Source organism: Mixophyes fleayi, chromosome 1 (genome assembly GCF_038048845.1).
Source record: "Mixophyes fleayi isolate aMixFle1 chromosome 1, aMixFle1.hap1, whole genome shotgun sequence".
In the NCBI taxonomy this organism is placed as follows: Eukaryota; Metazoa; Chordata; class Amphibia; order Anura; family Limnodynastidae; genus Mixophyes; species Mixophyes fleayi.
In genome coordinates, this window is record NC_134402.1 from 185,614,241 (window position 1) to 185,747,274 (window position 133,034).

The following is a 133,034-nucleotide window of genomic DNA, read 5'->3' on the forward strand; positions in this document are numbered from 1 at the left end:
GAACTCAGGCTGTTTAGCACAAGGCTAGTGTCACTGTTATAGGTGGAGGTGCAAATAAAACCCAGCATGCTCTCTCCCCTACTTGAGGTAACCAGCCATATGCTATTAAATGCTATGACTCTTCCAGACTTCCTCCGTCATTTAGAGTGTGGGTACTGAATTCTCCAAATAATAAATTAAACATACTGTACATATTTTATCCAAAATAAATGGCTTTTTTTAAAAAAAAAAAAAAAAAAAAGACACACAGCCTCCATTGCCTCATTAATTATTTTTTTATCTAAAATAAAAAAAGTCTAATTGCTTCATATGAAGTTCCCCCATATAACATAGTCCAGTATCATCGGTACATTTCCACTCATTTAAGTCCCCTTTCTTAATCCAACATAATATTTGGAAATGTAAAAACAATGCCAAAGAGCCATATAGAACCTTCCCCTTTAATAGAGGGACCAGCCCTGCATCGAACAAGCCCTTAAACTTTTAGCAACAGATAGTCATTGTTGACACTGGGGCTTATTGTCTGGAAGGATATAAGTAACCTTTTTATTCTTTATGGGTGTTTTATATGTATCTTTTTGGCTTCTGAAAGTAGGTGTTCTCCCATGTCTGATAAGAAAGCAAACAAAGATATTGTGAATCAGATCAGATGATATAAACTTCTGCTGAACACAATCTTATCACAAAATAATAGCTGCAGCTTGACAACAATGCTGAGCAAACCAATTTCTAAAATAGACTTTTTTGCATAATGAGTGATTCGTAATTTTTTTTATTCCATTATAAATTTGTACTAAAATACTTCTTGCACCTAAATGAAATGGCAACTTCCCATTTTGAAGTAAACTATACATTATTTTGCTTTGCGCTATGGGGCATATTTATCAAACACATTTTTCATTGAAATCACCCGAAAACAGTAGTTTTCGGGGACTAGCCACATGTTTCAGTATCCTTTTAATTTATGACTTGAGCATCGCAGCAGATATTGGAGATATCTGCTGCTTTCTCTGTCACTTCAAACACAAAAGCAGTCCTTATAGGTTTCTATGTGCACCATTTAACAAGTTCGGAACTTGTGCCGATGGCTATGGGGAGAGCATTGCGGTAAAGGGATCTTCAGATCCCTCCCCACAACTTACCTGCTCTCCCCTCTGGTCACTATTGCAGAGGTGGCGACTTTGCTATAGTGATCATAAAGGACATAGGAGACAGGTCTAAGCAGGTACAGCAGTTTTTCGTGACTACTGTTCCTAGTGAAGAATTTTAATAAATAGTCACAATACTTTAATCCTTATCTTTGCGATAAGGATTGAAATTAATCTTGTTTAACATGCGGTTGATAATAAATATGCCTCTGAGCAGTTACACCATGGTGCTTAGTTATCAATTATCAGGACTTTTACGTGATATTTACCAGTGCCTCACACATCACTTCACTCCACTGTTTAACATTTTGCAGCCGGGACAGCGCTTTCAAAAGGTGGCTGTACCAGAGACGAACTTAATAAGAGCCAGCAGAAGGAGGCTGGGATCCTGTTTATAGACCTGCTCACAGTGGCGAGCGGAGGGAGGTAGAAGGATGGGGAATGTTAGGGCTGAGTTGATCAGGTAACCACAGAGTAGTTAATAAATAGAATGCTATTGACATGCTGGTGTCAATAACTCAGCAGCACCCAACATATAACCTAGTGTTAGTTGTGATTTATGTGATAGGTGCACTGATGAAGAGGGATACTCTAATTATAGCAGAGTACTTGCTATCCTGCAATAGGTGCTGATCAAGCAGGATAATGATATTCCATAGCACTGGCATTGGTTTGCTCTGATGAGAGGAGGAGTGTGCACCCTACCGAAGAGAGCTCTGAAGCGCAGAGCCGTAACTTAAAATTTTAGAGCTTGGGGCAAGAAGGAAAACTGCTACCACCCCCCAGCCACCGCCCTCACTTTTTACCAAAACAACCTAAAACATTCATAAACTGCACCCCCCTTCAGCGTTGCTCCCTGGGCGGTCGCCCCTCTCACACAGCCCTCGTTACGGCCCTGCTGAAGAGATCCCTCTATTCTGTCTCTGGCAAGTCTTTACAATGAAGAAAATGCTGCTAATGCCAACCTCAGTCAGCTATGAGGCCAGCTTTTGTGGGCGTCAGTATACTGAATGCTGCAGATATTGGAGATACCCCTTTAATAAATAGGCATACTTAAAAATGCAAAAAGCCTGCGGAAACGGCTTCCTTGGTTTACCAGAGCACATAAACAGAATGATAACTTTGATTGAAGCTTAAATTGGCAAACTGTAGTTGTTCACCAAGGACAGAATCCAGCTGCCAATGGATATAGTGAGGTGAATAAATCATAATACAGATTTTCCCAAATTTGGAATCCTCATGCACTAAAATGAACAATATAATTTGGAAATGAATCCTATAACTTATATAGAAGAGTACGTTAGGAGAAGCTTGAGAGAAACAAGCATAAAAAACTGATAATTACACGATCTAAATCAATTGGATCATTATCAAGCAAGTTGGTAAATGTGGTTAGAAGATGATGGCATCGGTCTGTGTGTGGTGTGCAGTTATCTTCTGACTACAGTAACTGGTCTCGGGTGGCAGTACCGATGACAGTAGCTATGACAACAAAGACAGCAACATAAAAATAACGATTAACATCAGTGCGACAGTCAGTATATATGTACATACCATAATTTAGATGTACAGCATCTCCTACAGCTATTATACTAGTCAAATCTAAATTGCGAATAAACAGAAGGCGGCGACTGGGATGCACGCAATTCACACTGCTGACAGTGCGATTGACGCTTTTAAGGCGGCAATGGGCGGACCCGCTGCCTCTATAATGTATTCTGACGCCGGGTTCACCCATTGCCGCCTTAAAAGCAGCAATCGCACTGTTAGCAGTGTGAATGACGTGCTTCATCATCATCTATTTATATAGCGCCACTAATTACGCAGTGCTGTACAGAGAACACAATCATATCAGTCCCTGCCCCATTGGAGCTTACAGTCTAAATTCCCTAACACACACATACACATCAATGTGATAGCAGTCAATTAACCTACCACGCACCCGGAGGAAACCCATGCAAACACAGGGAGAACATACAAACTCCACACAGATAAGACCATGGTCAGGAATCAAAATCATGACCCCAGTGCTGTGAGGCAGAAGTGCTAACCACTAAGCCACTGTGCTGCCACACCACCCAGTCGCCACCTTTTTTTATTCGCAATTTGCACATGACGGGTATAAGAGCACTCGGAGATGCTGTATATCTAAATTATGTTATGTGCATATATACTCACTGTCACACTGATGTTAATCGTTATTTGTGTCACCGCTCAGAGATATACCAAAAATGGTCTGGCTCCTCAGACCAAATGGTGGTTAAATTGGACTCTTAGCTTGAGATCCACACTTGCTAATAGTACTCATTTTTTTCCTTAGAGAAGTAAACTTGCACTGAATAGAAGAAAAGGCAAACAAGTGTATTTTATTGCCTTCAACGCCAGATTCACTGATCCAGTGCCCTAAATTACGGCTGAATGAGATAAGAAATCACCCAGGCGCAAAGCTGAAGAGAGGGAACAAGGGAAATGTTACATTTTAGGTTCATTTGGATGAGGGCAAGGGGGTTTTTTTCTTGCACCAGGCACTGAAATTTCTAGCTATGGTTCTTCACCTGATCCATTTGTATTACTTTGTAGATGGCAATTAGTCCTATTTGACTAGCTAACTGAACACAGCTCAAAGTTAGTATAAAGTGGACATGAGAGTTGCCATAATTATGCAATCTTTGAGTTCATTGCCTGGCTGTAGGTTATTATGGCAAAGCATCAACATAATCATATTGCAAAAGTTGTTTCATTTTTCAGTCTACCTAGAAGATAAGCACAGTGCCTTGATTATAGATTTCCTGTATTTAATTAGTAGCAATAAGAAAATAAAGCAATGCAGCAAGTAACCTCTGTGTGTTTGTTTGTTTGTTTGTTTATTTTAAACCCCATTCCCTTTTGTAGTGCAACAACAGCAGGAAATTACAGCAATTTTCAGGTCTAGTACTAGACACTCTTTGAAAGCAAAACAGTAAATCGATTGTTCTGAGGGTGGGGAAGGCTAAAGCTGGGTACACACTACACTGTTTTCAGCCAATGGTCGGGCCAATCAGATAAAGGTTTGGACTCCCTGCTGTGTTTAGTTCACCAATGTTTACAAAACAGAGTGGACTTCTTCTAGATTAGGCTGCAGATAACATTAGTTAAGAATAATTAACATTTCATTACATAGTGCTTACATAGTAAGCAGAGAATGGTCTGTTCATAGCCATTCACATCATTCCCTGCCCCATAGGAGATTACAATTTATGTTTCTACCACATGCAGCGCCGGTGCTAGGGTTCACGGCGCCCTAGGCAAATTTTGCCGCCCCCCCCCGCCGCGAACACACTAAAAAATGTAGAGTTTACTTACCTTTTCTCTAGCTGATCCGCGCCCTCTTCACACAGAGGCGGAGTGATGCATTCTGGGAGGGGAGGGGGGCGCCGGGAAAGAACTTTATTCACACTGTCTGTCTGACAGACAGTGTGATACTTCACAGATGCCCCGCGGACACTGAAAAACAGCGGCGGCGGGCAACCCTCTCCTGAGCCGCTGACTAGATTAGAAAATCTATTCAGCGGCACCCTGCAGTCCCGGCGCCCTAGGCAACTGCCTAAGGTTGCCTAATGGGAGCGCCTGGCCTGACCACATGGATACACACTAGTGTTAACTTTGTCAGCAGCCCAATTAACCTACCAGTATGTGTTTGAAATGTGGAAGGAAACCAGAACATACAAACTCCACAAAGATGCTGTTTTAAATATGGAAATATTTTATTTCATATACAGTGTATATGTCATAATGAAAGGCACTTGTCAAAACCTAGAACTGTTTCTGTGTTTATAATAAAAAAAATTCATATAAATTCACATTGTATTTCAGTTAGTGTGCAGCATAAATACACATTGTAAATGATAAAAACTTCCATTTTATAAATCATATCTGGGTCAGAGGGACACAAATGAAAATATAGAACATTGAGCTTTGAAAGAATTTGAGGTAAAACTGAATATTTATAAAACATTGTTAAAGTGCATCTGTTGCCTCCATAAAGTAGAGGCTGCCATTTTGTCGACTTAACCAATGTATTCCCTAAGAACTTCTGAAATCACTGAAACAGAGTCAATGCATTAGTAAACTCATTACACGTGTCTGACCCTCAGAATGGCAAAATTCACCGTGTACAGTCAATGAGTACACTTTTATTATAACAACCTTTGTTGTTTTGCTTTCCCTTCTCCCTTTGCCTTTAACCATAATAAATACATGTGTGCTTTCTTTTCCTTTGAATTTACATCAATTATTTGGAGGTTTGGCTCATATATTAATATTTTTAGATTTCAGAACATAGATGTCATGCAATATTGTTACTCTTTTACCCAGACATAATCTTGCTATTCATTTACAAAACTCATAGAGGAGGCGTTAATTTAGCACCTGGTTTAAAAGGACTCCTCAGATATACCCTAATGCAGTGGTTCCCAAACTGGGTGCCGCGGCTAGGGCTGGTGGTAAGCAAGGCGGGGGCAACTTGGTAATTATTTTGAATTGGGGGTGCCTTGAAAAAATTATGGAGGCCCTAAGGGTGCCTCGAACTGAGAAAGTTTGGGATCCACTGCCCTAATGCCATTAAATGTGCCACGTCATTATACTATTATTTTTCTTGCCAACATTATAAAGTGAAGGGGCTATTAATATTTTGCCCTTCACCCCCCCCCCCCCCCCCCTGTTGTTTCTAATCCCATCACTTGCCCAGAAATGCCCAACACCTGGGTGGGCTTGAAGCTCCAAATTCTACAAATCAGTATAGACATTTTTGTCATGAATATACGGACTATTAAACACATGTTGTCATATGAGATTACTTTTAGTGCACCAAACTCTGAGATAAACAGCTTAGTTTGCCCAATTAAAGGCACACCCTGACCTTCACACATAATTGTCACAGCTACAAAACAATTGGTTCAAAAACCATATAATGCCCTCTGTATTTTTGGTCTTAGACCCAGACATGAAATAACTACCTAGCCCTGTTTAAATAAGATTATCTGGCATAACAATCATACTAAATGTTGATGACAGTCCTCACAGTCACTCAATTAGAAATAAGTATTTTAACAAGAAAGCAAACAACAAATATTGGCCCACTAATTTGATAACAATGTTTGTGTGTGGTCAAATCGCTAATCAATATTACATTGAGGCTACATAGAAATCCTTTGTGAATACTATGTTACAATCATTTTAGACATAACAATATAACAAATAATAGCAATGGAGGTATAATATAGTCACTCACAGCATTTAATGCAGCATGTAAGCAATCTGATTGAGAGCCTTCAAAAACTCTTTGATATTTGCAGAAAAATTAATAGAGCAGCAATAAGATTTAAAAGAAATATTGCACCTGATTAAAATAGTCATTAGAGCACAATAGAAAAGCCAACAATAAAAAATATATGACAAGATTTCTGTAAGACATGTTGTACGAGAAGCCTTGTGCTTTGATCATTTGCTGTCTAGCAACATAATAGAGCTCTCTTGACCTTCATATGTAGTCTTCAAAAATCATAAAGTATTTTATGTAAAAAATATATATATATATATATATAAATAAAATATGCAGATTCAGAAACAAATGCTCCTTCATTATTCCTTAGAGTTCAAGATTATGGCAACCATAATAATAGCATCAATTATATGTTGTGTGCAAAAGAACAGAGGGGACTCCAAAAGTCTACAGAAGATCAGAGTCACAAGGTAGAGAACTCAGCTGGCTTACGGGTCTGCTCATACGTTTAGGCTGCTCTCCTGCTGTCACATCCATGGGATTGGTGTAAGACCTAGGGATATGAGCTGAATTGGGTTGTTTCCCCCCATCCCCATGCTTGTAGTTATCATTCTCTATACTGTAAACAAATGCATTCGGATAACGATCCACATGGAAGAGTTATTCTTGACACTGCTGGGGTATGTGTTTTTTGTTAGAGGTTTGTTTCTTGCTATAGTACATAGCTGATGTGGGTTTGCCCCTGTTTTTCAAGCATTTTTTGCAGGCATGCACAAAACAGAGCATAAGTGAGAATCCAGCTATAATCTCCAGGCAACTACCCAGGTACCCTACTACTAGAGCATAGCCCACACTCGCTTGCCGTTTAGGTTAGTTTCTGAGGGTATGTTTCCAATTAGGTTGGTGTACCAAGAGACAGGAATCAGGCTGAGTATTCCTGATATGAAGATCACCACACCGCCAAACCCTGATATAAGGAAGTTGGGTGTATCCTCCCAACAGCGCACACCCCATGAAGCCAATGCAATGCCAAGCGCAGTAACAACCAGCGAGCTAATCATTAGTGCCGGGCAACCTGAACCACCAGTTGATTGAAGTATGTGGTGTCGGCCTGCCCACACTGTTTACCCTGATTAGTAACCGTCTCCTTGCAAATATCCCAGATTCCTTGATTAATCACTACATCAACGGGATTAGAATTCAAACCGCTCAGGGCCCGCCAGTTCGGTGCCACAGTAGAGGTGAGGTTCAACACCAGCCCACACGGAGCCAGAACCATTCCGATGATCATCACTGCTGGGGTTCGCATGGTCCTGTCCTTTTAATCTCTCCAGAGAAAGGTGTAAAAGTAATGGTAGATTTAAGAAGAGATGGTATTATGGACTCCACAGGAGGCCTCAAATTTTGTAGTCCAGTCCAGAAGTATGCAGTAGAACAGTATGCAGTAGAACAGTTTATATCCAGTATTGCACAAAGAATAATGTGTAATCCAGAAGTGAGGAATGCCCCAAGATAGTTATGAAGCAATGAATTCGGATTTACCTGTGAATAAAGTTAGTGATGTCCCGTGATCTGGGTCTATGCCATAGACCAACACTAACCAAGTAAATGCAGCTCCCACATTCGGGACAGTTTACACGTACTACCTGAGGTGACGATTATTCATGTGTGCTCCTACACCTGGCCGTCCAGCCTGCTTTCTCCAGATGGAAGCAACTAATGTAAAGTGTCTTATCAGCTGCAGTTACAGATCCGTCTGCATAAAATGAAAATTTGCCTTTAAATGCAGTGAAACCACTCTAACTGGCTTGACAGAAACTGCATTGTGTTTCAAGCAGGAAGAAGGGGCGGAACCCAAGAGCACAACAATCCTAGAAATGTTTTCTACGGGGAAGGGCTGATAAGTGAATTACCTAACACAATCACCTAACACAATCACCTAGTCTCATGTATGCAACCTATCCACAGTTGCATATAATGATTACAACGATAGATTAGGACATATTTATTATTATTTCCATACTTTCCGTATATCCATACTTCACACTATTTAATAATGTTTATTTCTAAAGCCTAATAGATTAGAATGTAGAATAGGAGCTACATCTACCAAGAGAGAGAGTTATTTCAGTGCCAATACTAAACAATAGGCACGTTTCAAGGGACAAAACTTTTCAGGGACAAATATTTAAAACCTGTGGGCATATTTATAAAAGGGTGACAAAGCCTACTGCATGGAAAAATGGCCATTTTCGCCAGTGATAGCGCTCGTTATCGCTATGCCCAATACCAGAAAGGAAACATTATCCCCAGTGGTAAGATTCACAAGGTTTGGCTGGTGAAGGCTTCCCCATGTCTTTGCAAGGGGAACCATATTTAACAAGTATTGCAGGCATACTTGTACCACCGTGATACCTGTTCTGTTATCACCATCTCATGATGGTGAAAACAGACTAAAATCATTGAAAAATGCTATATTCTTAGAATAAAACATTGTTTTAAATGCAATACTGTTTTAAACTTTTTTTTAAAATAAATCTTATCTTTTTTTTCTTGGTGGAACTGAAGCCCGGGTTGGGTACAAATGTTCTATGGTAGAAATACTGATGGAAATAATACCAACACGAAAAACCCGTCATGTAAATTTCAGTGACACGGTTAAATGCCGACATTGTGATTGCCGACTGCAAAAATGCTGGCAGTCACAATGGAGGCATTAAAACGGCAATGTCAGCGGTATTGTAAATCATAATAATAATAAATAATAAGTTAAACAGTGATAAAACTATAAATACATAAAGGAAAAAAAAGCGTAGCCCCCAGTCATATTAACTCTAGTGCTGGGGCTTGCGTCTCACTGATGCTTTCCCACTGTCAGAGACACAAGCCCCTGGTTCTAAGTAGGCCTGCTGGCTATTAGAATTTCATTAGGCAGTGTCTCAGGAAAACTTTTTTTTAGTTGCCAAGCATGTTCCGGCTGGATTATTTTGGAGAACAGGCTGCCAGACACCTTTTTCTTTTTTGCGAAGACTCTTGGAATATTTTTTAGGGGGTATTTAGTTTTCATCACTTGGAATATTGTTTTTGATTATTTTTTTGCAACACTTGGAATATTTTTGGGGGTATTTTTACAAGACTGGATCCTACAGAAGAAAGAAGAACAGAGTTGGTAAGTATGAATGGGGTTTTTTATTTTTTAATAAAAGTTTGTGATTTTAACGAGGGGTGTCTTTTATACATTTTACATTGGTGCACTACAGGACACAGCAGGCACTGGGTGTCCTCGCATGGTGGCACTTGTGGTTTCCCACTACAAGTGTAGTACTACAAGCACCAGCATTCCCTGACTGTTCATGGCAGCCCGGGCTTGCTGGGACCTGTAGTTCACCAATGTAAAATAGTGCTTAATTTTTTTTAATTTTTTTTACACATGTTTTACACCACACCCACCGCCCAGGGTTATGGGAGGAGCTGAGCTGTCAGTATGGGGCTGAGTACCCCTAGGGATGAGGTCCAGCAATTCTTTTGCAGACCCCAACTCCTTAGGGAATCCATCCCCTAGCTGACTAGCTGAGGCTGGTTAGCATCATGGCAGGGGGAACCGCTGCTGCAAGTTCACCTGCTATGGTGCCACCAGCCCCGGCTGACAAAGTCCTGGGCTGTTTGTAGGAAAATTGGGAGGGCCTCAGGCTATTTATCCCCCTGATTATCCTCCGGCCAGCACTAGGCTGGCAGCACTAGGGTTAATATGACTGGAGAGAAGGAGGACACACTTTTTTTTCTTTATGTATTTATTTTTATCACTGTTTACTGCCACCGGGTCCAGCGGCTGTAGAGCTGCCGGACTCACTGGCATTGGCATTTTAATGCCATCATTATAACTGTCTGCATTTTCGTTATCGGCAAACACAATTTCCTTATTTAATTCATGTAACTGAAATTTGCATGGCGGAATTTTGCCTGTTGACATTTTCGTGTCAGTCATATTTCCGTCTCTATTTTTAACATCGGAAATATGACTAACACCACACTACGCTTACATGTGCAGGCACACTGGCTCCAGCAATATTTTTTTTATTGCCATGAGAAGTGGGGATAAAAAAACCTACTTATCCCCTGGTGCTATCATGGGTACAATTAGACACCATGCATTTCCTCCAAATAAAACGGTCACCTATGGGATCATTTGTCAGCCTTTATATACAACCAGTGACAGATTATAACATCGGTGGATGGGATGACTGTCCAGGGCCGAGAGTTGATCAGGTTCATGGCTCAATCCAGCCCCAGCCACCTTAGCATCACTATACAATCATGTGGTACAACAGACAGCGTCTCTGTTCTAAAAGCATGCAAAGCTGTATTTTTTGTTTTATAAACTTTGCCGCGTGACACAACATGTGACTTCTGTGGCACTTAAAAATAAAAGTATAAAAAAATCCACTGATCTTCTTACTTAGACAGGAGTTGAAACATTCTGCTGTTCAGACTGTGGTGGGAGCAGAAAGTGATAGAGTGGATGCTGGAACCTTCGGGCTGGATCTAACAAGCTGCTACTATGGAAGATGTGTCGCTGGGGAAAGGATGCTGATGGAAGAGCCATGCCAATGAATGGTAACATTACCAATTGCTTGTAATAATCTTTCTTTCCCTCATTTATAATATATATGTATGTGTTTGTGTACATGTATAACTTCCCCTGCAGACTGGGGTAAAACAGTGCAGGACACAGGGATCCTCTGTTCGCCCCAGCTGTGAAAGCTCACTGCACAGATACTAGAGGAACTGGATCGAGGACAGGTAGATAGAGAACTGAGGACGGGAGAGTACCCCTTAGAGAAAAAATGGGAGGGAGATAGGCGCGGGCTGGGCAAGGGGGACTGAGCCCCCCAGGCAGGTCAGAAAAAAGTGTCTTTTGGGCCGATGACTCTTTCTACTGCTTGGTGGCTGGTCCCGGGGAGGGACCAACCACCTTCTATATTGCAGGCGGATCCTTCTGATCCTATCACTGAGAGCCCTTGTGTCACATGGGACGTGCAGCACATGACAGGTGCCGTCCCATGTGTGAAGTGCTGCAGACAGCACGCTGCGCGGATGGAACAAGGTAAGTGTTAATATTATGCATGTGTTAAGTTAATATTATTATTATTCATTTTTATTTATAGGGCACCATAAGGTGTCCGTAGCGCCGTTCAGGGACCAACAATATCACAGTACAAGGTGAGACAGCACAGTACAATTAACAATAAGCACAGTAACTCAGGAAGCTCAAACCACAGCTAGAGAGAGGGGTGGGGGGAAGGGGGAGAGGGAAGATCCGCATATGCTGGAAGCCTGAGCCCAAGAGGGAGGGCACGGATGACAGGAAGAGCCACAGAGGGGTGAAGAGAAAAGTGAGAGGGGTCGGAGGGCAGAAGGTCCTCAAGGAGGAGGGCTAAGTAGCTGGAGAGCAGAGTTAGAAGTGGTGGAAAACAGGAGGAATGATGGCCCTGCTCAAGGGAGCGTACAATCTAAGGGATTAATACAGAGAGTGTGTGTGTGTGTGTGTGTTATGTTATGTTAATACAGAGTGAGTGTGTATGTGTTATGTTAATACAGAGTGAGTGTGTATGTGTTATGTTAATACAGAGTGAGTGTGTGTGTGTGTGTTATGTTAATGTAGAGTGTGTGTGTGAGCACAGTCTGTTAATGTAAAGTGTGTATGTGTGTGCACAGTTTGTTAATGTAGTGTGTGTGGGAACAGTCTGTTAATGTAGAGTGTGTGTGTGGGCACAGTCTGTTAATGTAGTGTGAGTGGAGGCCAGTGTGTTAATATAGTGTGAGTGGATGCCAGAGTGTTAATATAGTGTGAGTGGAGGCCAGTGTGTTAATATAGTGTGAGTGGAGGCCAGTGTGTCAGTGTAGTGTGAGAGAGTGGGGGCCAGTGTGTTAATGTAGTGTGTGAGTGGGAGTGGGAGCCAGTGTATTAATGTAGTGTGTGTGTGAGTGGGGGCCAGTGTTTTAATGTAGTGTGAGTGGGGGGCAGTCTTTTAATGTAGTGTGTGTGGGAAGGGGGGGTCTTACTTAGACAGGAGTTAAAACATTCTGCTGTTCAGACTGTGGTGGGAGCAGAAAGTGATACAGTGGATGCTCGAGCCTTCGGGCTGGATCTAACATGCTGCTACTATGAAAGATGTGTCGCTGAGGAAAGGGAGCTGATGGAATAGTGGGAGGTAGGCTATTTAAGTGCAGGTGGGGGGTAATTATTTGTGGGGTGATGGTGGGGCTATTTAATTTAGTAGTTAGGCCTATTAATTTAAGGTTAGGTGATGGGACCTTAAATGCTGGGGTGGCTATTAATTGAATATGGGGCTAATTTGGGGGAGGATGACTATTTATTAAATGTGAACATGAATTATTTAATGCCAGTCATGGTTGTGCAAAATGGTTATATTTGTTAAACGTAAGTGCAATTAAATTTATTGCCGGGGATGTTCGGGGGGAGGGAAATAGATCTATTTAGCAAATGTGAATATTATTATTTTAATGTTGGTGCTGGAGGGAGACCTAATTATAAAACGTGGGTGCTATTGATTTAACACTGGGACTGGTTGAAGTTTTCTAAATTTTATGTACCAATATTTTTTTCCAAATAGGGCCTCCAACATTCCAGGATTCAGACAACCAGCAAATAAACTAAAGTAACCAGCAGCCACAAGTGGTAAAAGTGACAAGAACAGGTAGGAGAGAGCAGGACAGTCTGCCAACTGTCCTGAATCTGGAGGGACAGTCCCGTATTTGGGTGACTGTTTCGCTTAGGACAGTTGGGAGATGTGTCCTGCTTCACTGTGTACTGCTCGTGAAGGCAGAACTGTGTGCACCTAACAGTAGTGCACACAGTATTGCCTGTGTATTTGTCTAAAATGATAACCATGCTACATCATAGGGGTTGCCCTGTCTAAAGTGCCCAGGTCCCCCAGAGCCTTAATCCAGCTCTGGACCTGGGCGTAAAAATATATATATGGATTAAGCAATACTAAAATAGCCTCTTTTTATATAGATGAATATATATTGTATCAAAAACCACCCTTTAAGGATGGGCCGCTTCTTATGGGTCAGTGCTGTGTGCCAGCCCTCCCCCTGGACAGTATTTAAAAGAAGAAATAGGAGACATCGTGGAGTTGTGCTGTGTGGGGGCAGGGTAGAGAGGGAGAAAGAAAGGTGCAGCCTGGCAGATCAGGGGAGGCACAAGAAGTCTGATATTTGAAACGCTGATCCCAGATTGATATCATTGGGCACCTGGTGGGTAGTGGAGCCACATCGTCATTTGGTGAGAGACCATGACAAGGTATCTCAGAGATCAGTGAGTGAACAGTGCTTAACCAAATATTTACCAAAGTTTGATGAAGAGAGGATTTATTATAATCCTCTCCTCATCAAACTTTGGTAAATATAGGATTATAATAAATCCCTGTGACAAGCTGTTGGAGTGGGCATTCCAGTGTCAGATTAGCTCTGATAGACATTTGAGCAGCTAAGTATTATTTGTACACTCTTGTTATTAGGACACAGAGACAGAGATATACATCTAAATTGAGTACTTTTGTTTAACTACTCTTCTCTAAAGATGAGAGACGTTATTAGTAATTTCCTATCACTCAGCTACCGCTGACATTCTAGCTCAGCTTGCAAATGATTCCGGCTTTGGGATGTTTATATTCAAATGATATTCCGGTAAAATTAAGTCAATTGGGTTTCCATCCAAAAGAAAAGTGCACCAGATATATGTGCAATACTGCTTGGGATAAGACCTTAAACTTTATTTAGTTAGCTTCAGGTTTAACAAAGTGTGACTGAGAATGTGTGACTCATATGTTATACAGTCTTTATTTATTTATTTAATTATTTATTTATTTATTTATATAGCTATTTAATTCTATTAAAACTGTTTGTTTATCACTCTTATGTTGCCACCTACTAGTCATTGATTGCAAATATTTAATATAAATATTTATATATATTCATTTACTTGTAATTACTGCTGCCACTACTGTTTATTTTATTTGCCAGTTAATAAATGCACCTTGGTGGTTTTTGTAGCTATATTATGTGTGCTCAGAATTTGATGATAGGTGTATGTTGGTTGGTACAGGGAGTCTCCCAAGTCACCACTGGTGGTTCCCAACCACATCTCCACAGAACTACCGAAGAAGAATTGGGTGGAGGCACCACGTCTGAAGAACTGTAAGAGAGGAAAATTTGAGTAAACACTATACACCATAATACTGTACTGGTACTTGTGTATACACCATAATACTGTACTTGTGTACTTAATCCCCCATATGTGTAACACAGACAGACAGCTACTGGAGAACAATGAGACAAGTGCTGAGTATCCATCCACCTGTCACGAAAGCCGGTTAGTGGGAATGGTCTTGATCTCTGCTTGAGTGACAGCTTACCCCCAGAGAGGTGCGGAGTCTAACGGAAGAGTGGTATTTACCAGGGATTCCCGCAAGGGAATATGGCAGTGTTGGCTAACCTGTGACATTCCAGGTGTTGTGAAACTACAAGTCCCAGCATGTTTTGCCAATATATAGCAGCTTATTGCTGGAAGGGTATGCTGGGACTTGTAGTTTCACAACACCTGGAGTGTCACAGGTTAGCCAACACTGGAATATGGTGTTAGCTGCTCTCAAATGCAGGTCGCAGTCCTCTAGGGGGCGCGGAGCAGATAATTCGGAGAACCACCAAGTAACTGTAAGGCAGAATGGAATGTAGCCCCAGGTATATGGAAATTCAGGAACCGGACGGATGCTGTGGGATGATCAGCAGTATAGCCACGAGTCTTGTTAGCGGAATAGGCTGAGCAGGTAGAACTGTGAAGCGATGAGCTGCAGGACTCAGTAGGACTCAGATATACACAAGTGTAGTAATTCAGGAACAGGACAGATGCTTAGCGATGTGGTATAGTCACAGTTCTTAACAGCAGAATAAGCTGAACGATGATGCTGTGAAATGATGAGCTGCAGGACTCATAAGGACTGAGATATACACAAGTGTAGTAATTCAGGAACAGGACGGATGCTGAGCAATGCACTATAGTCACAGGTCTTAGCAGCGGATTAGGCTGAACAGGTGTAGCTGTGAAGTGCTGAGCTGCAGAGAGCTGGTATATTCACACTCTATTGTGAATATACCAACTTTTTACCTAAGGACCAATCAGGATATGAGAGCTATCCATATAGGTGCACCTAGATATTTGTGGTTTCTCTATTATTGGTATCACAGTATTTGTGTTATATGTGATTATAATAAATTCAATTTTGAATATCCACAGTGCTTTAACAGTTCATTGTGACTTGAGACACCATTGCAATTTTTGCTTTTCTATATACGTTTTTTGAGGTTGCAGACCTCGTGCATTGGTGTCTCTTGATTGCTACCATATTTAGCGCCAAGGGAATTTTGTTTGTTTTTTTATTGTTCTTCCACAATAGTCTTAATAAAGCCTGACACTACATTGCAATTAATTGATACATAAAAAAGCCTTATTCTGCCTTACTCCCTCTGCATCCACCTAGAATTATACAATTTTAGCATAAATTGACAGCTTCAGCCCATATTTATTGCAATAAGTATAATAATCAGAAACTGACTATTAGCACAATGTGAAATGGAAACTAGGTGACAGGTACGTTACACTGTAACCATTTAGCCATAGATGTTTCAACTTCTTATGCCACCTGCCCATGCTCTTTCACACCCTATGTGATACTTCCTTCTCTTGTACTTCCTTTTTTTAGCTGACAGTTACCAACATGTTCCTGGTACTGTGACTGCAGTTCCGAGGGGGAGATTCAATCGCTGGCGATGTGGCGCTCGTGCATTGCGCTACGCTTATTGCCGTCAATTACAGCAGAAATCTCTGCTCATTTTCCCTCACCCCTCCATGGGGTGCAAGGAAAACTGAGCAGAGATTTCTGTCAAATCTTCGCCACAAAGTGTCTCTCTCTACTACAGTTTTGCTGCCTGAGATGAGATTCTCACCTTGCCTCTACATAGGAATAACCAGTTATGAATGTCTTTTTATGAAAGGTACAGTATTTCTTCACCAAGAATTACAAATAAAAGCTGATTTTACATGTTATTTTGGGCATACAGTTTGTATATTTCAAGTGTCAGCAAGTTCCCAGCCCATCCTCCTAGCCAGGGCTGGCTCGGGCTCTGGGGGCACTCTACTCTGTTGTGCCCCCGACCCCATTACCCCCCCAACCCTGCTGCTTCTTACCTTGGCAGGTAAGAGGTGGAGGTCCTCCTCAGCTCCACAGAATGGGAGTGTGACGATTAGCTGTGGCATCATAGACAAGGCCCACACTCTCATTGTTACACTGACATTTAAGAAGCTGCTGGCTGCTTCACATTCATATTAGTGGCCAGCACTCATGGCACTCGTGACAGTATGTTACTCAATGTTTTAGTTGCTCCCTAACCATTGGTGCCCTAGGCAAATGCTTAGGTTCACCTAATGTTAGCACCAGCCCTACAGCCAGCTGTTAATGTCATTTTCCTCGTTTTGGTTTCGTTAATTGAAAATTTGTACTTGTCAAACTGACTTTAATGGAAAATGATTGTGGTAGTTGACAGCAGCAATTTGACAGCTGGGCAATTCAATAGGAATATAGTAAAATCTGCTGATTTTGGCCACACTATGTATGAAAGAGGATGTGGCAGAGAGGACCCAGCCAGGGTCTCTATGCATTCTCCCCCACAAAGTATTGTTTGTTAGGCTGGGTACACACTACAGAAATTGCAATGCAACATCTTTAACAATTTTACCATCGACAGAAACAAAAAGTCCAGATCAGCATGCCAATTCATGTGTACACACTGTACACGTTTTACAACATTTATCTTCAGATCTGTGCTGTTCATCTGTCATAACCATTGGCTGAAAAGATTGTGACTCTGCACACTCCATAGAGATCTAATGGACACTGCTGGTTGTGAGTGCATACACACTACAGAATTGTAGCAACACTGTTCCATTGTTGAACGAGATTTCTAGTTCAGTTTAAAAAATCAAATTAAAATGAAACATTGTGCTTTGGAATGATAATTGTTCAACGTTGGACATTGTGTGATTGGCACGATAATAATCTGAAAATCCTATAGTGTGTACAGAGGTGGAACTAACGAGTCATGAGCCCAGGTGCAAAAATTTGCTTTGCCCCACCCCACCCTCACACACACAGGTACACAAAAACCAAGTGTATAGTATTGTTTTGTTTACTTCAAATTTCAAGTATCAGAAATATAAATATATAACATGTGCCCCTTCTGTGTCACACTGTGTCCCTTCCAACACACTGTGCCCCCTGCCCCCCTTCACCATCACACTGTGCACCCTGGCCCCCTTCACCATTGGTAAGTATATATATTTTTTAATGGAAACTGGCGGTGGTGGCAGTATCCCCCATTATCGGCATAGGCACTTGTGCCATTCACCGGCCGAACCACCTGTAGTTCTGCCTCTGGTGCCAACAGTCTCAATTTTACAAGAACAGTTCTGATTTTTGGCAATCAAGAATGGCATGACCTACCAGAAAAATACATGGTCTTGCATCTAATGTTTGTGAAATTAGCAGACTTCAGTGTGCTTACTTATGGCACGCTCCTAATTATTATTACATTTTGCTAAAACAGTTTATTACAAAATTCCTTTATAAATTATGCCTTTCAGTATTCACTCAGTCTCTGCTTCATGCTATCTCTTTGCTGCTCTTTCTCTCTCTCTGCTTCATGCTGTCTCTTTGCTGCTCTTTATCTCTCTCTGCTTCATGCTGTCTCTTTGGCGCCCTCTCTCTGCTTCAGGCTGATTATTTACTGTCACTCACAGTCTCCGTCGCTTCTCCCAAGGATGCATCTCTCTATGCTCCTCCCCCCTCCATTCCTTGCATGCTGCACGGCCAGTGCAAGCACACTGGGCCTGCGCAAGATGTCGCTTTGCATCTGGCAGGCTAGGCTGGGGGGCAGGGGGACATCTGCCTCCTGGACCAGTCCCATAGTTGACTACCTTGGGCTAGGTCACTGGGCCACCTGTATTTTTTTCTTTTAAAATAAGCTGCTGAGACGAGTCTTGCCCCCCGGGCTGAAATTTGCCAGCCCTCCCCTGTGGAGGCCCCACAGCCGGACAAGCTGAAAAAGAAGAAGTGGATCACCAACTTCCATGTGATCCAACCAGTGGGGGACCCATAAGAGAAGGGAGCCCGGGACAAATCAGGCGGTTCAGCTGGCGGCAGTGGTCGCCATTACCTTTTTGGGCCCCGGTGCCGTGCACCGACTGCACCTCCTACAGTTCCGCTACTGAGTATGTACCTAGCCTTATGTTACACCTCTGCATGTCAGGTTTTATTCTAATCTGGCATCCCCAAGATTTGTGGTCTATGATCAGCATTGTTTCATGATTAAAAAAAACTGTCCAAAGTACAAAATCCCAATAATGGCACATATATGCAAAAACTGGACACATGAAGGGATGCAATAGGCAGCTTTAGTATACACTGCATTTCATTAGTGAACTTTAGTCTGACAGCAAAGATACACTATTATGAAACCAGTTGTATAAGATTCCTTTTTAATTCTTCATTTAGTGGAAAAATAAACCGGTTACACCTTCATAGACTACTAGGTTGTATTTGTATAGACATTTATTTGTATGCTGTACATGAAAATAGAAACAAGGATTAGCAGATCTGAATAGCAGACCATGAAGTCAAATTTACCTGTATATAGTACAGCCCTGCCCGAAGGTAATAAGGTTTTGAAATGTACTGTATTGTGCAGATTACACTTCTAGAGTTCTATGAAGTAGACACAAGGAAATGATACAGTAATGACTTAAGCAAGATAATGAAAAGTTCCACACACAAAAAAATGATACACATGGTCGGAGGAACACGGTAAGCCAAGTAAGTGTGAAAATGTGCGTCTTTCTGTTCCGAGTCTATTTAGAATGGGTATCAGAACAAGCACAGAGGTATTGTAGGCTTCACAGTGCATGCACAATCTCAGGCCCTGGAGATCCTATCGCCGGCACTAGGGTCACAAGTAATATAAGCAATATGGGTCTCCCCTTACTCTCATGATTAATTTAAGCCAAAAATGAGGCTAACCTGAGCATTAGAAGGAATAGAAAGTGGAACCCAGCAATCAACTGGGGCTACAACCCCTATGATCAGAGTCTACTTCAAAGTGAGAAACATATTCTTTATTGTCGCTATTATATATTATAAGGACCTGTGTTATTCTTCATTATTATCTTCATCATCATAGTTGTAAAGACCTGCAAGACCATATGGTGCTACCTATGGTGTATCTTTTACTAACTCAGAGAGGGAATTTATACTCAGTTACATTCTTTTTGTTAGTTTTCTATATCATCCATGTATTCTGTATGAGATATTAGGGTGTATGCCTATGCCTAAATGTGAGTGGTGCCCCTTTTTCAGCTCACTCACAAGCCAAGTGATTTATGCAAAGAGAGGTTTTAACATGGTATTGCTACTAGAGATGTTCTCTGACCCTCGTGCTTTGGTTTCTAAACTAGTGTCGGTTCTAACCTAACTTTGTTTTTCAGCTTTGTTACAGGTTTTGTTGCACAAATGAGAGGTTTTGATTTTGGATCTGGGTTTAATTAAAAATTGTGAAAAATAGGTAAAATAATGTCATTTTGAGCTGTTTTTGCTCCTATATTACTACTTATAGCATTAACATTCATTTCCAGTCATTTCCAGTCTATTTTCTTATGATTTCTTTAACGATTCCAATTTTCACCAATTTTGGCCAAAGTCTGCAGCAATCAGGCTGGCTAAAATTAGTGACAGAGCAGTGGCACATATATATCACACAAATACATGGCAGTTTAATAAAAGATACAAGCCCTACAATAGGGGACACAATACATGATCTGGCAGAAAAGCACTTTAGAGATCATAAGTACCTTCACTAATCTTCTGAGGTGCGATTCAGGAAAGAAGGAAGATGCATTAAGTCTTTTAGAAATCAAGTAGGCAAAAATTGATAGCGCTAACCACAAAAGGAGGAGCGCAAAGCACCAGGTACTTGAAAGTGGACAAAAAATTTTAAATGACAACGATATAAAACAGGATAAGCAAAAATAATCAAAAGCTTATAACATTTGTATTAGACAGCTGCATAGTAGACAGACCTGACCTATTACATTATCAGGATACTTGGCCACAATTGAATGATATCTAGTACCATAAGATAAAACTGGCAATGCCGTTCAGGGGATCCAACCCGCGGGTTTGCAGGATTAAAATGATTTTAATAATCTTGGAGCTAAATCGAAGGTCAAAAAAAGGCCACTAGTATCAATATTCCAAATTTAAAATCACCATTTGGATGTTATCTTTTACCCACATGAGTCCAGCTGGTTAATGGCAATTAGCCGGACAAGGAGGTGGCTTGACACGATATGCAATTAGAACATCCCCCGTAGGGTGCAATCGAACATCAGAGAAACAAATTAGTGTTGTGGTTTTGAACGTTATCGGTGATAGTATTTCCAGGTCTAGTATCGGTAATCACATTGCTTGTGATCTATAACAGTGCCCAATAGAACTAGATTTTGTAGGCACTAGGAAAGTACATGCGTATATACTTAACTTCACTTTGCAAATTCATGGATATCGAATCCCGATGTAAAGCAATCCGAAAGGCTCCAGCAGAAATGATTGACAGTCAGCGGGAAGAAACCCAGCATAGATCCCAAATCCACTTTTAGTGGTAGGCTGGCCAGCACCTGATAAGGGTAAGTAAAATAATTAGATCCAGCAGCGCTGGTTAAAGTACTGCAAAATAGTCACATGAAGTAAGTCACATGGTCAACAGCTGACCTTACGAAGATTTCCGGCTCATTAACAATCAGTATCGGAGATATCCGGACTTTGTATTGTGAATCACGTGATCGTCTATAAACATCCGGAAACAGCCGACACGCTGTCATTCATCACGGAAAGTCACGATCTCCTGTAAACCGGAACCTTAATTGATAGCGGCATGAGGATAGATTGAAAACTGTAACATAATTTGATGGCACTATATAAATAAATTTGGATGATGATCAACGAAGGTGGTGTGCACCCAAAATAAAAAACTAGGCATACAGAAAATTTGAAACGTAACAGAACATCCATCATAGACACTTATGCTACAGAAACAGGCAGCATTCATTGGATGGACAGTGGTAGAATTAATACACTTAGACATTGATAAAACTAAATAAATGAAGGTGGCCTGCACCTTCATCTATTTGTTTACTATGCACTTATTGTTGGGCAGAGTATACATAGGGAGCTAAATAGTCAAGCTTTCAAACACCTTGTAATACTATAAGTGCTTGTTATGGTATGAGTAAGTTAGATCTGAATGAAAAGAAATTAGTATGTGCTGTAATGCTCACCACTCATATATTTGCAAGTATATAAATATATCATGTATAATATATGTCATGTATATCAATATGGAATGTATATCAATATGGAATATATAAATAATATATATATATATATATATATATATATATATATATATATATATATATTTATAATATATATATGTTATATTAGCGAAGTGTAAAATATGTTATATATGTGTGAAGTGTAAAAAATATGTAAACCAGACAGTTCCGATTGGGCAATAGTTGGCCTTCCCAGAGTGTGTATAACTAACATGCAGATTTGGTTGCCAAACATCTGTATTGATAAGACAATGCAACTTAAATTGAAAGTCCACATTCTTAGAAATTTAGAGACAGAATTTGGCATATTGGTCATCTAACCAGCAGACAGTTGGCAGTTGGCAGCACTAGTAACATGTTGAAAACAGTTAGGCTTTGCAAAACGCCTCCAAAAAGGAAATTTTTGTGCAAGAATGTACTACAATGAAGGCTTCAGAATATTCTTGGGGAAAATAACCAAAATTGTGATAGATGGCATTGTTCTTAAGGCCGCCCACCCATATGTTGAAAAGGACATGTACATAGGATAACACCCAAGCACTCTAGAGACAGGCACTGCCTTTTTTGTGGCTTAAGTGCTTAATTTGTTTGGGTCCCTACAAAAGCCAACATTTTGGATGTTGGTTGTTCAAATGGAGATTAAATAGGGATGTTAAGAAATGAATCATGGGCATTTGGATAACAGTGGTCATGTTCCTCAATGATAACCAATCATCACCCTCATTATCATCCTCATTAAAGATGTCTACATCAATTACATTTTCCTTTGAATATAGAAGATACACCTAGTAGATACCCATAAGGGCATATGTGTGACACATTAGAGAGGGTCAGCAGCAAATACATTGGAGAGGGTCAGCAGCAAATACATTGGAGAGGGTCAGCAGCAATGCATTTGGAGAGGGACAGCAGTGGCGCTATCAGAGCTCATTAGACGGACAGCGTCTGTATCAGTAGAAATTTTTAACAGATGATAAGACAACACCCAGGTGTGATACATACATGTGTACAAAGGTAAAGCTACAGGATTGACATAATATGATTGATGGGCAGCAGAATAGACAGGGTTATAAAGTTGACAATATAATGACATCCACGGTATTATTAGAACAACAATTGAAATGTAGACAGTATTTATTAGTTTGACAATTCAAATGTAGACAATATTATGCCTAACTCTATCTTTGTCCTTAGCCCTGTCCCTGTCCCTAACCTTATCCCTGTCCCTATCTATCCTTGGCCCTATCCCTGTTCTTAACCATAGCCCTAGCCCTAACCCTAACTCTATAATAATACTGTTGACATTTGAAATGTTTACCTAATCATACTGTCCACTATGTTTAATAGACGATCTAATAATACTGTTGACACCTGAATTGTCGACTGTTACACAAGCTGATAGACCAAGACCAAAATGTAAAATAGTCCAAGATGGAATTGTGCTTTGGACCAATATGTTATAAAGGACATACACATAGTTTAATAAACCAAGCACTTCAGCGACAGGGGTTTCCACTTTTGTGGCTGAAGTGCTTGATTTGTTTAGGCCCCCACAAAAAAAAGAATATTTTGGTTGTTGGTCAATAAACAGAATAGATAGCAGTATATTTTTTTTTTACAAATCATCAACACTAATACTACTACTACCCATCCTCACATTTCTAAATAGTTGAGGACTTTTCAAAGGAGGCTGCTCTATTATTACACTGTCTGAATCTGAAACCTCAGACTCACATGTAGCACTCATGGATAACCTCCTCAGACTCTCCTCAGGATTCTGTGAGTGCCCACGATGTTCTTCAACCTCAATGTTATCCTCAGGCACTGACTTTGTTTTGGAGGTGTCAGTAATATACGTACACTCTGAGCGATAAGGTGGTGCATGTGAAGTTGAAGAAGATGCACAACCGCATTGGGCACTCTGTTTTGGAATGGCCATTCTAGTACATATACCAGTACCAGCAGTAGCAGTACCCTTACTAGCACAAAGTGGACATAGTCTGAGCTTTGTCTTGCCACTGCGGATGGTGTATGGATTGTTAGCTATTTTCCTTTTTTTGGGATAAATCCCCACATTCATCAGAAATTTCCCTCTTAATCCTCCTCCTTACATCTTTGAGATTGAGTTTGACAAATAGAGTTTGGATTTTGAGGACAGTTCATCAACTTTCTTCACGCATTCCCTTATTTACTCGTAGAGTTCGTAACAGTAGTACTACTGCCAGTACTGGTACTGAGTTGTTCCTGATCTGTATTGTGATCCATGGTTGCCAAGAGGGGTAATGCTACTTAAACAGATTGGAGCTATTTGTAGATGCCTGCCACCACACCTGGGGAACGCCCAATTAGATAGGGAAAGGAAGGATTGTTATCTTACAATTCTTATGACACTGCTCCACAATATACTACTAACAAACAAGTTTTATATTTTATCGGAGGGGTTGTGCTGCTCTGAATCAAAGACAAGAACATCCTATTTACTTTATTGGGGGATGTATCTGCTCCTGACCCTCATACACAAACAGCCTTTTTCAAATATAATTTTCACTGAATGACCCTTCCAAAATAGGCAAGTATTGAAAAATAGAAAAGATTAAAATATATAGTGTTGTGGTTTTTTTTGTGGGGGGGGGGATCCAGCTGTCTGCTGACTCTCACATACAGCTTTCTTTAAATATAGATTTCACTGAATGCCCCTTCTAAAATGGACAATAATTGAAAAATAGAATAGATTAGAATATAACAATATATAGCCTTGGGAGGGGTTCAACTGCTGCTGAATATCACACATAAACACCCAGTTTTTCAAAATTATTTTAGTTGTCACTGCCTCACTCAAGATTACTTTCACTAGAAAACTTTCAAGTTTAAAAGAAAGAAATCTGTTCATTTTTTGGATTCTGCTGCTAATAGTCTTACAGCAAAAGCACACTGTTTTTCTCAAAGAAATAAATATACTAGTTAATTCAAAATGATATCTATCTACTTCATTCTGTATATACTGTCTAGTACTATAAGATATATGCAATGCATAAACAACAACCAGTTACCACTAGTCTGTGTAAAGTGTATTTAAGATTGCAATTTAAAGCAATTTATCAGCAAACTATTGTAGCTGACTATTCTCTACAGAACTGCTTCACAGTAATGACAGGATTCTATTGCTTTCCTTTGTCCCTGGTTCACTCTTAACACTATTTTATAAGCAAAGCACTGCAGCTAACCTCCTCCCTACACGCTGTCCGTTCTAAAATGGCACTGAAAAAAACGAGGAAGGACTATATTTATAGAGAGAGAGCACGTTTGTCAAAAATCACGTTTTGAGATCTGAGTTTGGCGGGAGAAGCCGAATCATGACTCAGTTTCACTCGGATCCCCAATATCGGATTCCGTCTGATTTCAAGAAATCCGAACCACTTATCTCTAATTGCTACAATCTTCATTGTAACATAATGTGACCAATTATTACTTTTATAACTGATTTATGCTATTGAAAATACTGCTATTGCTCATTCTGTCATTCCATCCATGCTATTACTGATTGTATAACTGAATATTATTGCTAAATTCCATTATTGAATGACATGTGCCATTGTTCAGTTAATCTTTTTCACTAAGGTTGTATGTACTACTGTTTTATTACATGTTAATTACATTTCAGTTCACAGTAATCTCAGCCACTTTATCCCTGCCAAGGACAGAATCCTTCACCCTTACCCTTTTCTTATCACATTATTGACATTTAAGTTACTTGGCCATTTAATAAACATTTTATGGTGTGTCTGTCATCACCAATCATTTATAGTGAGGTAGTCACTGGTAGAACTTGCCAAGATCTGCAATGTCCAATAGAGTACATTACATTTGAGAAAAGGTTAACCTAGCTGTGAAATTTACCATTACTCCCACCTCCAGGCATGCTTAAGAATCAGGCAGTGCAGGGGCTACAAAAGAAAAAATATATTTTATTAAAAAGGATATATGAAAGTGATCAAAGGCTGGACTTTGAAGAGAGCGTAACACTTGTTTACAGTGCGGTTCTTTAGAATTTTCTGACTATCTGCGTACCTACTTTATGGAGATGTCTTCTGAGAGTAGAGAGTAGGTGTGCACCTTGCTTTGCTGTCAGACCATCAAGTACACCAGTGCAAAGTCAAGCTGTCATGCGCTGCACATCGAGTTCTTAGTGAATGAAGTCCTATTGTATGCATTAAAGGGCTTTGCCATGGTAATTAATACATTAATATTATTTCAACATTTATTTGTATATTATAAAATAAAATAACATTGTAAAAATACATTTCATAAATCCTATCTATTATTACTGTTCATTTGTAAGGCTCCACAGAGCTCTGCAGTGCTGCACAGTAGGAAAAACAGGACATACATAAACAAGGACATACAAGGTAAACAAAATAAATGCAGACAGGAAAGCAAAGGGTATGGAGGACCCTGCTCATAAAAGAGCTTACATTCTAAGGGCACAACTGAATCAGGAGGAGTGAGTGTAGTTCAGCGTGGAGACTGAGAATGTTGTGAGGGTGCACTAGTGTGAGTAGTATCATCGGGGATAAGGTAAGCTCTAAAAAAGAGATGGGTTTTCAGAGAGCGTCTAAAGTTTTGAAAGAAAAGCCTGATTTGGCATAGTAGGCAATTCCATATGTGGGTAGCAGTATGGGAGAAGTCTTGTAGGCAGGAGTAAGAACTGGTTACCAGAGATGAGATAAGACATAGGTCAGAAGTTATATATATCTCAGAGGATGTGAGGGAGAGTATTTTAATATGAGGTTTGTGATGTATGAAGGGGTGTTGTTGTTGAAAGCTTAGTAGGGAAGGGTGAGTAATTTGAATTAGATTCTGGAGGACACAGAGAGCCAGTGTAGGGATTTTTAAAGTGGTGAAGCAGATGTGGAGCAGGAGAGAAGATGATAAGTTTTGTTTTGGACATGTTGAGCTTGCGTTGGGACATCCATGGGGAGCTATAAAGAAAACAGTTGATTACATGAGATAGGACAGAAGGGGAGAGGTCAGTGTAAGAGATATGGATTTGGATAAGCATAGTAGCTCCCCAAGAGAAGAGGTGTACAGTGAAAAAGTAAAGGGACAAGAACAGAGACTCGTGGGACCCCAGCACATAGTGGAAGTGGAGGAGAAGATGTGCCAGAGGTAGAAACACTAAAGGAGTGGTTCAATAGATAGAAGTGAACCAGGAATGACCTGTGTCACAAAGGCCAATGGAGTAAAAGGTGTGTAGGAGAGAAGGGTGATCGACAGTGTCAAAAGCAGCAAATAGGTCCAGGAGGATGAGTATGGAGAAATGACCCTTAGACTTTGCATTAAAGTATTTTTGATCATTGATCACTTTCGTGAGAGCAGTTTCAGTGGAATGAACCCTGGAAACCTGATTGCAGAGAATTGAGAATGGAATGAGAGGAGAGAAAGTGAGAAAGGCAGTTGTACACTAATCACTCAAATAGTTTGGAGGAAAAGGGGAGGAGAGAAATAGGGAAGTAGTTGGAGAGAGAGGCTGGATTGAGAAATGGTTTCTATAGAATTGGTGAGATAAGTGTATGTTTAAAGTCGGGTAGAAATGTGTCAGTGGAGAGAGACAGGTTGAAGAGGTAAGCTAGAGGTGGGCATGCAGTCGGAGACAGGGAACGAAAAGTTGAGAGGGAATAGGTCAAGGGAACAGGTTGTAGGGTGAGATGATGAGATAAGTGCAGAGTGTCACGGGCACTAGTAGTTGCTTACCCGAGTTTCACCAGATGGAACTCTGCTAGAGAGGCGGGGTTATGGCACGCACCTCAAAGCAGGCAGGTGAATGATTGGAGCGACACAACAGCAGGAGAGTAGAGATAGTCTGAGGAAGTCAGCGACTTGCAGCAATGGTTAGAGGAAAGTCAGCGACTTGGAGCAGTAAACTGGAGGCTGAAGATAATGTAGACACGAGGAGTGGACGTGGATAGGTGATGATAGGTAGAGGAGGAGTCAGTGGTCTGCGTACAGCAAGTTGTACCACTGCAGTGATGGGAAGAATAGTACTGGTGCAGGTAAGAAGCAGGGTAGTCGGTGGTCTGCGTTCAGCAAGTTGTACCACCGCTATGGTGAGGAGTCTGGTCCAGGTGTAGGTAGGTAATAGGAGAGTCAGTGGTCTGCGTATAGCAAGTTGTACCACCGCTGTGATAGGAGGACTTGTCCAGGTGCGGGTAGGTAGCAGGGAAGTCAGTGGTCTGCGTGCAGCAAGTTGTACCACTGCTGTGAGAAGGAATGAGGACTTGTCCAGGTGCAGGAGAGTGAAGTTGAAAGGCAAACTGTGGCTGTACAGCGCGAGTAGAGCAATGTCTTGTGAGGCAGAGATGGAAGGCACAATGAATAGTCTGTATGGAGTAGATGCCTTGCAGGGAGGAGAAGCTGGTCACAGCAGATATGCACAATAACGCTAAGTAGTAGCGTGAGGAGATATCGTAGCTTGAGTGAAAGCTTGTCCTAAATGAAGCAATGCAGTAACACAGTCTATATGGGTAGTTGTACCCTGTGCAGCAAACAACAATGGATACAACTGGTATGCGAGCAATAGGCAATAGTCAATAGTCAGTAGAGCATACCCAGTTGTGTAGATCCGGAATCAGCTGAGAAGTGAAGCGTTGTAGCGGTATGGGAACCGCCGCTGAGTTGAGCAGGAAACAGCGTGGAAGCTGAAGCACGAGTAGAGCTGGAAGCAGTTTGGAAACTGTACACACGAGTAGAGCTGGAAGCAGTTTGGAAACTGCACACCGGAGTAGAGCTGGAAGCAGTTTGGAAACTGCACACAGGAGTAGAGCTGGAAGCAGTTTGGAAACTGCACACACCTATAGAAGTTCACTGGGAGTGAGACTTCAAGATCAGGCAACTACCTAAGGCTGCAGGTGCCTTAAGTAGGGAGGGGTGATTGATCCATCAATCACATTAGTGGTCAGGTGTAGTTGTTAAAGGGACCTGCGCATGCCCAGTGCGACAGGATGGCGGATGGCCGCAGTTCCACACAGGTGTGAGCAGGAAAGATGGAGAACCACGTACCAGAGTGGAGGCACTCACACTCCGGTGAGTGACACAGAGACTTCCTCTGTAGATGCTGGAGAGAATGCATTTAGGGTGGATTGGGGAGTGAAAGGAAGATTGGTGGAGTGTGTGGAATTTGACATGAGGAAATATCTTGTCAAATGGTGGCAAAATCAAGGGCTGTGAGGGGGGAAGTGGGAGGAAGCACAAATGAGCAGAGAAGTGAGATAAGGGTGGCAAAGAAGAGTTGTGGGTTTAAATACCGGGTAGATATTAGAGATTTGAAGTATATTTGATTGGCAATTGAAATGTGTGGCTGGATCACCTATAAATAACTTATTGTAATAATACATTGTAGAAATCACCAAATAAGAGACTCCTCAATCCAGGCTTTTAAAGCAGTAGATGTTTTATTACAGCATAAAACAGCATAACATAAACAGTACAGATTCCACGGCTTCCCGACAAGCAGGGCCGGTGCTAGGGTCCATGGCGCCCTAGGCATTTTTACAAAATCGGCGCCCCCCCCCCCTGCAAAAATCGGCGCCCTCCTCCCCCCTCACCCCGTCTTTCCTTACCTTATCTTGTGAGCAATAGCCTCTTCCCCTCTCCCCGTGCATCTGAATGCTGTGTGGCGGCCGTGACAGGTATAGTCAGCGATCGCTGCACAGTTTTAAAGTAATTTACCATTCTGTGGCGCCCTCCAGAGCCCGGCGCCCTAGGCAAGTGCCTAACCTTGCCTAATGGGAGCGCCGGGCCTGCCGACAAGCTAACTATTCCCACAATCCCTGCCTATTGTCCGGCCGCTTCTTGGCATTAGAAGCCCTGCCCACTAGTTCCCACAATCCTTTTACACACACACACACACACACACACACACACACACACACACACACATCAATCACACCAATGTCATGCACCTGTGTATGTGCTCCATTGTCCAGGTACCAGCAGGATCATTAACCCTGACTGTACATTTTCCTGCTGGATAGGGCCTATTGTGGTTACCTCTTCCACATAACCCTCCCCTTAGCTTTGCCATACTTGGCGAAGCAGATACTTCTCTTGGCAAAAACATCCTTTTTGTTACCTCTCCCAAATCGGCCAAACTGGGGATCTCATGACAGGGCATTAGCATTATTATGCAGAGCCCCTGGCCTATGTTCCACCTTAAAGCTAAAGGGTTGTAACTCCAAGAACCAACGTGTGACCCTGGCATTCACCTCCTTGTTGGTATGCATCCATTGCGGTGAAGCATGACCAGGGTGAACTCTCTACCCAGCAGATAGTACCGGAGTGCATCCACTGTCCACTTAAAGGCCAAACACTCCTGTTCGACCATGGCATACTTCTTTTCTCTCGGGAGGAATTCACGGCTGAGGAAAAGAACTCCTCATCCTTCACCCTCTGGGACAATACTGCCCCCAGATCTGTCCCGGAAGCATTTGTCTGGAGGAAGAACAGCTCCCTAAAGTTAGGTGCTTGTAGAACCAGTGCAGGCATCTTTCAGGTCTTTCAAGGCAGCATCTGAGGACTGAGACCAAAATAATTTGTCCGAGCTAGTCTTTTTAAGAAATTCGATCAATGGGTTGTCTCCTAAACAGCAGCACAAAGGGACTAAACCCCATTGATGCCTGAGGCACCTCCTTTATCGCAAACATGAGATCTCTTTTAACCTGAGCCACAGCTCGTCCGATCATTTGCTTTAGGGTCCTATTAAACCGCTCAACCAACCCATCGGTTTGCGGATGATAAACCAAGGTCGGCAGTCTTTGTACCCCTAGCAATTTGCATAACTCCTTCATTAAACCTGACATGAAGGGGGTTCCCTGATCTCTTTCGGGATTCCAAGTCAAGTATACATTAACAGTAGCTCTTTGGCAATAGTGCTTGATTTAATATTCCTTAGCTGAATTGCCTCAGGGTATCGTGTAGCGTAATCAAGGACTACTAATAAAAATTTAAGCCCTTGGGCAGACTTCTCCAAGGGGCCCACTAAGTCCAGGGCAATTCGCTCAAATAGAACTGTAACTATAGAAAGAGGTACCAGGGGAGCTTGATAGTCTGGTTTAGGGGCCATCCGCTGGCACACTGGGCAGGCTTCACAGTATCTCCTGACTGCCATATGGATTCCTGGCCAGTAAAACCTCAGGAGCACTCAATTTAGAGAGAAAACTTTCCCAGATGCCCCCCCCCCCCCCCCCAAAATGTGTGTATGGGCTGTTGTTAGTATAAAAGGAATGTGTACCTGTGACACCAAGAGTTGATTAACTATTTTCTCCCGAACCACTGCTACCCTATATAACAGATCCCCTTTTATTATAAAATAAGGTTCTCCCCTGGCTGGTCTCTCAGCCTTCGACACTCCATTCACTTCCACCACATATTTATAGGCATTTTCCAAAGCGCTATCAATAAGTTGGTCTCTTGCAATGTCCTGGAGTGACACAGTCCTGCATATTGGAGGCCAATCTTCACCCTCGGGCTTCTGTTCCCTCCTGACAATCTCCAGCTAGGACTTTTCTCTCCTGTGTTCTGGAAAGCGACGGCGGTCTAGTTGCTGCCAAAGCCTGTTATTCAGGCTCCAGGTATTGCGGCTTCTAGGCATTTATCTCAAGTTTCAGGAGATGAAAAAAAGGATCAAGTAAGGTCGGAGGTCCAGCCAGTGACTCAGTTGCCGGCATGTCCTGACCAATCCGGTCGGCTATAATTTCCCAGAACAGGGGAAAGTCTAGCCCCAGAATAAGGGAATATGGCAGCCTTGGTGCTATTGCTGCTACCACTTGCACTGTTCGTCCCTTTACAGTAATGGAAAGATTGACACTGTCATATTCCTCGGTGACCCTGTGTATGCACAGGACTTTCACTCATGGTAGCCGGGTCAACAGGCCTTCTTGAACCACAGTGCCGTATACCACGGTGATTTCATTACTCGAGTCCATCAACGCTAACACCGCTTGTTGCTGTATCAAGACGGTCACCTGGAACAGCAGTGGATTCCCCGTGTACGAGGACATGGTGAAATAAGCAGGAAACCTGGGGTCTATTCGAACCACCGAACAATCTATTGGTTCTGGACGTTTTGGACAATGTCTCCGGAAGTGCCCCTGCTCACCACACTCAAAATACTTTGCTGGGGTCACTTTGTAGTCTGTCCCAACCTCTGGTGTTGGTTTCGGCCTGAGGTCTGGCCTGGCAACTCTCTCGACTGTTTGGTCCATAACACTGCGGTCTGCTTCCACCTCTGATATTTGTTTCAGCCTGAAGTCTGGTTTGAGAACTTTCCCAGCTGTCCGAGCCATATTTTTGACAGTGTAATACTGATCAATAGCAGTAGCAAGCTCCTCAAATGACTGAGGGGCGGTCTGTGGAACCCATCTCTGTAACACCCAACTCAGATTCCACTTGCAATGGCCGATAGCCAGGATTTCTATGATTCTGACTGGTGTATTATGGTCAGGCTCCGTTGCATATCCCAGTCTAATCCAACAGTCATAGAATCGTTGCGCCTTCTCGGGCCCTTTCACCCTTATCTGTGCCAAAATGGCGGCCTTTAGATACTTAAAGTCTGCTGCCTGATACTCGGGCACATCCATATAGGCCTGCTGGGCTTCACCCGTCAAATAAGGAGCCAGTTTCTTTCCCCATTCACCTGTTGGCCACTTAAGACGTGCCGCTGTCCTTTCAAACAATAATAAAAACGCCTCAACATCATCTGAAGAGGTTATCTTTTGCAACACAGCGGGTTCGTGCTCACGTCTGAGCCGACTGAGCTCCGCCCACAACAATCTGTTTTTCACCTGAGCCTCGGTGATGGCTAGCATCTGGCCCCGCTGGGCCTGCTGTGTGGCTGCCACATTAGTTAACGCTCAGAGGATTTCCTCCATCTTGCTATCTGATCTGGCGGGATAGTGAAATTGCGCTTCCTGTAACATACACTGACAAGTAAATGGGAAAAACAAAACGAAAACCCACTATTTTTTTCTATTTAAATGTCAGCTTAAGCAGTGATGTCTTGGCTAACAGCAGCTGCTACATTTTTTTTTTCTGTAAATCAAACTTATCTTTTGTTGTCTGGATGACTGGATGGACAGCTGTGTTTTTGGCTACTCTTTTAAGATCTCACAATGCCACCACTTTGTAGAAATCACCAAATAAGAGACTCCTCAATCCAGGCTTCTTAAGCAGTAGCTGTTTTATTTCAGCATAAAACAGCATAAACAGCATAACATAAAAAGTACAGATTCCACGGCTTCCTGACAAGCTAACTATGCCCACAATCCCTGCCTATTGTCCAGCCGCTTGACGGCATCGGAAGCCCCGCCCACCAGTTCCCACAATTCATTTATACACACACACACACACAGTAATCACACCGATGTCATGCACCTGTGTTTGTGCTCTTTTCTCCAGGTACCAGCAGGATCATTAACCCTGGCTGTACCTTTATCTGCTGGATAGGGCCTATTGTGGTTACCTTTTCCACAATATTTAAATTAGCACAGTGCCAATTTATATCATTGCAAATGTACTGATTCTTGATACTGTGTATTAGAAATGTACTTATTTTATTATATTGTGTTATATTTCAGTGTAGGAATTGCATTCATTTCTGAGGTATATGTCTGATACAATGAGCATTTGTAATGATCGCAATAAATGATAGCAACACGAAGATGGAGAAGATAAAATAGATGTATAGTGTGGACTTCAAAGAAAGAGAATGAGAGGGAGGGTTCAAAGTTCTATGTAACAAATTCCACAATTATTTCATACAACAATTTCAGTTAAAACAAGACATCCCCAGATTTTTGACAATTCTAAAAACTTTTCAGAAACAGACACTACCAGCCACTAGCTGCCATCACCTGCTCCCTGTGTCTGCATGACCTCCAAATATACAGTCATAACTTTTAATTCACATTTCCTGGAGGTTAGAGCCCTTCAAGCACATAAAATACAAAAACAGAAATTAGAAAATAACATCCTTTTACTCTCATGTTGGCATTTAAAACTGTCAATGATTGGGGGCGTGGCTTAATGGCCATACTGAGCAGCTGCATTTCACCGGAGCTCTGCTCTTCCAGCTTGCTTTATCCCTCACCATTGGGATCTACCCACCCCTAAGTACACATTTCTGCGTCTTCCTAAAGGTGTTCCCTGAAGTGGATACTTGTATTTGGAGTTTCGGAATGACTCCATCCACAGGACTGCGCGCTTCTGTGCTGAGAACAACCGGTCCCTCCGGTTGGAGGTTATGTAACAGATATGCTGTATTGCTTACCACTCACTGCTGGAGAGGAATTTCACTACTGATCTGTTCTGTGGTACCTGTGTCGGCTATTGAATTTCGAGATCCTCTGGCGCTCCATCTCATTGCTGCTGTGTGTCTAAGTCTAGTGCTGCCAGAGGCCTTCAGTGGTGAAGCCTGTCTGGTGCCCTGTACCTTCTCAACTGTCTTGGCTGAACAAATCAGCGAAGTGAGTATTCAAGCCAGGGGTCAGGGTCATAGGCAAATCAGCAGCGTCAATATCCAAGCAAAAGGTCAGGGTCACAGGCAAATCAGCAATGTCAAAATCCAGGCCAGGGGTTAGCAACGGTAACACAGAAGACAGCAAGTACAACAACAGCAGGCGAATTATGCTTGCAAGCAGGAACTATAATCGCCAGTGAGGCCCAGTCCTCACTGCCTTAAATACTTTGATGGACAAGTCAGAAAGGAGGAGGACAGGGCTGACAATCAGCCTCAGGAGGCTGCTAATTAATTACTAGCTTAGAACTAGCATAGGTCATATCACAAACCAGGAACATGTATGAAAATATAAATGACAATTAGAATCATGCGATAGCTCCCCCTGAAGTTGGAGGATGTCCCTACACCCTCCTACTCTATGCCACAAAGATAACAGTGCATAGTAACTAATGCACGTGCTCGGCTGCTACCTCATGCCAGGATGCGGCGTACCGCCGCGGCTCGTGACACATATTTTCATTGAACTTCACCTGTTCTTTTCCACCTCCTTGGACATCATGCCTCTGAAGAAACCAAAAGCAATGAAACTACCTCCTCCGGTATGATTCTCCTCACGCCTAGCACCTAGGGAAGCCAAGCCGCTCTCCTCTAAAGACAAAAGCAAACAGGATACCCCTATTTCTAGCACAAGTATCCCGTAATCCATTTCACAGAAAGACCTTGACATAAATCCTGATTCAGACGCCCCTCTCATAGTGAGAACCTTACATTAAATGCTCACTGCCCTCAGGGTGGACTTATCATCCAAAATGAGAGCGACAGTTAGAGAACTCAGGTCTGACATCTCTGAGATTGGGGACCGCATAGATCACCTCAAGACCGAAATGGAGGAGCTAGTTTCCACTCATAATGACTTCCAAAAAAATCACAGCTCATGGTAATCTTCAAACATAAGTCTCATGTGACAAATTAGCAGATCTGAAGGACAGTTTGAGATGTAATAACATTAAAATTTGGGGTATCTATGAGGACGTCTCTAATGCAGTTACCAGACTTTGCTTTGGCTCTCTTTCATAAACTCCTACCTATTGCTGATGAGAAAGATATTCTCATTTAATGGATACATCGTCTTCCTCTGCCTTTTGCTGCTACGGGAATTATCTGAGGGATAACCTACTCAGGATCCATTTCTTTAACATCAAGGAACAACTATTGAAAGCAGCAAGAAGGGGCAAGTCTACCAAATATACTGGAAGAATTTTCCCTGACTTCTCTGCCACCACTTTAACCAAGACGAGATCTTTCCAACCTATTACTTCTGCCTTGAGAGCCAAGGACATACCATACCGTTGAGGTTTTCCTGTTAAATTGCTTGTTCACTATGATTGTTCACATACGTCATCTCCTCCATTGATGCTGGAGCCAAATTGCTTACTAAGTGGAACATACCGGTAACCCCCAGTGTCGTTCAATCACGAGGTCCCCTCCCAAAGGATTGGGTACTAGTGGATTGACCTACTTTGTTGACTGCAACATGGAAGTAAATTGTGCTTTTGCAATAAGTGTTTATTTTATTCTCTAGGCTGCGTCATTGGGTGGGGTACCTTTTAACAATGATCAGATCGCTGATACCAGATACCCCGACAGGAATACACCGGCAGACTGGTAATATTGACAGCTGGAAATAGTGACCGCAAACCCTGCCAACGAATGAAGCCGGCAGCTAACAATGACATCACTTTGAAGGTGCACTTTATGTTTGCTGTTGTTAACCTGCTATTTTAATGAGCCGTCACCTGTACAATGTATTAGGCTTTCTAAAGAACATTGTACAGGCAGCAGGTCCTTAAAATAGCAGCTTAAGAACATCAAACATAATGTGCAGCTTGAAAATGGCGTCATTGTTATCTGACAGCTTTTTCATTCGTCGGCAGGGTTTGCAGTCACTGTTTCCAGCTGTCAGTATTACCAGTCTGCTGGGGAATACACCTTCGGTGTATTCCTGTCGGGGTATATGGTATTAGCGATCCGGTCATTGTATAAATGATTACCACCGGCGTCTTTCTTCTGTTATACATTAACATTTTTTAAATACTGTATGGGTGGTCCCTACTGGGCCTGCTGTTGAGTCAATTGCTCCTGGTTTAGGTTCTATAGAGTTATATACTGTATGTCTGTAAATAGGTCTGTTTAATCCAATTTGACAGGTCTTCTATTACTGTTTCTTTTGTAAAATGGTGTTTTATTATGTTATTATTCTAATCTATGACAATAAAACAAGAAATATTCATGGCGCTGTAACACTGTGTTCTCAATAGTAAGTTGATTAGTGACCAAATACCCGCAGCTGTATAGAACCTGTGGGTTCTTAAAAAGAAGCTGTCGAAGTCAGTAAATTGGATAAAGTCATTTCAATTAAAGTCTAGCAAACTTGGTTGTCTTTGTCTGAAAAGATGCGTACGGTACGCATCGACGTACAAGGGCACGCTACGTCGTGAAAGGGCGTACGCATCCACTACACGTGGCAACAACAGTAATTGGTCTTTTACCATACATTCGCACAAACACACATACTTATAAAATAGTATACATTAATGGTAGTTGCAACACATAGTCAGTTATGTCGAAATATAGTAGTATTTATATATTATATCAGAGTTACATGCATATTAGTGAAATACACGGAACGGGTTAAAGGAATAACATCATGAGGGGTATCATAATGAACCTTGTTACATATCCTACTGTTTGGTTCACTCTGCGAGGGAATCGCAGAGTGCATACGCAAGTTATGAATGATAGGGAATTATGAACTACTTAAGACTAAGGAATCCTGGCGGGAAGAGCAGAGCATACCCCCTGCAGAGATGACCCCCTCCTTTGGATTCCTTAGGATGAACCAGCCAATGATTGACGACCCCTTGGACATTCCTGAGACCCGGACCAATAGATGCAAGCCATACCATCTTCATTGTATTACTGTATTTGATTGTGTATATAAGCAGCAGCTTGTGATCCAGAGTGCAGACATCTTGTCCCCAGACTTCAGGATTGAATGACTGCACTGGATCCAGAGCGCCTGCGATAAGTAACGGCTGTATTTACTATTACTTCGCTTGAGCATATTATTCCACTTATTGCGAATAAATCTTTGTGCTTTGGAAACACAAATCGAGGTTCGACAATCGTTATTGGTTAGCGACGATACGCACATTAACAATTTGGGGGCTCGTGAGCTTTGGAGGTTTCGTTGCCGATGATACGCAAGACCAACGGATTTCGGTTCCTCAACAAAGGGTGGAGACGCGTCATAAACGGGTAAGAACGCATGGTGTTCAAAACCTGAATTTTACTCTGTGTTGCGAAACCGAATGTCCGTTTTGCATTATCTAGGGCACGCTAACTAGAACCTAGGGACAAAAGAGAAAACTGTTTCTTTTTTCTGTCATTGTGCGTTTTAACTGTATTACATTGCTTAGCGTATGTGTATTTCCTGCTGTGCGTACGCGAACTTCCGGTAGATTTGCCACGTGGTTAAACAATCAATTTGATAGTTATACATGCATAGTATAAATCACTTGTGAAAGTCTCTGAAACACTATCACTATTGTTGGGAATATTGTTGATTTTCTGCGCAGAAAACTAAGGTGTATGTGTTTTGTGATTGTATGATTTTGAAGTGAAAGTTGATTTACTGTCAAAAAGACAGGGATATCGGTTGCCGCTTGACGAGGCGGGCTTGCAACCGAGGTAGTATACAAGGCAGGTATACTGGCAGCAAAAGCCCTGTTTGAAAAGAGAACAGTTAAAAAGCTTTTGGAAACTTTCTCCCCAAGAGTAATCGCAAAGTTTAGTGATAGTTAGTATTGCTAAGCGGTGCGATCGGACCGCATGGTTGTACAACCGTGCTTGTGACTTGGGTTGAACGGCTGAGAGGAATTACGCTGGTACAAACGGGTATAAAACCCCGGTACTACCAGTTCAGTAATACTCAACAGAATTTTGTGGAGAGCCAGGATATCGAGGAGCTGATATTTCTGTTGTCCATAGTGATATTTCTGGGTTAGGAGGTGCGTGGGCGTAGCCTGTGAAACCGTCCACGGATAAAAATCTCTAGTAAGTTCTGTTTGAAAGGAGAACAGGTAAAAAGTCTTTTTGCGTAGCGTTGAGAAATAGGTTGTTTTCACAATGGGTGCAAAGCAAACGCTAGAGATGGTTGATGTTGTGCTGCTTAAGGAAGGACCGCTGGGGTCAGCTAGGTATCTTATGTTTAAGAAATATGGTGCATACGCAACTGCGTATTGCGACACGTGGGTCAAGATGACCAAAGATTGTGATAGGCCTTTCCCAACAATAGGAAGTTTTTATTCAGAGGTACTAAATAACGTAAGAGATAAAGTTTGGTTGATTAAGTCAACGAAAAAGAGAAATAGACATAATGATTGTTTAAAATTGTGGCAAATGGAAGGTAACACGTGGCAGAGCAGCGAATGCAAACCGGAAGTAGGCGTGACGAAAAGCGAGCGCAAGGCAGATGTAACCGTTGCGAAGCGTGGCGAATTCAGCGCAAGCGCGCCCCCGCCACCTTATGTGGCGGGAGGGGTAAGTACAGCCGTTGTTAAAACTGAAAATAGAAAGATTGCTAAGTTGTACCCTGTTTTAAGCCAGTTTCAACCAAGTGTATCTGAAAATGAAGATGAACCCACTGTGATTTCGGCCATTGCCCATGCTGTTAGTGTACTAGAGGCTCAGCGCAAGTATGAGAAAATGGCTGAGATAGATGAGAGTAGCGTGATCACTAGAAGTGAAAGCGTTTTAAATCTAGAACTAGCAAATCCTGTAGTGTCCCCTGAAGTCAGTGTACCAGAGGGTGCGTTCCCAGTCCGCACAATATCAGTTCCCAATGGGAAACCAGACAAGGATGGTGTAGTTCCTTTAAGAAATGTTACAATGCATTGTCCCTGGACTAGATCAGAATTACGTTCCATTATGACTGAATTCCCAGATCCTAGAAAAGAGTTGGCTAAGTGTCAGAAATTTGTTAAAGACTTAGGAAATGCCCACGAACCAACCAATAAGGATTGGCGTGTAGTGTTGAGGGCGTGTCTTCCTCCCAATACTAACATACAAAAATTCATTGAAGATTGTTGAAGGAAGATGACACCTTGACTGATGAGATTAACCAAAAGAATATAGAACAAATTGTCAAACATTTAGCCATCTATTTTCCAGTAGTAGTAAATTGGAGTAAGATTTTCACCATTAAGCAAAAGGATAGTGAAACAGCAGCAGACTATTTTTCTAGGGCGCTAGCATCAATAACACACTTTACCGGTGTAACTGACATAAGAGAGGATCCACATCACAGGGAAGTAGCTGTAGGAGTGTTAATGGATGGTCTTAGGGAAAATTTAAAAACCAGGGTACAATCCTCATTACCTAACTGGAGAGGTATCACAGTAGACTCTCTTAGGGAGTCTGCTGTGGAACATGACAAAAATATCTTTAGGAAAAAAGAAGAGAAAGGTGATAGGTTGATGACGGTGAGTATTCAGGCTTTAGAAGGAATACACACACAACCACAATCATACCAAGCATACAACTCAAGTAAAAAGGCCATGGTATGTTTTCGCTGTAAGAAAGAGGGACACATAAGGAGATTCTGTCCAGAAGCAAGGAAAGAAACATCAAGGGGGGAATCATATAGGTATCCTCCACGGAAAAACACACATAGGCAAGAGAACACACAGCTACCCGCGCATATTATAGCAGCAAATGCTGCGCGAGAAAATAATAGTCAGCGCTAGGGGTCAGGTCATACCTGTAGTCTACAGCCAGTGAGGTTAACTGAGAGTCAGAGTGAAGAACCAACAATGATAGTTGACATAGCTGGTAGGAAACAAACTTTTCTTGTAGATACAGGGGCGGCCCGATCTGTGATAACCTCTCCTTTCAATCTACAGGTGACCAGTAAAACCATTCCAGCTATGGGGGTGACGGGAAAAGTGTTACATTATCCTCTAACTAAACCCGCTGAAGTTACTATCGGCCCTCTGCATACTAAGCATTCGTTTCTCTTAGCTGCAGCGGCTCCTACTAACTTACTATGGAGAGACTTGTTATGTAAAATGGGATGTGTCATATACTGTACTTCAGATGCTGTGTTCCTAGATATACCCGAGAAGGTTGCACATGAGGTACAGGACATATTGGACACCCCTCAAAGGTTAATGTTACACTCTCCTGTTATAGAACAAAGTCCATCTCAAGTAAAGGGGATGTTGCTGGAAATACCAGGTTCCCTATGGACCAGAGATGGACAGGACACTGGACTGATGGCAAACGTAGCCCCTGTCATGGTCAATCTAAAAAGTGGTAGGATAGCTCCAAAAATCCCACAGTATCCATTAAAACTGGAGGTGGAACTAGGGGTATATCCTGTTATTGAGAGGCTGTTACAACAAGGGATTTTAATTCGTACAGCCAGTACAGCAAATAGTCCCATTTTCCCTGTGAAGAAGAGTGGGGGGAGGGGCTATAGATTAGTCCAGGACTTAAGGGGAATTAACAAAGTTGTTGAGAGCCAATTCCCTGTAGTGCCGAATCCAGCTGTCATCCTCATGCAGATTCCACCGTCTGCCAGTCATTTTACTGTCATTGATCTATGTTCTGCTTTCTTTTCAGTCCCTCTTCACCCTGACTGCCAATACCTTTTTGCATTCTCCTACAGGGGAGTGCAATACACATGGACCAGACTACCCCAGGGGTTCATTGACAGCCCCAGTATTTTCTCCCAAGCCTTACATGACTGTTTGCAATCCTTTCAACCCCACAATGGGTCTGTTCTAATTCAGTATGTGGACGATTTGTTGTTGTGCTCTGATTCTTTTATGTCATGTTTACATGATACTAAATTGTTGTTGCTTCATCTTTCACAAACAGGGCACAAGGTGGCAAAGGATAAATTACAGCCATGTCAGACTAAGGTCAAATACTTAGGACACTGCCTCACTAAGGGGCTAAGACACCTGACAACGACAGAATTGAGGCCATACAACACATGACCCTGCCGCAGAGCCAGAAGCAGATTCGTACTTTCTTGGGGATGTGTGGATACTGTAGGTCCTGGATCCCAGGTTTTTCTATTCTGGCATTACCATTGCAGGAGCTAGTCTCTTCCTCAAAACCAGAACGTGTCGTACACACAGAAGAGTCAGAGCAAGCGTTCTTTAACCTTAAAGATAGTCTGACAAGAGCACCTGCATTGGGAATACCTGATTATGAAAAGCCTTTTGAGCTATTTTGTACAGAAGCTGATGGCTGTGCAGCAGGTGTCCTCGCACAGAAACATGGAGACACTAGGCATGGGTAGTTTTATCAAAACTCTGTGTGATATAATTCATGGGCATACTGTTCCTTATGTTCTCCCTGATGATGTGTATTTTGTTTGTGGAAGGAAAGCTTATTCCTGGGTGACTCCGAGTTCCAAGGGCTTGTGTTTCATAGCTAAACTGGTTCCTGAAATCATGACTATTACTCATGAAGAAATGGTAGATATTCACAAGACTACATCACCACCATACATACACACACAGTATGAACACTGTGGCAAGAGAAATATGATTCCTGGTGAGGAACCCATAGCTACAAAATTGATTAGTGAAACTGCTGGTTTCCAAGTTATGGTTGCTCTAGATCTCACCAGGACCGCTCGGGGAACATTAAACTTTAAATATATCCAAGACCTAGCTAAATTAATAGATAATATCACCGAGATGTATGATGACACTTTCAGGTATACTGGAAGGGAGCTACAAGCGTACAAGAAGGAGTTGGTGCAACATAGACTGGTACTAAATTATCTCACCTCTATTACTGGTGGGTACTGTGTGACACTGGCCACCCAGTTCGGTGTCAAATGTTGCACGTACATTACTAATAATACGGAAGACCCTAAAGAGGTTATAGACCGGAAGATGGATGAAATTTTGCAGCTGAAATGGGAATTTCGAAAGAGCCATAATTCTTCGTTATATGAGGTCGGGGAAAAGGTGGCGGGTTGGTTCTCATGGTTGAACCCAGCAAAATGGTTCTCCGGTCTGGGGGAGTGGGTACAGGAAATGATTGCGAGTGTAGGTAAGCTCCTTCTCCTTATACTGGGTGTCATCTTAGCAATTGGTTTAGTTGTCAAATGTGTTCCTACTGTGTTGAAGTGTGGAAAACGGTCTCATAAGAGTAACACTGAGAAAGAGACTGAAAGGGTGGTACCAGATACCGAGATCATGGTCTGTGGAGAAGTATTGTACAATCCTGAACTTGAAACGGTGATTGGGTGATAGTTTATTACACTATCAAAGGGTGGAACTGTCGAAGTCAGTAAATTGGATAAAGTCATTTCAATTAAAGTCTAGCAAACTTGGTTGTCTTTGTCTGAAAAGATGCATACGGTACGCATCGACGTACAAGGGCACGCTACGGCGTGAAAGGGCGTACGCATCCACTACACGTGGCAGCAACAGTAATTGGTCTTTTACCATACATTCGCACAAACACGCATACTTATAAAATAGTATACATTAATGGTAGTTGCAACACATAGTCAGTTATGTCGAAATATAGTAGTATTTATATATTATATCAGAGTTACATGCATATTAGTGAAATACACGGAACGGGTTAAAGGAATAACATCATGAGGGATATCATAATGAACCTTGTTACATATCCTACTGTTTGGTTCACTCTGCGAGGGAATCGCAGAGTGCATACACAAGTTATGAATGATAGGGAATTATGAACTACTTAAGACTAAGGAATCCTGGCGGGAAGAGCAGAGCATATCCCCTGCAGAGATGACCCCCTCCTTTGGATTCCTTAGGATGAACCAGCCAATGATTGACGACCCCTTGGACATTCCCGAGACCCGGACCAATAGATGCAAGCCATACCATCTTCATTGTATTACTGTATTTGATTGTGTATATAAGCAGCAGCTTGTGATCCAGAGTGCAGACATCTTGTCCCCAGACTTCAGGATTGAATGACTGCACTGGATCCAGAGCGCCTGCGATAAGTAACGGCTGTATTTACTATTACTTCGCTTGAGCATATTATTCCACTTATTGCGAATAAATCTTTGTGCTTTGGAAACACAAATCGAGGTTCAACAATCGTTATTGGTTAGCGACGATACGCACATTAACAAAGCAAACAATAACCAAAAATAACAGCGCTAGAGCACCGGATCACCACCAACCAATAACTGAATCCGTGATATTGATATCAAAACCACAATATTTATTCTATTACATTCAACATATAATACATCTTTAACAGTGCACTGATGAATACACCACATAAAAAACCTATGTAAAATACTAAACAAATAATAAAAAAATGCTCGAATACCAGTAATAACAGTATTAAGATGAAAAACAATAGTCTCTTGTCTCCAGGGCCGGACTGGCCATCTGGCACTTCTGGCAAATGCCAGAAGGGCCGATAGCTAGATGGGCCGATCCAGCCTTTCACATGCCGGCCCGAAAAGCATCACCGCCCTGTGTAAACACTACCAGCCGGATACCGCATGCACATGCGGTCCAAAGGACCCTGCATTGCCGGGAATCCATCGTACATTGGGGAGGCTGAAACAAGTTTGCGGACATTGACAGAAGGTGGCTCTAAGAACCCGAGGTTCTGGGCAACAGCCCCCGGACAGGACACAGCCTGCAGAGCAAGCCGAGGAGCTCTAAGTCTCATGAGATTTATTAATCTTGTAAGACTAAGATCTTCCCTCCGCACTCTACAGGAAGTTCCCACCCTGATGGATGTCAGCAGCAACAGAAGCATAGATAAGTACAATGGACTGGGGGTGTTGTAATGTGTTTCTGGGGTGGGGGTGGCGTGATGTAGATGGGGAGGGCCTGATAAATGTAATGTTTTATTATAATGTATGTATCAATGCCCCATGTTGACCACGCCCCCAAAATAATGTGGCCTTGCCCATGGCAACGCCGCAGCTGCGCGGGGGGCACACAGTTTTTTCCTGCTCATCAACAGAGGTGGGTCTGTATGCTTCAAATACCAGGGCTGATTTTTAGTCCCAGTCCGGCCCTGCTTGTCTCCAATCAATACTGAATAGCAATAGAGACATCTCCAAAAGATAGAGGTGTAAATTGATTTCTTGCATATCCAAAGGGATTGAGTCTGTTAGAAACAGCAGCTGTTGAGAAAGGGCCTTCTTATCATGAAATCACACAACCTGAATTAAAGCATCTGATCGTAATTTTGTGATGCTGATAAATACCAGTCACAATATATTAAAATGTTTCTGTGAACATCCAAAATATGTATCTAAAATGCTATTGATAGCGGGATAGATGAATATGAACACCTTTATTTCTCCTTTCTCCGCTAGGCTAATTAGTGCGAACATCAAATATTTAGATCATATAATGAACTTGAAAAATAAATCCAAGTAATTAGCAAATGATAGTCAAATGCAGCAAGTGATAGGAATGACTGTGATACTTTCCTGGTCCGGTGTATGTTTCCGTACATCGGTAGCTAAAAAAGGTGCAAAGTTCAATCTCTATACCCCCGATCCGGAATCCCAGAGCTGCACAGCACTCGGCCGTCCAAGTGGCTGTTTTACTCGGAGGACGTGAGGTGTAATAGTTAGAATCAATCACAGATTCATCGTCTCCTGATGGAGCAAACACTATGGGAAATGCTTATCCCAATCTGCTGTTGCACGGCATGTGGTGTATCATTAGTAGAGATGGTCACTGACCCCCGTGTTTTGGTTTTGTTTTGCTATTTTTGAAAAAAATACAATTTTTTTGGTCTAAAATAACCTAATTTAGTGCTCCATCAGTTTATTAGATAAGTGAGGTAATTCTAAAGCTAATAAATTATAAAAAAAACAGTTTAATCCCTGGTAGGCCATCCTTAATGCGAACATTTGTCTGCAAATTATACAGACAAACCTGGTTGTCTACCTCCTCCATCTTTGATTATTGGCAATGTATCCATCATCTTTGGGTGTATATTACACCCTACACTTGTAGTTGAATATTAAAAAAGCAGCCTGCACAGACTGTGGAGCTAGAAAGTAAAATTAAATAGACCATGGTACTTTGGTGGCTATGCCCCCCCCCCTCCCCCGCCCTCCACTTGTAGTTGAATATAAAAAGGCAGCCTGCATAGACTGTAGAACTAGAAATTTGAATATACAAAGAAATGGACAAAGGCAGTTTGGTATCTGTCTGCATCAGACCCCCGTCCCCATCAACGTGTAGTAAAATAGAAAAAAAAAAAGCAGCCTGCATAGACTGTAGAACTAGAAATTCGAATATACAAAGAAATGGACAAAGGCAGTTTGGTATCTGTCTGCATCAGATCCCCTCTCCACTAGGAGTAAAATAGAAAACTATTCAGCCGTTATTTAATCTAGAATAGAAATAGAAATTGAGAAAGGCAATTTGGTATCTGTCTGCATCATAATCATCAACATCTTCATTAGCGCCCTCGTCACCTCCATAAATCTCCCCCTCATCCTCTTCTATTTCCAAAGTGGCATCCTCAATTTGTGTATCATCGGCTACACTCGGGCTATTAAGGCACACATCAGCAGAATGCTCACGATTAGACATCCCACTGTTGGATGGACTCGCCACAGGGATTGGTGTCATTTGTGAATCAGAGCAAACATTATCCTCTAATGCCTCACTGTTATCTTGCAGCTCGGCTTTGACGCGTAACAGTAGTTGTGCACCAATTGTGGGCTCGGTAACTTTTTGGGATCTGCCACTAATAGCCAAAGGTGAAGGCCTCATTCTCTCTTTGCCACTGCGTGTGTAGAATGGCATGTTTGCAATTTTTTTTTTTATCGGCACTTAACTTTTGCTCAGTAACACTTTTTCGCTTCAACACAGTAAAAAAAAAAATTATTTTGTTTTTTGGACTGATTTCGAAACACTCTGTAGTTTGACATCGCCTTGCCCAGATGACGTACTGGGAACACTAACATCAGGACTGCTGACAGAACCTGGTTGCTCATTCTGATCATATGTGGACTGCTTTGCATCCATTCTGAGCGCAAAGCACTTGTAGTGGTAAAAATGATTTGGTAAGATACTGCTGACAGATATGACTTTTGACAGCCAGAAATATTTATGCACAATTATGGGGGACACCCCAAAAGCACTGAGGAGTGCTAAAAATTATGTGGTAGATATTGCTGACAGATATGACTTTTGACAGACAGAAATATTTATGCACAATTATGGGGGACACCCCAAAAGCACTGGGGAGTGCCAAATATTTCAAAAATAAAATAAACCTCTATCCTCCTCTCTTCTCTAGCGATTTTTGTTACAGCAATTGGAATAAGAATATTGTATTCTATGTCCCTGCTCTAATCAGCCTGTGACTACACCCTGCTCTCTCCCTCTGTCAAATGGCGATGGATTGCTTTGGAGGCAGGTATTTATAATCTTGAAGTATCGCGAGAACCGAGCCACGAGATCCGACAACGTCACAATGACGTTCGGCCTCGATTTGGATTCGGAGCGGGCGAGAGAGTACCGAGCTCGGTACTCGGATACCCAAAGTTCGGGTGGGTTTGGTTCTCGGGGACCCGGACCCGCCCATCTCTAATCATTAGTGCCTCCTCCTTTCTGACGTGTTTCTTCACTCACAGGTGATTTCATCAGAGGGCATATGAAGTCACAGTTAGAGGTTGGTCTTCTTTTATAGCCAGACGGATTATTCGGCTATCAATTATGAAGCATAAATCTGTATATAGTAAACTTTGTGAATCATGGTCACTCATTTATCACTTATTCCATAACAAACCTCAAGAAGTATACACATGTAAATATACCTAAGTCCAGAGGTGTAGCTGTTTAAATATGTTTACAACATCCTAAACATAACCAACTATTAGTAGAAAATTCATCCTTATATAACCTATCAATCAATATTCACGGATTCAGTAAAAATTTATGTAATACATAATGAATAATATAATAAATGTTAACACTTTCATCTACAATACCTTACTCTAATGTGTCTACCTCTCAACGAAAAATACAAATATTTTTCAGATAATAATTATATATAACTATATAAGCACGGTGGCTAAGCGGTTAGCACTCCTGCCTCACAGCACTGGGGTCATGAGTTCAATTCCTGACCATGGCCTTATCTGTGTGGAGTTTGTATGTTCTTCTGTGTTTGTGTGGGTTTCCTTCCACACTCCAAAAACAAACCATTAGGTTAATTGGCTGCTATCAAATTGACCTTAGTCTTTCTCTCTGTTTGTATATTAGGGAATTTAGACTAAGCTCCAATGGGGGAGGTACTGATGTGAATGAGTTCTGTGTACAGCGCTGCGGAATTAGTGGAGCTATATAAATAACTGATGATAGAGTATAATTAAATTTATTTTTTTATTTTTTGACTTTTTTGACAATAATAACCCTATCCTATGTCATATGTCTAACTGTTTCCTAGATATACTCTCTGAGTCTCTTTATTGTAATTCCTAATCTTTGGGGACTGACAATGGTCTTCTATACACCCAGCCCACACCATTGCATTAATTTGGTTCTGACAATGGGCCATTTAGGATGGGAGTGGATTTACCTGTTTCATGAGAGGAACAAATGTCTTTTGGGTGGGCAGGCAGCAGGATTTGGGAGTGTGCACAAGGAAACAGTGTGTGTGTGTGCATGAATGTGTGTGTGTGGGGGGGGGGGGGGGGGAGGGGGTGGGACATGTTGCTCTGCATACTGTCTTTCTTGTAACACCAGCAAGGGATATATTTAAGTCACCTTGAAAAAATGGTGCCTGCATCTTTTTCTTCAGGTCAGTATTTCTTTGCTGTCTCTATGGATCACTTATGTGTATTATTTTGTTTGGAATGTAACATGAGAATTCCACGCAAGTGGTTCAGTCATCAAAATGTAAACTTTTGCTTGCTCTAGGAAATGCTCTGTGCTAAAGGGTTATGATTCATCTGTATTTCATCACAAATGCCTTGCAAAGTATTATTACTCATAAAGACTTCTCCAATTATGGTAACAATTGTGTAATGACTACTGTAGGTTTTATGCTCTAAGATACTATGCTACAAGTTTTTGTTTGTTTTTACAAGTCATGAGCAACTGCCATAGAATGTGTTTGCGATAAGTCAGAATAATTTTTCAGAAATTCAACAAACATATTTTTTTTTTAAAATACTTTTTATTAGAGACATTTTATACTGAATGAACATTACAAAATCTTGAGAGGTACAATAGTAAGATTGTAAACATTTTTGCACATGGTGTTTTGCAAAACACTCTCTCACAGTTCTTTTGCATTTGGAAGATAAAAATGACATCTTCTTAGCACCATAGATATAGTTAACATTTTGAACTATAGGGTGGTGGGGGGAGTAGTAAGATATTGGAAGGAAGAAGAGAAGGGAGAGGGAACAGGGGGAGTGGTGGTAGATGAAAAAAATCACCCATCAGGCAGGAGAGAATTAAACTTGTCTAGTGGTTCCATTCCACGCTTGATTTCTATTAGAACTGAAGTAAAGGTTGGTTATGATATGAGGCCCATGGGGACCAGACTTTATAGAAAGACACGGAGGAGCCCCTCAGTATGCTAGTAATGTGTTCCATCTGGTATGTGTGCCAGATCTGACCACAGACCGTTTGAAGTGTTGGTGGTGTGGGGTTTTTCCAGGAGGCAGCAATTTGGCATGTAGCAGCGCTAATGATATGTCGGAGGAGTTTGTGAGCAGAATTAGTAAGGCTCGGTAGAGGTAGCGGCAGCAGGACACAGGGGGTATGAGAGAATAAATGATTGCTGAGGCTAGCGCAAGGACTGCTGTCCAGTATGGGTGTATTTTGGGACCGTCCCACCAAATATGTATATAGGTTCCTGTTTGATCACAGTCTCTCCAACAGGAGGCACTTGTCTGTGGATATATAGCTTGTAATCTAGACAGAACATAATACCATCTATGAAGCAATTTGCTAGCATTTTCTTTGATGCGTACATTTATGGAGCAACGCGCTGTCCATTCATAAATATCCAACCATTCTTCCTGGGCTAGTGTGACTCCCAGGTCCGTCTCCCACTGCACCTGGAAGCGATCTTTAACATCCGGGGTAATAGGAAGTAGGGTATTATATAGTATTGAGATAAGGCCTTAAGTTCTCAAATGCAGTGGGTGGCCTGGATGACAGCTGGGTTTTGACCGTTTGATGGTAATGCCTAATTTGCAGGTATTGGTGGAACTGTCCCATCACAAGGCCACACCGGTCTGCTAAGTCCGAGAATTGTGGAAATATTGTAGTCTTAGTAATATGATTGAGTAGTAGTAATTTGCCCTCACCTGCCCATTTTGGGTGCATAGCGCAATAGACCTGGTGTGAAAGCAGGGTTGGACCATAGGGGTACCAAAATCGAAGGAGAAGAAGAAAGGGACACTGACCTATTGCATCTGGACCAGATTGAGAGAGAAAGGGCTACAACTGTGTGGGTTCGAGCAGGGGTTAGGCACTGCACGATTGGAAGCCAGAGGACAGAGCAAATCGGTGAGCCAACCCAATAAATCCGACTATATATCCACCTAAACCCTGGTTCCAGAAGGGGAATGCCATTGCACACACTGAGCCAATCGTGCAGCGTAATAGTAATTGCATAAATTGGCAATGCCTAGAGCACCTGCCGTGGGTGGGCGTTGCAAAATACAGGCAGATATCTCCTACTCGACCATATGAATCGCATTATAGAGGTTTGTAGCATTTTTAAAGTTGGGCGGGGGACTCTAATAGGGAGAGTGTGAAAAAGATATAGTAGCCGTGGAAATAAATCAATTTTCACTGACGTGATCCGTCCCACCCAAGATATCATAAGCTTATCCCATGGCGCCAAGTCTTTTTTTATACATGTTATGAGCAGGGGGGGGGGGTTTGGGTAGTTAGCTTGATAGATACTTTCCACCTTACTGGTGAGCGCTATACCCAGATATCTTATGTGGTCAGAGTTCCAGTGAAAAGGAAAATTCAGCTCTAGAAGTTGCTTCAACTTAGGAAGAATATGAAAATCCAGGATATCTGTCTTAGCTGTGTTTATTTTAAAGCTTGATACTTGTCGGGTCCCGTTTAGAATAGAGAAAAATGGGGAGGAACATCCATTCACCTGAACAGAGGCAGTTGGGTTATAGTACAAGGCTGATACCCCTTAAAAAACCATAAGCCGATAAGGCTCGCATCATGAAGGGCCAGCCAACGCGGTCAAACGCCTTCTCGGCATCCAGCGACAAGAGGAGGGATGACTGCTCGCTATCGTTAATGTGTTGAATGAGGTCTATGGCCCGCCTAGTATTATCTGCAGCCTGTCTGCCCAGGATGAATCCAACTTTTTTCACATGGGCCCCTTCTTTGTGGCTCTCTGAACTTCGGAACTCCTTCCCCGCTTTTTATACAACCATGCTCTGGATTTCTCCCTCAAATCTGTCCTATATTATATTATTAGTTCCACAGTTCTGATGCATTTTAGCCACTCAGAGCTCCCAAATATGCCTGGGGACCCCTGTACCTCCACCCCTCTGTTCTGGGTCCCTGGCTGCCACACTCTCCCCACACAACTTCTCCTCAGCTGATACCAGACTTATGGTGCTAAGTAACTGTTCCTGGTGTGTCTCCTCTGGGTCCTACTGCTGGGGCCACACATTCAGTCACAGGGAGGTGTCAATAATAACGCCAGAGGGGGCGTTATATAAAGATTGCGTCTTAGTACATTAAACAGAAAAAGTGTCAAATTCACCAAACAATTCGCCAAATGTTTACAGTAATCACAAATTGTATGAAAACATGTCACAAATGCTTACAAACAAACAGCTGTCAAAAAATCTGATAATGCATATATTTTATAACATTTCACAGGTAACATTCAGAATTGCAACATTATCAACACATTGGAAGACATTAACGCTAATCTGTCTGCATTGAGAGCTTATCAGTTCTAATAAGATCAGCTGTTACTCATATGTGTGAGGTACCAGAATATTTTACATATTTCATGCAACCACTAAATTTCCACTTTGATCACTGCATATAGGGCATTTATAATGCTGTACAGCTGGTACCATGTGTAATAAGGGATTAACCAAGAGCTGGCTTATTTCTTCTCTGATTACAACTCCCTTTGTTGTTTAGTGCCAGAAGTTATCACTCTTGGGCCAGTCAAATCTAAGAGCAAATTTTAGGTCAACTAAAACTATGCTGTCATAGAATAACCGCAATTGTACAATACAGTTTGAGTAGTGACAACATCAATGTAACTTTGGACGTATACACAGAGTTTACTGAAAGAGGCCAAACTAACATTCAGTAAATGGCAAGGTGTGTCAAAATAAATACAGGTTCCTGACATTTTCTGTTTTCTGGATTTAGCTGAACATGAATACCTCAACAAATATGTTCCCCCCCCCCCTCCAGATTATTTCATTTATCCCAATATTGAAGGTAAAATGAAAGAGACCACCTCTGTGATCACCACAGTTTCAGTCAGAGGCCAAGGACCTCAAAACCATTGCTTGAAAATATGCAACTATTTAATCAAATAGGACAACAACAGGTAACATCACTGCTGGTAAAAACATCATATGACTTGAATACTAAAACTGTGTACCAAATCCTGACTAAACAGAGAGACTAGGGTCAATTTAATAGCAGCCAATTAACCTACTACTATGTTTTTGGAGTGTGGGAGGAAACTGGAGCGCTCAGAGGAAACCCACAGGGAGAGCATACAAACTCCACACAGTGAAGGCCATGGTCGGGAATCGAATGCATCACCCCAATGCTGTGAGGCAGATGTGCTAACCACTAAACCACCGTTCTGCCCTGTGCAAGGGATATATTTAAGTGACCCTGACAAAATGGTGCCTGTATCCTTTTTTAATGGTCGGTATTTCACTGCTGTCTCTATGATTTATTTGGATCATGTGTGGATGAGCCATTAAAGAGTCAGCATCTGATTGCTCTATAAACTGGGGGCCAAAGATTCATCTCTGTTAACACAAATGTCTTGCTAATACCATTACTCAGTAGGACTTCTCCAATTATGGTGACATTTGTAAGATGGCTATTGTAAGTTTTTTGTTCTAAAGTACTATGCTGAAAATATAAATAGAATAATGTAACATTGCTAGCAGATGCTCAAAAAAAACCTTTCCAACTTCTCTTGAATATGAAAATACTGATGTGTGCTAAGGTACTGTAAATATCTCAGAAATATATTGTAAAACTGAACTTATAATATTGAAACAACAATGTCTGGATAACAATTCAAAATTACATAAAGGTTAAAAGTCCATATATAGTATTGAAATAAAAATATATATATATAGTCTATAAATTGCATTTTAGGGTTACTGGGAAGTAGCCTCAAATTCAACTAGCTGCATTTCATCCAGTGTCTGCTACTACCACTTGAAAGGATATCTGAAGCAAAACATAGGTGCACAATCACATAATGTAGTAAGTTCACTTAAGGGATGAACATGGAAATGCAATGTGCTCTATGATAAAGTGCACTTATAGTGAAAAAATGTATACCATGGTACCAGAAACAGCTTTGTAGATTTTGCACCAGTGAATGAATACAGATTGCTGGATGAGAATATCAGGATATTTTCTGAGGTAATATGGAAAGGGTTAAGTGATTTAATAAATATCTTGATGTGTTGTTAAGGAATGAAAAGTGAACATGAACATAGATGGATTGCACAGTATCAAATGTAAACAGTGGTGTAACTCAATAGAGGATGCAGTGCATAAAGTACTGGCTGTGGCAAGGCGCACCCCAATACACAGCTGACCCATGGTGCCAAGGTAGCATGATCTCTGACAGGTGTTGAGGCATTGAGCAAAGATTTTTGGGATGTAGTGAACTAAAGCTGATAATATCCCATGTTTTCTTGTAGGACTATAATATAAAAATGTAAAATCAAAAGTACAATGTAGAAAAACAACATATACCTTTCGTCAGGTATGCCAGGCCTAATCTAGAATATATTGACTGTGTCCAGAGGGTCCATTAAATTGCAGCTACTTTTATTTCAATGACTATGTATCTTCTTCATCTTCACTGACTCCCATGTCAATGTCTGCACTTCCATGTTTCTCATTCTTCTTAACATATTCCTGTTTTATCTTTTCCAATTCAGCCAGTTCCACTTTGAATTTTTCCATATGTGCAACACGGCGATTTCTTACAAGCTTCATTGGAAAAGGATTCATTTCATTAAAGGCAATGTTCATTAATTTCCTGAGAAGAAAATACATTTTATATAAATAAGTTATTAGAGGAAGGAGGTTCCTAGTTTGGTCCAAATTGACATTTTACATTTTTTTCCTTACAAAACAAAATTAAAGTAAATAAAAATACCAAAGCTATAGTGAAATAAATTAATATATGTAATTTTCACTTAAGAAAACATTTTAAATATTTTACCTATAACACGTATTTAAAACTTTGGAAATATAACTCCAAATTCTTCAGACAAATTGATCTATCCTGACATAGTGTTTGGAAATCATGGACATAGGAAACTTATAATTAAGAAGTATTGACTTTTATTTGTTTCTTAACGTTCTAAGGCTTTTTTTACCCACCATTTGAATGCTGTATCTGACGTATTTTTATTGCAAGTGTAAAGAATTCAAATGCATTTAACAATGAAACCCATTTTAGTCTGTTTCAATACCAATTTGCATCATACTTGCATCTGCATGTATTGGTGTTTGGACGCTGCTTTCCATTTAAGTGATTTCAAAACATATCACCGTACTTGAAAAAGACCACTCTGTGGGAGTGCATTGTGTAAATACCCATGAGGGGGTTTACTATTATCATCATCATCATCATCATCAATTTATATAGCGCCACTAATTACGCAGCGCTGTACAGAGAACTCATTCACATCAGTCCCTGCCCCATTGGAGCTTACAGTCTAAATTCCCTAATATACACACACACACTAACACAGACAGACAGAGAGGGAGACACTAGGGTCAATTTTGATAGCAGCCAATTAACCTACCAGTATGTTTTTGGAGTGTGGGAGGAAACCGGAGCACCCGGAGGAAACCCACGCAAACACGGGGAGAACATACAAACTCCACACAGATAAGGCCATGGTCAGGAATTGAACTCATGACCCCAGCGTTGTGAGGCAGAAGTGCTAACCACTTAGCCACCGTGCTGCACCGTACTGTATTCTTTATTAATTGATTTCTATGGTTCATTCAGGAATTCAATTGAAATGACTAGGCCATATAAATCAATTGAGCTGCATAGCAGTAGTAATAGTTTTTTTTTATCACATCAATACAGATTAAATTAATCTGTTCTGATAAGTGATCAAAGCAGTGAGCTCCATAGCTCCCCACCCTACAAACCAATATCATTGTGGCTAGCTTGCAAAAACTGCTTTGATTAGCTAAGTGGCTGAAATATGTCCTGGGCAATCAGAATTTTTCTCTAATTCTGCAGCTAGAGCAGTTTACATCATCCTTTGTTTTGTGTTTTTAACAACTTTAATTATTCAAGGTTCAGAGGTAACAGCTGTGTAGAGATGCCATAAAAGGGCATTGTGTGTCCAAACACTCGAAAACAGTAGAGACATTCGAAAAACAATAGAGGGAGTTTTACTATAAGGTTATGAACAACAAGTGATGAACCAATTTTTCAAAAGGAGAAAGACAGAAAAAGTAGGAGAAAGAATCACGTCCTTTGTTTTTTATTTACATTCCAATTGGATTAAAACAATATTTGTTTTAGATTTCCTTTTGGATTAAAAGAAGTGCATCTAGTTGCAATTTCCTTTGAATTAAAATGAAGGTGATCTGTCTTGGATTTCCCTTTGGATTATAGATTAAGAACATTTCCCTCTGGATTAAAAACTGCAAGAATACCCATTGGAATGTGGCAAGACATCATCATCATCATTTATTTATATAGCGCCACTAATTACGCAGCGCTGTACAGAGAACTCATTCACATCAGTCCCTGCCCCATTGGAGCTTACAGTCTAAATTCCCTAATATTGACACACACACACTCACTCACAGACAAGAGAGGGAGACAGGCAGACAAACAGAGAGGGAAAGACTAGGGTCAATTTTGATAGCAGCCAATTGACCTACCAGTATGTTTTTGGAGTGTGGGAGGAAACCGAAGCACCCGGAGGAAACCCACGCAAACACAGGGAGAACATACAAACTCCACATAGATAAGGCCATGGTCGGGAATTGAACTCATGACCCCAGTGCTGTGAGGCAGAAGTGCTAACCACTAGGCCACTGTGCAGCCAAGACAAGAATATATAAATAATTTATCTGTTATGATGAAGTGATGAATGAGTGTATCAGGGTGTATTTTCTTTGATTAATCTTGATTTGTACAAATGTGTTTCAGTATTTGTTTTACTTGTTACTATCTTTGTATAATAGCCAGGGACTTTAGGGACCCATTAGCACTATACTGGGACCACAGTGGTGGCAAACTTGGCACTCCGAATACCCTTTATAACCAGGGTGACCACAGCCCAGAGATGCCAAGAAAAACCTACGCTCTTATCAGCGTGGGGCAGGTAGTTTCTCCCCTTAGAGGCATCTTCTCCATGTTGACCAGCCTGGATTTGTTTCCCACTAGGACAGGGGGGCATCGTAGCATGTTTCCCTCATTCCAAAAAGTGTCTACAACTGAAATGAATGGATATGAAATGAATGGGAAAAACTCCAATCTGCTTTTATTTGGATGCATTCACAAACACATGAGAAAACATCAAGTGCACATCAATCATGGGTATACCCAGTGGAAATCAAGAAATGGCGGTATGGAAAATGTAAGTGAATGGCCAGTGGCCTGGTGGCTGCCTAGGCCTCCTGCAGCTTTTAGGAACTTTGAATTCAATTTAGATACTTTTTAACACTAGGGACCAAAACATACTAAATGCAAGGCTATATCATCTGTGTCCATCTGCTCCCATTTCCCTTACAATTTTACTGTCCATTCTTTGTGGTTAGTGTTCTCTTCCCTTCATAGCGTACACAGAAAAATAGAATAGATATAATACAGCGCTAGAGGTCAAAAAGTCATCATATGAAAACCACAATATAAGAATATAGAAAAAAAATAATATATCCTTGAAGAACTATAGCAAGCACAAATTTATTAGCATAAAAATATATGCAAATTTAAAATGAGAAAAATTAAAAATCACAAACCTATGCTCTAGACCAGTGTTTCTCAACTCCAGTCCGCAGGACCCCCTAGCAGTACGTTATCCATATCTCCTTGCTGGAGCACAGGTGTATTCATTACTGACTGACACATTGTAACAGGTGGTATAATTATTTCCCTGGTCACCTGGCAATCCTGCACTGTTAGTGGGTCCTGAGGACTGGATTTGAGAAACACTGCTCTAGATGTTGGTAAATAAAAACAGGACTCTAAAAAATGATCTACTAACAAAATGTACAATCAATAATAATCCAATCCCATCACAAAGGAGATAAGCAAAACATTAATAGTAAATCACACAATAGATGCAATCAGATAAAGACCTTGTCCTAATATGTTTTATTCTGATTAAGATATGCTACTATAGGGAATATAAGTACCAAAGTTAATAGAAAACAAATAAACATGAAACATTATATAAACAGTGAATTTGCAAAGTTGGGACTATTTTATTAGTGATCCATTCATTAATCTTCAGTTGCACTAGGAGCCTTTTATAGAGTCCCTGAAGACGTATGTCACCATGCAGCTTTGCTGCTCATTTATCTTCTTCCCTCTGAGGTCACACAGTGCAGAGCTCCAGGTCTGCAGGATTTATTACACTTACTGTTTATGGACTCACACTGCAGTTACTATGGCCACTTTATGACTGCAGGACGCCTTCAACTACAACACAAGGAGACATCTGAGATCTGTGTCATAGTGCAGCGTTTTGCTGGTAATTTGTTTACCTCTCTCTGCCTCAGGAGCAGGCAGTGTACTCACTTGCTGGCAGCCACAGGCTGTAGGGAGGGATTTACTATTTTGAGACAGTCTCCGGTTCACGTTATGTAATCTGTCCGAAAACCATCTGCACAGTGAGTCTGTAGCAATTCAGTACGGACTCTCCTGGCCCAGATTACTCAGGGTGCCATGGACAAAATTAATGATTATTATATGGCGTCCCGTACAATTAAAGCAGTGGTGGAAGTGGCGGTATGGCATACCGCTGTATACCGGCTCACTTCGACCACTGGGTATACCAGTGAGCATAGTGTTTAAATGCGACTTGCACCAGTGCAATTTTACGATATTTACTGATGAAAATGCAATGCCAGTGGGTAAATGACCTAAGCCAGGAACATGGTAATTGTTTCCAACACATGTGTGGCAAGATATTTTTTCACTCCACGCTAATACATGTGACAGCATACATTCGAAACAAATACTTTAAAGTACATAACATGCATTACTATCATCATTCTTTAGTAATATTTTTGTTATGTAATGCCAGCAATGTATTATATAAACAGTCAAATAGTGCTTCATATGACAAACAACAATTCAGAAATTGGCAGGGTTTTTTTTGGACAGAGAACAGTTGTTAAGCATACTGGTATGGTGCATGTTAACCAATGTAAACCAATGCCCAGAGTTAATATTATATCCTACAAAATACAATCACATGTAAAAACAGAACAAGTATATAAAAGATGGACAAGAAAGTGCATACATGAGACAAAGGGTAGAGAAGGCCCTGCTGGTGGAGCTTACAGTCTACAGAGGAGGGCAATGCTAAGACAACAGGAGCTAGTGCAACACAGAGTGGGCATGGGAGTAGAGCTGGTTGAACATACAGATGAAATAGTATCAGGTGGGGGTAGAATAGTGAAAAGGTGACTTTAGAGAAAGAGTTTAAAAGGTTCAGGTCATCGAGTCTCTGGTCAAGCGGGGCAGGGAGTTCCATATTTGGGAGTAGCATGGAGGAAGTCATGGAGTCGGGAGTGAGAGGTGGTTACCAGAGATTAGGAGAAGCTGATTGAAAAGGGAGAGAAGGAAAGTATCTTGTGAAAAAGTCAGATGTATGTTGGGATGGAGTTGTTGAGGGCTTTGAAGGTCAGTAGCTTTAACTGAACTGTGGAAAAAGTGGGGAACCAGTGGAGGTATTTGCAAAGTGATGCAGCTGATGTGGAATAGCATGAGAAGAAGATCAGTCTCACCGTGGATTTTAGAAGAGAAAGATGTATGAGGAGAAGGCCAGATAATAGGTTGTAGAAGTCATGGCAGGAGACAATGAAAGAGTGGATAAGGGGTGTATACTGGCAATGTTTTGAAGTGGAGGCAACAAGATATCACAAAGGAATGGATGTGTGAAGGTAATTGGAGAGTCGAGAATGACACCAAGGGAGTGGGCTTGTGGAACAGTGGAGTGTGTTATGTTATCAACAGTGAGGCAAACTAGAGGATGGGTAGGAACATCCTCTAGCACAGAAGGAAGACAGACATATAAAGCAATGTACATAGTAAAAGTTTCAGAAAGGCATTTACAGGCCAATAAATTTAAACTTTTTTTAAAAACAATGGTTATTTGGTAATAGGTTTACCACCAATAAATTCATTGACAGGTGGAGACCTAGCAGAGGACAGCACACTAAGGTCCAATGCCTGATATTGCCTTTATTTCAATACAAGTTCTACATCTGTGGTATTAGGGAGAGAAATTTTATTTACACAGATGTAAAAAAAAACCTACACTAAAAAGGACAGTCCTAAAATAAAGGCATATTAAAACTGTGTGTATTGGATTTGGTATTAGAAAAGGAGCCCAATTGACAGGGGGAAGGAATCAGGATCAAGCCAAGGTCAGTACAATAGAAATGAAGCATAGTTAAGTAGTTTAACAAGCCAAGCACAGACTACAAAAATTTCCGACCAATGTGTTATCTACAACGAATGTACCATGACTGAAGTCCCAATCAGTGGGTCGATTCATGCGTTCACACCATACACATTTTAAACGACTTCTGGCTGACTTAGCGTCCGGCCAGCTGTTTTTGTCTGTCATGACATTGTTTCAAAAAAGATTGTGACTCTGTACACACTGAGCCAGTATAAGGCCTCACAGCAGCAATATGTTCAATACATTTAAATAAAGGGCTAAACCTCAGCATGAAAAAACACCCACAAACAAGGATTCTGGAAAAGGAAATACGTCATCGCCATTCATTCTATAGCTTCAGTTTTTTCTGTATAGTGTACGTTCGTTCGCAACTGCACATTTACTACAGTTTATTTTAAGACTTTTGACACTGTACCAGAAGTAGAGGCTTCATCATAAATTTAAATATACATGCACACAAAAGGCGTAGCTCTTTGAGAAACTATAAACAGAATCTCGGACAATTGGTCGTGAGTTCGTACATACTGCAGGACTGGAGCGACATTGTTCCATTGCTGAACGAGATTTTCAAGTCAGTTTGAAAATCTCGATCAACGATTTCAGTGGCTTTTGAATGACCATTGGTCATAGTTTCACTATACACACTTAGGGCGATATCGGGCCGTATGATCGTTTATTGCCCAATTGACGCAATCATCGGCTGAAAACACTGCAGTGTACTTAGCCATAGTCAAGAAGAAGCCATTGTAGGACACAGGTAACAATAGTAGTAGTAGCAGCCAGGCAAGATCAGAGGTACAAAATACGATAATCACGCAAGGGAAGCGGGAAGTTGCTTGGTTTAAATAGCCCAATTCTTAATCATACTTGCCAACTTTCTAAAGTTGGCTTCCGGGAGCCTGCGGGGGGAGGTGGGCATGATGGGGGCGGGGCTCCAAAATATGCATCTTTTGGACCGGCCCCTGTGAAGTAATGACGCAAACGCGTCATTTTACAGCAGGGGGTGGGCCAAATGCAGCGATTCCCGCTGAATCGCGGCGTTTTGGACCTAATTCTGCCCACTTCCTAGTGAAGTGGGCAGATGTGGATGGAAGAGTGCCACACTCTCCCGGAAGTCCGTGAGACTCACACGAAATGCGGGCATCTTCCGGACATCCCGGGAGAGTTGGCAAGTATGTTCTTAATCTTATTGTTCACTGATTGGGAACAGGTGTAGCTAATTGAGTTTAGAAATCCTTTGGGATAGTATAGTAATAGGAATAGAACTAAAGCTCAATGAATAAACTGTCTGAGTGCCAAACAAGCAAAACAACATATCAACAATACACAATCCAGGGTCTGAGACAGAGGCAGAATCACTTCCTGCCAAAATTCGAGAGTGGCAGCAATAGCCATACTTGCCTATTGAATTGCAGGGATGCACAAATTGCATAATTTTGGCCCTGCATCCACGTCAACATGACAGCAGCGTCATTTCAAAGCGGGGCCAAGATCGCCACAAACTGGAGTATCAAGGCCCCCATCCTGCAGCATGCAGAAGAATGGCCTGCTCTATCGGGAGTCCAGGAGACCTACCTGGAATTCAGTAGTCTCCAGGAGATTCCAGGAGAGTGGGTAAGTATGTCATTACCAAAGGTAATGATTATACTGCAGTAATAAATATATCAAATATGTTTTTCTTGAAACTCTTTTGGACAGTCCTTATTTGAACATAAAAATGAGGTGAAATTGCAATGTATTTAAACTTATTTTTTGACATGGTGTGGAAAAGCAAAACAGTAATTCACACCTAAAAAAAAAAGCAAGAAATTGACTACATAAGCAAGTCTGATTTGATTAAAAAAAAAAAACAAAAGCAATTAATTCAAATTATTCTTTTCTGGGTCTAATCTTGGAAAGCAAATACACAAAAATAATGTCTGATTATGATATTGATTTACCTGCCATCACAGATAGTCTTGGTGAAAAATGAAAGGTATTGGTAGATATCCATTTCGTCATTCAGTTTTAGAATCTCTTCTTCATTATATTTAAAGATTGCAAGTGCATAACGAAAGATAACCTGTCAACATAAAACTGATTTTATAAATCTATATAATGGTCTACTGCTATATAAAAGTGTTAAGTTTCCTTAAATTAAATCAACAGATATCTTATTATTGGGAACTCATCCATATATACTGTATGTTTACAATCATCACAAATGTCTGCACAATGTCTCCATTATATCCTGTATGACATTTACACTGTGGGCCTGATTCATTAAGGCATGCAAAAGGAACATATTGTACGTGTGTTCTTAAAAAAACGCAATTTGGGCATACACACGTCCAAATTCAACTACAAGTGGATTTGAAGAAACATCTATTGTTGGTCTGTATCCTGCATACAAGACACTTGCAGTATTGAGAGAGACACAACACATTGCTGGATACATACAATACATATTTGGAGTATAAAGTCCTGGAAGAACACAATGGAAAAAAAATATAAAATCATTGTCACCTGTTAATAATTTAGTAATTAATGACAAAACATAAAAAAAAATATTTCTTCAAAAAATACATTTATCACGATGTTTTTAATGTCTACTATACATAAAATGCATTTTTTACACTTGCTCTTAATAGCAAACACATGTTCTTGCAGCATACGTGACCATTTTCACTATCACTTGGCACTTACATCTGACCTGTAGCTGGTGCAAGTGATGACTGAAAAACACGTACCTTAGCAATGCCCAAAGCTTGAATCGGATATTGCTGTATGCACTCGAGATTGGCATGCCCCTAATGTAGATTGACTACAGGTATATGCCCCTTCGCTCCCTCTTCCGCCCATGAAATCTTAGACAGTAATAAGTGTAATTTGCATTTGAAGATGAATTTGTTGCGTTCACTGGCATAGTTCATTTCTGAGCATGCGCAGTGCATTTAAAGCAAAATGTGGCAAGTATTGGTATTTACGTTCCTTAATGAATCAGACCCTGTACATCTGTTAAATATCCGTGCACAGCAGCTATATCTGTTTTGACATCTCATTCAGGCAACATGCTATATGTGGGGTTTCAGCACAATGGAAGTGTCAAGCCGTTTAAGATGGCTCCACACACATGCACATCTTTTGATAAAGGATAACAATCAAGGTAATTAAAACATACAAGTGAAATATGAAATAAAGACAACTTTAATGCATGGTGCTAGCATAGAAGATCGCACAAAGCATCTGCACTGGGTCAATTTAAAAAGTAAATTAGGGTTGTACACTTGTATGGTGTACAAATAGGTGCATCCACATTTTATCTGGCTCATTACTGAGGATTAGTTTAATTTTACAGAATGATTCAAAGGAAACAGATTACTTTATTTAAATGCTTTCTACATGATTTCCAATCCTTCTGGTATTTTGAATTCTCCTAGCAGACTTGCCAAAATAACTAGATAGTGACACCTGTCTTATAGTATGTCTAGCTAGTCACATGCAAATATTTTTTAACTCTCTAGTTGTAGTTAAAATAAAAACTCCACTAGAGGAATCCTATTAAAAATGATCCTTAAGTGATATGATTCTTAAGTGATATGTCTAAATAGTTAGTTTGGGCTTATTGTCAAAAACTGTATGCAACATGTTATGTAATGCAGCTTTCTGGTGCCAATTACAAAGTATTTAAATTCATTACTAATCAAGATAGAACCTGTAAGTATTTTCTACATACTTTCTTATTTACTGCTTCAGCAATCTCTAGCATTTTAAAGATGACCGACTACCTCTTCTAGTATTAATTATAGGCTATTCAGAACTTAGTAGTTTAAAAAAAATAATGTCTCCAGACACACCCTTTCCCTCAAGGAGAAGCCCTGGTGGGCTAATCAGCCAATTAGTATGCAATAAAGCCTCATTAGGAGTACCGTTTAACACTGCCTCATTACTCTAGGCCAGTGAGAAGCAATGTGTGTAGCGGGTGCTGGTGGAGAATGGACAGAGCGGTTCTTTGTAGGCAGCAACTTGTTTTTTTGTACACGCGCTGAATACCATTTAATTATAAATCAGGATTTATGAGCAACTTCTTCTCAGGAGCTACTTGATAATATTTGGTAAATCGAACACTGCAACTGTGAGTGTGTAACTGTATTTTCTGATCTGAAAAAATATTTTGGTCAAGCCTGTCTCAGGACTACTCTTATCCAGCTTCCTTGCCCATTACATTGTTATTATTATTATTGTTTATTTATTTATCCCACATCCCAAAATGCTCAATAAACAGATGAATGTAAACGAAAACTATCACCAACATCTGTTTTCCTCATACGCAGCATACATTAAATACTTCTTGAGTTGCTGTATTCAGATTTAAATTTAGAAAACATTGACTCTTGATGAACTTATAAACAATTCCTACCTTTGTCCCTTCATACATGAAGGCATCCCAGACTCTCAGGAGAATTTCACTAACTAGGCTATCAACAAACACCACAAGGAACCAGTTGAAAGTTATAAGGGACAGGTCGATCTTGTGTTGTTGAAAGTGTGCAGTCAAACGAGGCAGTTTTTCTGACAGGAAATCTTTGAATACTCGTTGATCAACCTAGACATATAATGAAGGTTCTAGACATTATTATATTGCATAATACATTAACAGCATTGATGATATTAGTGATTGACATTTTGGTTTCAGTAAATGTTATTGTGACATATCTACTTATCAGTTTCATAAATAAATATAGCAATATAACATAGTCTCTTTCCAGAAATCAGAGGACAGGGGAAAACAAAGAAAAGAGAAAAGGTGTTAGTCACAGTGAAAGGAAAAGGATAGGACTGGGATTATGGCCAATGAAAAGCAGGAGTGTAAGTTGATGGAGAATTAGGCAAATGTAATAGATAATTAGCTGTCAGTCTGTCAATAAACGTAAAAGAGAGGAATATGTTCAAAATATTCTTTGTAAAGCGCTGCACAATATATTGGCACTATATAAATAAAGGTTAATAATGACAGTTTTGCCTGTCTTAAGCATGAAAGAATCCACATAAGAAAGTCTAGAGGTCTGTAGGTGAAAGCTATCACTTTCACAGGAATCCACCAGAGAGCCAAATTGTGCCTAAATTGGTCTTAATTAAGTTAGTGCAGAGGAACCACAGTGCTTGTGGATCCTTACTATCTGAAATAAATGAGTCTCAGGAAATTGTTCAATTAGTAGGTGAGCTGAGATAGAACATTAATTTTAATAGAGCGGATTCTACCTAGCTATGACACATCATCCTGACTACCCTTTAAGTTCATCAGAGAGAAGTCTAAAGAACCATGCTTTATAAAGGTTCTGGAAAGTTGCCATTTAATGCCTAAGTGTTTTAAAATATTTTAGTAAAAATATACATTTCAATGGAATGTTCTGTTTAAGCTTAATGTTTATGAATTGGAGTTATTTCAATTCAGGCAACACATATTGGTGAATGCATCTAGGTTGTGTAAATTAGGAATTGTATAGTTATTGTCTTTACACAAAGTTCAGGGATTCAATGCCGTTATGTCGAATATCCTTATAATGCATTTTGTCTTAGTGTGATTACAAGAACAGCTGTATTTGCGAATTAATTTTTGTGCTAATTGGATTCTGTCATTTTTATGAGAAAGTGTATCCAACTCAAGTAAACAGACATAAGGTAAATAAATAAATAAATAGCACTATTAACAGAATCACTATTACTGAGGTATTTTAGCCCTTAAAAAGTCACAATTCATTGTTGTTATATTTGTATAACAAACGTACCTTTGCTAGTGTAAGATGGTTTATCCCAATGCTCATTCACCAACAATAAATCTTACCTGCGATCCTGATAAACTATTGCAGTAGTATTCGGCTGGCATTATATTCTCAACAATGTCAACTAAACAATAGAATGAACTTTCCTCGTCTTCCAGAACTAAAAGTGCCAATGCAGCTAACCTACAACAAAATAAACACCACATTATAATTTGACTAATTTTCTATGTGTTCAATGAATCTCTAAGTTAACACAATATTATTCTAAAGAGTAAATGAAAAATTACTATTTGCTAATTTTAACAAATTAAAAATTAATTTTAAAAGTTGATATCGCATGAGCAAACACTTAAACAGCATAATTGCAAGGTTGAAATTAAAAATACCCTCATGCTTCTAACCTTTCAAGTTGTTCTATCTATATTCAGCTACTACGGCTCCGGTAAGCAATTGCCTGATTATTTCAAAGTGAATATAATTCACTGTTACAAACCATGGCGAGGTTATAAAATGCTCTAAATGTTTCCAATTAGAATTTTCTACTGACAATAAATTAAACAAAGTGTTTATACCAGCCACATAGGTGACTGGAGTGTCTCAATCTTTATCACTCAGGGCAGCAGCATGTATGATTGCTTGGCTATTTTCAAGGTAACAGCAATGGTGGATTCACATGACTTCTATATCATTTCAGCTTTTTGTCCAATAACTATAGACTATGTGATAAAAATGTGCACATGGATAGCACTAATAATCACTAACTACATAACACTAAAAATCACTAATTGCATAGCACTAATAATCACTAATTGCATAGCACTAATAATCATTACTTGAATAGCACTAATAATCATTAATTAAAAGGGGAAGAAAACACTTACTCATACTTTATTTTTTAACTAACCTGCTGCAGAAAGTTCATATCACAGAGAGCATTGCATTTATTTATGTGTCATAGATAAAAATTTAATTTTTGGGGTCGAGTTGTCCAGTAATTTAAATGTAATTTATTAACCCCAAAATATGCATGCCTGCAATGCACTTCTATTTGTGCAAATATGCCTAATAGTCCCCCTCACACATAACAAATCATTCCATTTTCATTTTTTTAACTTTGCAAGACCTCACTGTAAATGCAGTTGGTAGAAATGAGTAAACATATTACACCAAGGTCCTTACTTCAATCACTTTATGGTCACCCATTTTAATGTTATTCTAAATTCCTAATATACTGCTTTGCTAAGCCTCATTGATGTCTTCAATAAATAATAAAAGCTGAGTAACATCAAGATTTTATTATGTGTGTCATGTTTCAAACATTTAATGTTTTATATTTGAAAATTTAACATTTTATATTGGTAAAAATGCACCGTAAAAATACACTTTCTATAGTAAACTATGCCCGGAAGGTGCAAAATGTGTTCAAGTGTAGGCCTTGGTCTAGTTTCTGTCACCTACAAGGAAACAACATGACTTTTTGGGAAAAAAAGTTGTTATAGGAGGGGCTTTTGAGACAGCTGCAAAACAGGGAATGTCCTTGTAGATATTCCCACTCAACCCCTTCAATCTCAATTAAATATCTTGTCCATAAAAAGGAAACTTCATTTTTGCATATGGGTATAAAATGATGTGCACATTTGAACTAGCCCAAATTTAGGTGCTAACACCCCTGAGAGCCTACCCCTTTTTCTATCAGAGCATACAACTCTTGTGTGGTGCATTTGCACAAAAATAGACAAGCTGAATTTCCGCTATATGGGCTGCACTTTCAAAAATTACCATTACTGAATTTGATTTCCCTTTACTTAAAACATTTTGCCATTGGTTTACCTGTTCAATCCCTGACAGTACCCAATGGTGGGGTTATGCCATGAATAAGCAAAAAGCACCCTCCTGAGCTTCTGAGTGAATTCGGAGGTGGGGCAGGTAAAATGCTTATTATTGGTCAAAGTGCGATGTATATCAAGTTCAATCTGTTGAGTTGCTGGGTGTTGAGAAATCTCACACTTTCTCAGAAGATCAGTGTAATGGTTAGCACTGATGCCAATCCGTTGACTAGTGAGCCATTTCCACACACGCTTGCGGTGTTCTGTTGGGATACCAAGTCTCACCAGGTTTTTCAGCTCCACCGAGGGTGTCAACTCCTCAATACTGTTCCATTTCATTCGTAAAGGTTTGTCCACAGCCTCATGTGTAAGGAGCTTGTTGGATCTAATTTCTAATGCCTGGATTTTGGCTAAAAGTTTCAAGTGTTCAACTTCATACTCAGGGATTATTGTGAACCCATAATCATCATATTCACTGAAAATACACAGAACAGTTTAGCATTATTTTCAGAGAGAGAAACAGAAATCTACAGTATATTAAACTTTCACATTCAAAATAAAATGTTCGCTGCAAAAAGGAAACATGGCACCTTTGATCCTGAAACTCAACAGTTCAGAAAACCATGAAAAAAAGAAAAGAAAATGATTGCTGAAGCTGAGTGATTGTGTCATACACACAGACATGATTAACATAGGGCTACTCCTAGTTACTGTGACATACTCACCAACATTTAGGATACCAAAAGCAGGACAAAATAAGCCCCACCCTGCTCTGCCCAAACTCGGTCTACAAGTGCAAACATTTCTGTAAATCCATGCCCACTCTCCTGTTAAGCCCCATCCCTTTGCAGTCCGTGTATCGGGATGTCCCTCCAACATTGGGACCACTAGGGAGGTAGGCTGTGAGAACTCACTACAATACAATTTAATGATGAAGGGAATGTCTGGACAGCCTGGGGAATGACAATATTTTTTTATTTTATATATATATATATATATATATATATATATATATATATATATATATATATATATATATATATATATATTTATTTATTATCAGTTAATGCTTTGTGCTTGTAAACAGGAAACATTTTGCAGAATGTTTTATCAAGTTTGAAACAAAGGTGGTGATTTAAAGCAGTACATATGTTTGCAAATGTGGATCCAGTCAAACATGCATGTGCACAAGTTAAGGGAATCCACCTATATTTAGAGTTGCATTACGCTTAATTACAGATGTAAGAAATGTACAGAAGTTGCTATGGCTATAAAACACAGTCAGATGTAACACTAACCAACATACGTATGCATTAAAGGAGGGGGGAGATCATCTGCATCTCCACACCCTTCCTGTACTGTATTTGAACATGAACACCCCTGACCCACTCTCTAAGTTTAATGTTCGATAGGTGCAGCTCAAAATACTAGTGTATGTTCTGAGAATGCACAGTGTGACCAATTTTACATGACATGCAAAATTATGACATGTAAATGCACTTGGATCTACCTCTAAATTAGACCCAAAGTGCACTATTTTTCTCCATCCAGTTAGGCCACTTACATGAGTGACCAAAGTGGAAGAGATCTTTGGCGCATCTGGCTTATGCTGGAACATGCAGTAAGAAGATACCAACACACAAAGCATCCCTCCCATCTGTCCCAATATAGGCAGGATTGTCCCAATTTGAGAGCTCTGTCCTGCCATCCCAGCTTTGTTCAGTGGGTGTAAAATTTGGGAGGTATGTGTCATTCACTGCTGCAATCACAATCATCACTATCACTCTGCACTTACACCTGACCTGTAGTGGGTGCAAGTGATATGACAGAAGAACATCTACCTTACAGATGCCCAAAGGTTGAATTGGACGATGCTGCATGCGCTCCAGCTTGGCACACCCTTACTGTAAATTGATTATGTGCACACATCCATTAGCCTCCCTATTCCGCTCATGAAATAGTAGGCAGTCATAAGTGGCCTTTGCACATGAAGACAAATTGCATACATTTGCGTTCTCTGGCATATAGTTCCTTTATGGGCATGCACAGAGCGATTTAATGCAAAATATAGCTAGTATTGGCATTTACGTTCATTAATGAATCAAGTCCTCTATCTATAGTTATTCTATTGGTGCAAAGGTAAATTAAATGGTATCAGCCCAGTACATATTCTCTGGCTGATAAATACTCAAAAAAATATTAAGAAGTTGTGACCTGCTATAAAAACAAATTTGGTGTAATTACAAATTAAGAGGATCAAATTATATACAGTAGGTAATACATACGATTGTGCATGCTTTAATTTTTTTTGTGCAAAATGATTATAATTAAAGAAGTGGGATGTGACTTAAACTCTCTGTAAAAGAGGAGAATGAATCTTGTAATACCACTCCACATTTCGCTAGTGTCACACAGTCATTTTCTACGCTCCACGCATTTTAGTGTAATTAGCATAGTGCTGATCGGTCTGCTCTGTAGCACATAGCAAGCAGTGTAAGCACTGAGTTCTTGTCATACAACACAGATAAACTGTGCATGCTGCCAGCAGCATTTGCTGCACAAACTCTTAAGCAGGATCCAACATCTTTACATGAATCACATAGCCAATAATACTATTTTGTGCATGGAATCATAATGTGATAGTGATTAATTCTAAATTGGGTACATCTAATCAACCAGTTACAGTATATGCCAGTGAATAAAATAATGAATAATAATGAATAAATAACCCATAACTTATAGTGTGATTACAAATGTGTAAAAAGAGGGGCTCTTTGAGAGTTGGACATATTTGAGCAAAGCACCAGTAGGAACAAAACATGCAAATAAAGCATACTTGCTTATATGTTGAATTAAACACATCTCAAAATGCACTTAGCTTAAAAAACAGTAGTATTTGCATCAGACATAGGTCAGGTGTACAAATATGTAAACTTACACCCCATTGTAACGTAGATATGGGGCTTGACAGTGTTAGTTGTGAATGCTAAAGCGACAGTACCCTATTTGTAGACAATATAATAATGTAATGAATTGTCATATACACAAGAAACAATATTGTCTTGAAAATAAATAAATAAATGTGACAGTTTTATTTTTCATATTAGATGTAGTTAAATACAAAAACCTCCACATATGTGGTGTTCCCCTTTATAAATCAAACGTGAATCTACTTTCCTGCAGTGGTGGAAATGGAAATATCAATTAAGTAATGCAAGTAGACTACCGTGACTTGATATAATGTAGCTGCAATGCTAATAATATAAGAATTATAGGCTGGAGGGGTCAATACGCAATCAGCAAATCTGAAGCAGTTAGTCAGCATCATTATTGCATTGTTCCAACACTCCAGTACGCCTAAAATGCACATCTTGTTATATTGAAATTATGTGAAAATGCCCTTACTGTTCTCAACCTATGCCTGCCCACCCCTGCTCACTCCATCCCACCTCTCAAGGCTTAAAGAGATGTAATTCAAAGATATGCTAAAATCTAGATACAAACTTATTTGTGCCCTTGTATAGTATTGAAATGCATATCAAATGCAAAAAAGTAGTACGTCCAACTGTAAATGAACCCCTTTTTATGTTCAACCACTAAACAGCCACTTACCTGACAGAACTAAATTGCACCGCAGATGGGTGATGATCTTTTTTCAGATCCGACTGCAATGCATCTTCTATCAAACTCTTTATGACTTCACAGTACTCGGCATCCAGATAGGGCAATGCTTCTTGCATCTTTCGCAAAACAATTAAATATTTGCTTTCTATCTGGCAATTCCTAGCTTCCAAGTATGAACACTGCAAAGAAATGTAAATAAAAAAATGTAAATACTCAGATTTTATTTTAAGCCTCTCTATTTAGAAGCCGGTTCTGGCAACTATATAAAACAAGAAATACAGTAATAAATCTACAGCAATCTTTGGGATTACTGTCGTTGTATCAGCCAGTGTAGAGATCAGAGAAAACAGTGAACATCTTGTCAGAAATATAAAGGAACATGATTCAACATGACCTTTTCTCTTTATGGGGTATATTTACTAATACATGGCAATAGGAGTGGTTTAAAATCTTGCAATACTAGCCTGGACCGGAAATAGTTAACTTCACAAGACCAATCTGAGGAATCTGCGCTGGATAGCTGGTAAACACATGTGCAATGGATCTGAAAGCCCGGACTTAGCTTTTCAGAACAAAACTACATTTTAAATTTTTTTAAAAAATATATATAAAAAATATTTTTAAAAGAACTCTTCATCATCATCATCATCATTTATTTATATAGCGCCAACATATTCCGTAGCGCTTTACAATTGGGGACAAACGTAATAAACTAATAAACAAACTGGGTAAAACAGACAAAGAGGTGAGAAGGCCCTGCTCGCAAGCTTACAATCTATGGGACTCTTTCCGAGTTCCACTCTTTACACTTTTAAGGTATACACCAATCAGCCACAGCATTAATGCCACCTGCCTAATATTGTGTGTATGTCCCCCTTGTACACAATATGTTGACCAAAACAGCTCTGACCTCTCCAGGCATGGACTCCACAAGACCTCTGAAGGTGTCCTGTGGTATCTGGCAGCAAGACGTTGGCAGCAGATCCTTGAAGTCCTGTAAGTTGCGAGGTGGGGCCTCCATGGCTCAGACTTGTTTTTCCAGCACATCCCACAGATGCTGGATCGGATTGAGATCTGGGGAATTTGGAGGCCAAGTCAACACCTTGAACTCTTTGTTCAGAAATGGTTTGAGAAATGTGACAATTTTTGCAGTGTGGCAGGGTGCATTATCGTGCTGAAAGAGGCCTCTGCCATCAGGGAATACAGCTGCCATAAAGGGGTGCACTTGGTCTGCAACAATGTTTAGGTAGATGGTACGTGTCAAAGTAACATCCACATGAATGCCAGGACCCAATGTTTCCTAGCAGAACATTGCCCAGAGCATCACACTGCATCTGTCAGCTTGCCTTCTTCCCATAGTGCAACATGGTGTCATCTCATCCTCAGGTAAACAACACACACAGACCCAGCTATCCACATGATGTAAAAGAAAACATGATTCATCAGACCAGGCCACCTTCTTCCATTGCTCCATTGTCCATTTCTGGGTCTCACGTGCCTATTGTAGGCGCTTACGGCGGTGTACAGGGGTCAGGATGGCACTCTGACCCATCTGTGGCTACGCATCCCCACACACGGAAAGCAAAGATGCACTGTGTGCTCTGACACCTTTCTATCATAGCCAGCATTAACTTTTGCAGCAATTTGTGCTACAGTAGCTCTTCTGTGGGATTGGACCAAAGGGGCTAGCCTTCGCTCCCTGCATCAGTGAGCCTTGGGTGTCCATGACCCTGTCATCGGTTGCCCTTCCTTGGACCACTTTTGGTAGGTATTAACCACTGCATAACAGGAACACCCCACAAGACCTGCCATTTTGGAGATGCTCTGACCCAGTCATCTAGTCATCACAATTTGGCCCTTGTCAAAGTCGCTCAGATCCTTACGCTTAACTATTTTTCCTGCTTCCAACACATCAACTTCAAGAACTGGCTGTTCACTTACTGCCTAATATATCCCACCCCTTGACAGGTTCCATTGTAACAATATAATCAATGTTATTCACTTCACTTGTCAGTGGTTATAATGTTCGGATGTATGTGTAGGATGAGTATCACTTGTCCTTAGCACTGAAGCGGTTTATATATAATATGTGGGCAGTTTAAGACAAACTCAGGGCTATACCAAAGTCTTTCAAATGTGTATCTGGCTCACAGGTTGCCGACTGGACATCATTAATATCAGTACCGGTAATTAAAAAAATGGGAAGCTATAGTGTGTATATAAAACCCCGTTGTCAAGCGGTTATCTAAATTATCTTCAGTGCAGATATACAATTTTACATATATGTTTTTGTTACTCAACCATACAAGACAACGCATATTCTAGGCTTAGTTTTTTAGTTGAGAATGATGACTGTTACCTTTATTAGGAGTGCGGTCTCCTTTTCAGCTGAGTTTCTCCATAACTGGGTTACTTGATGGATCTCAGAGTTTAAAAACTGGTTCTGTGTTTTGTAAGCGTTAATGTCATCCTTTTGAAAGAAGACAAGAAAATAGGTAAACCCTCTTCATTAATTGGTACTGTTTCATATTGCGCCATGCCATTATTGTCTGCTGGGCATTACAGAATGCCACTGGCCCTTTACCCTATCAGTCACAGTTTGCAATAAAAAGACTTCTATTAATGAATTCAGGCACGGCAGCAGCTTACATTGTCGTAACTTACATACATTTCACTCATCAGAGGGCAAAGTAGCATGAAAAAAATACTATTAAAGAAAATATAACACAAGACACAGAAAGACATAGAAAGGGATTTTATGAAAACTGCAGAATACACGAGCATGCAGCAGCATATGCCATACTGTCCACTAAAATGCCCATGTGTTATCACTCTGAGCAACCTTTTTGTTTTGTTTTTTTTGTTTTTTTACAGGTGTGTACTTCTGTTTAGAACTGCATCTTGTGGAAAGAGTATAAATATAATTTTAAAGTCCAACTTAATTCCAATTTAAGGACCATCTCTTTAGTAAGTTTTTTCTTCAAAAATACTACATGGTTTAGCTTAATTTATGTCTTTAGTTAACATAATTATTTATCATAATTATATGTATTATATGCCACTTTTGTGAGTTTGAATGTTTGAAGTATAGGTTGAAAATTGGTTTCCACCAGCTGTAAGTACATATAAAGAAAAGCATCATTTTGCAGGAAAAAGAAAATACTTTGCGGCCCCCTGCTAAATAAGACAAGTAACGCCTCCAAAGTCCTCCTTCTCCATCAATTGAATCTCAATTAAATAATGTCATCCTGCAAAACAAAATGTCATTTTAGCATGTAAGTGTTTATCTAGCCGCAGTCGCCCAGCTCCTCCATCAGAGGAAACAATAACCTGCAGATATCAACACTATGTCCTGCAAATCAGTCACACAAACATAGGTGCACAATGTTATAAAACAGTAGTTATGCTGGAAGCCTGCAGTTATTTTTCAGAAGTGACTCTTACTATATTTACTGCCCCACCACACAGTTTCCCTGCATTCTTTATTTTCCTTATGAACATTTTTTTCAAATGCTGTAACCTCACCGTTAAGCTGTCAATCTTCCTATACAGCCCCTGTAAGGTCTCATTCGCGATGCTGCTTGCAATCTGTGGATCAGTTTGACTGAGAAGCTGCTCATTCTGTTTTAAAATAACTTCTTGTTTTGCATTATTTTTTTCCATTAACAATTGTATATGTTCTTTAAATTCTGCAATGTGAAAATCCTTGAAACTAACACACTGTTCCAGGTCCTTCTTCTCCTGCTCGAGAGCTTCCACACGCTGTCTTAGGTCCTCAATTTGCCTAACCTTGTGACGTATGAGTTCTAGTCGATCTTTCTCCTCTGTGGCATTCAGGTAATCACTGCATGCTCTTTTCTCCTGGTGAGCAGACTCAAGGGCACGGTGCAGAAGCTTCACAAGATCCTGTGGCAATAAATTAAGATTCCCTGTTGTGTTATAATACAATTTCACTAGTAACCATCAATGACTAGTTCTTAAGATGAAACAAAGAACAGATCGGATGCAGTATGAATTTTATTTCCCTTTGATATATTAAATATTGGTCACTTGAAATAAAGCCATGCAATTACTCAATGGAAGCATGAGTATTTATAATCACCGTCCCGTAGGTATTATGGGGCTCATGCAAGGTCGAACACAAGTCCGAAACAGAAGTGCAAAGTGCAGTTTCCCATGCTGCGGATACGCAGTAAACTGTATGTGTCTCTCTATGTGACCTCACAGCATGGGAGATTCCCCAGTTATAAATATTACTGCACTGCCGCTAAAAGCACTACAGCATCTATGATTTTTCACTTTGCCAAGACTGAATTGTTTCAATAACAATATGCCAACTGTGCCAGCCTTTTGACTTAGGTGAGGAAATAAAGAGGGTCAATGAGGGCTGTGTGTGGGCATTTTTATTTTGATCAAATTTATTTTAAATTTGTTGTGTGTGTTTATTTACATTTTTCCCTGGTGGATGCCAGGGCATGCCAACACTTGTGGTTTCACAAGTGCCTGATTGCCGTGGAAGTCATGGGTATGCTGGCGGGTGTAGTACTATAGGCACCAGCATTCCCAACCAGTTAAAGCTGGCCAAAATATGCTGGGAGCTATAGTGCACCACATAGAAAATGCTGATTTAACTCTTTATTTTCACATACTAACTCACACCAACAGCTCAGGGGTGTGGGAATAGCCCTTGTGCTATCAACATGGATCTAGCTGGTCTTGGGTATGGGGGGGTTGAATTTTTTTTGTGGGTTGGATCCCCCTAAGGAATTCAGCCATTTGCTGACCAGTCTAGTGCAGGTTGGTACTATGAAAGGGGGACCCAAAACTTCAGGTTTCCCTGCTATAATGCCATCAGCCCTGCCTGATATAGACTAGGGCTGGTTTGGGCAACTTCAGGTGGAGCCCACGCTGTCCCCTGTACACATTTTACATACTATGCATGTATTTTAAGATACGCACAGCTCTGAGCAGCAAGAGGATTGCAGATTTATAAATGGACGTAATTTATGATGCGATTCCCCATACCCGCCCCCTTCCAGGATCTCCCAGTATGGAGGTGCAAAAAGTTGGTAAGTATGCAATCAATTCTGATCTGATTCATTTCTATACCCAACTGCTACATGACAGAAGAGGCAAAACTATATAATGAGGTCCATTTACATTATTGGTTGTAAGGCAGGATTGATTCATGATTTATATAAACTACATTGATATACCTTTTGAGACTTTAACTCCTCCGCCAGTGCTTGAATCTGGTGTTGGGAGCTACTCATCTTTTCAAAAGAGACGGTTTCTGAAGTAAAACCTTCGTGAATGATCTGTGAGCATCCATTTTGTTTCCTTGCCTTTCTAGCAAAGTTTGGTGATGGAGACAGCTTCGGAACCGGTTTTGCAATTACTTCACATACTGATAAATGAAACAGAAATGAAAACATAATTTTACCATATCTAGACTATGCTAGGATAAAACATTGTACCTTGGACTCTGGTATATGTCAACAGTGAGTTTTTATGAGACTCTAAAATGTCATTCAATTAATGTTATTCAAGTTAAGTAAAAGATTAACATGACACACGTAAGCATTCGGCATACATGTAACAATATCACGTTTAGTTGTTGACAGAGCTATTCCACATTGTGTTTAGGATTGTATTTAAAACTAATACTAACTCTTGTGAGTTAAGATGATCTAAATTTGCAATGTGCACCCCACATTCTCAAATCTCTCTACCCAACAACTTAGTAAAGGATAAGTTGTGAAAGTAGGAGGTTAAAGGGGAAAAGGGTAAATATGAAAACATTAAACATTTCCATGCTTGTTACCCCTCTTACCCCAGGAAAGATGCTTACACTAGTCATGGCATGGGTTCTAATGTTATAAATGCAGTTATGAGAATTAGAGCTCCAATATTAGGACAGTGGTTCTTAATAAAAAATATCAATAAGGTATTAAAAAAGAATTGAATAATTCCTGACAAGGGGCATGATGCAGAGCTGAATGTATGCCCGTTTACATGGTGGAAATTGTTTGTTTTTGCTTTGTGCATGCCCACAAAAAAAACCCTAAGTACCTATACCTATACGAGTTGCGTACATCCACACTTGCGTCTGCTTGCTCCTAAACAGTAGGGACAGTGGTGTCCTAGCATAGGCCAAGTACAGTAAGGGTGGGTTTGTGGAATTGCAAACCAATGCAGGTCTGAATGAAGATACAGATACGTCTTTTACAGCGGTATCATTTGCACCTGTCTAGGAGCTTGGGCAAATACACTTGATGATCGCCAGCACTAGCTAACGACTGCTGATTGGATAATTGCTATTTCACCTTTATTCAGTGATAATACATATATTAGAGGATTTTGTGTGTGTATTTCCAAAACAGAAATGTTTATATGAAGTCTATTAGCAAATGCATCTTTCCATATGAAAACAAATTCTTACAAAGTTTTACTACGCTTATGATTTGGTTATGTGTATGTTGACGTTAGTACGCCTACTGTAAAACTGGTGCGTATGCCACAGATGCAGAGCTGGACGAATCTGTATCCAAATGGTATACAATCAGTTCTTCAATTGTCTAATAATTAATGGGCCAGGTATGCATCCTGTCATTGGGCCTGGATGCATACTCTACTTTACTGACTGTCCCTCCTTACACTCACTGACTTCTGCTTTTGTCTTCATTTTATTTATGGAACCTAGGTTATGGGAATCCAAGTCAAGAATGCTCATACAAGAACGCTAACTCTGTGTAACTACACTAAATGACTACATCTGAAATTTTAAACTGGATTTCCTCTGTCTCACTTACAATCAAGTCCATAAATATTGGGACATTGACACAATTCTCATATTTTGGGCTCTCTACAGCACCACAATGGATTTGAAATGAAACTAACAAGATGTGCTTTGGCTGCAGACTTTCAGCTTTAATTTGAGGGTATTACATCCAAATCAGGTGAACGGTGTAGGAATTACAATGGTTTCTATATGTGCCTCCAACTTTTTAAGGGACCAAAAGTAATGGGACAATCGACTCAAAAGCTATTTCATGGACATGTGTGGGCTATTTCCTCGTTATTTCATCATCAATTAAGCAGGTAAAAGGTCTGGAGTTAATTCTAGGTGTGACATTTGCATTTGGAATCTGTTGCTGTTGACTCTCAATATGAGATCCAAAGAGCTGTCACCATCAGTGAAGCAAGCCATCATTAGGCTGAAAAATCAACAGACCCATCAGAGAGATAGCAAAAAGATTAGGGGCTAGATTTACTAAGCTGCGGGTTTTAAATAGTGGGGATGTTGCCTATAGCAACCAATCATATTCTAGCTGTCATTTTGTAGAATGTACTAAATAAATGAAAGCTAGAATCTGAATGGTTGCTATAGGCAACATCCCCACTTTTTCAAACCCGCAGCTTAGTAAATCTAGCCCAAGGTGTGGCCAAATCAACTGTTTGGAACATTCTTAAAAAGAAAGAACGCACCGGAGAGCTCAGCAACACCAAAAGACCCGGAAGACCACGGAAAACAACTGTGGTGGATGACAGAATAATTTGTTCCCTGGTGAAGAAAAACCACTTCACAACAGTTGGCCAAATCAAGAACACTCTCCAGGAGGTAGGTGTATATGTGTCAAAGTCAACAATCAAGAGAAGACTTCACAAGAGTGAATATAGAGAGTTCACCACAAGATGTAAACCCTTTGTGAGCCACAAAAACAGGAATACCAGATTAGAGTTTGGCAAACAACATCTAAAAAAGCCATTACAGTTCTGGAACAACATCCTATGGACAGATGAGACAAAGATCAACCTGTACCACAGTGATGGGAAGAAAAGAATTTGGAGAAGGAAAGGAACTGCTCTTGATCCAAAACATACCACCTCATCAGTGAAGCATGGTGGTGGTAGTGTCATGGCGTGGGCATGTATGGCTGCCAATGGAACTGGTTCCCTTGTATTTATTGATAATGTGACTGCTTACAAAAGCAGCAGCATGAATTCTGAAGTGTTTCGGGCAATATTATCTGCTCATATTCAGTCAAATGCTTCAGAACTCATTGGACGGCGCTTCACAGTGCAGATGGACAATGACCCGAAGCATACTGCAAAAGCAACCAAAGAGTTTAAGGCTAATAAGTGGAATGTTATGCAATGGGCAAGTCAATCACCTGAGCTGAATCCGATTGAGAATGCATTTCACTTGTTGAACAAAAAACTGAAGGGAAAATGCCCCAAGAACAAGCAGGAACTGAAGACATTTGCAGTAGAGGCCTGACAGAACATCACCAGGGATGAAACCCCTGGTCTGGTGATGTCTATGCGTTCCAGACTTGAGGCTGTAATTGACTGCAAAGGATTTGCAACAAAGTATTAAAAAGTGAAAGTTTGATGTAGGATTGTTTAGTTTGTCCCATTACTTTTGGTCCCTTAAAAAGTGTGAGGCACATATAGAAACCTTTGTAATTCCTACACTGTTCACCTGATTTGTATGTAAATTCCCTCAAATTAAAGCTGAAAGTCTGCAGTTAAAGCACTTTTTGTTTGTTACATTTCAAATCCATTGTGGTGGTGTATAGAGCCCAAAATATGAGAATTGTGTCGATGTCCCAATATTTATGGACTTGACTGTATGTATGTCTCCCTGTCATTGTTAGATGAGGACAGTTTCTTCATGTTTATATTGTTTGCGCTTATTGCAATTTGTAAGTTTATTTTTGTAATTTGTCTGTGACTTACTTTGATACATGCATACAATCTTTGCATGGTCCATAACTACATATATCTATGGGCAGATTTAATTATTCTGCTGCCTGAGACAGCAAAATAAATGGTATCCTTTTCATTTTTTACACTAAATAATATAAACATTATGTTATTGTAATGTACACAACAAAAGGCTAATCAAATTGTAACTAACAGCATCATTCACCATTGCTGAAATGTATAACTTTTCAAAATGACTCATTACAGAAAAATAAGTGGTAGCACGGTGGCTCAGTGGTTAGCACTTCTGCCTCACAGCACTGGGGTTATGAGTTCGATTCCTGGCCATGGCTGTGTGGAGTTTGTACATCCTCCCTATGATTTTGTGGGTTTCCTCCGGGTGCTCTGGTTTCCTCCGACACTCCAAAAACATACTAGTGTTAGGAACTCCCAAGTCAGTACAGTGAAACTCGGGAACTACTCGGAAGGCCAGGTGTTCGCTGGAACCCCTAGTGGTGGGGACAGACTGGGCTGCGGGCCGACCGAGGGTCGAGTAACGTATACTGACTTAAAGGAGTTCCCAGGAGGGGAGTGATTGGTGGACTGTAGTATAAGAAGAATGCTAGGTCAAAAGGTCACAGGCAAAGATGCAATATCCAAGGGCAAGCGAAGGGTCAAACTCACAGGCAGAGAAGCAAAATCCGATTTCCAGGCAAAAGGTCAAGGTCAGAAGAGAAGGGTCACAGGTCCAATAACAAGCAGGGGTCAAACATGGGTGATCAAATCTAAGGTAGCAGGAACCAAAATGGATAGCACAAGCAGGCAGTAGAACTGAGGACAGAACGCTATAACCGGCAATGAGGCAGCAGGCCTCATTGCCCTAAATACTGAAGCAGACCAATGAGAGCCTAGCTCTCTAATTGCCCACAAGCTGTTCTAATTAGCCTTCAGGCTTGCCCCGCTGTTGCGCACACGCCCGGCTGCTCTGTAATGCCGGGACGCGGCGCTGGACGAGAGAGCTTCTTACCGTTGCCATGGCAACGTCTGACAAACCCCCGGAAGTCTCCGTCCCGGTCGCCATAGCGACGGCCGGGACGGAGACAGGGGAGTCGCGGCGGCTGGGCCCCGCCGCGGCTCGTAACAACTAGTAGGTTAATTGGCTGCTATTAAATTAACCTTAGTCTCCCTCGGTGTGTATGTTGGGGAATTTAGACTGTAAGCTCCAATGAGGCAGGGACTGATGTGAGAGAGTTATCTGTATAGTGTGGAAAAATTTGTGGCGCTCTATAAATAGCTGATGATGAAGTGGTAAAATCTGTGATCAGAGCATTTTTTACTGTTTAAAATTGGTCATGTTGGAAGGTCAGAAATGTATAGTTAACCCTTCTCCACTGACATCACAGCCGTGCTTACCTGGCCTAGTCACTGCTACCTTAATAGTCAACTTGCTGAACATACCTTTTTACATGATGCTGATATACTGTACATGCCTACATAATTTAAGAATTATTACAGAGTTCCCACTATATGCATTGGACAGTGAAATTGCTAAGTATGATGTATAGGCAAGTAACTTAGATTTGAGATGGAAAGATAAACATAGCGCAAAAGTAGAAACTATTACTTTATATTTCTGACTATCTATATGCACATATAGGTTGTTCACTGCTAAACAAAAGCTGCTTTTTGTGTTAAATGTCCCTGTGTTTCTTACTGGTCAAATGTTTCCTGTTGCAGTGAAATAGAAGAGCTGTAAATGTGTTGTGCTGGATTTTGTGTTTCCCTTTGGTGTCCGCCACAGAGTAATCACTAGGCCTAAGCCAACATAAGGACTACACAGCCTTCTTTAAAATAGAAATTGAGTTTTAAAAGAGAGAAATAAAATCCAGAAACTGAATAAAGTACAACTCAACAATTATTAATAACCTTGGAGCTGTAGGGGAAAAAATCCGCAGTTTATAATATTTCTGTCATCAGGTCTATGAAGAAAAGTTCTAAAACAAACCTTCTCCTAAATCAGTGACATTTATCTTTGTCGCATCTGGCCTGGTATAGAATAGTTTTAGAACAATGTGTTATGGACAGATGAGACAAAAGAAAAATGTAAATTATTTAGGAGAGGTCTCAGCAGGATGAATGAACAGCTATCCTGAGATGAACTAAAGTAAGCACAAGAGTGACAATAGTTTGCTACTATTAAAAAGCATCTACTACTAGAGTGAGAGGTATAAACTGGGCATAGGAGCACTGCACAAAATAATATATGAAGCAAAACCTCTAAAATTGTCAAACTGAATTAACAACAAACATTTTACAATTCCTGTCAAGATAAAATGAGGAAAGCTCCAATGGGGCAGGGACTGGAATGGAATTTGTGGTATTTATTCAGCCAATATAACATACAAGAGTGTACAAGATTCCCAAGTAACTGGATTGCTGTTGTGCTATTCACTAAGAAATGCCTCATCCATATCCTTTGGCAGATAGTCTGGGAAACAGTCTTTAGACATCTCTGAGGACTCTCTTTGACTAAGAAATCATCAGTAGTTCAATAATGATCTGTACAGAATTATACGCATAATTCTGTACAGATAATTTTTGACCATTTATTAAACAGTCCTTTATGTTGATGTGAATTTATATATCTATTGGGTTCTTAGGAATGTTTAATTTATTTCATTGTTTTTATGTATGTGGGATTTACTCATTTTAATATTTTTTTTTAGAAAATTTATTTTATATTCATCAATTGGCTTCTGTTGAAGCTCATCTTTTGATTTTGTCCCTAGGACAGATTAGTGGATATTTCCTACCACTACATATTTTTGTATATTTGCACACGTCTCACACAGCTAGCAATTACACAGTAAATTAATATAACTTGTTAAATGGTTTACTGCACTGGAAATCACCTACAAGAATTTGTGACATAAGACTACTTACTGAAAAATGTTCTTAAGATTGTAAAGTAGATTGTTTCTAGTAATGACTTGATAAAACAAACTTTCTACCCCTTTGACTTAGTTTAGGCGAGATAATAAAACACTTAAGTCATAGGTATAATTTAACAATCTTTTGTACATTGAGCCTTTTCTCATAATTGAATTGGAATAGACTCAGTGGTCACTTTATTAGGTACACCTTTTCAGTATTGGGTATGACCCCCTTTGCCCTAAGAACAGCCCGAATTCTTTCTGGAATGGATTCAACAAGATGCTGGAAATATTCTCTAGAGATTATCGTCCATGTTGACATGATAGCATCAATCAGTTGCTACAGATATTTCGGCTGTACACTCAGGTACTCTACTGAATTGAGATCTGGTGACTGTGGATGTTATTGTCATGTTTGTGGAACCATCTTGAGATGAAATGTGCTTTGTGCCATGGCACGTTAACCTGCTGGAAGTAGCCATTAGAAAATGAGTAGGCTGTAGCCATAAAGGCATGCACATGGTCAGAAACAATTCTCAGGTAGGCTGCAGCATTTAAATGAGGCTCAATTGTTATCAAGGTGCCTAATGTGTGCCAAAAAAACATTTCCCACACCATTACAACACCACCACCAGCCTGCAGTATTGACACCAAGCAGGATGGATCCATTGATTCATGCTGTTTACGCCAATTTCTAACCCTACAATCTGCAGGTCTCAGTGGAAATTGAGATTTGTCAGCCCAGGCACAATTATTCAAATCTTCAACTGTTTAGCTTTGAGCCTGTGTCCACTGCTGCTGTAGCGCATCGTCTTCAAGGTTCAACGTGTTCTATGTTTAGAGATACTCATCTGCAGTTGTTGAAACACATGGTTATTTGAGTTACTGTCCATTCTTCTCTAATCTGTCTCAACAACTTAACCTCATGATTGTGTCTGCATGCTTATGCACTGAGTAGCTGATACATGATTGGCTGATTCGATATTTGTAATAACTTAGAGATGTAGCTAATAGAGTGCCCACTGAGTGTATGCTATAAATGACATAGTCAGGAGTAACTAAAACAAAATATGAAATATGTAACTGCTTACACACATATATGAATTGTTTTTAACAAGTTAGATCCCTGTTATTACACCAGGGGTTAATACTGCAATCTGTATTTAGTATCTAGCAAGAATGTGTAAGCAAGCTAAAGGTTAAACCACGTTAAATTCTACTTCAAAGGTTTGTGGCATGTTAGATATTAAGAAATCTGGTGTCAAAGTGTGTCATTTGTCCACTGAGCTGGGAATTATTTTTATCTTAGAGAGATCTGGAGTCATGTCCACGATGTATAGAGATAACATCTTGTCATCTAGGTACATAGTCCAGCTCCCCCCAAATGCAAGGAGATCTGATAGTTTTTTAAAGTCACCATAAGGCTGCTAGCTGTGATGTTCATTATGATTTTATAAGAACTAATACACATAAAAATAAATGTTTTATAAATTTATATCTGGAAAGGTCTCTAATTATATTTAAGATCAGTGCAACTGGGCCCAACACATATTCCCAATTTTGACAAGTTGGGTAACTTTGTTAAACTTATCTCATTAACACTCACCAGGGGGTAAATGTAGCAAGCTCCAATTTTGAAAATCCATTGATTTTCTCAGGAGAGTTGAAACTCGCTAATGTATAAACCTGAGATTTCATGTAAAATCGCCAGAGATGTGTTTCTGTTAAAACCGCTATTTTCCTAAATCGATAGAGATCAAAGTCCCGACTGTTTTCCACTCTAGCTATACAAATCTCAAATGTATGAAGCTGCGATTAAGCAAACTCTCCTGAGTTTGCTATAAATATCGCTATATACAACACGCTGCTTCCTAGCTGCGAGATTAGTAAACACATCACTGTTACACTGCCTGTCTATACAGCCGCAGGTCCCTGCAAAGGTTTAAAAATAGATAAATGATAAAACAAAAAAGAAAGCATGGGGTCCCCCTGTCCAAGCACTATTAACCCTTGTGCAGCCAGCTTAATGCTGGTTGCATGAAAATAGGGGGAGAATTTGCGTGGGGTCCCCCAGATTTTTATGCATCCAGCAATAGACAAAACAGCCTGGGGTGGGTGGCACTATAGCAGAGGGCCATGCGGCAGGGGCCCTGCCATAATGACAACCAACCCCAGGCTGTTCAGCACTGGGCTGGATTCCCTAGGGAGTTGGGTCCATCAAAAAAACAGAGTGTCTCTGTGTTTGTGTATGTGTGACTCTGTGCTTGTCTGTGTATGTCACAGTTTACATGTCTGTGTGTTTGACCCTGTGTGTGTTTGTGTATGTGTGAGTCTGTGCTTGCCAATGTATGTGACCGTTTACTTGTGTGTGTTTGACCCTGTTTGTGTATGTGTGATTCTGTGCTTGTCTATGTATGTGACAGTTTACATGTCTGTGTGTTTGACCCTGTGTGTGTTTGTGTATGTGTGAGTCTGTGCTTGTCTGTGTATGTGACAGTTTACATGTCTGTGTGTTTGACCATGTGTGTGTTTGCGAGTGTGACCCTATCCTGCCTAAATTGGGACAGATAGAAGATATGCATTTGTTATATAGTCTGACTATTCTAGTTAGATAATTACCAACTGAAACAAGCCAGAAAACTCTGTAAATTGCTAATCAGCTTGTGCTAAAAACCCATTTCATCATTATTTTCCATGAGGCATCAAACACTGAATATCATTAACATTAGCATACAAAACAGTATATCACCTAAAAGTATATTCTGAGTAGCAATACAGTAATTTTAATGTCTGTACACTATAACATGTGACCATGTCTGAAGAATTTAGCTTGTGTGATACAGCAATGATAAACAAACAAGCATGTTATATAGGATTTTGCATAAGAATACTCAGTAAGTAGGGTTTGTTACTATAGGAACATATACAGCACATGACGTTTATGTTAAAGAGCAATGTTGTAAAGCGTACAGGAGCGCGCTGGGATGTGTTTAGTTTCAAGAATGATTCTCTGTATGCAGCATTTATGCGTAACAGCATAGAAGCATTTTGCTGTATGCATAACCAGAATAATCTACAATAATCTTTAGGACATATGATGTTTTCACTATGACTGCAGTGTGTCACTTTGCTTATCATTTATTGAAATTATAACTGTTTTTTTATTCAGTTCTTAGTGTCACACTAGACATAGCAATGCATACGCATTTTGATGGACCAATGGAATGTTGTAAATGTTGAAAAATTATAGCCACAAAGATAGACCCACAAATACAAAAGTACTTTTACATTTATGCATGCAGCAGCAGCAGTCTGGGTAGAATAACTGGATACCGGACTGGCCATCTGGCACTTTTGGCAAATGCCAGAAGGGCCGATGGCTGGATGGGCCGGCCCGACTCCTCCCATCTTCTTGGTGGTTGGTTCCTTCCCAGTAACCAGCCACCTCTGCTGCGCGCTCCTCAGGTCCCTCCCCCGTTTACTGAAGAGGGGGGGGGTGCCGCGATTTTCGCGGCGGTGCGGTGATTTTCGGAGGGGGTCGCAGGGGGTTCCGCGATTTTCGGGAGGGGGGGGCCCACGGGGGTGCCGCTATTTTCGGGGGGGGGGGGGGTGTCGCGTGGGTGCCCTCAATCTCATGCGGGGGGGGTCAAGAGTGTGGAAGAGCCATGGGGTGCTGGGAAAGGGGGTGAGAGCCAGGGGGTGCTGGGAGAGGGGGTGAGAGCCATGGGGTGCTGGGAGAGGGGGTGAGATAGCCAGGGGGTGCTGGGAGAGGGGGTGAGAGCCAAGGGGTGCTGGGAGAGGGGGTGAGAGCCGAAGGGTGTGCTGGGAAAGGGGGTGAGAGAGCCGAAGGGTGTGCTGGGAAAAGGGCTGAGAGAGCTGAAGGGGAAGACGTGCTGTGAGAGGGGGTGAGAGAGCCAGCGGGTGCTAGGAGAAGGGGTGAGAGAGCCAGGGGGTGCTGGGAGAGGGGGTGAGAGCCAGGGGGTGCTGAGAGAGGGGGTGAGAGCCAGGGGGTGCTGAGAGAGGGGGTGAGAGCCAGGGGGTGCTGGGAGAGGGGATGAGAGAGCCGAAGGGGGTGCTGGGAAAGGGGGTGGGAGAGCCAAAGGGGAAGGGGGTTCTGGGAGAGGGGGTGAGAGAGCCAAAGGGGAAGGGGGTGAGAGAGCCAAAGGGGAAGGAGGTGCTGGGAGAGGGGGTGAGAGAGCCAAAGGGGAAGGGGGCGCTGGGAGATGGGGGTGAGAGAGCCAAAGGGGAAGGGGGTGCTGGGAGAGGGGGTGAGAGAGCCAGGGGGAAGGGGACGGTGGGAGGGGGGGTGAGAGAGCAAAAGGGGAAGGGGTAGCAGGAAGAGGAGTGAGAGAGCCGGGGGGTAGAGGGTGCAGGAAGACGTGTGAGAGAGCCAGGGGAGTAGGTGGTACAGGAAGATGTGTGAGAGCCAGCAGAGAAAGGAGAGAGGGACAAAGGAGAAGATGGTGCAGGGGCATAGGTAAAAGAAAGTGTAAAGGGAGAGACATCTTAAGAATTCGAATGTCAGGGATGCAGCTATCATAAAACACAAGTAATAATGAAGAATGGAAATGCACAGAGGGGACAATACCCCATTCACTTATATTTTCTATACACCCACTCCTAAATTTCTGCTTCGACCACTGCCCTCTATTCCTGCTCCCGACTGCCTGTGTAAGCTGACAGCTGCTGATCCCTCCTCACCCAGCACGCCCAGTAGGAGAACAGAACACAGGATGCCATAATCAGGTAAGTTCATATATTTTCTTGTGTGCAATATGTTTTTAACCATCCTTTCTTGAACTGGGGACACTACAGCGTATCCAATAATGTTTAACACTATGTATTGCTCATTATTGCACTGTAATGTTTTTTTGCATAATTTATCTGTACAGAGATTTTTAATTAAGAGGAAAAAACATTGCTTGTCATAAATTTTATCTGTAATTGTGTCAATATATCTATTTTTGTTTGCATTGTAAATGATGTATTAAGCTGCTCTTGGGACTCACACTCAGTATCTGATATGCTGTACCAATTTTTATTTGTGAATGAGTTTTTGTCTGAGCTTTACTAATGATTTTGGGGCACTACTATGGCATAATGTTATTTGGGGTCACTATTGTGGCATAATATGATTTGGAGGCACTGTTGTGACATAATATGATTTGTGGGCACTACTGTATGGTATATGTTTTGGGGGCACTACTATGCCATAATATGATTTGTGGGCACTTCTGCATGTCCAAATATGAATTGAGGGTAATACTATGTGGCATAATATGACCTTGGGGCACTACGATGTGGCATAATATGAACTGGGCACACTACGGTGTGGCATCATATGAACTTCTGCCAAAGGCAAGTCTTTAATTGTTGAATATGATGGGAGCCCAAAGAAGTTGCTGTATCGGGGCCCAAAATTCCTCTGGTCAGCCCTGCCTGTGAGTCAAGGGGGTAGACGTCTCCAGGTAAATAATCGAAATGTTTCCTATCTAATCAAACTGATGGATCACATCCAATTATCTCTCACCCACCTCCTCTATCCCCCTTAATTTATATACTGGGTTATTTAAAATGAATAGAAAAGACGCATATCCAATTACTGTAGTAAAACAAAAATATTTTTCTCTGACATTTTGCTGTAGATGGAAATACTTTTAATGCGTCCGTGTGGGTTCAAGTGATCATTCAATAGTTATGTTTTTTTTTAGATATATGTTAGTTTTATTTCATGTGGAATTATTCATGAAAATTCTGCCATTAGTATTTAATTGAGGGAAAAGGGTACCTGTTACCTATATGTGTGTAAGTACTCTGTTCGTTGTTGCTATTTTGTGGGAGATTTGAAAAAAGCAAAACATTGTTTCCTACAGTGGCGTCTGTATAATTGGTGGTATTGCTGTAGTATGGGGTGGCGTGGTGGTGGCAATGTTGTAGTGTGTTTGGTGCTTAGTATTGCTAATAAGTAGGAGAGGGTATTGCTATAATGTGGGGGGTGACGCTGGACGCTGTAATGTGGGGGGTGATGCCGGTTGCTGTAATGTGGGGGGTCATGCTGGACGCTGTAATGTGGGGGGTCATGCTGGACGCTGTAATGTGGGGGGAGATGCTGGACGCTGTAATGTGGGGGGAGATGCCGGATGCTGTAATGTGGGGGGTGATGCCGGTTGCTGTAATGTGGGGGGTGATGCCGGTTGCTGTAATGTGGGGGGTGATGCCGGTTGCTGTAATGTGGGGGGTGATGCCGGTTGCTGTAATGTGGGGGGTGATGCCGGTTGCTGTAATGTGGGGGTGATTGATGTAGTATGAGTGTGTGTGGGGGGTTATTTATTGCTGTAATTTGGGTACTAATAATGTATTGTCATGGTATTTATTGATGTAATTGGGGTGCTAATAATGTAATGTTGAGGGTCATTAGGAGAAATAAATACCCCCCCCCCCACACACACACTCATACTACATCATGTTGTACTGCGCCAGCATCAGTGTGCAACAATATAGTGCATGGAGCCCACAACACGTGGGCCTGTGTGCTTTAAATGCCAGGGCTGATTTTTAGTCCCAGTCTGGCCCTGCCTGCCAGTCTCTCTGGTGGTGTTCAGCTTTGTTTGTAACATACAAGACAAAAACAGTGTTACATGCCTTCTTGCATAGAAATTTTTTCCTTACATTATTTAACATTGCCAAGCAAACTAGTAACTTAATTCTGTATCCCAAAGTTCGATGAGTCAACTTTCAAGTAGGTCAAGTTGTGAAATGTATTAAATGCAGCCTAAAACAACATGTTTCTCCAATATTGCACAAGTCTTTAGATAGAAAAGAAAAATAAATATATTTAGATTTACCATATTATATAGCTCACTATAATTATGATATTCTTTCTAAAATATTTTAAAATCAATATACACCCGAAAATACCTTCTGTTGCTTGTTCAACTTCCTCAAAATGAAAAACGCTCCTGCAAGTTGCCGCGGTAGACTTTGAACCACACAAATTACGAACTGTATTTCTGTTAAAAAATAAATGATGTGATCAGTTTGTCTTATGCTTTAAAACTGAAAAAATTCTATATATAATCCTTTTTACTGCCCATCATAACCCCAGCAAGAAATATAAATCTGCCACAAACCTCTACAGTCATAAAAAATTCACATGATCAGGATATAATTGTATTAATATGCTAATTATCTGTTCAATTCATATTTAGCGTGATTAGGGAAACATCTAGAGCTTATGTTAATTATGATGTTATCTATGAGGTTAGTTTATGGGGAGCACGGTGGCTAAGTGGTTAGCACTTCTGCCTCACAGCACTGGGGTCATGAGTTCCATTCCTGACCATGGCCTTATCTGTGAGGAGTTTGTATGTTCTCCCCGTGTTTGCGTGGGTTTACTACGGGTGCTCTGGTCTCCTCCCACACTCCAAAAACATACTGATAGGTTAATTGGCTGCTAACAAATTGACCCTAGTCTGTCTGTCTATGTGTGTTAGGGAATTTAGACTGTAAGTCCCAATGGGGCAGGGACTGATGTAAGTGAGTTCTCTGTATAGCGCTGCGGAATAGTGGCGCTATATAAATAAATGGTAATAATAATGAGGTTAGCTATGCTTTTGGTCTGCTGACTATTTTTATTTCTATTGCTCTCTTCTTTTACAGGTCTGAAATTATAGAAACAGAAAATATTAATAGGTAACAGTTTTTCTCCAAGGTAAATCATTTGCTTGAAATGCTTATTTACCCACAACTACGAAACTTGATGCATCTATAATAATGCAATTAGTGATAAATAATTCCTACAATTGCTTTACACAAAGAAGTAAGATATTCCAAACTGTGCATAATGGCAGTGTCTGACTTTTCGGCCACAAAAAAATGAGGCTTTTAGCATATCTTTATTTATCTGGCCATACATAAGCTGATCCTGTTACAGCATGTGCATCAGGTTGCAGGACCAATGTCCAGTTTGGTCTTAGATATAGTGGCCTTGTTAGTACTAATTTAAGAACGAGCGTTGAACACATTATTTTAATGCCATGTGTGTAGGCACTCAAAATGCATAAAGGCATTTTTATTTAGCAAAAACCAATTAGTAAACTAACTACTTAAAATGAAAATTTTCAAGGTGGAGCCCTCCTCCCCTACATTATATTTAACAGACCTAAAGGGTAAAATTTGCCAATCAAAGCCACTACTTGACTTTTTTGTTTGGTTGGATACACTTTCAAACAGAGTGTTTCTAAAAGTACCAGATTCTTGACACAATAATGACTCTTGTACATGCCACTGACTGATATTGGCGCAACAAAACAGGGAGGCGTGGAGTCTAACGCACCCCTGGTATTCACCAGGGACCCCCGCAAGAAGGTATGGACTTGGCTGCGTGAGGTGATCAGGTCATGGTTCTCTAAGTTAGTTATCAGCGAAGCGGAAGAGAATAGGAATGGTCGTGCAGTCCGGGTCAGATACCAAACAATAGTGCAGTACACAAGGTTGATCCAGAGGGTTGGTCAAAAGCGAGCCAGAGGTCAGAATTCAGATAACAAACAGAACCAAATCGCAGGATGAGAGAGTGGTCGGGAACAAGTCAGAAGTCAGGAACCAATGCAGCAAATAACAGGAACAGGAACAAGGGAACAGGATCCGAATGCTGGAGCTGGTGAAACCAGTACTCTGGCACCAGACTAGTGGAAGGAGGTGCCTTAAGAACCCTAATGTGGCCCCTGATAGGATGGTAGTCTTTTTGGCGTTCAGATGCACCTGACCGCAGACATGCAGGGGAGAGAAATATCCTGTTGCTAGGACGCAGATCTACTGCACATGCGTGCGCAGTGAAAACCGGAGGTGATTTGGCACAGGAGACAGGCGCCCGTCCCTGGCACATATGGACAGTGCGGGGATGGTGCCTGACAATTCTGAGGTATCTAAATATTCTTCTTTCATCACTGGGAGATGGACTATATTCAGTTCTTTCATACCTCCGTCCACTAAACCACGCCATCTGACAGACATCAGCTGTCCAGAAATATATTTTATAACCGGTGACATTTGGCAGATCAAGCGGCAAATGGGCCAGGGCCAGATGTAGTAGGTGACTGCGTACCTTACTAATGAAGAGAGCAGAATCTTCAGAGGCTGCATCTGGTACCATTAGATACATCCTACTAAATAGTTTATTAAGCCAACACAATAAGTTAATTGATCCTTTGGGCCTATTAAATCTAAATTAAAGGGGAAATTCAAAAAAGCATACCTCCCAACTGTCCTGATTTAGGTGGGACAGTCCCGATTCTGTCATGACATGGGACATCACCATGTCCTCTTTCTCTTTGGTCACACTGGTGTATACAGATTTGTCATGTATTGCAAAAAAAAAACCCCTACTTTTAGAAGAGTCCGGGTTAACTTGCACCCGGGGACATCCAGGAGCTGATGCTGAGTTGGCTGCATCCAAAAATTCTCTAAAAGTTGCACGTAAAAAAAGCGCATTTATGCCCACAAAATGCACCCAGCTCTTCTGCAGTGGCATGTTTGCCATGTTTACATCAGGCATATATACACCCAGAAACACTTATACATGCAACCAGGTCTGAAGCACAAGAAAAGTTTTTTAACATTTGATTTGATAGTGAAAATAACATTCACTAATAGGTTCAATTTAAATTAAAAAAAACCTCTCTATAATACAACATATATAATATTTCTTATCAAGAATAAATGAAAGTAGCAAAAAATTCATTTTAAAATATACCCACAAAGTTATATAACATATGCCCAGTCAACACCTATTAGCTTCACAGATGAATAACTGCAATTAATTTGAATTGTAAGCACACACGCACTACTGGCAGCATCATATAGTCATGTTCATGTGACAAGAACTTGGCACTTACGTTGTCTGTTTTAAGTAGAGATGGGCGGGTCCGGTTCTCCGAGAACCGAACCCACCCGAACTTTGGGTATCCGAGTACCGAGCTGAGCAGCTCGGTACTCTCCCGCCCATTCCGAATCCAAATCGAGGCCGAACGTCATTGTGACGTCGTCGGATCTCGGGACTCGGTTCTCGCGATACTTCAACTTTATAAATACACGCCTCCACAGCAATCCATCGCCATTTGACAGAGGGAGAGAGCAGGGTGTAGTCATAGGCTAATTAGAGCAGGGACAGAGAATACCATATTGTTCTTGCAATTGCTCTAACCAAAATCGCTAGTGCAGAGAGGAGGATAGAGGTTTATTATTTTTTCTTCATATTTGGCACTCCCCAGCGCTTTTGGGGTGTCCCCCATAATTGTGCATTAATATTTCTGGCTGTCAAAAGTCATATCTGTCAGCAGTATCTACTCAATAATTTGTAGCACTCCTCAGTGTTTTTGGGGTGTCCTCCCTAATTGTGCATTAATATTTCTGGCTGTCAAAAGTCATATCTGTCAGCAGTATCTACTCAATAATTTTTAGCACTCCTCAGTGTTTTTGGGGTGTCCTCCCTAATTGTGCATTAATATTTCTGGCTGTCAAAAGTCATATCTGTCAGCAGTATCTACTCAATAATTTTTAGCACTCCTCAGTGTTTTTGGGGTGTCCTCCCTAATTGTGCATTAATATTTCTGGCTGTCAAAAGTCATATCTGTCAGCAGTATCTACTCAATAATTTGTAGCACTCCTCAGTGTTTTTGGGGTGTCCTCCCTAATTGTGCATTAATATTTCTGGCTGTCAAAAGTCATATCTGTCAGCAGTATCTACTCAATAATTTTTAGCACTCCTCAGTGTTTTTGGGGTGTCCTCCCTAATTGTGCATTAATATTTCTGGCTGTCAAAAGTCATATCTGTCAGCAGTATCTACTCAATAATTTGTAGCACTCCTCAGTGTTTTTGGGGTGTCCTCCCTAATTGTGCATTAATATTTCTGGCTGTCAAAAGTCATATCTGTCAGCAGTATCTACTCAATAATTTTTAGCACTCCTCAGTGTTTTTGGGGTGTCCTCCCTAATTGTGCATTAATATTTCTGGCTGTCAAAAGTCATATCTGTCAGCAGTATCTACTCAATAATTTGTAGCACTCCTCAGTGTTTTTGGGGTGTCCTCCCTAATTGTGCATTAATATTTCTGGCTGTCAAAAGTCATATCTGTCAGCAGTATCTACTCAATAATTTTTAGCACTCCTCAGTGTTTTTGGGGTGTCCTCCCTAATTGTGCATTAATATTTCTGGCTGTCAAAAGTCATATCTGTCAGCAGTATCTACTCAATAATTTGTAGCACTCCTCAGTGTTTTTGGGGTGTCCTCCCTAATTGTGCATTAATATTTCTGGCTGTCAAAAGTCATATCTGTCAGCAGTATCTACTCAATAATTTTTAGCACTCCTCAGTGTTTTTGGGGTGTCCTCCCTAATTGTGCATTAATATTTCTGGCTGTCAAAAGTCATATCTGTCAGCAGTATCTACTCAATAATTTGTAGCACTCCTCAGTGTTTTTGGGGTGTCCTCCCTAATTGTGCATTAATATTTCTGGCTGTCAAAAGTCATATCTGTCAGCAGTATCTACTCAATAATTTTTAGCACTCCTCAGTGTTTTTGGGGTGTCCTCCCTAATTGTGCATTAATATTTCTGGCTGTCAAAAGTCATATCTGTCAGCAGTATCTACTCAATAATTTGTAGCACTCCTCAGTGTTTTTGGGGTGTCCTCCCTAATTGTGCATTAATATTTCTGGCTGTCAAAAGTCATATCTGTCAGCAGTATCTACTCAATAATTTTTAGCACTCCTCAGTGTTTTTGGGGTGTCCTCCCTAATTGTGCATTAATATTTCTGGCTGTCAAAAGTCATATCTGTCAGCAGTATCTACTCAATAATTTGTAGCACTCCTCAGTGTTTTTGGGGTGTCCTCCCTAATTGTGCATTAATATTTCTGGCTGTCAAAAGTCATATCTGTCAGCAGTATCTACTCAATAATTTTTAGCACTCCTCAGTGTTTTTGGGGTGTCCTCCCTAATTGTGCATTAATATTTCTGGCTGTCAAAAGTCATATCTGTCAGCAGTATCTACTCAATAATTTTTAGCACTCCTCAGTGGTTTGCGCTCAGAATGGATTCAAAGCAGTCCACATATGATCTAAATGAGCAACCAGGTTCTGTCACCAGTCCTGATGTTAGTGTTCCCAGTACGTCATCTGGCCAAGGCGATGTCAAACAACAGAGTGTTTTCAAATTAGTGCAAAAAACAAAAACCAAAAAAAAATTTACTGTATTGAAGCGAAAAAGAAGTGTAACTGAGCAAAAGTTAAGTGACGATAAAAAAAAAATTGCAAGCATGCCATTCTACACACGCAGTGGCAAAGAGAGAATGAGGCCTTCACCTTTGGCTATTAGTGGCAGATCCCAAAAAGTTACCCAGGCTACAATTGGTGCACAACTACTGTTACGCGTCAAAGCTGAGCTGCAAGATACCAGTGAGGCATTACAGGAGAATATTTGCTCTGATTCACAAATGACAACAATCCCTGTGGAGAGTCCATCCAACAGTGGGATGTCTAATCGTGAGCATTCTGCTGATGTGTGCCTTAATAGCCCGAGTGTAGCCGGTGATACCCAAATTGAGGATGCCACTTTGGAATTAGAAGAGGATGAGGGGGAGATTTGTGTAGGCGACGAGGGCGCTAATGAGGATGTTGATGAGGATGAGGTTGTTTGTGTAAGTCCTGCACCAGTGGCAGCAGTTCTGGCACGTGACAAGAAAAAGGCCATTGTCATGCCTGGGCATAAAACAAAAAAATCCACTTCTTATGTGTGGAATTATTTCTACCCAAATCCAGACAACAATTGTATAGCCATTTGTAGTGTATGTGAAGCCACAGTCAGTCGAGGGAGGGACCTTAACCATCTTGGAACCTCGTCTATGTTACGCCATTTAACGAGAGTTCATGGCAAAGTGTTGGGAAAAGCTGAAAGTTCTTCCCAAAAGAATACAAGCACTCCCTCATCAGCTAAGACCCTCCGCTCACCGACATACCGACGGCTACAAAATACACCCACCACACCATCCTCATCAATATCCTCAGTAGCGCTCGGAGTTAGCCCGGCATCCCACTTAAGGCTGGATGACTCCGGCACTATTATTGATTCCTCTGAAGAAAGCGTTAGTCCTGCTGCTGCTGTTGCTGCTGCTGGGGGTGAATCGTCATCCCAGAGGCAGGTGAATAAAATGAGCAGTCCTACATTTCAGCAATTAACTGTGAAACAATCATTTGCGAGGGGAAGCAAATATGACAGCAGTCACCCAGTCGCCAAGCGAATCACAGACGCCATGGCTGCAATGTTAGTGTTAGATCTGCGTCCAATCTCCACAATAAACGCAGCTGGTTTTTCACAGTTAATTGAGGTTTTGTGTCCGCGTTACAGAATTCCATCGCGACACCATTTCTCCCGTAAAGCTATTCCACAACTATACCAAAAAGTGTGTAAAAATGTAGAGATTGCACTGAAAAATGCCATTCTGCCCACTGTTCACTTAACCACAGATATGTGGACAAGTGGAAGTGGCCAAACCAAAGACTATATGACTGTGACAGCCCACTGGGTTGGTCATTCACCTTCACCAGCAGGAACAGCAGCAGCATGTACACCACTACGTAACATTTGTCACAGGCAGGCCACTCTTTGTATCACCGGCTTCACTAACAGGCATACGGCTGACAATTTGTTACGCAAACTGAGAGATGTGATTGATGCATGGCTTATACCACTCGGACTCTCCCCAGGGTATGTCATTTCAGATAACGCCAACAATATAGTGCGAGCATTACAGCTGGGTGATTTCCAACATATTCCCTGTTTTGCTCACACCATCAACTTGGTGGTGCAGAGCTTCCTACGAAATAACCGTGAGGTGCAGGAGATGCTTTCGGTGGCCCGTAAAATTTCAGGCCATTTCAGGCATTCAGCCACAGCATGTAGGAGATTACAGCAGCTCCAAGAGCAGTTTAACTTGCCCTGCCACCAACTTAAGCAAGAGGTGGTAACTCGGTGGAATTCCACCCTGTACATGCTTCAGAGGATGGAGGAACAGCGCAAAGCCATCCAAGCATATTGCACAAGTCATGACATTGGGAAAGGAGGGGGGATGTATTTCACTCTTGCACAGTGGGGAATCCTTTCAGTGCTGTGCAAGGTGCTGAAACCATTTGAAGTTGTGACATGTGAGGTCAGTGCAGACTCTGCTAGTTTGAGCCAAGTCATTCCTTTAATTAGACTATTGGAAAAGCAGCTTGAGAAAATGAAGGAGGAGCTGAAAGCAAGCAATTCAGCAAAGTATGTTGGCCTTGTCGATCAAGTACTTAATTCGCTTCACAATGATCCTCGAGTTATTAAGATCTTGAACTCGGATCAGTACGTTTTGGCCACTGTGCTTGATCCAAGGTTTAAAACCTACATTGAGTCTTTACTTGTAAATGAGCGAGATGTGAACTTTTGCAAGGAGCTATTGCTCAGCAAGTTGGCCGCTGAACTGGGCCTCGGCTTGACGACGTGTCCTCCTTCACTTTCTCAAGCTGTTGCTCGTAAAAAATTAAATTTCCAAAAAAGAAGCAGGGAAGACACAGGGGGCAGACGAGAACAATTTAACATCTGGGCTGGTTTGAAGGATTTTTCAAAAAAAAGTGTCACTTTGCCCATAAGTCCATCCAATATGAGTATAAACATGCAAAGGATGGTGGAGGATTACTTTCAAGAGGTAGTTGATATGGAAATGTCAGACAGTCCCTTTCCTTACTGGGAAGAAAAGCAAGCCATTTGGAAACCCATGTACAAACTTGCTTTGCAATACCTAAGCTGCCCACCCTCCAGTGTGTACTCTGAACGAGTGTTCAGCACAGCAGGGAACTTAGTCAGTGATCGCCGTAGAAGGTTACTTCCCAAAAATGTGGAGAAAATGATGTTTATAAAAATGAACTACATCTTCCACGAGGAAGGCCTTCACCATCCAAGACATCCAAGCACTGACTGTTCTCTAATGGCGGATTCAAGCGGCGATGAATTGATAGTCTGTGATGATGACGTACACACTGATGAGGGTGAGGATGAAGCTGAAGATGATGCCGATAACATCTTTTTAAAACTTTCTATGTAAGTGTAGGGTGCAATCTACCCCCAAAGAGGAAAGGGACTTGTGGCATTTCCATATCACATACCATCTTGAAAGGCTGCTGTTAGGGCAATTTATCCTTAAGGGTAGGGTGTCATAGACAGAGTGACCCTAAACTGGCTTTGTCCATTTTTCATAATATTGTACAGTCTATAATGGCTGAATTTTTTAGTATTTTATACAAGTGGAGGGGGGCCTAGAGAGACAGAAACCAAACTGGCTTTCTCCATGTCAATTAATATTGTACAGTCTATAATGGCTGAATTTTTTGGTATTTTATACAAGTGGAGGGGGGCCTAGAGAGACAGAGTGACCCCAAACTGTCTTTCTCCATGTCAATTAATATTGTACAGTCTATAATGGCTGAATTTTTTAGTATTTTATACAAGTGGAGGGGGGCCTAGAGAGACAGAAACCAAACTGGCTTTCTCCATGTCAATTAATATTGTACAGTCTATAATGGCTGAATTTTTTGGTATTTTATACAAGTGGAGGGGGGCCTAGAGAGACAGAGTGACCCCAAACTGTCTTTCTCCATGTCAATTAATATTGTACAGTCTATAATGGCTGAATTTTTTAGTATTTTATACAAGTGGAGGGGGGGCTAGAGAGACAGAAACCAAACTGGCTTTCTCCATGTCAATTAATATTGTACAGTCTATAATGGCTGAATTTTTTGGTATTTTATACAAGTGGAGGGGGGCCTAGAGAGACAGAGTGACCCCAAACTGTCTTTCTCCATGTCAATTAATATTGTACAGTCTATAATGGCTGAATTTTTTAGTATTTTATACAAGTGGAGGGGGGCCTAGAGAGACAGAAACCAAACTGGCTTTCTCCATGTCAATTAATATTGTACAGTCTATAATGGCTGAATTTTTTGCTATTTTATACAAGTGGAGGGGGGCCTTGAGAGACAGAAAGCAAACTGGCTTTTTCCATTTCTTTACATATTTAACTATAAGTGTAGGGTGTAATATACATTCAAAGACGATGGCTGCATTGCCAATATGCATAGATGGAGAGGAAGACAATCTGTTTTGTGTGTAGAATAGGCCTACCAACGAAGAATTAAACTGTTTTTTTGGATGATTTATTACCTCAACAATTAGATTACTTGTCTCTAAAACAGTTGGAGCACTAAATTGGGTTAATTTAGGCCCAAAAACATGGATTTTCCCAAAAAATAGCAAAACAAAACCAAACAAAACCAAAACCAAAACCAAAACACGCAATGGCGGTTTTGCAAAACCAAAACCAAAACCAAAACACGACGGTAATCCAGATCCAAAACCGAATCCAAAACCAAAACACGGGGGTCAGTGACCATCTCTAGTTTTAAGACTACGCCCAGGGTTTCTAATGCCAAAATATGCAGGCTCACAAATCACTCAATTGACATTACCCTTAAAGAAAATGAGTTGTAGACACAAGGTTGAAGTTGAATACTGTGAGAAAAGATGAATGGACAGTTTGTAGGTCCAGAACATTTTCAAAACCGTTGTGTGTTTAAGTACAAGTTTCTGTTATATTTATCCCATTAGAATACTTGGAAATTACATGTGATTTTATTACAACATGTAATGGGCAATGAGAACTTAAGCTGGGTACACACCTATGCAACTATCGTACGAATCACACGCTTCACAACCGTTTGGTCAGAATGTGTACAATCCCACGATTATGTTTTATCGTTCCAAAATTCATTGCGCATATCTGTTGATTTGGTTTTCTAAACTTCCTAAAAATTATGATCAACGATGGAATGATGTCGGACAAATGTGAAGTGTGCTTGCACTCACGATCAGCAGCGTAGGCAGACATCTGTAGAGTGTGTACAGGCATGATGGTGATGAGTGATGCAGCTCTCAGATGTGAATGCACATGAACTGGCATGCTCATCGGGATTTTCAGTCGTTGGTGAAATTGCATCTGAAGTATGATTGCATATATTTGCACCTAGCTTTAGTCCCAATATGGCAAACTCATGCCCCCTCCCCAGCTATCCAGTAACAATTTAAATGGTTGTATGCCCTGTCACAGTGTGCTATCGCTTTCTTTATATGACACGTATATAAAATCCATCTTAAAAAATATATATTACATACTTGTTTTATAGACAGATTTACAAACACAGCAGCCACCCAATCTGTGTTAATACATTTGCACTTAACAGTTGACTCAAAGGTTCTCCAGGTTGTCAAGCTTTGGAGATCTGACCATTACTGTTGCAAGGTTGAGTTTTTTGGGAAAAGTAAGGAACCCTGTGGTCATGAAACATTTGTTTGAGGGATCTGGTAGAATGATTGACAAAAAAAACCTTTGGCTGCAATTTTTCTTTGCTATTTTATATATATCGGTAACTACACAATACAAGCTATCTTGGCCCAGTTGGATCCTGGCCAGGTTTTAGGGTGGTTAGGGTACCAGTCGGACCTCCCATTGGTGTACGCTGGGCAGAACTTTGCCTAATAACGAAGATTTAAACCCAGGCACCGCTGGGTACTTCAGCTAGTTGTTATATATGATTTATACTGTATTTATGGTCAACTACACAGTGCCATTTCTCTTATTCTGTATGCTAAATTAAATTATCTTCTGTATGTATGGAAACCTGCATAATATTACAAGTTTGTTTTGTATGCTAAATTCAATAATCAATATTCTCTGTATTTATAAATAACTGCATAGTATCACTTTTGTTTTTCTATATTCTGGATGTAATTATCAGTAGTAATTTCTTATATGCATTGACAACTGCACCACTGAATTTTTATGGTATGCTAAATTCTATTATAAGTAGCCAATGTCTTTATCTATGAATCATGTCCCTGTACATGATTTTTATCCATTCTGTCATCAGCAACTATTTTCCGTATGTATAAACACGTGCACATTACTGTTCTCTATTCAGCTACCACTATTTGATAGATTTTATGTAAAGACAACTTCTAAATACTTTTTCTGTACTTTATGCTAAATACATTTTTCAGTAGCTATGAAGTTGTGTAATACAGAGTAATTCCTAAGCATCTTATAGCTGTTACAGCTTAGGTTCTGTGTATTTGACCAATGTTTGATAAATAAGCATTAGCAAAATTTTGGCATTCCAGTATCAGTTTATCTGTAATACATTTACAGCTGGGAATCTCACTATAATTTTGTGTCAGCAAAACTAAAGGAAAATGAAGAAGAAGAATTGTCAATTCCAGGAGAAATTGATTTGTAATTGTTCTGCACTGAAAAGAACATGAATATTGTGTGCGTAATCTGGAAAAAGTCTATTGGTGTAAGAAACATAATTTTGTGCTGCCTATGTGAAATTCTCAGACAACATACAGCAGACATCAAGGAATGATACAAGGTAAAAAGCTGAAATACTTGAAAAAAGACTAAAGTAGTAACAAACAGAAAGTAGTGTATATGAATAAACCTGAAGCTATATCTTATCACATATGACAACAAGTCATTCAAACACTATTTGACTAAATGTCTATTTATTAAAGAATATGCCAATTCATTCTTTACATTTCACAATTCATAACAAAATGGTTTGCAAATATTCTAGAACCATAATAAGTTAATGGTTCCTCCTCTTATGTTATGAATGGCAAGTTACACAGTTTGCGCTATCTATCCTATAAGCAGCAAATCTGAAAAAAACTGACTGCTTTCTGGTAGAGATGTTCACTGACCCTCGTGTTTTGGTTTTGAATCTGGATTAACTTTGTGCTTTAGTGTTGGTTTTCGCCCTCACATGTTTTGGTTTCAGATTTTTTTTCTAAAATTCCTTTTTTTTTCTAAAATCACATAATTTTGATCCTTTGTATCCTTACATTAGTATTAACCTCAATAACATTTATTTACAATCATTTTCAGTAATTTTTTGTCAAGTGACAGAAACACTGCTACCCCTCCTGTTTCTGTGTGAGCAATGGCACTGAGCAATGACACTGGAAACTGGAGAGTGACAAGAGCACTGCTACCCCTCCTGTTTCTGTGTGAGCAATGGCACTGAGCAATGTTCCTGGAGACTGGCGAATGACAAGAACACTGCTACCCCTGATTCTGTGTGAGCAATGGCGCTGGATCTCCTGGGGAGGGAGGTAATTATGGAATCCAAAACCTACGAGATCCGACAATGCAACAATGATGTTTTGCCTCGAATCAGATCCAAGGAGGCGCGAAAGTAACGAGCCGGCTCGCGAGCCTACTCGGATCCCCTAAGTTTGGGTGGGCTCGGTTTTCAGAAAACCGAGCCCGAGCATCTCTACTTTCTGATGGATTTCTGGTGATTTTGAATAAACCGCTGGCAGTATAGGTGTTTTGATATCGCCATACATGGCCAATGATTTGAGTTTTAATCCTCCAAACCAGAGGTGAAAATCACTGGCAATGTGCACTGATTTCAAAACCTCAATGTCCATTTATTTATATAGTCTCTTTATGCACTCTCTTCATCTTTATTACTTCAATTTCTTTATTCTTTTTTGTCCCTTAACTTGTTTTTAACTTTACTTTATACAACATGTTTATCTGTCTCCAGGGGTGGAATTATAGTGGGTTTTCTCTCAGTCAGTCATTTGTCACATTCTTTCCTTCTCTTTAAATGTTCTATCTTTAGGCTATTGTGTAATAATAAATTATATATGATTTATAAAACTTTTCATGTTTGTCATATTTAAATTTTCATATGTGTTGTAACCTGAATGCCAAAGCCAGCCTCAAGATAATTACACAATGCCAACATTTCATATATTACATTATAATGAAATAACCTTGCCTCACTAGTCACGGAAAAGCACCATTACTCATCTACCCACAGTGTAAACAAAGGATATCAATAAAACTAAAAATCACAAAACCTAACATTAATGGTGATTTCCAAAACAGACAGTGAACTGCTGACAATATGTTTTGGTTTTTTTTTTTTAAAGCAAAAAAAATGCAGGTGGCCCAGTGAGCCAGTCCAAGGTAGTCCACTATCGGACTGGCCCGGGAGGCAGATCCCCCCCCCCCCCGCCCCGCCACCCAGCCCAGCCTGCCCCTGACTGTAAGGTGTTTATCACATGGGCTCATTCAGACTTTATTATTTGTAATTTGCATAGAATCTTATCTTCTTCTGGATCAGAATATGGTCCCTGACTTTTTCATATTAAAAAAAAAAAATCATTCATGATTAATAAAACAAAAAAAATAAAAATAAAAATACCCACTAAAAGAATATAAGTCACTTACTGTATTTCTTTCCATGGATGTTTCAAGGAGAAGTTTTGAAGGGATGTTGATTCCTGAGGAGCTGGCATTAAGGCCACTGATAAACCCACCACTTCTGTTGGTGTTTTCACTGGAGACAAAAAGCTACTAGCTCCTGGTGAAATATGCTTATATTACTATTATTGGAACACAATTATACAAAAGTAAACTATAGTATTTTACGATAAATGTCAAGACATCATACCCATGGCTCTAACCAATGTTTTACAGCTTCATAGCAGTAACCTAATCAATATACCTCATGGTTTGCTTCTAAAGCTGTGTTGCCAAGTCCTACTTAAATTTAGCAAAACATGTATTATTTGCTACACTTCCTATCCCTACCCAAGGTCAAACTATATGAATTTCTTGCTTGTGTATCCCTGTGTTTCTGATTAATATCTTACTGCAACACTTCTGACCACTTTTCTGCTATTTGCTATTAACCCAGCTTTTCGTTACCTCTCTTGAAGCTGCTACTCCCACGTGTTCCACCTGCACTGAGTATAGAGATGTGGTGGACCTCTATCTGTATTTACATCAACTTGGCATTGGCCACATATATCTGTTACTATTGTAAGCAGTATCTAAATTTGTAGCAAATACAATAAAGTAGAATTTATGAGTCAGTCAGTCAAATCTGGGAAGATGTGCATCCATTGACAAAACATAAGATATATAACAATCCCAAAATGTAGATACCAGCTGTAATCTCTTAAGTGTACTCACTATATGGAGAGAGAATTGGATGTAGTGTAGCCTGTTAGTCAGTGTTAGTCTTTGTTCTGGCAATGTGACTTCATATACTGTATCTCTTTAATTTGTTGCATGCTATTGGCTTACCGTTAGTTAGTAAAGATGTACAATGGACCAGTCAAGGTGATCTTACTGAGAACACCAATCTCTTCCCATTGACACAAATATTATTTTATAAGAAAGCCTACATATACAATTTTTAGATTATTTTTTATTCAACCTATAAAGTAACTGTGTATAATAATTGCTATGTATTGTCATCATTAAAAAATGAACGATTTTAAGGTACAACTGTTGTTAAAGTGCAGACAGGCAACAGCACCTTGACAATAGAGCAGCAGTTTAAAAAAAAACCCTCTCAGAGCACAAGAAAGGACTTCTGTTTGAACTGATAGGATAGACCTCCTGTGCCACCATAATTGCTGCTGGGGAATGGCTGGACCTGCCTTGTTTATCCCAAATGCGCACCCTCTAAATGCTATAATGGGTGCTGTGCTGTCACCACCAGGCTCCTTCACCGGCACCCGGAACTGCTCCTTTCTGGGTTACTCTTGCTGCTAGTGCAACCCCTTGCTGGACACCTGGGCTACTTCAGATCAGGGTTGCTGTGGATGGCTCCCCCTAGCCAGAGATGCATGGTAGTGGGCATAGCGTCTCAAACCTCAGAACAGCCATGTAACAGATTAGACTAATTTGTAGGTCACAGGAATTGTCGCAGGTAAATAGGCATCTAAGCAGCATCTTGAAGTGGTGATGTTTGTTGCTCAGAAAGGATCTTTATAATGACACACTAGTAAGGGGTACTAATGATCACCCAGAAGTACACACAATATAAACTATAGATTATCAAACACAGATTGTAAGCTTGCGAGCAAGGCCCCCTTACCTCTCTGTCTGTATTACCCAGTATTATTTATTACTGTGTTTGTCCCCAATTGTAAAGCGCTTCAGAATTTGCTGACACTATATAAATATTGATGATGATGATAACTGTTACAGACATTGTTGGACTTACCGAATATGGGGATCGGGACAGAATGAGCAAGATTTTACGTCATTGGTGTCACCTAACTCCACCCAAAATAAAACATTTGTGGCTTGTAATTATTTTTCGTCCTTTACTTCCTGTATTTCTGCTTTGGTGGGGAAGTGGTTATGTTGAAACACATGTTTACCACACATGCATATAAAATCCATAATAATTTTTATAACAACTGGTAAAATACATTTATTTTATACATATATGTGATACAGATGCTGGATAAGAAACAGAAAAAGCAGCCAAGAAATTAATTCTTGTATTTATTTAAATGTGATCTTTTACTAACTGCATCTGTTTCTGTCGCTGCCATGGACAGTTCTTCTCAAGAAAATAGCTTATATTCTGCTCAGCCTGATAATGTTACTCTGCTGGGCTCTAAACTATAAATTAAGACCACTTAAAAGTCATTACTTGTTAATAAAATATATTGACTGAAAATTGAAAATGTTTAAAATAGTGATTATTGTTTAGTAACAGAGTTTAATATATATACCCCAATAAGAAAGATAGATGATACTGTGAATAGAGTAATTTACTCTATGGGCCTGAGTCATTAAGGAGAGCAAAGCATAAAAAAGGAGTAACATTTGCACCTGGGCAAAACCATGTTGCATTGGAGGGGGAGGTAAATTTAAAATGTTGGGACAGATTTATACTTGGGGTAGGACATGTCCTAGATCAAGTTTAAATTTCAGTGTAATAATAAAGCTAGCAAGTATTTGTGTGCTAGAGGAAAAAACAGCCAGTATTTAACTGATGTGCAAAATAATAAACTAATTTGCACCCCTTAAATTGTAACATGGATTGTCCCAGAGAACATTTACTCCTTTTTTGCCCTAATGACTCAGGCCCTATATCTCTTTATATTTGCATTTAGTGTTCTAGATTGTCTTCACAATAGGCACTGAATTTTATTATTCATTATACTGTTCTTTCAAATAGGTGGATCAAGAATGTATGTGTAGTATTTGCATATCTCATGTATTTTACCATACAGCTGGAGAACATTTGAATAAGTGGGATATTGAAGGAGATTCAAATTAAAGGTAAAAAGCAGTGTCCTGTACATACCTGTATCATGACTGTCGCTCTCGTCCTCACAGAATTCTAAAGTCGTTACATTACCAGCATTGATTTTAGGCTCGTTTTTACAAAACTCCCATCTCTTTAGCTGCAGTTGCTGCAACCAGTACATCTTGGCATGATTGTTAACTGCCTGAAAAAGATTACAAGTAGAATTAAACAGCACCCCAAACCCAGCAGAAAAGAATCTGATGCTCTGTTACAGGAACACTAAACCTACAACGATGTTGTTTTAGCATAATGCAAACACTTCAAGGAACTTGTTGGAACTCTAGATGTTTGAGATCATCTTGCTTCTACTGGGATCAAAAACATTTTATGGCTATATATTAAAAACAATGGCCCGCACTATCAAACTATTCAAAGGTTTTTTATCAAGGTGTGCAAATGTATATATCTGCAAATGTTACAAGCTCCTGTTCACATTCGATCAATTTGTTATTGTAAGTTTTATGGCCTTTAAAGGACCTCTAAACCCATACTATCTGTCACAACTATATTGCGCACATGCTATTGTTGGCGCAACTCAGAGGAAGGTGCAGAATCTAACGTCCCCCTGGTGTTCACCAGGGACCCCCGCAAAGAAGTATGGACTCCGCTGCAGAGACACACAGGTCGCGGTCCTTCCATGAGTCAACAGCGAGATACAAGAAAAAGGTGTCAGACAGGCCGGGTTGGTAACGTTCTGGTAACAGGAAGTACACAGGGATATCCGGAGGGATGGTGAGACAAGCCGGGTCGGTAACGTTCAGGTAGCTCAGTACAAGGGGAGATCCAAAGGGGTGGTCAAACGGTCCGGGTCAGAAAGGTCACAGGCAAACGAGGAAAGTCAGGAACAATGCTGGAACTGGCAATACAAAAAACGCTGGAGGCAGGAAGACCTGATACTCTGGCACAGGTGTAGTGACAGGAAGTGCCTTATAAAGTTTGGGGAGCCAATAGGAATGGTGGTGGGCGGCAGCGCTATTCTCAGCTGCCGCTGAGACTATACAGTACCGTCCGCATGCTCAGAAGGCCACGCTGGGCAGAGAAGCAGGCGGCCGTCCCGAGGAGACAGCGGGACGGCGTCTGACACTATCCTAATTATCAACTTTGTTTTGGGAAAATGCAGAGGGGAGGAGTCATGATTATAACCTAATTAGGATAATTATTAAAATAATATGTTAATGTTGTCATGATCTATCCTGATATTTAAAAGGTACTTTAGTCAAAATGGTTTTCAGCAAATCAGATCACCGGGAATCGCGGCGTTTTGGACCTAATTCTGCCCACTTCATTAGGAAGTGGGCAGATCCGGGAGATTGCGACACTCTCCCGGGAGTCTGTGAGACTCACGCAAAATGCGGGAGTCTCCCGGACATTCTGGGAGAGTTGGCAAGTATGCCTATGCCTCTCCTTATCTCTGGTTACCACACTCAATCAGTTTTGGGGAATCAGCCTGTTGCTAAGTAATTCACATGTCAGGTAGGCTTGGTTCCTGTTGCGGCAATGCTAAAATGCTCTACCTTTATTTATTATTGTGGAGTCTTGGAATTAGCTTAATATGGCAGTACCCAAGAATTGATGGAGCCACCAGAGACGCTAAACACAGGAAGCTGCAGAAGTGCAGGGTCCCGCTGTGCTGTGGCAGCCCCTCAGAAACTGTTCCTGACTGCAATGTCCTATAAAATTATGTCTAGGACAGTGTCAAAAGACAGACTGAGTTAATGTGACATCACTTGCCCTACCCCTGTGGATGAATCAACCAATCCAAATTATGCATTTCTGCAAAGCAAGTCTGCCTAGCTCTCAGTCATTGTCTTGTATTGTTTTTTTTTTTTTAATCAAATATTTTTGTTAAGATTTAAAATAACAGTACAAGAAAAATAAATACATGACATAGTTCCAAGATATGCTGCATTCCACACTATTAGAAGAACATAGTAACAATCCAGATATCGCATTGTACATCATCATACAAACAAAGCACCTGCATGACAATACAAAGTGACAAAGTATTAGATTGTGTCCAGCTATTTTAACGCCCTTGGTGTTGGGGAGATAATAATACTAAGTACAGACAATAAGATAAGTGTGGGATTACGGTCAGCTAGTGGTGTCGGAAGTACATATAGGGGATAAGGAGAAGCAATCCCAATATCTAAAATAAAAACAAAAATAGCGAGAAACATTCAAATAGGGTCAAAGTCCGTAGCCAGGGACCGCACCGTATGCCTTGACTTTGCCCATCTCGACCATACTTTGAAGCATTTTGACATGGTGTTTCAGGACTGGTAAGTAAAACGCTCATGACTCACAACTACATTAACTAGGGCTACCCAGGCACCAAAGTCAGGTCCATCTCGCGCCATCCACACTCTAGCAATTGTGTCTGGTTTTTTTAGTTGGGTAAGCATCTCCTGCCTAACATGGCAACTTAGCTTTACTTGCTCAACATCAAGTTCTGCGTCCCTGATTGTCCTGCTTCACAAGCCAATATGCATACATACATTTTATGTAGATTCAACTGAAGAGGAACACGTCAGTATGGTGATTCTAATCCTAATTTTGATTGCTGCCTTGTGAGGCTATTTATGTGGGAGGAGAATAGTAGGTTATCGGCAGGGAAGCCTATCACCCTCTGTTGGGGGGCCCGGTAGAAAACCAGGGCTCCCTTTTGACTCCATACTTCAGATCTAGCTAGCACCATAGAGCACAATGAGTACACAGCCTAGCAATTCACTACTGCAACAACCACTAGTAAGGATAAAAGACCTGTCAGAACTGGGAGAGACTGGGTGGGTAATTCAAACTCCTGCTAAGTATGTAGAACTGATCCATTCAATACCTGTGTTCACTATACACCTCAGTCCTACCTGCTCTCCCAGCAGTAGATGACCCATGCATAGGGTTGTTCCTACCATGAACCAATATGAGAAACTAATCTGATGTGGCATAAATGTAGGGTCATCAGGCATTTTCTGGCCTGTAGCATCTCTCCTTCCTAATTGCTGCTTCACATGCTGTATGGAGGAAACCCATGGGGATATAGAAACTAATTGTGCATTCTTTTCTGTAGTCACTGCTTGAATATGTAGTACATGTGATGGATATGGAAGTAGAAGAGGTAAAGGGGATGGAAATATCTCCCTTCCCTGTACTGCCTCTATTCCTCATGTCTGCTACTGATGTGTTTCTCATATACACTGGTTTATCACCATTTCATTCTGTCAGCAGCAATTACATGAGGAACACAATGGTGACATACAGAGATAGCAGAGGTGTACAAATTACAATGTACAACAATGATAATGATGTCCCTCCCAATGCCCCAGTTACAGGGGTGAGGTAACAATTTGATAGGCGGCAAGCAAATCTATCATTAAAGGCAATTTTCAGCACAAAAATATGAGATTCAATTATTATGCAATTTATTGTCAGACTACTTGATATTAAAATGATGATTACCTTTAGGACAAATGCTTTTGTAGGTGTTTTAATCTGGAACATTCCCTCCTCCGCTTGCACACTCAAATGAAAGGTCGATGTACATAGTTCTATACACCCCAAAGGGCAGACATCTGAAGCCATTCTATAGTAGAGCAAGCAGCACTTCTGCTCATCATAAGAAAAGAAACGATACTTCCAAGCTTTGAGGGGCCCTTTCATCCCCAGTTTATACAGATATCCACATAGTTTTTTGGACTTTACTTTTTCATCTTCTTTGTTTGGAGTAGGGGAAAAACCTTCAGCAATCATATCTGCCATATCTCCTTCACAAATGACTTGGGACATTACAAGTTGCTCATCATTCAAAGGTGTTTCTGGATCCCTTATTTCTGGTAGTACTTCCCCAGCGATATTATTCTCCTGCCCATTTCCTTCCATTTCATACATGTTGTCAATTAAAAATGTGCTTCCTATCTGAAATAAATATAAGCATAATTATATGGTATGCTGTAACTATGTACTTTTCTATGTTAAGCCATTTATCCATAACAGTATTTGCATAAGTTAATAAAGCTATTACAGTTGATTGTGCCATGATTTTCTTATTATTTAAAATGTGGTTACTTTAGAAAACTCTTTAACACAAAGCAGTAAGGTAAGAGAACCACTATTTTGATGGCTAGTTATAACAGTTTTGAAATTCTATTTATATTATTTATGAAGCCAATTAAAAATAAGGGAACTACTTTCATATAAAGTTCTTTGAAGAAGTATCCAACCCCCCCAAAACATTTTTTACATTTTGTCAGGCAGATTCTGAATTTGAAACAGATTGAAATAGAGATTTTTGCACTGATTCACAAAGTGTTGAGCACAATTTGAAATAAATTAAATATTCCAAAAAAAATTCCACAAATTACCAAAAATGCAAACCAGTAATTAATGCAAAAAATATTCACGCATCATTGAAATTCCAAGCTCAAATTTGAACAATACCTGAAAAGTCATATTATTTGTTTGTTCAATGACTCCGCATGTGTAAGAAATTAGTGAATCATCATCTATTTATATAGCGCCATTAATTCCGCAGTGTTGTACAGAGTACTCACATCTGTCCCTGCCCCATTGGAGCTTACAGTCTAAATTCCACATACACACACACACACACACACACACACACACACACACACACACACACAAACACTAGGGTCAACTTGACAGCAAGGAACAAATACAGAGGAAAAATACCCTAGCACACTGCTATAACCAGCAAAGGAGTTGCTATTTCTATTTGTACATAAAAATGCAGAAATCTCAGTTGCACACATTTGCCAATGTATGGAAAGCCACCCGCCACTTCACGGCGCTTCTGCTAATAGGGTGGTCCTGAACAATGAGAGCCCCTATTCTTGGGTCATACATATATGTGTTTTTAAATTGAGAGCTAACTTACCAAGAGGTACCCCAAACTTCTCCAAATGGCAATATGGCGCCAGCACTCCCCATCAGCTACTGACACCATAGCATGCCTCTCAAACAAACAATACAGAAGTGGAAGTTGCTCAATCAATTTATAGGTTCATAGCAGGTGCTTGAAAGGGTGGGGCTATCCTGCAAGAAATCTTCTATGAACCTGTAAATTGATTGAGCAACTTTCACTTCTGTATCCTTCTGTATCATATATATATATATATATATTTGATAGCAGCCAATTAATGTACTAGTATGTTTGAGTGTGGAAGGGAACCGGAGCACCTGAAGGAAACCCATACAAACACAGGGAGAACATACAAACTCCACACAGTCACTTGTTGTAAATTCTTTTGTAAATATAATTACCCCACCCTCTGTGTAGTTTTATAGCATGGCAGATTTGAGACACTCCATTATGGAGTGACACAAATCTGGGGCAGGGTACAAGACCATTGCAAAAGGGATTGAACATCGCTCGGAGCTAAGAGCATTTCATTGTACAGAATTGGCAGAATTATGACATTACAGCCACAGAGCCTATATAGGTCCACCCCCTAAACTTAGCTGCCAAAGAAAAGTGTTATTTATCAGGGAAATGTGAGGGCAATTGTGACATCAAGCTACAAAAGTAAGTGGCTGTGGTGGAATATAATGTACATGGGTCATCAATTTCCAAGGTATTCAACCAATGAGAGACTTTTTTTTCAAGGAAACACAGCCACCAGTGGTCATGTAAACTAGGACATGTGAAGCTGCTACATTGCTTTTACACTTATTAATATAACAAAAGCTCAGAGCAAAAGCTTACAGAGGTTCTTAATCTTTCATTGCCCTCTGCATCAGAGAGTTTACAGAGTAGACACATGCTGGCCACACGCGTTGAAATTTTGCAGCCAATATCAAGTAATTTGGCCAATATTTCAGCTTGTGTGGCCTGAAAATGATCCCAATGATCAACATTTAAATTGATTGTATCATTATGAAAGCATGTTGGTAAATGCAGTCGGATAATGATGGCAGATCACCACTGTCTCCATCTTTTGATTGCACAAATAAGCGAGTCATGCTGGAAGTGGTTGATCTGCCCAAGCAATAGGGTCAGCCCATGTACGGTATAGCTTAGAGAATGAGAAAAACATATTTAGCAGACAGGGAGAGAACATATCATGGAAATACGAACCCCTCCAACAGATTAGGTTAACCTGCATTGATGACATTAGCACATAGGCATAACATATATTCTCTACCCGATTAGTTGTTACTATCACTTACATTTAGTGACAAATAGCACCATTTTCACTGTGTGTTGCATTTATGAAAAATACACTGACCTACCCTAAGACACCAGATTTTATTTAAACAACCCACATCCAGGACTATTTAGAAAAGCAACAGAGAAACTGATCTATGTTAATTATTTTTAATGTTTTCTTTTGGCTTCAACTTTTCTAGTTGGCTCACAATCCATCAAACCCATGCAATAGGGGGTGTTAAATGACGAAACATTTGCAGTACACAATGATTGTCACACAAGAGGTCTTTCTGCTGTGTTTTTCTCCCCAAGATGCTGTTCTCTTGAAATGAGTAAACTTTTCCTAGTTGTGGCCATGTATGACTTATATTAATCATTAGCGTGGGCACAAGGGCATTGTATTTATTACATGTGGTTGTGTGTGCAAAGCATTATGCTAAATTGCTCATATTGCCTCTGGAAATCATATTCTTCCCCATAGTTCAATAAAGAGGCACAAATTATGACCCATTAATAGTATAGGACAAGACCTGAACTTGATGAGCTCTCTGCCGTAGAAATTGTAAGTTCTTTATGGTGGAAATGGCTACTGGTCTAGGGACACACTTCTGTACCTCACTATGGGGTCTATTTTTGAATCGTTGAAGAGTCTAACATCAGGTTCTTTAGACGCTTTGTCCTATTTTACAAAGGGTTAACATTGGAGAAATCAGAAATTTTCAGCTGTTTACTGATGTTTACAAAGAGAGGGGAGGGCAAACTGAATCTATTCATCAAGCTGCAAAAAGCTTGTGGTTTTTTTGCAGCTAGTACCCAAAGACGAATACTATCCCAGGATGGCGTTACTTACCTTCCCCAATGGAGTGTAGTCCTGCCCGACAGGAACCTGTTCACCGACTGCATGTTCCTCTCCTCCTTAGGCCACAGTTGTATATACTGCACATGAGTGGCAAAGCATAAGTGTCAGCTCAGTGGTACAACTTTCTGTACCACTGTGATAGCGGCGATATAGATCATTAAGTACTGCTGCACAATGCTCACCAATGTTAACTAGACCGCTATCATATAGAAAAAATTGCACCACAAGATTACTTTTTGCATCAGCAGGCAATAACTATACCTTCTAACATGACTCATTTCCTTTAGTTCACAAAGGGGAACATTTCTAAAAACTTTCACATAGAAACTTGTGCAAAAATGGAGCAGCATAAAATAAAATGGTAAAAAGTCCTAAATTTATAATGACATTGACACTTCAATTGGCCGTGTTACTGCCGAAAGTAACTGTGTGCTATTACCGTTACTATGGTAACAGTGCGCATAATTACCATTAGTATGGTAATCTTTAACAGTGGTTTTTGCAGAAATCTGGGTTAAATTTAATATATTAATGGTAACAGCGTTATTCTGGGGATAATTGAATTCCCCCCTTTATGTAGATGTCCCCTAATACCTTGTGTCAATGCTATTTTCTTCTAGAAAATGTTGTGCCACTGTCCTACTGTGTGTACATATTTGATGGGGCCTCCCCTTTTGCACCAAAGTGCAGGGGGCAGAGAAAATAAGTTCCATTACTGACAATTATTTCATTCACAAAATTGTTTTACAAATGATCAGTGAATGAAATTGATTGATCAGCTGAATTAACCTCATCTTAATTAAATAGTTAATGTGTCTAATCATATATGTTCTCAAATATTATTTATGACTTCATCATACTAAATGCAAAACAAGAAGTTGGTGTCCTCCATAGCAGCCACACAAGTATTTTAATTTATCTAGTGTAAGGTACAATGAAACCAGTCTGATTGGCTGCTATTGGAAACACTGCTTATTTTGAAGTCAGTTGAATAAATGTCAGCAGCAGTGCCTGCATGTTAGATCATGTTACAGCCTTCACAGTTATGTTGGGTAGTCTTGCTTAATATTTTTTTCCATAGCAGTCTGTCTTTTTATTCCTTTCTTTACTTTATATTGTGCCTATTAATATTCATTTGTTTCTAAAGCAAAAGACCAAACAGAACAAAAACAAAAAGTAAAAGAAAAGGTCAAACATAGTAAGGAAAAAAAAATCAGAGAGAGAGATCAACTTTACTTATGTGCAATTAGGCATACTGACCTTTGTAATAAAATCATTTGGTGACCTCTTCTGGTAAAAGTTTACAATAAAAGTAATATTCTGTGGGTGTGTAAGTGTAAAATAAACACCAGTTGAATGAGAAGATTAACCCTCAGAAAACTCGATCCATTAAAATAAAGAATAGTTTATATCTAGCGACGGTACGAAATAAGAGTGTTACTGAATAGAAGAAAACCCAGTCCCAATAAAGAGGAACATGCAGGATTCTGCTCAAGATGAAACGATCTGATCACACGGCTTGTGTAGGGGCCGAACGTCAGCAGGAAGGATAGTGTTGGAACGTTAGCGTTTGTTTATATTATCAACATACCGATTAAGTCCACCAGACTAGAGTTGTGAATCGCATCGACAAATTGGCAGGATAAGTTAAAAGTAGATGTTGATAGCTTCCCGATATCTCTCCTCCCAAGTGGTTTCATTACTTATACACAGAAAGTAATTTTGCCAGTCACACAATGACGTCTCCCTGAGGAAATCCTCCCATTCTCGAGGGAGGGTGTGCTATTCCTATCTTCATATTTGCTGACCAAAACTATTGTGTAATGAAGCAATGTATTTGTAATCTGTGGTTGGGCTTTTTTGTTCTGTAAATTTTTAAAATGTGGAAATGGCTGCTAATAAATGCAACCATGACAACAGTAGATAATAGGAAAAGTGATCGCAATAAAACAAATTAAAATTAAACAAATTTGTATATGTGTATTGTACAAACTTAAATTGTATTTTATTAATTTGCCTGTTCTAACTCTTTGCTTTTCCCTGACAGCCTTGCCATACATATTTATTAATAACAATTAAGGCAATTGGCCCATATCCCTTTTCAAATTTAGTGACACATTAAGGGATCTATTTATTAAGAGTGCTCCGAAAAAAAACTTTTAAAAATCTTCGATTGGGCAATTTACCAATAAATGACAGATTCCATATAAAAAATGTAATAAAAATGTAAAAAAAAAAAGTAAGTAAACTTGATTAAAAAAAAGGAAAAGAAAACCATCCTGTAAGTAATAAAGCATTTTTTCCTTTACTGTCTCCTGGCTAACACCACCCTGAGATGGCATATTGGAACACACCGGCGGTGCTTGTACTGCTGCTGTCCATGGGGAAACATCGCAAGAGGCCTTCAGCAAAGGGTACAGCAGGATTGCAGGATTTATCCTTTTGATAAATAGACCTCTATAATCTATAAATGTTTATCCCGGCACAGTGTTATGCTCTCCCTCTGGGGAGGCTACAAGTAAACTCATTCCTGCCACCTCTTTTTCCTGTTCTCGGTAAAACCTATATATTACAATTAGTGTGCTATCTGCAGGGACATAACTAGAAGCTTGTGAGGGTAAATGGAACAGGGAAATGGTTGCTATTCTCTAAAAAAAACTATTATGTAAAATACGGATACACATGCCATATATGTTCCTTTAAACATCAAATAATAATTTGTCTTGTTAATTGAAGTTTTCTTAAATGAAGTAACCAGTTAGGTGTACTCCTTACCTAGTAACCTGTTTTAGTTCTAAATGTTTACAGTCCTGTAAGGATCTCCTGGATATGAATATACTGGTATCTGTTATAGGGGAGCTCACAATACATAGGGGGAGATTCAATTAGCAGTGAAGTTCCTGCGCAGAAAGTACTGCTTATGGGACAGGAAACATTGCTCAGTTTTGCTCATACCTCTACGAGATGTGAATAAAAATGAGCAAAGAATTTTCTCTAAAACATCTTACACCAAAACAACATAAGAATGGGCAACAATTATTACCTGAACCATCCTGCGGAGAGCACGCAACTAACTGAATCTCTTCCAGTATATTATAACATACGGTACTAAGAAACCTATGATTTGAAAGCACTGGGGTCATGAGTCGAATTCCCGACCATGGCCTTATCTGTGAGGAGATTGTATGCTCTCCCCGTGTTTGCGTGGGTTTCCTCCAGGTGCTCCGGTTTCCTCCCACACTCCAAAAAAACATACTGGTAGGTTAATTGGCTGCTAACAAATTGACCCTAGTCTGTGTGTGTGTGTGTGTGTGTGTGTGTGTATGTATGTTAGGGAATTTAGACTGCAACCCCTAATGGGGCAGGGACTGATGTGAGTGACTTCTCTGTACAGCGCTGCGGAATTAGTGGCGCTATATAAATAAATGGTAATGATGATGATGATTATGATTTGCCAGATGTGGTGGAACTACATATCCCACATCATTACTGTCATATAGCATCAGCTCTGATAACAGAAGAATGCAGTGCATGGGAGTTAATCAAGGCACTCTCAGATCTCTTCTTAAACTTGTAGAACTTTTGACTATTAATCAGGTGAGTAGCACATTGATGTAATCCTTGCTATTGTCTTCAGAGTAACGCTGGTGGGAGGTACACAGAGTGCTACAGCTGAGGACCCTTTCAACTGCCATACCTTGTAACAGCTGCTACCACCACAGGTTGTTACACCCATGTCTTTATCACTGGGCACAATAATACCTGAGCTTTGTAAAATGTTAGGCCACAACCACTTTTTACCATGGAAATAGCCTTTTTTCACCATGGCAAACCCCTTTTTAACACTCTATGGGGTCTATTTATTAAAGAATGTACACTAATTAAAGGACACTTACTGTGATTCTGGTGCACTTTGGAGTATTCTTGAAAGTTATGATTGTTGCATCGCAGCAGATATTGTTTGTACCTGCTGCTTTGCATTCTGTATAATTTTTCTAAGCAGTCACCATCAAATAGTATGGTGACTGCTCCCTACTGCAATCTAACAAGTTCCAAAAAAGAGATTGCTGGCGTACATCATCGGAAATGGTCTTTTCTTTACTTTTCATTTCTGTCCAGCTCGGCTCCAAAGAGCTGAGCTGGACACCACATGTGCAGAGGGATCATGTGATCCCTCCCTGTCACATGACAACTGTTCGCTCTTCACACTGCACAGTAGGGTTCTCTGTGCGCATGCCCAATTTTTCGATTGGTGCATGCTCACAGGGATTCAAAGCAGGAAACCAGATTGCAATCAAGACCGCAAGTATAAAGGTAAGTGTTACACTTCACTGTTTCTGTGGAGATTTTTTAATAAATATGAGAAATAGTTCAATCCTTATCAATGCGATAAGAATTGAAAATTATTTTTCATTTTTTGCAATGGTTGATAAATGTGCCCCTATGTCACCCAAGGCTATTGTACAATATAAGAGTTGTAAAAGTACTGTGGGAGTGGCACTATGCAGTTGTCAATCTATGAAATTATACATTTCACAGACCACTTTGCAATTGTTTTATTACATATGTTTATGTTCTGCCTTCTCCAACCGACCAATGTTTCCAGTGTGATACCGGGCCCCTTCTCCAACATATCTTGCTTATTCCCTTGGGTCATTCCCCTGCTTCCCACCCCAAGTACACCTCTGAATGCAGGTGTGTACTATTAAACCGCTTGATGCATTTACATTGTATTTCTGATTCCCTAGTGTTTATTTTTATTAGAGTACAGCTGAGCTTGTCTGCAGATTTGACCATTTTTTATAATAAATTATACAGATATTAAACCATATGTGATTCCACAATCTTTCTGAAGAATCAAAATCCAAAATCAGATTTAGGGGTCTATTTACAAAGATGCGATGAGCCACAAAAACTGAGAATAAAGCAGTTTTCTTCGTAAAATGACCATCATATCTCATCACATTATTTTCAAAGGGTTCAACGCAGGATAAATCATAGATTTCTTCTGTCATACACTATTCAATGATGCTGCATGCAGATCCCATATATTAATATGGGGACTGTTGCGAAATGCAATTTATAAAGCTGCGAAAAGCTTAAAACCCCTGTACACTTACCTTTATCCAGCTGGAGCTTGTCGAATTCATGAAATGAGGATCAACAGGGAGTCAGAAGAAAGAAGGATCCATAATGAAAGACCAATGCATCTGTGTTAGGAGCGATGTATCGCAGCTTTATGCTGCAATATATAATGTTACTGTGAGGATACTGGGTTTTTAGAACCAGAGTTCACTAGGTAACCCGGCCCTCCTTAGGTATAGAAATCACACAGGCAAGGAGGAGAACGAAAGACACAATGATATCTTTACTTTTCTTACAGTAAATCAACAGAATATAAAACTGTACACTTTAAACAATAGGTCAGTGGATCAACAGTGTCAATAGGATACCCAGCAACGTTATCCACCCACCTTAGCCACGCAAAAGTTCCACAGGCAAAAGAGTTTGCCAACAGAAGCTCCAGGGAGTCTTGGTATCTTGCTCTTCCCGGACGCTTGGCCAACTGTCCATTAGCGTGGTGGGGCTCTAGGTGTCAGTCTCCCCACTCCTGTGCATACACCAATTTCCCCAAAACCTGGTGTGTATCTCCCGATGGAGTGAGGTGATAACAGGTCCCAAGACAGTGCAACAGCCTGCTTCCCCAAGTACAGGACAGTGATGATCACCAGGTCTGCTGGTAAAGAACAGAAACTCAACACCAGTCAACCCCACACCTTCCGGGATCAATCCTCAGAATGAATACCCCCTCTAACCCTGCAGCGGCTCCTTATATCCACGGTCAAATTTCCACAGTGTTTTCTTCTCCCTGGGCAAGCCCCTGGGTCTCTTCTTCTTAAACATTGGTGGGTGCTGGGCCAGGGGGTTGGAGTGGGATTGGAGATGAGCTGGCCATCCACAGTGGCTTCCCTGCTGTGTGGAAGTCCATGGGTAATACTTATCTTTCCCCACCTCCAGTTCTTGGATAACACACAGTCGCTCCTGAAATAAACTTCTTCGATGCTTTTGTTATGTGTCAGGGCTTTCAACTGACCCTCACTTCCTGTCCCTTCCTCCTTACTCCCCCACATGTTTGCAATAAGTTCTCCTCCTGTTCGCCGGGTGCAATATAAGGGGTCCTTGGGTGATAGTCCATGTAATCCCTGTGGATTCACCAGCCGGAGGGAGAAGTTATCTTGGCAGTGTGGCCCAGTCCCGTTACAGTTACCTATCATTGTCCACTGACCACCAATAGAAAATAGACCCATATATCACTCTGAATGAAAAACATCAGGTCAGTTAAACTTCATGAATGTTTATTTAAGGTTATAGGCCAATCTGGAAATGGTAGGTGCCACCTCTCTTGTGTGATCCAGTAATTCATCCATGTTTGTGACCAAAGTGCTTAAGGATCTGGTTGTTCCACAACTAGAGGCTTCATAACAATGCTGACGATTTATTTTTTTTCCAAAGAAGGCAAGCAAAATTACAAAATCTGCTACTATGTAGTCCAAAATTGTGTCTACAGACTATTTATATGGAAAAACCCATTTCTTAAAAGGAAGATGTCTGTCCCCTCAAAGTATTGAACCTGGTGATCCAGATATCTTTAGGATCAGAGTTAAATTTGAAAACAGGTCAGTTATTATTATTATTATTGTTATTATTATTGTGGATTTGTAAGGTTCCATAGTGCTTCACAGTGTCACAGAGTAGGGAAAACAGGGCATACATAAAACAGGGACAAAAGAAATGCATACATGAAAACAAAGGGTAGGGAGTGCCCTGCTCATGAGAGAGCTTACATTTCAAATGGGAAGAGGGTACAGCTGAGGATCGAGTGTGGCTCAGGATGGAGGTTGGGACAGTTGTGAAGATGCATTAATGTAAGTAGTATAGGGAAAACGGACCTACGCCAGGTCCGTTACATTGCTGCTTTAAATATGAAAGTCACACTTACAAGTGACGTATTTTTCAAGAGTCGGCCTCTCCTGAGATTGGAACTCTCGTGTGTCTGAGTATGCTTAAGTCTCTGTTTTTGACAGGTCGGTGAGTTATGTTTCAGATTATATTGGTTGCTGTAAATACTGTCAGTGTTTACAGCACCGTTAAACTGACTACAGCCACTGACTGTGAATGGCCTGTGTGTATTAACATAGCGATCATTTCCTTTTCTTTCAAAAAAATTATCACCTTTTTCATTATAGATTATGCCTTGGTGCCACTGACAGTTAACTGTGTTTGACTATTTGTATTTTGAAGTCTGCTCAGATGTTTTAACACTTAAAGAAAGAATAGTTATATAAAACAAATCTTAAACATTCCCCTTTGGTCATTTGAGGTGTTAAGAGGTATAAAAATGACCAACAGCTAATAATCACATTCTCGCACATTAACTGTAGTTTGTTTGCATCAATAAAAATCATATTTTCGCCTCTGTATTGTGCGGCAGTGACAAGGTTGCCCTCTGTATTGATTGTTTGGTGTTGACAAAGGGCCTGATTTATTAAGGATCTTAACTTAAGAAACTTCTTATTTCAGTCTCCTAGACAAAACCATGTTACAATGCAAGGGGTGCAAATTTGAAATTAGTATTCTGTTTTGCACATAAGTTAAATACTGACTGTTTTTTCATGTAGCACATATGTCCAGATAGACACATTTACATAGATATCAATAATACACAACACGTAGTAATACAAGCTAACATATTTCCTGCATTCCTAGTCATTGCTGGCCAATATGTACCTGTTTTTTCTGTTAGAAACCTATAGTTGACTAAAGCTGTTGTGTTAGGATTTATTTCTTTATCATTACAATGTCCCACATGTGACACTGACATGTAGCCTGTCAACTTTGTCCTGGAAATCTGTATATTTACGAGAGAAAAAGAAAAAGAAACTCTGAGTTTCCTATGCTTATCATTGCTCCGTAGTATCGTATGAAGTAAAGATTCTCCCATGCGATCGCTGTGGTCCAAAGCAGAAGAGCTTTATTTGCAATATAGATTCCAGGCAAAGTATCTCATGCATACGCTTGCGCGGTTCACGCCAATAACAAGCTTTTATCAGAATGCTACAGTTTTCATGTGAACGGAAACATTCACATGCAAATGTGAACAAAATGAGCCCAAACTCGGTGCAATTAATATGTTGGAATCATTAATTAGCTTTTTCACCACCTTATATTTTATATTAATTTATAGAAATACATTGAACTTATTTACATGTTGCTACGATAATGATTATGTTGCCTTTTAACCTCCTTGCAATTGATTATATTGTACAGAAATTATTGATTACCACCTTCGTCCAATTATTAAAATTCAGCATCTTTATCACTGTTTCTATGTAAGGAGTGTGATTGCATCAATATTACAACTTTAAACATTGATGCTGGCTACAGTGAGTTACTTGTTAATAGAATGTAACAAGAAGAGACATGTAGCTTTTAGACAGAAATTCAATACAGTTCTTATTGGACACTAATATGATTAATGCAGTAAGAATGTAAGAATATGTAGAACGGCAGATGATTTTCTACTGTAAAATGTCTATTCAATCATGGACAAGGTGCTGTACCTTTCAGTCATCACATTCAGAATGCTTGCAATGCCTGTAAACAACTCTGTTTACACACACACACACTAAACCTATTAGTATGTCTTTGGGGTATGGGAGGAAACCAGAGCACCCAGAGGGAACCCATGCAACCACGAAGGTTAGGATGCAAATTTATGACAGCATCGTTGTGAGGCAGCAGTGCTAACCACTGAGCCACCATGCTGCCCACTTGAGGTATTTCCTTAAAACTGCTTTATTCCACTTTTATATTGTAAGGAATTCTCATTAATCTCTATTTTCAGCAAAATCTTCACTAACAATGTTTGATTGACAAATCAAATAATAACATTTGAGTGTTGGCATCCCATAGGCTATTTCAAATGCACATTGATATTTCCTGTCAGACAAATCAACTACTGCAGTTAGCTAATATTGCTAAATCTCATTGCACTACTTAGACCTAAACTGTCATCAACAACAGAGGTATAAGTCAATAGATGAGCATTATAGGGACAAGTATTTTCCAATGATTTCAGACCCTTGCTGTTCTGAAACTTGATAAAAAAGGGGAGTTAAAGAAAAGTTCAAAAAAGCAGAACTATTTGTCTCTGTTGACTCCTAAAGATTGTCCCCCGTTGAAACAATTAGCAACAAAGGAAAATATAAGTGAAAAAACCCTCAGGCCTCTAATCCCCTAAGACTGCACGGTATGTAATCAGTAGTTTGAGATAACTGCACTTTACATCAGCTCTGTGCCCTACCTTCCATATAATAATTTTCTCCGAAATATAAAAATTTGGGAAGGTGTGTCAGGGTTCCCAATATAAACACCACTGAGAAAATGCAAGTGGAACAAAGTGGTTTTTATTAAACACGGGTCACACAGGTAAGTGATGCAATAAATGGTAAGGCATGAAAAAGTCAGCAGAGTATGGCCGTTATAGTAAGGAGATGACACGTGGTGCACAGGAGATACTGGAGACAGGATGAGATTGTCTGCGAGGCATTGCCACTAGACAGTGGAGATGACACACAGAATGCAATAGTCTGCAGACTGATACACAGGAGATACTGCACCCAGGATGTGAACTGTGGGTGCTGTAATAACAAAGCCGAGTCAGGGATCTCAAGAAGAGATTCCAAAACAGAGGGACAAGCAGAGGTCAAAACCACGAAGTCAAACAAGGATAACACACAGGAAAACCAACAGAGGTTATGGCAACAGTTGAACTGGCAAAGGCTGCTGGGACAGGAAGTCTTTTTTAGTCCAGGGACAGGTGCTAAGCATCCCGGAGTCATGAGCTTAGCTCTGGCAGGTAGGAGAGCAGTCCAAGTACCACAGTGGCCCCTTTGGTGAAACAGTAGTACTGCAGGCAGGATACATATAAATGCAAAAGTCCAACATAGTACTTGGCAGACAGGAGCTGCAGGAGGCAGATCATGACAAGGTAATTAGAAACTACATGGTATTGCTGCCATCACACACAAGGTTGTTTAGGATATCTACTGCAATACAAATACAGTTTGAAAGCTGTACGCAGTGAGTTTAACTGTCATTACTGTTGCCATCAGGGGCGCATGCAGGATTGTCAGGGGGGGTTCCCCCCCCCCCAAAAAAAAACCCCACGAGAGCAGCAGCTCCGTTTAGGCAGCGCTGTCCTATACAGCAGCCGAGGCACTGTCAAAGAAGCGTCCGCGGCGGTGCTGTATAGGACAGTGCCGATATGGTGGGCACTAAGTTAGCGCAGGGGGGGGGTTCTGGAGACTCAGAAACCCCCCCTGCGTGCGCCACTGGCCATCTCCGTATTTCTTTTGTTGATTTCCGCTAGACAGTGTCCTGATTCTTTCCAGCAGTGATCATGATCCTGAGGTAAAACCCAGGCTACATACAGCAAAAAGCTATTATAACCTAGTGCGTAACCACAAGATACTCATTGGCAAAAGCGACACCGTTCTGTAAAACCAGAAGAGGATTGAGATTCAGGTAAGAAAAAAGTGAAGAACAGTTATTTTTGACAGCAGATGTGTTATGATTTGTACAATGGCTAGTTCCATTTTCATGGCCCCACACCAGTGGCAGCTGCAGAGAAATGCCAGTCTTCAATAGCTGCTTTATTACTGGCGGCTGATGATGCTGCTGCATTATAATATCCACATGCACTTTCCCCACCATCAGCTATGAATCTTATTCTACTACCTTATGTGTCGGTGTAACCCACACCTCTTAGAGTGTAAGCTCATTTCAGTAGGGCCATTTATACCTTCTGTTTCATATTATTTGATGTAATTTGTTTATATCAAGATCCTCTCCATGTGCAGAGCTGCACAATATGTTGTTGCTTTGTACATAAAATATAATACTATTATTATCATATTATTATTATTATTATTATTAATAATAATATCACTTTTATTATTATTATAATAATAATAATAATAATAATAATAATAATAATATCATTATAAATAAGGCCTTGGCTAAGTACATATATTTGGCATCATTATACTTTGGAGAATTAAATGAAAGTGTGAGTGTAATTTTTGGGGGGTTGTTCCGAATATGAAAATTAATCCTGGGCCAAATTATGGAAAAGTGTATTTTTTCAGTATTTATATTGTTTTTTTCTAGCTAATGACAGAAAAATAAATCAGTGTTACCCTCCAAACCCCTATATGTCTCAAAAAAGTGGGGTAGATTAAGAAATATAATTTCCAGTGAAAACGATGTAGTGCATGAAATTTATATGATTATAGAGGTATAATCATCATCCAGGGATTAATGTTAAATTATAAGAAACAAATCAGTTTTGTCTTCTATTTAAAGTGCTAAGGGACGGTTTCTTTGTTCAAATGATTTTTGATTGGAATGTTTTGTAGGACTTCTGTCATTTTGAAATGAAAAACTTGGCAGTGATGTGAACTAAAGGTTTCTCAGACCATTATGATCCACCTCTAACATCCACCTTAAACATCCTTTTAAATCCCCAAACAAGTAAAATGGTTATAGCAACCCTTTGCCACTTGTCTTGTTCATTTTGGGGTTATCTGACATCAAGTGGTGGCCTCCATAATGTGTCTCTTTAATGTGTACTAGGTGGACCATTCATTCTCTTTAGTGCATTTCCAGTGCACATTTAGTGAACCCACAGTATTTGTTCCTGCAGTATTTGTTCCTATTATGTAACTGTATAGTGCAACAACTTGTGTTTTGTATGCAGGTTGTATGTCTCAGAATTTGCTTTTATTGTTTAACTGCATAGGATCACAATACATGTTTTTTGTACACAACTTCACATTCACAGAATATGTTTAACTTAATATTTTTAAGATTTATTGAGTATTTGGAAAAACAATATAATTGTTTGTGCCTGTCATAATATTTTTTTATGTGTGTACCGATTGAATATATTTGCCTCTAAATTTCATCGTGTGTGTGTGTGTGTGTATGTGTTTGTGTGTGTACATTTTGAATATTTTTGCCTCCAAAATTTGAAACTGTATTCTGTTCTATTATTTTGTTCATTTTTTTTACCATCTTCATTAAAAGCAATTTGTGAAATACTTTACAGTAAACAAACATAGATAAAAATATGTTACGTTATAGACTATAGAATTTTAACTCGGTAAACAAATTCAAAAACGTAAGCAGAAATTGAACAATATAATGCATAGAATCATCATACAACATAAGAATTCTCTCTAATAAAATCTAGCAAAATAGAATTCAAATTGCATTAGTTGTCTTTCTCCAAAATTATTTCTCACTTGATGATGTCATAGCTGGATACGGGGAGCAGTTATGAGGTATCTAAGAACGGTGGAGTTTATAGAGTTATTTAGGGGGAGGGGTCTTCCACCCAGGGCTGGTGCAAGGGTTTTCGGTGCCCTAGACAAAAGTTCAAGATTCACTCCCCCCACGCCGCCTTGAACACACCAAATACCTACTTCACAGACCCTTACATGCTTGACTTTGTGCTTTTGTGTTTAAAAAAAAGTAAGCCTTACCTCCTCCAGTGGTCCAGATGCAGTGATGTTTGATGCAGAACGCTGTCCAGACTCCACTGCAGACACAGGATTTCTAGAGGGGAGGTATCCAGGTTTTAGATTTTGGAACAAACAACTTGACACAATAAGCATCACACCACTGCCCCCCTCTCTGCATCACACCACTGCCCCCCCTCTCTGCATCACACCACTGCCCCCTCCTCTGCATCACACCACTGCCCCCCCTCTGCATCACACTACTGCTCCCCCTGCATAACACCACTGCCCCCCTGAATCACAATGCCCCTTTTCAAGCACACTGTCCCCCTCGGATCTTAATGTCCCCCAATGCATCACACCACCCCCACTGAATCACATTGTCTGCTGACCAGCACACTGCCCCCCACCCATCAATGTTTCCCCCTACAGCACACCAACCCCCCCAATCACAATGTCCCTTCACCAGCACAATGCCCCCCCCCCCTCAGCACACTGTCTCCCGCCGGGTCTCAATGTCCCCCCCCTCAGCACACTGTCCCCCCCCGGGTCTCAGTGTCACCCCCCCCCCCCTGTAGAATACCACCACCCCCCCCATAGCATGTCAATGCCCCCCCTCTAGCATATCAATGCCCCCTCCCCCCCTCCCTGTAGCATACCAACGCCCCGTCCCCTCTCTTTTCTTACCTGAAACTTGTCTCCATGATGAAGATGCACCTCACTGCCGAGCTGTGAGGGGGAGGAAAGGGGAGTGGAGGGGAGGAGACGGTGGGATGGTGCGCCCCATCGGCTGTTGGAGAGATGGGCGGTGGTGGCAATCAATAGCCCCTCCCCTCTCCCTATTTTTCTAGCTGAAGCTGTGCAGCAGCCGCGGAGGGTATGCTCAGCGGTCGCCACACAGTATTACTACTAATTGCACCTAACTTCTGTGGCGCCCTAGGCAGCTGCCTAACGTTGCCTAATGGGAGCGCGGACCTGCTTCCACCACAATCCTAAGTCCATAGCATACTGTAGCCATTTATGAACTTGTGTTCTGGTGGACACTGTTAGAGTAGCAATATAGCTCTTCCACGTGTCAAAGAATCATTCTGTTTTGTATTCCCTATTCATGGATACCTCCACCCAGGTCATCTTAATAATTGGAATAATTTTTCCTGAAAGAGGGCCAAGGAGGGCGGACTGGTGTGTATCCATGCATAAAGGATGGTTTTACATCTACTGCATGGATAGCAAGCAGTAAACTCCTACTACACCCTGTCGTCCTTTGATGTTTTGGAAGTATACCTAGAACAGCCCACTTTAGAGTAAAAGAAACATAATTAATAAGATCAGCTAATGCGTATTGTTTGACCTGCAGCAAAAATCCTCATTTAGCAGTTTTATTTTATTTGTTAAGTTTTACACATAGTGGCATTTGGCACTGCAGGAGCCAAATGCCACTATTTGTCCTGATGAAGAACCCTGCTTCTTTCAGTATTAAATTCCGAATATGTGATTTCCAGTCAGGGGAGGGCTGGCAAACTTTAGCCCGGGGTGGCGAGACTCAGCTCTGCAGCCTATTGGAAGCATTTTAAAGGAAAATAAATGCATGTAGCCCAGTGACTCTGTCCAAGGTAGCCAACTATGAGTCCAGTACGGGGGGCATATGCCCCTTGCTCCCTAGTCCAGCCAGTCCCTGTTTCCAGTTTACTTTAACCACCATTCGCACCTGTTACAAGATCAGTATTTGATTTTTAACAAGCAGTATATAATACATACATTATAATAAAACATTACATCTATCATGCCCTACTTAGCCACATCATGCCACCCATCCAGCCACATCATGCACACCCCAGACACAACACATCACGATACCCCACTCCCCAGTGGCGGAACTACCATTGGTGCAGCAGGTGCAGTGGGGGTATGAGTAGTATGTCGTGCTAACCTGGCCACCGGAGTATCCACTCTGGGTAACTGTTCCCAACGAGCCACGTTATGTTCCTGCAGAGGATAAAGCATCGAATACCTTTGAGAAATTAAAAATTCTTATCTGCCTGCTTCCAGACAGATTCGTTGATATCCCTGTGAGCTCCGCAGACGCTGGAAAACAGTTCTAGGTCCACTGCAGGGTTGTCCCAGCATGCCTGTAAATGTGGCCCAGAAGGAGTCATCTGGTACTCCGGCTCCCTCCCTTGTCTCCTCCTCCGTGCGGTGCTCGCAGTGAATGTCGGGCTTGATGTCATCACGCCCAACATCCATTGCGGAGCGCAGCACAGAGGAGTCACCCGCGCGGGAAGAACAATCAGCAGCACAGAATTGGAGAAAAGAAGAGAAGAGGACAGGAGAACAAGCCGATTAAAAGGTAAGTTAAGGGGTATTTTTTTTTATTATTTCAAGGGACGCTGACCAGTGAATAAAAGTCACCTGGTCCTGGAGCATCATGGACCTTATCTCCCTGCTACATACTTCTACTTGTAATACTAATGGGGCATTATATATTATTCTCTTTGGCCCATTATAAGTTGTTATCCCTTAACTAACATAGTGGTGTAATTAGCAAAACAGGTCACAATTTGGGGTCACAGTGATGTATATGTCAGGTACCGCAGGCCTGGTGAGGGCACCCTGATATACAATGCCTGGCTTAAATGCACTTTATTGATATTGCATCGAAGCAATACAAAAAGTGATTATAGTATAACAACTAGAGAGGATTTTTTGAACAGGGCGATTGAAAGGTAAGTATAGGGGATTTGAAAAAAAAGTGATTATATATATATTATATATATATATATATATATATATATATATATATATATATATATATATCACTTTTTTTCTCATATATATATATATATATATATATATATATATATATATATATATATATATATGTTAACTATGTTTTCTATGGTTTTTTGGATGATCAGCTATCGTTATTGTTAGTGTATCTTATGTGCGGCCCAAACCAACTCGTCGTCTTCCAATGTGGCTCAGGGAAGCTAAAAGGTTGGACACTCCTGGTCTACTGCATTTAAACAAACCCTGAACAGGAAGGACCTGATCTTCTTCCATCCGGTCAAGAGTTTGACGCGTCGCCATTACCAAATCATGAATTCCCTGGTTTCTGGAATTGTCATCCCAGTCACTTAAATGTATAGAATCTGAATCCTCCCCTAATTCTCCCAATGAACCCTCTGAGTTCGAGAGTAACAAAGGATTAGAAATATGGAAACGTTTGGCCTTAGACGCCAAATGAGTAGAGGAGTCTAAATACCTGTAAAGGCGGTCCAAACGCTTTCCCAAAGCGGATGACCACGCAGGTTCAGACTGAGTGACTTGAGATGGAGAAGGGATGGCCTGTGGTATGTCACCTCATGAACCATCAGAGGTCCCGGAATTGACCACCTCCACAGAAGCAGCCGAAGAAGTGCCAGTATTTACACTCAGACGCAGCAGTAGCCTCTGCCTGTCGGTTGATAAGCTGGGTGAGCATATAAACAGACTGAGCCAAAAAGGAAACCTACACGGGCTCCTCCACCACAATGGAAGGGCCACCCCTGGTCACCCGCCTCACACTGCGCACACATGGCCCCCTGGTCCAGCTGTCCCACCGGCAGCTTTGCGGAACATTTAGAGCAGGAATAAAACACGAACACCATTCCCTTTATCTGACATTGTGAATGCAAACACTTCCAATATCTCCTTCTTTCTTTTCTTTTCTTTTTTAAAGAAGTAGAAAGGAAATATAGTACACTGAAATATACTCTGCTTTCAGCTTCAAAGACACAGTGATAATAAACTCAATTAGTAGTTTTGACTCTGGTTAATCTCCCACAAAACAACAAAGGAGAATTACACTGTAAATGAACCAGTCCTAACTACAGACAGAGTCTGGTAACAACACCCTCTGCGCTGAGTACTGAACAGTAGCCTCAAACAGACAATGTAATGTGCCAATATATCCCCTATGGGGTACTTAGCTGACGCTAGGAAGAATTGTGAGGAGAAGCCAGCAGCAGTAGAATTATCTGAGGTGCCTCTGAAGTCCGACTGCGATGACAGGAAAAGGCGCGAATATCTCCCGTTCCGGAGCATACCACTGACAGCCGGAGAGTCTCTCACTCACTCCCTGCTGTCTGATGGATCACACGCCAGGAGGAAATCCTCCATCAACACAGGCTGCCACACTGCGTTGTGCTCCTGTATCATTGCTGCGGAATCCTTCTCTAGGGCTCTATGAGATCCAAGTACCCCCCTCTGCCTCAGGGGGAACTTGGTATCTCCCAACATGGCAGGATCTCAGATGTCTGTAGCGCTCTCTGCCTGTGGCAGCGCCGCACCTGTCGGGACAGTGCAGTGACAGGCGCATAGCGCTGTCACTGCCCACAGATTGAAGATTCTTCGCTGGTCTTTTCTTTTTCTTTTTTAAACAAAAAAACGTAACATCGTTCCATTAGAAACCTAAGAGGAAAAAAATATGTTTTTTTATATTTTTTTACACTAAAGATTAAAAACAAAATATTAAAAAACTGAACATACACTTACCTGAATAAAAGTGATTGTAATTTCTCTCTTTCTTTCTTCTTGTTGTGCCTTTGCTCTTGTATAATTATTAATTAATTATATATATTCAATAATAGCTGCAGCGGTGGGTGTTTTTAATGCCCTGCCTAAATGGGAGCCTCCTACTGTATTAGAAGCCCCCATTGTATTGGTGGGCAAGCCACCAGTATATCAAAATAAAAAAAACAAACACTTTTACCTACTTCATGGGAGCCTCCTGGTGAGATTGAGACTCCCATGTATTTGATTGATTGGGGCTTCCCCAATCATATTCAGAGGAGGCTGGTAGGCAGGGCACAAGGTGTAGTACTTTTATGATGGCTAATGTTTTGCCCTCTATATGCAGTGCCGTCCGCATATACATATTTTCATTAATGCCTATGTTAATAACAGGTGACTTTAATTCAATATAAATATTTTTTTTTCACTGTGCACTCTTTTGCAAATTTATAATCCAAAGAGTTATTGGATGTATCCTGCAACCTCTTGTGTAGTAGAGCACAGCAGACCTGCCCCATGTTTCAAAAGCACACGTACCTTCCTGAATTATGGAGTACGCAAAGCCTAAATACGTGCTTATAATACTGAACGCGGGTTCCTCTCAAAATATGTGCCTTGATAAATCAAACCCCATGTGTCTTATGTACTTAAATATTGATTCTTTTTTTTAGTGCAGTACAGGATGTGAGATACTATGATGTCATTAATACAAAACCCTCACTCCACATACATTTTTTAATTTTCAGGCTACAGATAACCAGTGTTATAAAGAAATGGAAGTTGCTCAAATCAATTTATAGGCTATCGCAGGTGCATGAAAGGGTGGGGTTATCCTAAAAGGAACAAACACAAAGAGATTCCCCCAGCACACTGCTATAGCCAGCAACCTATCTGCCATTCTTACTGTAGATAAAAATGCAAAAGTCTTAATTGCACACATTTGCAAATGTATGTTAAAGCCACCCACCACTCCACGGTGCTTTTGCTAATAGGGTGGTCCTAACTCTAAACCATGAGAGTCCCATATATTTGGGCCATACATATGTGTTTTTAAATTGAGAGCTAACTTACCAAAGAGGTACCCCAGAAGCCTCCAAATCGCAATCCAATGTCAGCACTCCCCCTCAGCTACTGACACCAACATGCCTCTCAGACAAATAAAGAAATGGAAGTTGCTCAAATCAATTTATAGGCTATAGCAGGTGCATGAAAGGGTGGGGTTATCCTAAAAGGAACAAACACAGAGAGATTCCCCAGCACACTGCTATAGCCAGCAGCAGTGTGCTGGGGGAATCTCTCTGTGTTAGATAACCAGTGTTACATACAACTACCTCAGCGTTAGAATGGCTTCTTCGTAGTATATAGAGGAAGTTGCTCTTCCTAAATATAGCTGTCCAAAAACCATGCAATTTGGTTTCCGGACATCAAACTGCTAGCTGTAACAATTATGTAACGTGTACAACAATGCAGTAAAGTATGTATAAATATGGAGTACTTGCCTTACTCTAGATCAGCGCTGGCTGGCTGGTGGTGCGGAGTCTAACGAACCACCTAGTGTTCACCAAGAACCGCCGCAAGGCGTGATGGGCTTTGCTGCGGAAGATCGCAGGTCGCTGTCCACTGGTCTGCCTCTAGAGGTAAGGATGTGGGAGGTAGTTCAGGATCACACTGGAAACTGGAAGGTAGTATTAACCACACCGTGGTCAGGATAGCCGAGGTCTGGCACACTGGATACAGATAATGCGTGGTACAACTAGCCTGGGTCTGGTACACTGGAGTGGAGTTAAATACGTAGTCAGCAAGCCGGGGTCTGGTACACGTGGAGCGGAGATAATACGTGGTCAGCAAGCCTGGGTCTGGTACACTTGGAGCAGAGATACCTGGGAAGTCAGCAAGCAGAACTGGTACACGGAAAAATCACACAGGAACCACCAAGTCAGGCCTAGGCAGCGTCAGAGCAGGTCTTTCATAGTTTGCAGATTTGAATTCCCCGCCCTGTGCTGTCATGTGACAGCGCCGCCGTGACCCGGAAGAGAGAGAGGATTGCGGCGCTGGAGCGAGGACTACTAATGTGTTGTTTTTTTTAAGGACACATATATCAGAATAAATCTATTATAATTCATTTGTTCACATACATACATATACAGCACGTGCCACTGACTATGGCTTCAACTGTAGAACTGAGGCAAATCAGTATATTTAACCACCTATTACTTTTAAAAGCAAAATAAAAGAGGCTTCATACCCCCCCCCCCCCGCCCCCCCGGCCGTGGATGAATTGGCTGCCATCCACCCACCCTGGAGAGAGTGTGCTGCGGTGCTGCTCCCCCCGCTCGTGGATACATGAGGTGCCTTCCGTATACACTGAGTATTACCCAGCACACAGGCGGCCGCATCACATGACACTCGATGTGGCCGCCTGTGCGCTGGGTAATACTCAGTGTATGTGGAAGGCACCTCATGTATCCACGAGCGGAGGGGGGTGGGGGGCGGCCCAAACTGGTGTCAGACCCAGCGGCCAGATGCCCCCCTGCTCCCCCGGCCCAGCCCGCCCCTGATAAAACCTAATACTAAACAGCAAGTACTGCCAAGCAGTACTAAACACAGCCCAACTCCTTGGGCACGTAAACAAAACTGAGGTCTATGGGGTTGCATAGGGGAGGAGTCAGCAGCAAGTTTAGTTATTAACTATTTAAGTGCCAACTCCAAGACAACCCCCATGGTAGCAGTGTTCCCCAGAGTGGATGATGGAGAAAGATAATTTACTTCGGAAAGCTCTGTGTCTTTTTGGGAATCAATCTGACTTAATTGAAAATGTAATTCCTAAGGTGGGGGTGAAGAGCCTGTAAGAAGGATTTAATATCTTCTACAAGAATGCGTGCATTTTCATGAGGGGGTCTATCAAGACTGAAACGTTCCATATTTCTCAATTGTGTTCTCTCACACACTAGAGCTCAACTAGTAAGTAGTGCGGGCAGCACGGTGGCTCAGTAGTTAGCACTTCTGCCTCACAGCACTGGGGTCATGAGTTCAATTCCCGACCATGGCCTTATCTGTGTGGAGTTTGTATGTTCTCCCCATTTTTGCGTGGGTTTCCTCCGGGTGCTCCGGTTTCCTCCCACACTCCAAAAACATACTGGTAGGTTAATTGGCTGCTAACAAAATTGACTTTAGTCTTTCTCTGTCCATCTGTCTGTGTGTGTGTGTATTAGGGAATGTAGATTGTAAGCTCCAATGGGGCAAGGACTGATGTGAATGAGTGTACAGTGCTGCGGAATCAGTGGCGCTATAGAAATAAATGGTGATGATGATGATAGTGACTCTGATTTTATTTCCTATT

The 133,034-nt window shown here is 40.7% G+C and overlaps 2 protein-coding genes across 5 annotated transcripts; both read right to left on the reverse strand.

Annotated features, from left to right (window-relative positions):
- Positions 1-4,872: 4,872 nt before the first annotated feature.
- Positions 4,873-8,246, reverse strand: CLDN23 (claudin 23). The gene is given in 3 exon segments (XM_075204618.1): positions 4,873-7,275; positions 7,278-7,474; positions 7,477-8,246. Coding segments are annotated over 3 exon segments (858 nt in total). The 5' UTR covers positions 7,718-8,246; the 3' UTR covers positions 4,873-6,855.
- A 43,111-nt stretch (positions 8,247-51,357) lies between these two features.
- TBC1D2 (TBC1 domain family member 2) lies at positions 51,358-114,276 on the reverse strand. 4 transcript variants are annotated; one of them, XM_075204620.1, is made up of 14 exons: positions 114,151-114,276; positions 108,994-109,449; positions 105,535-105,679; positions 102,648-102,780; positions 89,191-89,282; positions 75,847-76,037; positions 74,156-74,536; positions 72,990-73,100; positions 70,619-70,809; positions 67,011-67,481; positions 65,243-65,363; positions 63,818-64,003; positions 61,359-61,480; positions 51,358-53,780 (listed from the first exon to the last, which is right to left on the reverse strand). In XM_075204620.1, the coding sequence occupies exons 2-14, from the start codon at positions 109,420-109,422 to the stop codon at positions 53,579-53,581; spliced, it is 2,775 nt and encodes a 924-aa protein (XP_075060721.1). In that variant the 5' UTR covers positions 109,423-109,449; positions 114,151-114,276; the 3' UTR covers positions 51,358-53,578. The 4 variants fall into 4 exon arrangements, with proteins under 4 accessions (XP_075060721.1, XP_075060722.1, XP_075060720.1 ...); XM_075204621.1 differs by having other exon boundaries at positions 108,994-109,445; positions 113,820-114,276; XM_075204619.1 differs by having other exon boundaries at positions 113,820-114,276.
- Positions 114,277-133,034: the final 18,758 nt, after the last annotated feature.

Coding starts and splice junctions, on each gene's coding strand:
- TBC1D2 (XM_075204620.1), bottom strand. CDS start 109,422: ATGTATGAAATGGAAGGAAATGGGCAGGAGAATAATATCGCTGGGGAA. Junction 76,038..89,190: donor AGTTGAACAAGCAACAGAAG/GTATTTTCGGGT, acceptor TTCATTTATCAG/TATGTGAAGTAATTGCAAAA. Junction 61,481..63,817: donor TCATGTATGAAGGGACAAAG/GTAGGAATTGTT, acceptor TTATGTTGACAG/GTTATCTTTCGTTATGCACT.